We start from the raw sequence: 144,179 nt of genomic DNA, 5'->3' as shown, positions 1-144,179 counted from the left end.
TTACAAAGCTGCTTCTCAGGGAGGATGGATCATTTTTTACCTTGCTATCTTTCTTACTTTAGGCTTATTACTTATCTCATTTTTCTCATAATCTTCCTACCTTCAGCTTTTTCTTAGTCTTCCTGCTGCGTTGCCCTCATTTCTAATTAAACATTCAGTCACCAGTTTCTTGGTTCCAATATGTACATAGCATGAGGAAGCTAGTATCTTCCTTTGGCCTTCCTCATGCTATAGAATATAGAATATATATTATCTATTCAAATGATTTTTTATTTGTGTTTGTGTGCATGTGTGCATACGTGCATTGTGTGTGTGTGTGAATGTATGTCACATGTATGCAGGTGGCCAGAGAAGACACTGGATCCCTTGGAGCTGGAGTTGCAGGAAGTTGTGTATGTCCCAATGTGGGTGCTGGGAACCCAACTCATGTCCTCTGGGAGAGAAGGAAGCACTTTTAACTTCTGAGCCACCTCCTCATCCCTCCATTTGCTTCTGTTTACATTGTTTCCTTTTTATATTTTTGTTTGTGAGCCTTTAATGACTGAGCTGTCCCTCCAGCCCCATTGCTTCCTTTTTAAGAATTGTGCTTTGATTAAACTTCTTAAAAAAGAAAGTGGATCACCCTCACTATGCCATAACACCTACAACACAGATGCCACAAGCTTTTAGTTTTCTGTGTACTTCTTTGGTTGTATGTGTTTGTAAGTGTTGCTGTATGTACACACCTATGTGCAGGTACATGTCCACATGTGTAAGCATGTGTATGCCAAGGCTAGAGGTTGCTGTTGACTGCCTTTCTCCATTGATCTCCACCTTCTTTTTTGAGAAATGGTCTCTCCCTAGATCTGCAGCTCACTGATTCAACTAGAAAGTTTGGTCAGTGAACCCCAGGGGTCTCCTGACTCTCTTGTCCTGGCACTGCGGTTGTGTGAGTGTGCCAGTGTGTGAGTCTGCCAGTGTGTGAGTATGCGAATATGCCTGGTTTTCTTCTGAGGGTTCTGGGTGATCAGACTTGGATCTTCATGCTTCCACAGCAAGCATTTCCCCAGATCTTTTGTGCATATCTTAATAATTTTGCATAGATCTGAGAGTCTTATAAATGGACTAAGACAGTCAATTACTAATAAATTCACTATAGCATTATGACATCAGGAGTGACTTGGGCCAAACCTCAAAGAATACAGTACATGATAGCCCAGACATTTTTGTGGCCTTCCTGTGAGAAGGCCAGGAACTAAAAATACAATTCACAGCAGCAACTTTTCTTTGGTAATTGATAATAAAAGAGATGCATTCCTGGGTAAAATATGATAAAGTAGCTGGTTTCTATTTGTGTTCTTTACTTATGTCCAACTTGCTAATAAAAAAGCATATTAAGGCCAGGCAAGACAGCTCAGTGGGTAAAGGTAACTGTGACTAAGCCTGACTACCTGAGTCCAATCCTTGGGACCTACATGGTACAGAGAACTGACTCTGGCAGGTTGTCCTCTACCTTCCATTCTTGCCCACCACACACAAATAAATAAATAAATAAATACATAAATACATAAGTACATAAAAATGATAAGATTTTATGATAGACTTGATCAGAGTATCAGTGACAGCTAATGACACAAAAAAGATCAAATTAATCTTCTTAATAGAAAAACAACTATTTTAATTTTTAAAATTTAACTAAAAATCATACATCACATTCTTATCAAAGTCCCCTCCAGATACTCCTCCTAGCTCTTTTCATACTACCCAACCAACTTCATGTTCTTTCCCTCTCTAAAAACCAAAAGAACAAAAGTAACCACCACCATCACCAATAGCTCCAAAAAGCAAAAACTCCCAAACCAAGACAAGAAGTGCACAAATCCCATGGAGTATGTCTTGTGTGTCCAGTTTGTGTTGGCCAGCTACTCCAGCATGGGCAGCTACTCCAGCACCAGGTCTTCCCTGCAGTGTGGTTGATATGTCCAGTGTCACTCCACTGGGCATCTCCTAGCAGAGATCAAATGCAAATATTCTTATACACAAAATATCTTAAAAATAATTCCAATTGAAATTATAGATGCCAGAGAAACATATAACATACCAGTAGTCAAGGTAATAAGGGCTTGATTTACTTAAAATAAGAAAATACCATTGGGGGAAACTGGGAAACTTGTTAGGATTCAAAGAACTTCCTAGCTGTATGAACTGATGCAGCAGTGTGGCCTTATTACATCCCGGTGCAGAATAACCACAAAAGGGTGGGGGAGGTGGCTTAGTGGGAAAAGCTCTCACTACTCACAAGCCATCCTCAGTGCCAAAGAGACACTGTCTCAAACAAGGTGGAAAGGTGAGGAGTAACACTCAAAACAAGCATGTGTGTGTTCGTACATGCACAAGAACTAGTTATGAGATAATTGAAAATTTGTACACTAAGTATTTGTTGATCCTCACAAATTCTTGCCAACTGTTTTTGTTTTTGCTGTGATATTGTTGCAGTTGTGCTGAAATAGTCCATAATTTTTAGAAAAACATACTAAGATGTTGACAGATTAAAACATATGATGCTTGTGTTCTAAATTCGATTTTGTAGAAACAGGACTTGGACAGCATGAAGCTTTAGCTGCCTTCATGCTGATATGGGCTTAGAATTGATTCCCGTTCTGGAAAATAGTGCTGAGGGGCGTGGTAGGGGTGAGTGGCAAAACTCAGGAAGCAGAAGGGAATTACATACTGGGTGAGAGTGTCCTAGCTAAGATAAACTGAGTCTGTCTGCAGCTTTTTCCAGCTCAACTCCCCTGTGTAACTTGAATCCTTGTAGTGCTGCAACCCTACAAGGCTCACACTGTTGACCAAAGCCTTTCACCTGGTTGCCCAGGAGAAGCCTCAGGCCCTCGCCGGACCTCACCAGCTCAAATCCCACTCTCAGGTAGTACCACTGAGATGCACCATTGACTTTCCTGCCCCATCTGCCTGTATGATATTCCCTGAACAAAACTGCAGCTCTTGTTAAATCTACAGCCATGTGCAACATGAAAAAAGTCAATAGCCTTTCTGTATACTACTAGTGAACTGGCCTGCACAGAAGTCATTTAAACAATTTCCAATTTCATTAGCTTCAAAAATAACTAAACTCCCAAGGAGTAAGATTAACAAAAGAAGTAAGAGATCTCCACAATGGAAACACTAAAACACAGAAGAAATTAAAGAAGACACTACGAGGTAAAAAGACCTCCCATGCTCTTGGACTGGTGGAATAAATATTGTGATTGCAAAAGGATATCCACATGTTAAAGAATGAAACTTGATTTACATCTCTCATGATGCACAAAATCAATTCAAATAGATCAGAGACCTTAAAACAATACACGAAACCCTGAAACCTCTAGGGGAGACAAAAAAAAAAAAAAAAACAGATAAAAAACTTCAATATATAGGTACACGCAAAGTCTTTCCAAAACAGGTTTCAATACCACAGGAAAGAATCCCAAGAATTGATAAATAGGGTTACATAAACTTAAAATATTCTGTATAGCAAAGGGGAAAAAATCACTAAAGTGAAAAGCAGCCTACAAAAGGGGAAACTGTTGGAATAATCATTTTGTACACTATGAAAATGTGTCTGTTTCACCTCACCTGCATAAACTACCTTCTCATTGGTTTATAAAGAGCTGAATGACCAATAGCTATGCAGGAGAGGATAGGTGGGACTTCTGTGGAGACAGGAGCTCTGAGAAAGAATGTGAAGCATGAGAGATTAGCCAGCCAGATATGAAGGGAGATGGAGTACTGTACTGAGGAAAGGTAATGAGCCATGAGGCGAAATGCAGATTAATATAAACTGGTTAGTTTTAGTTCTAAGCACTGGATGGGGACAAGTCTAAGCTAAGGCCAAGCTTTTATACTTAATAAGAAGTCTCCATGTCATTTGAAACTAGCCATATATGAAAGACTCATTAAAGGAAACTGCAGAGTGTACATTAGATTAGGCTTCATACATAAAAGCATGCTTCCGGTGCCCTGCTTGGAGTACCCTGAGGCCTAGGGACTGCACATGGGGAAACCCATCCCTGAAGACCAGCCCATGCAGAGTCTGCCAGTGTCAGACTAGCCCTGCCTCCACCCATTGCAGGAGGAGAGCCCATTGGAGTACTGGACCTGCTTGCACCCACCGGAAAAGAACTGGTCCAGTACCCACCAGGTACAAACAAGAATTAACAATCAATGGTCATTAATATCCCTCAATATTAATGGTCTTAACTCGACTATAAAAAGACACAGGCTAACAGAATGAATATGAAGACAGAATCCATCCTCTGCTGCATACAAGAAAACACACCTCAACTTCAAAGACAAACGGGTACCGAGTTAAGGTTTGGGAAAAGATTTTCAACCAAATGGACCCAAGAAACAAGGTGGTGTAGCTATCCTAATATCTAACGAATTAGACTTTAAACTAATATCAATCAAAAGAGATGAAGGAGGTCATTTCATATTCATCAAAGGAGAAATTCATCAGGATGAAGTCTCAGTTCTGAACATCTATGCCCCAAACACAAAGTCATCCACAATCATAAAAGAAACATTACTAAGACTGAAATCACACATAAATCCTCACACACTTATAGTGGGAGACTTCAACACCCCACTCTCACCACTATACAGGACCACCAGACAGAAACTTAACAAAGGAACTAACAGAAGTTATGATCCAATTGGGTTTGATAGACATCTATAGAACATTACATCCAAACACAAAAGAATATACCTTCTTCTCAGTGCCACATGGAAACTTCTCTAAAATTGACCACATACTCGGCAATACAGCAAACCTCAATAGGTACAAAAAATTGGAATAACCCCCTGTAACTTATCAGACCACCATGGTTTAAAGTTAGAATACAATGACAACACAAATTGCAAAAATCTTGCAAACTCATGGAAATTGAACAATGCACAATTGCACCATTCCTAGGTCAAGGAAGAAATTTAAAAAAAAAAGAAATTAAAGACTTCCTAGAATTCAATGCACCCAAACCTATGGGACACTTTGAAAGCAGTGCTAAGAGAAAAGTTCATAGCACTAAATGCTCACATGAAGAAACTGAAGAATAGTCACACTAGATAATTAACAGCATAACTGAAAGTTCTAGAAAAAAAAGAAGCAAACTCACCCGGAGGAGTAGACAACAGGAAATAATCTAATTGAGGGCTGAAATCAATAAAGTAGAAACTAGGAAAACAATACAAAGAATCAATGTAATGAAGAGTTGGTTCTTCAAGATAATCAACAAGATAGACAAACCTTTATCCAAACAGAGAGCATGCAAAAAACAAAATCAGAAATGAAAAAGGGGGGCATAGCCACAGACATTGAAGAAATCCAGAGAATCATCAGGTCATACTATGAAAAGTTGTTCTTCACAAAATTTGAAAATCTGCAGGAAATGGACCTGGTCTCCATAGATATCACTTACCAAAATTAAATCAAGAACATATAAGCAATTTAAACAGGCCTATAACCCCTAATGAAACAGAAGCAGTCATCAAAAGTCCAAAACAAGCCCAGGGCCAGATGGCTTCAGTGAGGAATTCTACCAGAAATTCAAAGAAGAGCTAATACCAGTACTCCTCAAATTGTTTCACATGATAAAGCAGAAAGTTCATTGCCAAACTCTTTTTACGAGGCTACAATTACCTTGGTACCCAAAGCACAGAAAAACACAACTAGAAATAGAACTACAGGCCAATCTCAGTCATAAACATTGATGCAAAAATACTCAATAAAATACTGGCAAATCGAATCCAAGAACACATCAGAAAAATCATTCAACATGATCAAGTAGGCTTCATCCCAGGGATGCAGGGATGGTTCAACATACGAAAAATCCATGTAATCTGTCATGTAAACAAACTGAAAAAGAAAAATCACATGATCATCTCACTAGGTGCTGAAAAGCCTCTGACAAAATCCAACACCCCTTCATGATAAAGGTCCTAGAGAGATCGTGGATAGCAGGAACATACCTAAACATAATAAAGCAATATACAGCAAGCCAACAGCCAACATGAAGCTAAATGGAGAGAAACTCAATACAATTCCTCTAAAATCAGGAACAAGACAAGGTTGTCCACTCTATCCATATGTCTTCAATGTTGTACTTGAAATTCTAGCTAGAGCAATAAGATAACAAAAGGAGATCATGGGGACACAAGTTGGAAAGGAAGAAATCAAACTTTCACTATTTGCAGATGATATGATAGCATACACAAGTGACCAGAATAACTCTACCAGGGAACTTCTACAGCTGATTAACACCTTCGGCTAAGTGTCAGGATACAAGATTAACTCAGAAAATCAGTAGCCCTATTATATGCAGACAAAGAATGGGCTGAGAAAGAAATCAGAGAAACATCACCCTTTGCAATTGCCACAAACAGCATAAAATATCTTGGAGTAACTCTAACCAAACAAGTGAAAGACCTGTATAACAAGGACTTTGAGTCTTTAAAGAAAGAAATCACAGAAGATACCAGAAAATGGAAAGATCTCTCATGCTCTTGGATATATGGAATCAACATAGTAAAAATAGCAATCTTGTCAAAAGCTATCTACAGATTCAATGCAATCCCCACCAAAATACCAGCACAATTCTTCACAGACCTTGAAAGGACAATTCTCAACTTTATATGGAAAAACAAAAGACCCGGGATAGCCAAAACAACCCTGTACAATAAAGGAACTTCTGGAGGCATCACCATCCCTGACTTCAAGCTCTATTATAGAGCCATAGTCCTGAAAACAGTTTGGTATTGGCACAAAAATAGACAAGTAGACCAATGGAATTGAATTGAATTGAAAACCCACATATCTACAAACACCTGATTTTTGACAATAAGCTAAAATTATACAATGGAAAAAAGAGAACATTTTCAACAAATGGTGCTGGCACAACTGGATGCTGGCATGAAGAAGACTTACAATAGATCCATATCTATCACCATGCACAAAACTTAAGTCGAAATGGATCAAAGACCTCAATATAAATCCAGCCACACTGAACCTATTAGGAGAAAAAGTGGGAAATCCCCTTAAATAAATTGGTACAGGAGACCCTTCCTGAACTTAACACCAGTAGCACAGACACTGAGATCAACAATTAACAAATGGGACCTCCTGAAACTGAGAAGCTTCTGTAAGGCAAAGGACACAGTCAACAAGACAAAACGGCAGCCCACAGAATGGGAAAAGATCTTCACCAACCCCACATCTGACAGAGGGCTGATTTCCAAAATATACAAAGAACTCAAGAAGCTTGTCACCAAAACAATAAATAATCCAATGAAAAAGTGGGGTACAGAACTAAAAAATGAATTCACAATAGAGGTATCTAAAATGGTTGCAAGACAGGTAAAAAAGTGCTCAACACCCTTAGCCATCAGGGAAATGCAAATCAAAACAACTCTGTGATACCATCTTTTACCTGTCAGAATTGTTAAAAATCAAAAACTCCAATGACAGTTTATGTTGGAGAGGATGTGGAGAAAGGGGAACACTCCTCCACTGCTGGTGGGAGTGACAACTTGTACAGAGACTTTGGAAATCAGTATGGAAGTTCCTCATGAAAATGGGAATCGGTCTACCTCATGTTCCAGCAATTCCACTCTTAGGCATATACACAAAAGAAGCACATTCATACAACAAGGACATCTGGTCAACTATATTCATGCAGCCTTATTTGTAATATCTGGAACCTGGAAGCAACCTGGGTGCCCCTAAACTGAAGAATGGATAAAGAATATGTGGTACATTTACACAATGGAGTACTACTCAGTGGGAAAAAAAAATCAATGGAATCTTGAAATTTGAAGGCAAATGGATGGAACTAGAAGAAACCATCCTGAGTGAGGTAACCCAGTCACAAAAAGATAAACATACTATGTACTCACCCATATATGGATTTTTGGCATAGAGCAAAGGATTACCAACCTACAATTAACACCGCCAGAGAAGCTAGGAGGACCCTAAGAGAGACATACATGGTCCCCCAGAGAAGGGGAAAGGGACAAGATCTCCTGAGCAAATTGGGAGCATAAGGGGAAGGGAGAGGGAGTTAGGAGAAAGAGAAGGGGAGAAGAGGAAGGGAGAGGAGGACATGAGGGAGCAGGAATATTGAGTCAGGGGAAGAATAGAGGAGAGCAAGAAAAGAGATACCATAACAGAGGGAGCCATGATAGGTTTAAAGAGAAATCTGGCACTAGGGAAATGTTCAAAGATCTACAAGGTTGACTCCAACTAACAATCTAAACAATAGTCAAGAGGCTACCTTAAAAGCCCTTCTTCGATAATGAGATTGATTGATGACGACCTTATATGCCATCCTAGAGCCTTCATCCAGTAGCTGATGGAAGCAGAAGCAGACACCCACAGCTAAACACTGATCTGAACTCTGAAATCCAGTTGCAGAGAAGGAGGAGTGATGAGCAAAGGGGTCAAGACCAGGCTGGAAAAACCCACAGAAACAGCTGACTGAACAAGGGGGAGCTCATGGACCCCAGACTGATAACTTGGAAACCAGCTTAGTACTGATCTAGAGCCCCTGAACATGAATGTCAGTTTGGAGGCCTGGACAATCTACAGGGTCTCTGATCAGTTTTTATACCCCTAGTATACAAGTGGACTTTGGAAGCCCATTCCACATAGAATGATACTCTCTCAGCCTAGACACACTCAGGAGGGTCTAGGCCCTGAGCCAAATGATAATGACAGACTTTGAAGATGCCCATGGAAGGCCTCACCCTCCCCGGGGAGCAGAAAGGGGATGGGATTGGACGTTGGTGGGGGGCAGGGGAGGAAGGGAGGGAGAGGGAACTGGGATGACATGTAAAACAAGCTTGTTTCTAATTTAAATTTTTTAAAAATACATAAAACATAAATAACTACAAAAATTAAAAACCACTTCAAATCATCCAATCAATAAATGAGCAAATTAGCTGAGTCAAGAGTCCCTAAAAGAAGCCTCAAATAGGACCAGTAAATGTTTGGCAAAGTGTTCAGCATCCTCAGCCATCAGGGAAATGAAAACTAAAACTACGTTGAGATTATTGCTCATTGAGCCAGAATGACTCCCATGAAAAAAATGACAGCAAATGTTAGCAAGGATGTTGGGGGAAGAACCAGTATCCACTGCTGCCTGGAATGTGAACCAGCACAGCCCTTATAAAACTCAGGGTGGGAGGTCTTCAAAACCTAAAATACAATTAATACAGTCTAGTTATACTAACTAGAGCAAGTACAAGGATTAATTCATCCAAATAATTGTTCTAACTGTAGGTAGATCAGAATCTGTTTCATTCAAGATTCCCCCTCTCAAAAAGAAAAACAAGAACAAAATCAAAATCCTCTTCCTCAGTTTGGCGATCCCCGAGGGTCAGCTCAACTCCCATCTGTTGTTGGCGCCCCCTTGTGTTGAGACGGTTACCAAATTCTCACGTGTTTCTGCAGCTCCATCAGAGAAGGGGGCATGAGAAAACTTCTAGGAGGAAATAAGGACACTTCTTTCTTCAAAAGCTCCCTGCTAACCTGCCTTCCATAAGGCCTTTTCACTGTTAACACTCCCAGAAGCAGTCAGTGTGGGGATCCTTATATGGCTCATGTCTCCACTGATAAAGTCACAGCATTCTCGGCAGAATACAAAAGACCTCAGTGTCTACAGGAACAAAATAGCTTTATTTCCATACATACTAGAAAAACCCGCTAATTCAGTCTTGAAATTTGCACCACGTTTTTTGTTTTAGAAGAATTGTCTTGGATTAGTTTTAGTAGTTTTTAAGTATTTCTCTATTCTGACATATAACATGATACATTAAATATTTAATTGAAAATAAATGTATAACAAATGTAAAGTAAAAGAATGAGATGCTGAAGAAAAGATAGCATAAATAACTTATACTATAGTTGATAAAATTTTATCTAGACATAACACAAAACCACAAACTATCAAGGAAAGAACAACTATCTAGAAATTAAAATAGAGTACATGAAAATATATAGAAGATAGAAATAGCAACAATAAATGAGTACTTAATATACTTGTGATTGACACATTCTTTGTCACAATTATAAGAATTATTATAAGAATTACTTTGGAATTAAAAGGGGCAGATGTTATAAAGAGTAACTCATAGGCAATGTTCAAGTTGCGAAGAAACACATGGAAAGATGCTACAATTGGCTACCAATGAGGAAAGCGTGAGCTACTTTCCCTGGAAACAATTACAATAAGTGATGAGTGTGGTAAAAAAAAAAAAAAAAAAAAAAAAGATCATCTTAAGAGATGTCTATTAAGGTTGATAACACCTTATTGAAAACAATTTTGAAATATCTGTTTAAAATAATAACACATTCAAAACAAAGTACTGAAATACTTAAAGAGTCAGAAGTTTGCATTTGTAAGAACTTCCCTGAAGAAATTGTTGCAAATGGCAGAAAGAGATATAAAGAAGGACTTATTACAAGTTTGTTTTTCTAGTAAAACCAAACTCGGAAACGGCTTCATTGTCCATTGGCTGAGAGCTAGTGAACAGCATAGGGCTTTTATGTATGGAGAATATTACATGATTATTTAAGCAGTATCATACTTCTGTATATACTGGCCAGGAATGATTCCCACATAACAATGTATAAGAAACACCATGTGCTTCTGTGAAGTGTATTTTCTAAGGGGTTGGGTATGCACTAAAATCTCTAGGAGTGTGAATCAAACAAATGTCATCATCTCTTACAGGTGTGACTGTGAAAGAGGATTATAATTTTTTTTTTTTGCTTTCAACATTGTGTAACATTCAAATTTTGCAGAGCGTATGTAATATGTTCATTACCAGAAAATATATCACTTTGCATATTCACACACAGTTAACTAATGTGCATGGGTGATTCTTATCACTGTGCTTTTGTTGAGACTGACCCGGTTATACTAACTGCTAAAAGAGTAACCCCAAAGTGTTTAAAATTTCGCTTTGTGAAATTAGTAAGGAGGAGTGTTATCAATTCCTAAACAACTGGAGAAACATCTATTGAAGGGATAGGCAGTGAATGTAGCATTCTGAAGAATTGTCATTATTAGGTGTCATGGTTGGTTTTGCTGGTTGGTTTTGTTGTTGTTTTGCTTTGTTTTCTGTCAGCTTTACACAAACTAGAGTCATCTGAGAGGAGGGAACCTTGACTGAGAAAATGCTCTCATCAGATTGGCCCGTGGGCAAACCTTCGGGGCAATTTTCTTGATTAATGATTGATGTGGGAGGGTCCATCTCAGAGTGGGCGGTACCATCCCTGGGCAGGTGGCCCTGGGTCCTTTGAGAAAGATGGGTGAGCAAGCCTCGGGAAATAAGTCAGTAAACGGTAATCAAGAAAATCCCTCACAGCCATGCCTATTGCAAGTCAAAAGCAAAAATGCTTCACTAAAGTCCTATTTAGAACCTTAAAGCAGGTCGCTCCCCAACCCACACCCTCTCAGCCTCAGTCACCATGCACTGCGCTGTCTTCTGAATTCTCGTCTCTAATAGCTGGTCTTCCCATTGTGTCCCTGGAACTTCCATTTTCGTGTGAACACACACTTCATGTCAACAGCTCTGCTTGTGTTACAAAGCAATCCTTCTACCCAGTGCTGATCTTGACCACTTTGCTAATTCCTTTCATACGGTTTTGCAATTGAATGATTTTTATTCTTCAACCTGCCACCTGCCCTAGAACCTGCTGTTCATGTTTGCAGTGTTAGGAATTTTTCTTTCCATCATTGTAATTTTCCATCATTATATTTATTCTGTGAACTGTCTGATCTGTAAGCCATTTGCAGGTTGTAGCTATTAGCCATCTTAAGTGAGACTAAAATGAACTGATATATATATATATATATATATATATATATATATATATATATGTGTGTGTGTGTGTGTGTGTGTGTGTGTGTGTGTAAAGCATCTATATTTTGAACAATCATAAAGAAATGTAAAAGCAGCATTAATAATGTTATATAGATTTCATACTGAAATGATTATTTAGATATATGGATTTAAGATAACACTATAGTATTATAATTAATTTTGCATTCCTTTTAGTTTGAAAATTATAACTCTTAGGGTAATTTACATTGCACATATAGCTCATGTTATATTTGTACCCGAAAGAGAAAATAAGAAAAATGTTATTTGAGGGAGCTAGAGAGATGTCTCAAAGGTTAAAAGCATAGACTGCCCCTCCAGAAGACCCCTGTTTGATTCCCAGCACCTACATGGCAGCACCCAACCATCTGTAATTCCAGTTCCAGGGTATCTGATGCCCTCTCTGTCTTCCATGGGCGAATGGTGCACAGATATATAAGATATACACAGACAAACCATGTATATCCATAAAATAATAACAAAATACAAGATTAATAAAATCTTACATGATTAGATATTTCATGTACTCTGTCTGTGGTTACTGTACTCCAGGCATTAATCACGGGGCGGTAAGTGAAATTCTTATTGTGGACATCACATTGTAGTAAATTGAGACAATATATACACAAAATAATTATAAGTTGATATTGTCTGGTTGGAAGCTCTGCTCCAGCCTCACTCTCCCCCATTCCAAACACCACCCAGATGTTCTGGAAGGGCCCAACTCCTGCCATTTCAGACCCGCCCCTCAGAAAGCCCACCAAGGATCAGCTCCTCCCTGGGAGCAGCTAAAGACCAGACTACAGGGTATTTAAGACCCAATCACTAGACCTGCCAGGCGATCTCTCTCCTGCTTTCTTGACAGTCACCTGGGGAGTTGCTTCACTCTGCTTTGCACTGTTTATTCAACGTGGATTTATTCATTTGGCTGGATTCGGCTTATTGCATTGTTGGAGGAATCCCCAACCCGGGTATTTTAAAAATATTTATCGGATGTATTTTGTGTTGTGGGGGAAATTAAGTGGGGAACCTAGAGTAGAGAGAAAGGGTTCTAGGTGATAATTGAATAGAGCCTCCTGAACTGTAGACCAAGCCTTGGGGACAGCTGGGAAGAAGTATTTAGGTCTAAGGGGGTGCAAAGAACCGTGAAGGAGCTGGCCTTGGTAGCTGTAACCACAGTAGTGAGACAGACATCCCTGGAACAGAGCAACTGAGCCTGAGCCTGAATCGTGAGGACAGGATGATATAAGAAGTCTTGAGGCACGGGGTAGGGTATCATGTGGACCTTGGATTTGACTCCAAATTTCATGCAAAGCCCTTGGGGGACGGAGGAGAGGAGTGGCAGTACCAGGGAGGGTACAAAGTGCAAAGACGACTCCCAAGTAGTGGTCTGCTGGTTAGCAGGATGGAGTGGCCAGTGACTGAGAAAGTCCAGGTTGTGGGGACTGGAGGGATAGGTTTCCCCTCTCTAGAGGAAACGCAGTTCGAATGTTCAGAAATGGGGGTACTAAATTTGTCTTGGGATGCAGGAAAGCTTCCTTGGAGTAGATGGGGTTTTGGCCATGCCTTTAGGGGTGAGGTTTTCACTGCAGAGGAAGAAAGGATGGAGAGGTCTGAGACAGGAAGATACCTGGGACTCCTTTGCCGGCCAGCCTCACTAATCAGGAAGTTCCACAGTCTATAAGTCACTGTCTCAGAAAATAAGATGAAGAACAATCAAAGAGAACCTATGCTGACCTCTGGTCTTGATACCACACCCACACAGTACACTCACCATGCACACACATACACACACACACACACACACACACATACACACACACACAACACAAACACACTCATGCATGCACAAGCACACAGATGCCAACACACAGAGATACACACGTGTACACATACATGCATATATACAGACATGCACACATGAAAATCAAGAAGGTTGTAAGTCCTTTACCCTGGACATTTTTCAATAACTCCTACTCTCTCTCTCTCTCTCTCTCTCTCTCTCTCTCTCTCTCTCTCTCTCTCTCTCTCTCTCTCTCTCTCTCTTCTTTTACTATGCATGTCCGAGGAGGGTGTCTTTGTGTATCATGTAAACCAGTTTCCTCTCCTCTTCTATTTATAATCACATAAGAGGTATAGAAGGGGCGGCGAAAGCCAATAGGAAAGAGGCCAGGGTGGCTGCTGCTGAAAGCTGCTTTCTGTTAGGATGACCTCCTGGAAGTTCATGGCTCCTAAGAGAGTTTCAGGCAGCAAACGGGGCACTGTTGTCTTCCTTGAGTCTTGAGATGAAATAGCCAACTTGCTGAGGGTAAGTGGGTTCCTTCACTCTCTCATGTTTCTTTGCTGTAGCCTTGTGAAGAGTCTCTTTATTAAAGTTATGTCTGTGACCTTAAGACCGTTATTCATTTGCCCCTGGAACCATAATTGTGTGTACCATAAAGGAAAAAGTCTTCCCCCAGAGGGTTTTTGGTTGAATTGATTAGAACTGGCCTCCAAGGTAGCTACTGGCACGCCAGCCACTACTTTCCCTCTGAAGGCAGCAGGAAGGATAATCTCTGGAGGCACCTGTACTCATGTGTGCAAACACACACACACACACACACACACACACACACACACACACACACACACACAATTAAAACTAATAAAATAAGTTGGGCATGGTGGTGCATATCCATTATTCCAGCAACTTTAGAGGCAGAGGCAAGTGGATCTCTGAGTTCAAGGCCAACCTTTTCTACACAGGGAGTTCCAGGAAAACCAGGGAGACATAGATCAAACCTGTCTCACAAAACAAAAGCAATAACAACAACAACAACAACAACAACAACAACAATAATAATAATAATAAGAAGAAGAAGAAGAAGAATGCATAAAAGTCGAAACAATGGAAGCAGTAAGAAGACCCTGAGAGTGTGGGAGGAGGGAATGTAAGAGGCAATTAAAGCCGGGTCTGTCTGCCCAGTAGAGTAGGCCTCCTCAGCAACCCCTTTACGAAACTATCCATATTAAGTCTATTTGTACTTAGTGAAAAATTTGCTTATTTAAGTATAAAACTTAATCTTTAACAGTACTTGTTGAAGAACTCCAAAAAGATAAAATAAATAATCAGGGTAAAGAGAAATTCACTTAACTAAGGCAATAGAGAAAGGACCCACCACACAAACATATCAAAACCTGAAGTTCCAGCTACTTTGGGAATGTTGACTACCTCTGGAGCCATATAGAATGGCGAAACTGAGTTTTCTTATTGACCTGAACAAACACAAAAAAATCTGGCATGCTTAACTGTTGAATTGTGGTTGTCACACCCAAACCTGTCAGCAAAGTTTCCCAGCTCCCGATGAGGCAAAGTACAGCACTACAGATAAACATTAACAATGCCTTCCCATGTTCTAGATCTAAACTCAAAGTAAGCTTTCTTGGAGAATTTAACATTGGGAAAAAATTAAAACCTAGTAGCTGATGTTTTTGTGAATATACAACATTTATCAAGGTCTTACATTTTAATTGTCCAAAATGCAAAAATACTGTATTTCTTATGACAGATTTTATTTCTTGAGCCATAAAACTATCTCAGAAAACTAGATACTTTTCAAAGTCAAGAGTGAATGCTCCACTCTCATTACCATAGTGTAAGAAAAAAAAAAACTTCACCTTTAAATACACTTTAATTCATTGTTATTCCTAAAATTCTAAAATAAGAAACAAATTTACAACTGTGTGGGAAAATGTAGCCAGTTGGTGTTCTCTATGACAATGTATTTTAAAGCAGTCCTGGTGAGTGGTTTGGCTTTTTTTTTTCCAATTAGGAAAAATTCACATTCTATTTAGCTTATCAAGTGTTGGATTTGGTATCGGGAATCCTATGTCTAGTTTCTAGTAGAAAAAAATAACCATCTATAAATATTTTTAATAACTTATTTATTTTTATTTTAGGTGTATTGGTGTTTTGCCCGAATATATGTCAGTGTGTGGGTGTCAGATTCTGGAATTACAGAGAGTTGTGAGCTGCCATGTGGGTGCTGGGAATTGAACCTGGTCCTCTGGGAGAACAGGCAGTGCTCTTAACTACTGAGTCAATTCTCTAGACCCCCATTTCCAAATATTTTATTAGAGCTAACTTATTGCTGATCCTATATAACCTAGCCATTTTGTGCTTTAATTATGTATTTATCTATCATTTATAATAAACATTCTAACTTGTTTTCCCTTTACTAGCCATCATGCATCTGTTGCCATTCAAAATTATACTTTTGTAAATCATGTCATCTCTTGTATACCCAAACTTTGTCTTTCATTTCCCTTACCACAGCTGACCTTGCAATATCCGTTTGAGAATTGTTTATTCATTTCCTACTGCTCTATGCCAGAAGCTAGGTGTTCAGCTTTGAGCTGTACAGTGGGTTAGGTTTCTATGGTTGCAGTTTATACAATGCCTTTTAAAGTGTCTTTCTTTATATCTCTATAATTAAAACAATTAGAAGTTTCTGAGATTTATTTTACCTTATTACATTCATGTACTGAACTTCCTAAATTCATGCATTTACATCAGGAGGAAACTAAATATATTTTAAAAGATAAAAGCGTCCTTTCCGCCGCTGACTCATCACAGACCAGGTGAGTGACCCCTGCTTTTACCCAACTGTCCTAAGTGCCATTCACCCAGATCCCTCCAGGCTTGTCCCTGCTTGAAACAGACATGCCCAGGCAGGGAGGAGCTCCCTGAATCTGGGTACAGGCCACTCTTCCTTCCGTTTCCATGGACCGATCTGCCAGGAGAGTGAGGAGACTACGAGGAGAGGCAAGAACATCCAGAGCTTCGAACATTGAATTCCTGGCCCACACACACTACAGTGTAACAAGAGGAGATAGAGAGATCCTACCTGCACTCACTGGAAAAAGATATGGGAAGAAGACAGAATAAGAACTCGCTCAACAACAGAAAGACCAATATGACACCACCAGAATCTAGGGACTCCACTCCAGCAAGACCTGAAAAGCACAACATAGTGCATGAAGAAGAGATGGACCTCAAAAATTATCTCAGCAAGATGATAGAGGCCTTCAAAGAGGAAACAAGAAAATCCCTTAAAGAAATAGAAGAAAAAGCAAGCAAAAAATTACACGAAATGGAGGAAAAGACAAACCAAAAAATTCAAGAAATAAACAAATCTCTTAAAGAAGCTAAAGAAACCCAAAATAAAACAACCAAACAAGTGAAGGAAGCGCTTGAAACAGTTCAAAGCATGAAAGCTGAATTAGACACAATAAAGAAAACACAGAATGAGGCAATGCTGGAAATGGAAAGACTGGATAAATGATCAGGAACTAAAGACGTGGGTATAACTAATAGAATCCAAGAGACAGAAGAGAGAATCTCAGCTATTGAAGACTCACTAGAGGATATACATTCATCAACCAAAGAAAACCTCAAGTCCAACAAATGCCTAACACAAAATATCCAGGAAATATGGGACACCATGAAAAGACCAAACCTAAGAATAATAGGTATAGAAGAAGGTGAAGAAACACTGCTCAAAGGTACAGAAAACATATTCAACAAAATCATAGAAGAAAACTTCCCCAACCTACAGAAAGATATGCCTATGAAAGTACAAGAAGCTTATAGGACACCAAACAGACTGGACCACAAAAAGAAGTCCCCCGACACATAATAATCAAAACTCCAAATCTACAGAATAAAGAGAAAATATTAAGAGCTGCAAAGGAAAAAGGCCAAGTAACATATAAAGGCAAACCAATTAGAATCACACCCGACTTCTCAATGGAAACTCTGAAAGCCAGAAGGTCTTGGATAGATACCCTACAAGCACTAAGGGAGCATGGATGTCAACCCAGACTACTGTACCCAGCAAAACTTTCAATCATTATAGATGGAGAAAACAAGATATTCCATGACAAAAACAGATTTAAACAATACATATCCACAAATCCAGCACTACAGAAGGTTCTGGAAGGAAAACTCCAACCCAAGGAACATAACTACATGCACAAAAACACAGGCAATAGATAATCTAATTTTGCCAAATATAAAAAGAAGCAGGAGGGCAAAAACCACACACAATGATACCACCAACAATAAATCCAAAACAAACAAGAACCAACGAACAATGGACATTAATATCCCTAAATGTCAATGGTCTTAACTTACCCATAAAAAGATATAGGCTAACAGAATGGATATGAAGACAGAACCCATCCTTCTGCTGTTTACAAGAAACACACCTCAACTTCAAAGACAGGTGATACCTCAGAGTAAAAGGATGGGAAAAGATTTTCCAATCAAATGGCCTCAAGAAACAAGCCGGTGTAGCAATCCTAATATCTAACAAATTGGACTTTAAACTAAAATCAATCCAAAGAGATGAAGAAGGGCATTTCATACTCATCACAGGAAAAGTCCATCAAGATGAAATCTCAATCCTGAACATCTATGCTCCAAATACGAAGGCACCCACATTTGTGAAAGAAACATTACTAAAGCTCAAACCACACATAAAACCACACACACTTATAGTAGGAGACTTCAACACTCCCCTTACGCCACTAGACAGGACCACCAGACAGAAACTTAACAAAGAAACAAAGGACCTGAAAGAAGTTATGACCCAACTGGGGTTAATGGATATCTATAGAGCATTCCATCCAAACTCAAAAGAATATAACTTCTTCTCAGCACCACATGGCACCTTCTCTAAAATTGACCACATAGTAGGCAACAAAGCAAACCTCCATAGTTACAAAAGAATTGAAATAACCCCCTGTATCTTATCAGACCACCATGCATTAAAGCTAGAATTCAGCAACAATACAAATGGCAGAAAACCTGCAAACTCTTGGAAAATGAATAACACCCAATTGCACCATTCCTGGGTTGAGGAAGAAATAAAAAAACAAATTAAAGACTTCCTAGAATCTAATGAGAATGCAGACACAACATACCCAAACTTATGGGACACTCTGAAAGCAGTGCTAAGAGGGAAGTTCATAGCACTAAGTGCCCACATGAAGAAACTGGAGAAAAGTCACATTAGAGAATTGACAGAACAACTGAAAGCACTAGAGCAAAAAGAAGCAAACTCACCAAGGAGGAGTAGATGCCAGGAAATAATCAACCTGAGAGCTGAAATCAATAAAGTAGAAACTAGGAAAACATTACAAAGAATCAATGAAACAAAGAGTTGGTTCTTTGAGAAGATCAACAAGATAGACAAACCTCTAGCCAAACTAACCAAAAGGCAGAGAGAGAGCACGCTAATTAACAAAATCAGAAACGAAAAGGGGGATATAACAATGGACACTGTGGAAATCCAGAGAATCTTTAGGTCATACTTTGAAAATCTGTACTCCACAAAATTCGAAAATCTAATGGAAATGGACAGTTTCCTGGATAAATATCACTTACCAAAATTAAATCAAGATCAGATAAACAGTTTAAATCGACCCATAACCTCAAATGAAATAGAAACAGTCATCAAAAGCCTCCCAACCAAAAAAAGCCCAGGACCAGATGGCTTCACTGCAGAATTCTACCAGAAATTCAAACAAGAGCTGATACCAGTACTCCTCAAACTGTTCCGCACAATAGAAGCAGATGGGATATTGCCAAACTCTTTCTACGAGGCTACAATCACTTTGATACCCAAGCCACACAAAGATAAGACTAAGAAAGAGAACTACAGACCGATATCCCTCATGAACATCGATGCTAAAATACTCAATAAAATATTGGCTAATCGAATCCAAGAACATATCAGAAAAATCATCCACCACGATCAAGTAGGCTTCATCCCAGGGATGCAAGGATGGTTCAACATATGAAAAACCATCAATGTAATCCACCATATAAACAAACTGAAAAAGAAAAACCACATGATCATCTCACTAGATGCTGAAAAAGCCTTTGACAAAATCCAACATCCCTTCATGATAAAGATCTTGGAGAGAACAGGAATAACAGGAACATATCTAAACATGATAAACGTGATATACACCAAACCAATAGCCAACATCAAACTAAATGGAGAGAAACTCGAAGCGTTTCCTCTAAAATCAGGAACAAGACAAGGATGTCCACTCTCTCCATACCTCTTCAATATTGTACTTGAAGTTCTAGCTAGAGCAATAAGACAAGAACAGGGGATCAAAGGGATACAAATTGGAAAGGACGAAGTCAAACTTTCACTATTTGCAGATGACATGATAGTCTACATAAGTGACCCGAAAAACTCTACCAGGAAACTCCTACAGCTGATAAACACCTTCAGCAAGGTAGCAGGATACAAAATTAACTCAAAAAAATCTGTAGCCCTACTGTATACAGATGATAAACTCAATGAGAAAGAAATCATGGAAACATCACCTTTCACAATATCCACAAGCAACATAAAATACCTGGGGGTAACACTAACCAAAAAAGTGAAAGACCTATACAATAAGAACTTTGAGACTCTAAAGAAAGAAATTAAAGAAGATACCAGAAAGTGGAAAGATCTCCCATGCTCTTGGATAGGCAGAATTAATATAGTAAAAATGCCAATCCTACCAAAAGCAATCTACAGATTCAATGCAATCCCCATCAAAATCCCAACACAGTTTTTCACAGACATTGAAAGAACAATACTCAACTTTATATGGAAAAATAAAAAACCCAGGATAGCCAAAACAACTCTTTACAATAAAAGATCTTCTGGAGGCATCACCATCCCTGACTTCAAGCTCTACTATAGAGCCATAGTTCTGAAAACAGCTTGGTATTGGCACAAGAATAGACAGATAGACCAATGGAATCGAATTGAAGACCCAGATATTAACCCACGAACCTACGAACACCTTATTTTTGACAAAGGTGCTAAATCCATACAATGGAAAAAAGATAGCATCTTCAACAAATGGTGCTGGCACAATTGGATTCGAACATGCAGAAAATTGCAGATTGATCCATACCTGTCACCATGCACGAAACTTAAGTGCAAATGGATCAAAGATCTCTCCATAAACCCAGCCACACTGAATCTTCTAGAAGAGAAAGTGGGAATAACCCTTGAACAAATTGGCACAGGAGAACGATTCCTGAACATCACTCCAGAAGCACAGACACTGAGGTCTGCAATCAATAAATGGGACCTCCTGAAACTGAGAAGCTTCTGTAAGGCAAAGGACACAGTCAGTAAGACAAAACGACCACCCACAGAATGGGAAAAGATCTTCACCAGCCCCACATCTGACAGAGGACTGATTTCCAAAATATACAAGGAGCTCAAGAAGCTAGCCACCAAAACACCAAACAATGAAATTAAAAAGTGGGGTGCAGAACTAAACAGAGATTTTTCAACAGAGGAATCTGAAATGGCTGAAAGACACTTAAGAAAGTGCTCAAAATCCTTGGCCATCAGAGAAATGCAACTCAAAACAACTCTGAGATACCACCTCACACCTGTCAGAATGGCTAAAATCAAAAATACCAATGACAACCTATGCTGGAGAGGATGCAGAGAAGAAGGAACACTCCTCCATTGCTGGTGGGAGTGTGAACTTGTAAGACCACTTTGGAAAGCAGTATGGCGGTTGCTCAGAAAAATGGGAATCAACCTACCTCAAGATCCAGCCATTCCTCTCTTGGGTATATACCCAAATACTGCATGTCCATACAACAAGGACATATGTTCAACCATGTTCATAGCAGCATTGTTTGTAATAGCCAGAACCTGGAAGCAACCTAGATGCCCCTCAACTGAAGAATGGATAGAGAAAATGTGGTACATTTATACAATGGAGTACTACTCAGCAGGAAAAAAACAATAGAATCTTGAAATTTGCAGGCAAATGGATGGAATTAGAAGAAACCATCCTGAGTGAGGTAACCCAGTCACAAAAAGACAAACATGGTATATACTCACTCATATATGATTTTTAGACATAGAGCAAAGTATTACTAGCCTACAATCCTCTTCACCAGAGAAACTAGGAAACAAGAAAGACTCTAGGGGAAAAATGCATGGACCCCAGAGAATGGGAAGGGGCAGGAACTCCTGTGGTAATCAGGAGCATGAGGGTAGGGGAGAGGGAGCTGCCAGAATGAGAGGAGGAGAAGAGAAGGGGAGAACAGGAAATGGAGGAGCAGAAGTGTTGAGTTGGGGGAAGAATAGGTTCTACATTTTGATGTAAGTCTCTAATTTGGTTTTATTTTTCCTATGTGTGTATTGGGTCTGGATGCCGTTTAACAGAAAAAGGACTATACTTCCTTCCACTGGATCACTCTCTACCTTTGTTGAAAAGAAATTAGCCATGGACATGTCTCACATTGTTTTGGGGCCAGTTTTTCTGTTATAGTTTCACATTTTGAATAGACAAAAGTCTATATATTAATAGTGCATATTTATCTAAACTAATAAAATTTTAGCTCTTTATGGCCACAGTTTTATATAAATTTTCATGCATTTCAATTATTTTTTAACTTTTAATATATGTGTGGTAGTTTGAATGCAGTATTGTGGGTTCCTGAGGGATTTTCCTCCACTAAATGGAGACCTTAGAGACCTTATCTTGCTTTTCAAAAGCAAAACCAGCAAAACCAGCAACAAATACAGCACATGTTAATGCTCAGAGTCAGATGGCAAAATGTTCCTTTAACAGAGTCATTAGTACCAAATGTCTTGATAGACATCCAGTGTAGAAATAGAAACGTGACAGGAATCTTCTAGATTTGGACAAGCAATAGAAGTATATGGGAAGGAAATATTTATGTTTTTACAATGCACTCCTTTCCTCTTTTAATGGGCTGATTTAAGGAGCACCTAATTTAATTGATTCTTGACAGTAGGTTGGGGAGAATTCATGAGACTGTCTGAACACAAATTAGATTTTAAGCATTTCCATTGCTTGGGAACATTTTTCCATGTTACTCGATGTACTCCTTTAATAAAGCTCAGTACCTAAATCTGACAGAGTCAGAGACTTCTTGGACTTGTAAACTTTGCAGTAGTATTATGCACTTTCTTAGAAAAAGGTTCTGCAATTTTTATCAAATCTGAAGTGAGTCTGAAGCCCCCAAAGGACCACGCTGCCTATAATAATCTTGAAGCTACACTGTCTATGCTGGACTTATTTATAACATTAAAAATTATATCTCAAAAGATTTCCTGCATTTCTTGCTAAATTTTTTATCAAGGGTCTACTTTGTTACAGGTACAGCTTGAGGATTCAATGCATAAATGACTCTTTTTCTGGATGGAATTCTATATTGCCTCTCAAGAAAGTGGTGCTTCTGATGCGGGTGGAAGTTTCCTGTGAGCATTCTGATTGCCCGTAATTGGAAAAGAGGAGATGCCATACCAGCACACAGCACCCAGAGATTTCTGCAGTGAAACATGAGATAGTCCTTTATGGAGCAGACTGTTAGTCACTCCTGAGGACAGCATGCCAGAGACAGAATGAATAGGTCTGGTTTTCACATGCATTGGTACACTTAGCCCCTCCTACTTTCCAGTTCTGCAGAAGTCAGTGGGAGAGATGGCAGTCATGGCTTGCAGATTATAAGAACAAAATGAGTTGTGAAGGAGGCACCCATTGGTGTCTGCAATAGCAACGGACAGGAACACCATTCCATGTCCATCTTTTTTTCTCCTTCCTATAACAGACAAGTACAAACTTCCACACACAGAGTTGCTCTATCCTTGCTCAATTTGTCCCTGAAAAGACTTGGGCTCCAGAGAGAGTATCAATTATTCATTTTCTTCTCACTGGGACTTTTAACAGAAAAAATAATTAATTTATGTACATATATATATATGTATATATATATATATATATATATAAATTCGTGTGTGTGTGTGTGTGTGTGTGTGTGTGTGTGTGTGTGTGTGTGTGTATTTGTGTGTGTAGCACAAGTTCTAATAGGTCTTAATAATAAAAGCCTGGAGTCAGATAAAAGGGAAAACGTTGAAAGATCAGAGAGACATGCCACAGCCACACCTTCCCTCGATAACTTCCCAGCTGAAAAAAATGACTTGAGTTCCTGTCTCCTCCAGCCTTATCACTTCCTCTCTCCATCCAGCCATATCACTTCCTGTCTGTCTGTACAGACTTTCAGACCTCTATAGCTAACTAGTGGCTAGCTCTATCCTCTGATCTTCAGACAAGCTTTATTTGTTAGAGTATACACAAGATATCGCTACACTTATATATGTATGTGTGCGTGCATGCATGTATGGGTAGTGAGATATCAACCCCGCCCATACCTGTAGTAATGACCACTACATGTATGTATACTTTAGGTCTCTGGGGAGAAAGTGCTTAGCCAAAAATGGTTAAAGAGTAGAAGAGTTAGGACCATAATGAGAACTTCTCCACGAAGCGTAGGTCATCAAAGAAGAAGAGAGAGAAGGAAAGGAAATGAGGGATGAGTCCAGTGCTGATAGGGAAATAAATACATGACACTGACACCAAGTCCCAAAGCTCAGGAGTTCACTCTGGAATCAAGGGTGACTGTAGTCAGGTGACAAGGTTAGGATTCATTCTTGAGCAGTCGTGTGTGTGTGTGTGTGTGTGTGTGTGTGTGTGTGTGTCTGTGTGTGTGTCTGTGTGTGTGTCTGTGTGTGATTCCAGGTTCTCAGTGTGGCAGGTGACAAGAGCTGGAGCTGACTCTTCTGAACCTTCAGGGTGTTTTGAGTCAAAGAGAGTGGGGAGTGATTTGTTTGGGAAATGAGAAGTCACCATTGCAAGTGACAGGAGGACAGGTAAAGTTGAAGAGTAAAGTGTGTGTGTTGAGAGGATGAATAGAAATTCCAGAGCAAAGGCAAAATCTCCTGGCAGAAAGGTGAAGTTAGGGCTGATCCCAGAATTTTTTAAATTTAATTTAACTTTTATTTATTTGAGACAGGGTGTCCCTGAACTTGTAGAGGTTCTACCTGCCTGTGTCTCCCAAGCGCTGAGATGAAAGGTGTGCACCACCACATCTGACCCTGCTCCTAGGATTTTAATAACTGAAACCAAGGACTTGGATGCTTTTAAGACTTTCTCAGGTTTCTTCCTTCTGTGATGGGTGGAACATGGCTTCATGCAGTCCTGGACTCAAGTCTTTATTACTTCCATTACTGTTTTGAGATGACCAGGGAAGAAATGAGATTGGGCTCCTGTCTAGTCCTGTAGGGAGGGTATGACTTTAAATAGAGAAATTGATAGCACACAATCTTAACTACTTAAAACTTGCTAGAGGTTCTATAAACAAAGCAGCATCTATGGCAACTCTACATGCAGGAGAAAGCTCTACCCAACTCACAGTGTGAATTCCAGGGTGAGAAATTGGCTCTTGGGTCACCAGTGACCTGACCAGAGAATTAGCTTTTCTTTGCTCTCCTTGAAAGGGCAGCCAGAGTAACAAATGTTTTCCCAGGAGATGATGTGATGTAAAAGCTGTTTGTGCTTTGTAACACCCACTGCTGTCCTAAGAGATCAATGAGGCATGTATACAGTCTGGTAGCTTAAAGACTTTTTCATTACTCTCTACTTTGATGGTTGGGCATGTAGGAGTGTTGTTGGAGTTTCTTGTCCTGCCAGATCCTTCTGCCCTTTCAGCTCCAAATAAGCACACAGAGACATATATTAATTATAAACTGTTGGCCGCAGGGTGATGTGGTAGACTTTGGGGAGCCCATTTTGAGGGCCTTACCCTGCCTGGGGAGAGGAGTGGAGGTGGGAAGGCTAGGGGCAGGTGGGATGTTGGCGGGGAGGGGAGGGAGAGGGAGAAGGGATTGACATGTGAAGTAAGCTTGTTCCTAATTTGAACTAATAAAAGAATAAAAAAAATTGAGATGGGAAAGAAAAAAATAAAAATAAACTGTTGGCCAATGGCTTGGGCTTCTTATTGGCTAGCTCTGTCTTAATTATTAACCCATTTCTATTAATCTAAGATTTTCCATGTGGTCTTTCCATGTGGAGAAAGTCCAGACCTGTTTCTCCTTTGGCAGCTACATGGCGTCCCTCTGGGTCTTCCTCTACCTACCTTTCCCAGAATTCTCCTCCTCTCCTAGTCCTGCCTATCTTCCTGCCTCTATTGGCCAAACAGTGTTTTATTCATCAACCAACAAGAGAAACATATATACAGAAAGACATACCCCATCATAGGATCTTATAAATTAATTTTTTCTCTATATTTCTTGTGTACCACTCTTCATGAGAAGGTAAGAGAACAACTTGCCAGAGTTCATTCTTTCCTTCAGCCATATTGGTTTCAGAGACCAAACTCAGGGTATCACATTTGGCAGCAACTGATGTTACCCACTGAGCCATCTCACTGGCTACACCCCACAAAAAGGAACTTTTCCTTTCCATTTAAATAGTTATATATTTAAGATATATAATTTACCTTATGAGGTGGAGACATGGAGATGTTGGTGTTATTTAGTGTAACACTGCTGTTAATTTCACTCATTGCATGATAAAAGGGCTTAAGACTACAAAAGAGATTTTGATCAGGAGTTCTCAGAAAACCAGAAGTTCCAAGGTTTTACTGATTTGTCCAAAATATGTGTTGCCAAGAAATTCTGCTGGTGGGTTTCATAATACTTGGGTTCAAAGTGAGTGTCAGTAGATTATGCTATTAGACTGCTCTGCCATCCTGGGTTTATGAATTAGTCATATGGTTAAATGATGATTAGATAATGTGTTCCGTATCATTATAATAAATGCTATAGCACTTTGCACATTTACCACAAATTAGTTGCTGTGCTTTATAGCATGCACATATGCTGGCCATCTACTATGCACTACAACATTATGATTCCCTTTTGTGGTGTGGTACCCCTTTCCAGTAAGATCTACTGTGATACCACCACCACCACCACCAACAACAACAACAAAAACACCACCACCACCACCACCACCAACAACAACAACAACAACAACAACACCAACAGCAACACCACCACCACCACCACCACCACCACCAACAACAACAACAACAACAACAACACTACCACCACCACCACCACCAACAACAACAACAACAACAACACCATGTGCTGCTCCTTTTTCAGACCATTGGACGCGACTGGTTCAAGAGAAGTTGCTCAACACAAACAGATAATTCCAGTCCGTCACTGAAAACTGAGATTGTAGTTGGAAAGAATATGATGAAAGCAAGGACAAAATGTCAACATTGGGAGCCATGAGAAACTTAGGTTCTGCCTCACTGAGGAAGTTGCTGAAGAAGAATCACTGACACTTTAAGAGAAATCAGTTTATAAGACAGATCTGGAGAAAGGTTCAGAAATGGTTCAGCTGGTAAACTGCTGGCCACATGGCGTGGGGGCAAGTTCACATTCCCAGCACCATACAAAAGCCAGGTACTGTGGTGTTAACTTGTAAACTAGCTCTGGGAGTGGTGGCAGAGGTAGATGCAGCCCTGGAGCTCATTGACAACCTAGACTAGCTGAATCAATGAGCATCAGATTCAATGAGAGATGTGGTCTCAAAAATTAAAGTGAAGAGCTATCAAAGAAGACATTCAATATCAACCTCTGTCCTACACACACAGACACACACAGACACACAGACACACAGACACACAGACACACAGACACAGACACAGACACACACACACACACACACACACACACACACACACACACTCACTCATGCACACACACACACAGAGACACACACATGCATACACTCAGAGGCACACCTGCACATAAACACACACATATAAACAAGTACATACACAGGCAAACATGTGCACACACATATAAACAAATACATACACAGGCACACATGAACACACAGAGACATCTGCACACACATGCATATACACATACACATATGCACACATATAAACATACACACACACACACACACAAAAGAAGAAGAGGAAAAAAGACCTGGAGTTATTTAATGAGCTGAGTTTCAAATATTTTTACTAAGTGGCAGTGTCTTCATAGTTCACTTTTTAAATATTGTCCTCAGTTATATCAGATTGTGTTTTCAACTAATTTCTGGTTTTGCTTAGGTTAGTTTGCTTTGCATTTCTGTTGCTTGTAGCAAAAGCATTCTTACTAACTTTGTGGACTACCTTTGCTAATTTCTTCCAAGGCTTCCATGGTATTCCCTTTTTACAAGTAAAGACACTAAATGAATTTGAGTGAACACAAGGTAGGTGTTACACACCAGCTAAATCTAGTCACACTCTCCAAGGTACAAATTCACTGATGGATAAATTATGACTGTAAGAAGTCTGATCTTTCAAGGGATAAATGACAGTTTCCATGTACTAATACAGAGTATTCTTTGCTTATCTTTAGTAGACATATGTTTTCAATTTTTTATTTTTGCTATTTTAGTTTAAGAATATTTTGCCTGCACATCTGTCTGTGCCACATGTGTGTCTGGTGAATGCAGTGGATATATGTGTTTTTTTAAAAGATGTTTAGTGTGTTAGTTAATCATTACTGAAAACCAAATCACCCCCAAATCCAACCACAATAACAATATTATTTCATAAGCAAGTGCAGGTTAGCTGAGCATTTGCACTTCTAGGTGGGGTTTAGTTGGGGTAGACATGTATGTCACCCACTAATTCCTTGGATCAGTATTGAAAGCCCACTCTTCCCATGAAGATGAGAATGCTACAGAGCCCAACCCCAAGTGTGCCAGCTTACCTTACACTTCCCCTTGTGGTACCGTCTACTCATGTCCTTTTGTCTACGTCACATTGCTGAACTCATTGTTGAGTTACAGCCAAACATGCTGTCATTTCGAACCTCAAAGATACATGGGAGAGGTCAATGAGACTCGAGGAGTGAAAACCTTGTTGGTTGATGCAATCTTCAATACATTTATGGATTTTCTTCAACACAGTGTCCTGGTTAACTTGCTTTGGCATAGAATGTCAAAAGGCTGGCCTGCAGGATTCAAGCTCAAGATTTGCAGCTGTCGTTAGGTGGTGGCTGAAGTTGGCAGAGCAGAGCAGAAATCGGTAGGGACTTGCTACCTTGGCCTTACAGTGTGGTATTTCCATGTGGCTGAGCGTGGGCACCCTCAAAAAATGGAAGCCTTACAAGCCCAGAATATGCACTGCTTACATTAAGAGCAAGGTTTCACACAACTTGCCATATAAAAGTTCCAGGGCCAGGTTGGGATATTCTCTGAGTGGTTGGTCAGGGCTGTTCCAGGTACCCCCAAAACAAATACAGGCTATGGCCATTGTTCTTGGTTTCCCACAAGAACTTGATAGTAAGACTCCTATTGTTGGTTCGGTTAGTGGCACACCCTTTTCACCCCAGCACTCAGGAGGCAGAGGCAGGTGGATCTCTGAGAGTTCAAGGCCAGCTTGATCTTCATAGTTAGTCCTAGAAAAACCAGGGCTACCTGGAGTGACCCTATTGCTTGCTGAAGACACCACACACAATGGTGACAGGGCGTGGAGAAACGTCAAGCTGGAACTGACCAGGAAGCTTCCTCCCACTGCTGTTCTTATACTAGAAGGTGCTGTGCGTGATGCTGGAGGAGGTAGAAAATCACCATCAGCCCTCCTCAGCTATGAACCAACACGGTGAGATACGCCCATGGGTACAGTAGTAGCATAAATGCTTTGGGGGTAACTATCTTAGTTTGCTTTCTATTTCTGTGCTAAAACACCGTGAGCAAAAGCAAATTGGGAAGGAATGGGCTTATTTTTGCTTACTGCTCTCAGGTCATCACTGAGGGAAGTTGGAGCAGAAACTCGAGCCAGGAATTTGTAGGCAAGAACTGAAGCAGAAGCCATGGAGGAGTGCTTCCTAGTGGCTCACTCCATGGCTTGTTCAGGGTACTTTTAGGTCTACCTTCCCAGGGTTGGTACCACTCACAGTAGACTGAGTCCTCCTTCCTCAATAATTAATGAAGAAAAGGCACTACACACTTGCCTTCAGGCAACCTGATGAAGATGTTTTTTTTTTTTTTTTTTTCAGTTGAGGCTCCTCTTCCCAGATGACTCTAGCTTGTGCTCTGACCCCTAACTGAGGAATTAGGTGTGAAAAAAGTCAACCAGGACAGTAACCAGTCACTTTCTGATTGGATTTAAGGCCCTCTCCCTAGGAGGAAGCACTGCAAATCTGGCCAAGAACCCATGGTTGGAGAAGTCACACACCGCAGGGGTGAGAATCTATCTACACGTGAGTAGAATCTACTACTATTATTCTCATAAATAAACACACTATCAAACTGCCCTTTGAATTCATGTCTCTCTCCCCATAGACTATTGCAACTCTCGGACTCCATCAGAGAAGTCTCTTTGTGCAATCCATGGTAGTTAGTGGTGGTTAATGCAAAAGTTCACAGCTGGTCAAAGTGCAAATGCATGGCCATGGAGTGCTCAGCCACAAATAGGGCATCTGTATCACACACCCTCTCCAAGGCTCAGGGGACCATTGTGGAAGGAGTGGTGGAAAGACTAAGAGCCACAGGTTGGGGAGGAAGAAAGGAAAGACCGGACCAAAGCATGCATGAACTCATGGCTGTTGTGTTTGCCTGCATATGTCAAGGCAGCCAACCTTCCAACACAAGAGTAGGACGGAGTTCATGTGCCCCAACCCCTAACTGAGAAGCTATGAACAACTCATGGCTTTTGCGGGGAGGAGATAGGTCAGCTATGCTCCAGTGGATGACCCCATACCTAGGGGTTAACAGGTCTCACAAGATGGAGTTGATGAGTTATGTTTTTAAGGATACTAAAATGGGGAGGGGAGGTTATAGAGGCAGTGGTTGACCTGGGAGGAGTTAGGAAACATATTGGGATGAATATGATAAACATATATTGTATGTATAAGTTGGGCAGTGGTGGTGCACACCTTTAATTCCAGCACTCGGGAGGCAGAGGCAGGCAGATCTCTGTGAGTCTGAGGCCAGCCTGATCTCCAAGAGCAAGTTCCAGGACCATCTAGGGTTACACTCAGAGAAACCCTGTCTCAAAAAACTACATATATACATGTGTGTGTGTGTGTGTGTATTATAAAATACAAATAAAATCTGTGTGTATATTGTAATAAAGATAAAAACATATGTATATTTATGTAAAATTCTCAACACAAATAATATTAAAAGAAAAATCTTTAAAGTTTTAAGAGTGAGTGTTGTAGTTCACAAAGCACATCTCCTCTTAGCACTCCTACAACTTGACTTGTGCCACTGCAATCAAGTTCCAGGCTGTTCAAGGGGAGGAGAGTGACGTTTCCCTTCCTGATGCAGCACACCTAGCTCCTGAGACACATTGGATGAGAAATACTGGTGCCATTTCTGCATATGGGGATATATCGTCAGCTACAGGCAATATGAGGGAGCAGAAAATTAGGCCTGTTTCGTGATCAAGGTAACTTCTGACATAGTATCTGATCTGTCAATATTAGCTCCTAGTAAGCATCACATAAATGTATATTAAATGAACAATCAGTGACTTCAGGCTTCAGTTTCTTCCTTTGTAATAAACTAACAACACATGAAGAATAAATCAGTTGAGAAGCTTTAAATTTCTTTGAAAACTTGAAATTGCGAGCATCTATGCACTTTTTAAAAAAAAATATTTTTATTTTTCAGTGTGTGTGCCTATAAGTGAAGTGCCTATGGGAGCCAAGAGTGGTCCCTGGAGTCCCTGGAACTGGAGCTCCAGGCCGTTGTGTGCTGCCTGACATGGGTGCTGGGAACTGAAATCCATTCTCAGAAACTTTTGTTGTAACTGATAACCTAGCCTGGAAGACAATTCCAGGAAAAGACTATTACAGAGGGGAGACTTTTGGTCCCACTGGACCGGTTTCTCTCTGCCCCAGGGTCCCCGCAGCAATCAGTGTTACCCCTAATGCTCACTGACAGTCAATCAAAGCTGGTTTGGGATCTGTGTTGCTGTTAAACACCCCACCCCTGCCAAATCTGCATTCTTCATTCTTCTTTCCTCAGGTGTTGTTTACAAGCATGCTCCCTTGGAAGCAATCCTGTCTCAGCATCATCTTCTCCCTGGAAAATCCAAGCTGAGGCAATACATATTTATTGTCACAATTTTTTTCAGCAGGAACTACTTCTCAGATGAATATTTTGCTTTTGGACCTTTGTTTCTTCTCTCTCCCATGGCTGCCTTTCAATTGGCTGTCTCCTGGAGTGTCATGTCTCTACAAAAGCCTCCATTCTTAGTCCAAAGTGGGTCTCACAGCTATTCTGTCACAGCTCCTGTACTTTCCACAGTGACACTTATTTCAGTTTTATAGCTATAGGCTGAAGTGGTTATTTGTTTAATGCTGCAATCATCAGACTTTATCTGTGGGCAGTATTGCAGTATTTCTTCTTTTTCTGTATATGGACCTTTATGTTGGTTCAAAATCATGGCTATTATGAACCTTGCTAAAGTTGTAAACTTAGGAGCACAGGTGCCTCTTCAACAAACTGATTTCAGTTCCTTCAGATTCATGCCCAGAATTAGGCTGCTACTGCTTCTTCTTCTTCTTCTTCTTCTTCTTCTTCTTCTTCTTCTTCTTCTTCTTCTTCTTCTTCTTCTTCTTCTTCTTCTCCTCCTCCTCCTCCTCCTCCTCCTCCTCCAACTCCTCCTCCTTCCTCCTTCTTCTCCTTTTCCTTCTCCTCCTCTTCCTCCTCCTTCTCCTTCTTCTCCTCCCCCTCTTCCTCCTTCTTCTCCTTTTCCTCCTCGCTCTTCCTCCTTCTTCTCCTCCTTCTCCTCCTCTTCCTCCTCCTTCTCCTCCTCCTCCTCCTCCTCCTCCTCTCCTCCTCCTCCTCGCCCCTCCTCGCCCTCCTCCTCTCTCTCCTCCTCCTCCTCCTCCCCTCCTCGCCCTCCTCCTCCTCCTCCTCGCCCTCCTCCTCCTCCTCCTCGCCCTCCTCCTCCTCCCTCCTCCTCGCCCTCCTCCTCCTCCTCCTCTTCCTCCTCCTCCTCCTCCTCGCCTCCTCTCCTCCTCGCTCCTCCTCCCCTCCCTCTCCTCCTCCTCCTCCCCTCCTCTCCCTCGCTCCTCCTCCTCCCCCCTCCTCCTTCCTCCTCCTCCTCCTCCTCCTCTCCTCCTCCTCTCCTCCTCGCCCTCCTCCTCTCCTCCTCCTCCTCCCTCCGCTCCTCCTCCCTCCTCCTCCTCCCTCTCCTCCTCCTCCTTCTCGCCCTCCTCCTCCTCCTCCTCGCCCTCCTCCTCCTCCTCCTCTCCCTCCTCCTCCTCTCCTCCTCGCCCTCCTCCTCTTCTTCCTCTTACTTTTCCATTGTTTTAAATACCATTCCTGTCTTACTGCTGACCATTAGTATTTTTTTAAATAAATGTTAGTCAAATGAATGAAGGAGGCTTGAATAGAGGATAGGGAAAAGCAAATGAAAATTACCGGTTTTTTTTGTTTGTTTGTTTTTAATCAGCTATTTCATTTTCGCCTTCTCATCACAAAAGTCAACAATTGAAATTCTTAAGCCATACTAAACCATTTCAGGTATGGAGGGTGAGATTCTTTTGGAGGTTAGCATGAGGTTTGATATAAATCCACAATTTCTGATAATGGATTACATAAAATTTATTTGACAGAAGTGCCTTTAGAATCCAGAGTTATTTTAGAACCCAATCCAATTTGAAACCCAATCTTTCATGTACTTAGAATATGTATAAGAAAGGAAAAAATAGAAGTTCTATAGTTAAATCATTTAAAAAACTAAGTTAATTACCATTGCTCCAGGCCTAAGGGGAAAAATCTACAAAGTGGGCAGAAAAGATGGGCTGTCTTATTAGATTTTGTTCAGGACCTATTATTACCAATTACTGGCTCAACCCTTGAATTGGATTAGAGTATCACTATGGTTTCTATATTTATAATATTATAAGGAATTTATAATGTGACATTGGGGCTGAAATTTCTCATGCTTAGTTTAGCCTAAAAGCAGTCATAATACTTAATCAAGGAAAACTTTGTTTTCCTCATGCCACTTAACAATATGTACTTAGCTCGTATGTGACTCTTGTATGATGGATAAATGTTATTATGGCCAATTTAGTGAGGAGCCAGAAAGGCTGAGTGCCTAATACCAAGTCCCTTCTGCAAATCACTGGGATTTGCATAAAAGTAACTTGTAACTTGTCTGTCCTCTTCAGTTTTTAAGAGGTGAATGAGCCTCCAGACACAGGCTTGTTTTTACCTAGAAAAAATCACTCCAGCAAGAATTTCAAAGTGTTAACACCTGCTTTTCTTTCCCCAGACAGGGAGAATTAAACTAATCTCTCATCCTTCAACCTGTTCCCATTTGCTGGATCAGTCTGTTTCTTGGGCCAACTGTTGCAGGAAAGTTAGATCAAAATCTTTTTTTTGCATAAGGAAAAAATTTATAAAAGATAATCAAAGGACAAATCATTTGATCTTTCAGCATGACACTTTTTAGGAAACCAAAGCATTAATAGGGTTGCTTTTTATTTTGTATTCTTTTCATCTTTAATTATTCTCTACTGAGCTGTTGACCACTCTTATCAAAGTATTTTGGATGTATAGGAGGAGGAGTCTATGCCCCATTCCAGTTGTTGGTGTTTACAATTCTAAGGGGCTGGACAGTAAACTTAGATTTAAAAAATATTTCATATTTATTTTTATTCGCTTTTATAAAGAAGTAGCATTTACAAAAGGGACACAACAAAGTCTACTGTAGTATTTGTGAATCCTATGAGTTAGTCTAGGCTGCAATACTATCTACATCATCTATATCTATATCCGTATCTATATCCATATCTATATCTATATATAGAGAAGTAGACATATATAGATATAGATAGACTGGTAGTCAAGAAAGCCAATCTGAGTTGCAAACAAGTATGTCATAAGCAGGTTATCTGACAGTATAGTGACAGAAGCTATTAGTTAGGAGGCAAAAGAATGGTGTGTAGCAGGAATAATAAAAATCCAAAAGGAGATATTGGGGTCAAACTGAAGAGCAGAAAAGCAAAGCAGCAGTTCTCACATCTACCAATGCTCAGACCAAAGGGGTTGATCCTGTCCTCAGAGTGACTGCAGATTGCAATGCTCTCCACCAAACCTCAAACTCCCTGAGACTGCACTGATATTTTTCTCTAGTGCTGGGATTATAGGTGTGTTTTCCCAAGTGCTGGAATCAATGGCATGAGCTCTGTTTCTCTTTTAGACTGATTCAGTCTCATGTAGGTAGCCCAAGGTGGCCTTGAACTCACAGAAATCCATCTGTCTGTGTCTCCCCAGTGCTAAGATGAAAGGTTTGGCCACTACTGCCTACCCTCTATGGCTTAGTGTATGTGTGGCTAACTAGTGGCTTACCTCTGCATTCTGATCTTCAGGCAAGCTTTATTTGTTAGATTAGAAACCAAATACCACTACAATGGTAATTACTAAAGGATAATGCAAGACATAGCAACTAGCAATGGAAAAAGAATGAAACATTCTAAATTTAAATTACTATATTTGCCTATATTTGCTAGTGCTAATACCAGGAGTGGGGTGCTGAGGCCAGCCTACACTACATAGTGAGGACCTGTTTGAAGCAGCAGCAGAAAAAGGAAGATGAGAAAAGGTAGGAAGAGAAGAATAGAAAAATTATTCTACATTTTTGAGATATGTCTTTTACTATCATTGTTTAGTTGTGTGGCCTTCTTTAAAATAAGCCCTTAAGAGCAGTTTTATGTTCACAGAACAATTGAGATTTTGGTTGTATATAGATGTAGATGGATCTTTCTTTGGGTTTCCAGCTCACAAATAATGACGGGGAAACTTATTAAGAAAGCTTGGCCTTTGCTTAGGTTTGTTCCTAACTAGCTAAATTAACCCTTTTATATTAATCTACATTTTGCCTCAATGGCTTTTTTTCCCTCTCTTCCATCTTGTACCTCCTGTTTCCTCTCTGTGTCCTCGGGTGTCTCTCCTGCACCTAGATTCAGTCCCAATACCTTTCTCTCTGTCTGCAAGTCCCACCTAACCTCTTCCTGCCTAGCCACTGGCTATCCAGCTCTTTATTAAACCAATCAGAAGGTGCTCAGCTCTTTATTAAACCAATCAGAAGGTGCTCAGCTCTTTATTAAATCAATCAGAAGGTGCCTTGGCAAAGATACATCATCACAATGTACAAGAAGATTATTTCACAACAATTAGACACATTTCTTGGTCGTGTGGGGGAAAATATGTGACAAAAGCAACTTTAGGAGGGCAGGACTCTTGTTTTTTGTGTTTTGGCTCACTGGTTGAGGGTACAATCTGTCATGGTGAGCAAGACATGGCGTCAATAGTGGGAGGCATCTGGTCATCTTGTGTCTGGTGTCAGCAAGCAGAGGGAGAAGAATGCTAATGCTCAACTCACTTTCTTCTTTGTCTTTTTTATTCAGCTCAAGACTCCCGCCCATCCACATTCAGGTTAGGTTTTTCCCTCTCCAGTTAAACCTCTCTGCAAACAGCCTCACAGTCATGATTAGAGGTGAGTCTTTTAGGTGATCCAAAATCTAGTTAAGCTGACAGTGCAGACAGATAATCACAAATCCATTCTGTCAACATGTCAGCCAAACATAACTTTGAAATCATGATATGCCACCTTTATCCCAGAAAACTCTCATTTTCACTTTATAAGGGAAACACAACTTATCATATTTTGTATAGTACCCAAAGTTCCAGTAGTGTTCAAAGTCTAAGCACAAAATATCTGCTGGAGCTAGGTCAATCTCTTATGAGACCATGTGAAAAATTAGTTATGTAAGACCCTCGGAAAGCTGAGGCTTCCAGAATCTTAGCCCAGGACCTCGGCCACCCCAATCACAGAATGGAGGCGAAAGCTTGATGCAAATTGCATGAGGCTTTATTGTAGTTTAACGAGCTAACCCCATGTTAGCTCGGGTCTTTGACCCACCCACCATGGCGGATGGCTAGCAAAGACAGTTATGGCAAGCACGTGTTCGGCTGTTATGGCTGCCAAAAGGGGAGCTAGTCCCTTCAGTTACATACTTCTAATATACCGTAGTACAAAGTCTGATAGAGAGAAATGTGGGGGACCGAATATCTCTGTTATGGAATATTTTGGGTCCCAGGCTCTGGCTGCCATAAATAGTGGTGGCCACTCAGGTAGAAGAACCTCATGGACTAAGGCTGAGACATGCTGGGTCACGACAGAGAAATAAGTTCATAGCTAGGAATGATGGGACCACAACAAGACCTAAACCCAGTAAGGTAATCATTTGTGATTCTGCAGCTCCTGATCTGGCATCTGGAGCTCATGATAGCATCATCTGGGCCTTGTGTGGGGTGGTGGGTACCCTGCCAACTCAGCTCTACAGCCTAAAGCACAGATGGCCTCTTACTTGGACCACCTTCACTTCCTTTTAGTTGGAAAACCAATAGCATCTGCTTCACATATACTGTAGGAAATGAAAGCTACTTATCCGAAAATCTGAAAACCTTGAAAATTGACTTTGATGTTAACAGCCTGGTGATTTTGTTTATTCAAGTGTCTTATTCAGAGTCCTGCACTTTCCATGTTACAGTTGTCTCCTAATCTTGGCTATCTGCTGGACACATCTTGGAAGAGGTGAGACTGTCTCAAAAGACAAAAACCAACCATCCAAACCCTACTAGTTTTGTATTTTGTTTGTAAATTCTGGAAATGTGTTCAAGAGCTTTTGTACATTTGTCTTTGTCCTCCATCCTGTCAAATCCTAGAGTTCAGAATTAATATTCATACTTGCTACATGATAATCTCCAGGGAGGAGATTCAATGGTAGGCCCTAAATGTCTACATTTGAAATGGGCAAGTATTTTTTTTTATCTTTAGAGTTTTTCTTTTTCTTTTCTCCATTTTTTGAACTTAAATTAGAAACAAGCTTGTTTTACATGCCAATCCCAGTTCCCTCTCCCTCCTCTCCTCCCCTACCACGCACTAACACCCTACCTATTCCATACCAATTTTGCTCCCCAGGGACGGTGAGGTCTTGCATGGGGGGGTCTTCAGAGTGTCATATTCTTTGGGATAGGACCTAGGCCCACCCCTGTGAGTCTAGGCTGAGGGAGTATTCCTCTATGTGGAAGGGGCTCCCAAAGTCCATTCCTATGCTAGGGATAAGTACTGATTTACTACAAGAGGCCCCATAGATTTCCGAGGGAAACGGGCAAGTATTATAAGTAAACATCTTCAGAAATTTGTATTATAAAGTTATACAGTAAGCCAACCTTGTTTTCATACCATATATCATATATTTAATTTTGATACACAAGTATTTCAGTAAACTATAGAAAATAAAAGATCAAAATTTACGTGTTTCACAAACAAGCCAATGCTTTTAATGCCACAAAGAAATAAGTATGTCTCCAAATCACATTCTTGGGGAGGTTGATGTTAATTTCAAGAATGTAGACCATTAAACAGCACAAAGCCTTTTTTCAGTAGGATTTGTCTTGCTCAAATAGACAATCTTTGAGCTTTAACTGAAAATTTAGCTTTCTTTTTTATACACAAGCAACAAAATTATATAAATCAATGAGATACATGCACAAAGGAAATGCTTCCCTTCCTTTTTAGGGACAATTGTTTAGTGATAAAAGTTGTTTAGGACATTTCGGCTTAAATTGACACATTACAAAGCCACCAGTGTTGTAAAAACTATTTTAGGGTCTACAGGTTGAGCAGGGTCTAAGTGGCTGGTGATATCTCTAAGAAAGTTCTTTCTGGGACCTGAGTAAAACTTGTTTTAATTCTGTTGCAATTTAGTGGCAGAAAGAACCCTCGTGCCCAGTTGGTGAGGACAAGAACCCTGCTCACAGTTGAGTAGAAACTGGTAGGGTTCTTGTAGACCTTTGCAATGAGGGTCCTCCCCACCCCCCAAAAAATGGTTCACAGAGAAGGAAAATGACATTTGTGTCCCTGTCACTTGTTCCTTTTGCAGTACCATAGCTCCAGCTGTTAGCTGAATAAACAGGTGTGATGTTTGCAGTTGCTGTGAAGTTCGAAGTTACCTCTACTTGGGTTAAATATTAAAGGGCCTCGTGCAGGAGGTGGCTCTTGAGTGAGTTAAAGATTTTGGCTAAGTCTGTGTCAAAGGTCTTCAGAAGGAGGTTCAATCATGTGTTATAGTCTTGTGTGTGTGTGTGTGTGTGTGTGTGTGTGTGTGTGTGTGTGTGTGTGTGTGTGTGTCCTCTCGTGTCCTGGTTTGGACAGTCTTTGAGCAGTTTCTAGAGCCGTGCAGCCCATTCAACATCAAAGCAATGAAAGCTTGATCCTAGCTATCGACAGTGTGTGAGTGGCTGACGGGTGATGAATTCTTAGGGTGAGGCTCTCAGGGCGCACATGGACAATAGAGCGCGCCGGTTGGCAGGCTGGCAGTACCAGGGAGTCAGAAGAGGGTGGGACTGGACGTCAATCGGGAAGCAGTGCCGGCTCCCAGCGGCAGGGGGCGCCGTGGCGCGGCCGCGCCGGCCCCGGTTCCGACCCGGCGCCGATCGGTTCCGTCCGTCCGCCATGCGCGCGCTGTTGCCGTTGCTGAGCGTCGGCCGAGGGTGGCGCGTGGGGGCCGCCGCCCGCGCTCCGCGTCGCGTCATGTCCCTGTACCGCACGGAGGAGCGCGGCCGTCCCCACTCGGAGGACTACCGCCTGTTCTTCAGTAAGTGGCTCGCCGAGCTCCGTCCGGGCCGGCCCGAGGAGCAGCCGCGCCGTCGTGCCCTGCCCGGCAGGGTCCGCAGCCCGCGGGGACGGGGACGGGGACGGGGACAAGGACGGGGACGGGGACAAGGACGGGGACGGGGCTCGGCACGCAGCGGGGACACGCAGGGCGGCGCGGGGCCAACCGCCCTGCGCAGCGACCGCAGGCCGCCCGCAGCGCGCGCTCCACCCGTTGACCTCCCGCGCCGCGCTCCCGGGAGCGGCTGAGCCCATCCCCCTCTGCACGGTCGCAGAACTTTGGGGACCGGGGCTTCGCTCGTAAACCGACTTTGCACGCGAGCTGGCTGCGAGCGCGCGAGCGCAGGCGTATTTGGAGGGAGGAAGTGGGAGGGGACTGGGAGCCAGGCGCTGGGATAGGCTTGCGTACAAATGCCCTAATGAAACCTGTTACTTTGTAGCGTCACTTTGAAAAAACAACAACAATAAACCGAGTTTACAGCGAAAAGTTTGCACCCCGAGTGCCAGCCACAAGCAGGAGACTGGACTGGCGTTCTATCAAGATGGTGGCACCGCCTCTTGCAGTGCACTTTGAATTAGCCGAGAGGGAGGTGTCTGGGGCTACCCTGAGCTGACCACCAAAGTCAGAAGCTCCTGGCTACTCCCCTTTTCTTTTCGTTGTGTAGTGTTTTTCTTTTTTTAAGCACTAACATGAAATGGCCACGAAGGTAGAGTTGCTTTCATGCCCCGTTGACTTCAGAGCCCTGAGGAGAGCCTTAAGCCATGTAAAGTCTTGTGCACACCTGTTAGGAGGTTCTACCCTGAAGGGGTGGAGTTAGAATCTTGGGAATCCGTAGTTTTTTCTGTGAGACCCCATCCTGAGCTAATTTCTTAACTTGCTAAGCTATATATATATATATATATATATATATATATATATATATATATGTATTTTTTTTTTTTCACCTTGTAAGACAGGACTGTAGAAATTGCTATGTGTGTGCAAAGTAGTCACTGGGCTTACAGTGTAACTTGTAATCATTAATAACTGTGCTTTGTTTATAGTTACCTTCCTGGAGCTTGAGGTTGAGGACTGTTTTATGATAAAGGAGCAAAGCTAACTTAAACTCTTGTTATTTGTTTTCTTTTGATTTTTGAGTCAGCGCCTGCCTCTGCCTCCTGGATTTGTCAAATGAAGGGGCCTCTTCATTTGACAAACCCGCCTAGTTGTAATGCATCTGGTACTAAACAGTTTCTTCAAGATTAGTTTCTGTGCTACAGTTTTTCCGTCCTGTTTTGTTTAGGCAGGATTGATTAGATCTTTTTAAAAAGGGGGCTGTACACACAGTGGGAGCCTGGGTAAGACACCAGTCTCAAAAGCAGCAACAAGAGTAATAATAATAATTAAAAAAAAAAAAACCCAAGGAGGTAATGAAGTAGACTCATTTCTGAATGGATTGTGTCCCCAAAGTTACAATGTAACAGTTACTGGCAATGTTCTCTCTAGAGATACTGTTACCTAATGGCAGGTAAGCTTCCTAAGCAGAAAAACTTTTATGTATAATAGGTGAAAATGTTCTAGGTTTTCAGCAAGTACCGTCAGAAACACACACATTAGTCATTCTACAATGTCAGAGTTAATTTAATAACAGTAAATTTAGAAGCTACAAGTAATCTGTTTCCCTTGATTGCTGGCCCAGGCAGACACAGGTTCTCTGTGCACAGGTACATGCACACGAATGTGGAGACCCTCTGGTCTTAAAGTGTTCTCTGGGTGCTGTCTGCTGTAGATTTTGGGACAGTCTCCGTGGTCTGGAGGTAGGTAAGACTGGATGGCTGGTGAACCACAGAGACAGGTCTCTGCCTGCCCCCCCACCCCCCCAGCCCTGGGATAGTAAACATGCACTACCGAGCCTATTTTTTGTTTTTGTTTTTGTTTTTGTTTTTGTTTTTGTTTTATTTAACATGGGTTCTGGGGAGTGAACTCAGATCCTTCATGCTTGCACAGCCAAGTGCTTTGCCAACTTAGCTAGCTCCCCAGTTCAAACAGGCTCTTATACCAGTCTTAGTTACTCTTGACTCTGAGATGACACATTATATACCATTCGGTAAGTACATCTGTATGTATGGGTTACAGAATGACTGCTAAAGAGTTACGAGGTTGTAGCTCTTCGAGGAGTTCCAAATGCCTTACTGAAAGGCGAAAACAGGTGGCTACAGAAGCACAGAGCATCTCTGTAGTTGTTTGTTTCAGGTGCCGGGAAATCAGATAAGCCAGAGGTTTGAATCAGGTCAGAGTTGAGCTGAACTTCAACATAAAGTCGAGTTGGCCATGTGAAGTGTGGGGAGTGTGGAAGCTGAGGCGCAGAATCAGGTCAGTCAAAGGAGTAGGCCACAAGAATTCTGGAGCTCTGTCTCCTGGTCCATGGACCCAGGTGATGATTAGGTGACAGGTCAGTGGTAGTAATAACCCTTCAGTGTTAAGTGGCCTTGATGAGGAGATGGGATAGAGAAATAGGATAGGCAGTTTAGTGTAGAGGACTCTTAGCTAGAAGTGTAAATGCCCTTGGTTCAGATGCCAGGAGTGCCATATGGGAGCGCAGGGCCCTTGTCTCTTCTAACTTCTGCCCTGGGAGGAATGCATGAAGGTGTGATTGAAAGTCCAGTCTAGACAGTGAGCCCTTCTGGATCTCTTGATTTTCATGGTGAAAATGAGTTCTTTCTATTCTCTAGTCTCTACCCGTCTTCTAAATCACTTTAGAGTCTACTGGGGGCGGGAGATGTTAGAGCAGTGTTGGGAACCATTGAGGGTGGATGTAAAAGCTCTATTGAGGCTTAGTAAGGTAAAGCAATTTTGTCCTGGCCAAAAAAATGTACCTTTGGCCCTGGGTGGAGACAAGACATCCCCATGTGCTCACTGTCTCCTTCCTGAAGAGTTAATCCATCTGGACCTGTCAATCACCTTGCAAAGAGTGGCCCTGGGGGAAGCTGATAGACCTGTTGCTAAGGAGATGGGAGGAATAATTATCCCTTTCATATATAATAAGGAAAATGTAGTTATCCTTCCGGGAACCCCACCCTCAGCATAGATGCTTGCAGAGCTCCCTAGCATAGCGGAGCTTGCCCACTTTTCTGAGTTACTTAGTTACTTCTAAAGCTTAAACATGACTTTCCTGATTCTCCAGGCTTTCTCATTCTTTCCCGGAAGCAACCCATGCCCCTGTCACCATGTGGCTGCTTACAAATGTGGCTTTCTTTCTTTCTTCTTTACAGTCTTCTTCCAGGTAGCTCCCACGATTCACAGCCTGAGCCCTCTTGATTTCCAATAAAATTGCTATCACACTTCAAGTCTGTTTCTAAATTCTTTTTTTAGTAAGATTAGGAAACCCAAAGAGGAAATCCTCATTTGTGCAGTAATATATTGGGACTCCCCACAGTTTCTGGGAACATGCTTTTCTTTATGGCGTCCATTTATCTGTTTTGTTTGATAAATTCTTGGGCCTGGCTTTTCTGATAGTCTTTTGTTGCATTTATGAGAGAGAGAGAGAGAGAGAGAGAGAGAGAGAGAGAGAGAGAGAGAGAGAGAGAGAACACAAATGCACATGCCTGCTCCATGTGGGAGTTGGTTCTCTCCCTCTAACGTGTGGGTCTTGGAGATCAAATGCAGGTTGTTGAATTTGGCAGCAAGTATCTTTAGGCACTGAGCTATCTCACCAGAGCTTGATAAGATTTTAATGTGCCATGTGTGCTCATTTTGTCCCAATGTACTTGGATAATTTGATAGACTATCATTGTGTGGACTCCTAGGGGTAACATTTCTTTATCTATATCCTTTATTGATTGATTGATTGATTGATTTGTCTGTGCTGGTGGTGCTATCCAGGGGGTGTTATTTACATGTTTGCCAAGGTGCAGAGTCCTCCTGTCTCTGCATTTGTGCTCAAAATGGAGTAAATTCTGCTTGTAAAATGGGGTTTCTCAGGCGGAGGCATGGCCGCCTGAAAAACTACTGTATTAATGACGTATGGTGAGATCTACCCTGCACCAGGGCACACTCTAGTCTCAGCTACTGTTATAATGGGATATAGTGGGATCTGCCCTGGACCAGGGCACACTCTGGTCCCAGTGCAGTAGGAGACAACAAAACAGTGCTGAGTAGTGGAGAGGGCACGCATGGTACAGGATGTAGTCATGCACCCTGCCCTCAAAATAATGTAACTAACTGTGACGAATGGAAAAACAGAGAGAAGCTGTTCAAGAGTCTGGAGTCTGCAGCACAGCGGGCTGATGACCAGTTTGGGAATGGGAAGGCCTGGATCTTCATCTTGGTCCTCTTGGCATGTGCTGTGGGGCAGGCGATGGCAGTGTTTCTTCTGGGGAGGGCTCTGCCCTGGAAGGAGGCAGCTGACCCTGTGCTAGTCCTCGAGGTCCTTCATGCATTAGTATTCCTTCAGGAGTGCATTAACAATAGAAAGTCTCCTAATCCACGTTGTGAAAGGTCTGTGATGGCATATCTCCAAGGCTAGACGGTAACTTTTTTAAAGCGTCAAATGTACTTAAGATTATTCTGGAACTCTGATGCCATAAGTAAAACTGATTTTTATCCAGTTGAGTAAATAAAGCAGAACTGAAGAAGGAAAAGCAAACAAAAGAATCCTGGTAAAAGCAAGTGCTATCCGTGGCAGGTTCAAATGATGCTGCTCTTTGGAAAAGTTGAGTTAAACAGTTCCTGAACCTACCACCAGATGGCATCAGTGGCCCAGGGCTTGTTCTACTTGCTAAAAGGGGTGGATGAAATGATGGGACTCTACTTGAGGGTTTGAGGGTAGGTTGAGGAAGGGGACATGAAGAACATGCTGCTTTTTGCAGACAGTCACAATAACTGAAGGAGAGTTTGAAGGGATGGGTAACACAAGGCGGAAATGCTAACTTTTGGTTATATTTGATATTACAGTAATTCATTGTACTATCTAAACGGCATGGTCCCAACCTGGATTTATGCAGCATTAGGCGCATATGAGCAGTTCAGGCATGTTGTCTTTCAACAGAGGAGAGCTAGGAGTTAGGGGCTGAAAATCGTCCCTCAGCGTTATTACAGTGGGAACGCTGTATTTGAAACATAGCCCAAGTCCTCTGAGCACTGCTTTCAAAGTGTCCCGTAAGTTTGAGTATGTTGTGTCTTCATTTCCATTAATTTCTTTTTATTTCTTCTTTGACCCATGAATGGTGCAATTGCACATTTTCAATTTCCAGGATTTCGTAGGGTTTCTGCCATTTGTGTTATTGTTGAGTTCTAACTTTTAAACATGATAAACTGATAAGTTACAGGGGGTTATTCCATTTTTTTTTTTTTTTTTTTTTTTTGTATTTGGTGAGTTTTGTCTTGTTGCCAAGTATGTGGTCAATTTTAGGGAAGTTTCCATGTGGCGCTGAGAAGAAGGTATATTCTTTTGTGTTTGAATGTAATGTTCTACAAATGTCTGTCAAACCCAATTGGGTCATAACTTCTGTTAGTTCCTTTGTTTCTTTGTTAAGTTTCTGTCTTGTGGTCCTATCTAGTGGTGAGAGTGGGGTGTTGAAGTCTCCCAGTATAAGTGTGTGAGGATTTATGTGTGATTTGAGTCTTAGTAATGTTTCTTTTATGATTGTGGATGACTTTGTGTTTGGGGCATAGATGTTCAGAACTGAGACTTCATCCTGATGGATTTCTCCTGTGATGAATATGAAACGACCTCCTTCATCTCTTTTGATTGATTTTAGTTTAAAATCTAGTTTGTTAGATATTAGGATAGCTACACCACCTTGTTTCTTGGGTCCATTTGATTGAAAAATCTTTTCCCAACCCTTCACTCTGAGGTGCCGTCTGTCTTTGAATTTGAGGTGTGTTTTCCTGTATGCAGCAGAGGATGGATTCTGTCTTCTTATCCAGTCTATTAGCCAGTGTCTTTTTTATAGTCGAGTTAAGACCGTTAATATTGAGGGATATTAATGACCATTGATTGTTAATTCTTGTTTGTTTTGCGTTTGTTTATGGTGGTGGTATTGTGTGTGGATTTACCCCCCTTTTCCTTTTCCTTTTGGGTTTTGGTAAAGTAGGATTATCTATTGCCTATGTTTTTGTGAGTGTAGTTAACTTCCTTAGGTTGGAGTTTTCCTTCCAGTATTTTCTGTAGGTCTGGATTAGTGGACGTGTATTGTTTAAATCTGGTTTTGTCATGGAATATCTTGTTTTTTTCATCTATAGTGATTGAAAGCTTTGCTGGATATAGTAGTCTGGGCTGGCATCCATGGTCTCTCAGTGTTGTATGTAAATCAAAATATCCAGGACCTTCTGGCTTTCAGAGTTTCCATGGAGAAGTCAGGTGTAACTCTGATAGGTCTACTTCTATATGTTACTTGGCCTTTTTCCTTTGCTGCTCTTACTGTTTTTTCTTTATTCTGTATGTTTGGTGGCGAGGGAACCTTTTTTTTTTGTGGTCTACTCTATTTGGTGTTCTGTAAGCTTCTTGTACTTTCATTGGTATGTCTTGCTTTATGTTGGGAAAGTTTTCTTCTATGATTTTGTTGAATATGTTTTCTGCACCTTTGTGGTGCATTTCTTCACCTTCTTCTATACCTATTACTATTAGTTTTGGCCTTTTCATGATGTCCCATATTTCCTGGATATTTTGTATTAGGGATTTGTTGGACTTAATGTTTTCTTTGGTCAATAAATCCATTTCTCCTAGTGTATCTTCAATGCCTGAGATTCTCTCTTCCATCTCTTGTATTCTGTTGGTTATGCTTTCATCTGTTGTTCCTGATCATTTACCCCAGGTTTTCTAATTCCAGCATTCCCTCAGACTGTGTGTGTGTTCTCTTTATTTTAGCTTTCAAGCCTTGAAATGTTTGAATTGTTTCTTCATTTGTTTGGTTGTTTTTCTTGGCTTTCCTTCCTTTAAGAGATTTATTTGTTTATTTCTTGCAGTTTTTGGTTTGTGTTTTCCTCCATTTCTTGAATTTTTTGTTTGTTTTTTTTTCTTCCTTTTCTTTAAGGAATTTTCTCATTTCCTCTTTGAGGGTCTCTATCATTTTCATAAAGTTGTTTTTAAGGTCGTTCTCTTCTGCTTCATCTGTGTTAGGATGTTCAGGTCTTGCTGGTGTAGAGTCCCTAGACTCTGGTGGCATTACACTGGTTTTTCTGTTGTTGAATGTGTTCTTATATTGTCATCTTCTCATCCCTTCTTCCAGTGGGTCCAAGTAGGGTCTCTTCCTCTTTGGTGGGTACGGGTCCAAGGTTCTTTTCCGGTGGTTGCACGGAGGTTCAGTACTCGGATGGCTCTCATGCTGGGTGCAGACGGATCTGAGACACTCCCTGTCCTGGTAGTTGAAGGTGGGACTAGGGCCTCGATGTCAGCAGACTCTGGATGGGTTGATCCAGTGGGGGAAGTTGACCTATCTGAAGTCCCCAGGCTAGGAGATCCCAAAGAGGGCAAGTGGAATTCGGGGCTGTAAAATGGGCCCAAGTTCACCGTGCTTCAGTAAATCTTTTAACATGGCCTTAGAAATCTTACCATTTCATAAGCAGCAAGTTTCAGTTCAGAAGTTCAGTCCATTATAATCACAGTGGGGAGCATGGTGCCATGCAGGCAGATGTGGTACTGGAGAAGTAGCTGAGAATCCTACATCTTGCAGGCAACAGCTTAATTATAAATATTTAAGAACTAATAAATAATTTTGCAAAGTGGCTGGATGCAAAATTAACATAAAAAATAAGTAGCCTTCCTCTTTACCAGTAACAGACATCCGAACAATAAATTAGAGAAACAATTCTATTCACACACACACACACACACACACACACACACACACACACACACACACACACACACACCTGGAAACAAACCAAGGAAACAAAAGACCTTTGCCATGAAAATTTTAGGGCTTTGAAGAAAGAAGCTGAGCCACAAGAAGATGGAATGACATCCCATGCTCATGGATCAGCAGAAAAAAAAAAAAAAAAAAAGAAGAAGATCATGAAAATAACCACCTGCCAAAAGCAATCTACAGATTAATCCCAATCGATATTCCAGTGTTATTCTCCACCAGACATAGAAAAAAAATCCAAAAATTTATGGGAAAACACAAAGATCCCGAATTGAAGCAGTTGAAACAATACTGAATAAAAGCAATATTGTGAGTGGTTTCACTGTACCTGACTTCAAATTTTACTATAGAGCCATAGTATTAGGGACACATTCTTTCTGTTAAATTCCATGGAGGGTGACAGTAATGGAATGAGTATAAGATTGAATATTTGAAAATTTCAGTTCTCAGATTTCTAGTGGCTGTAGCCGTGTAGCCTTGCATTAGCTGTGAAATGATAAAGAACCAACTTTCTTACGTAGGATTTCAGGTGCAACACTGCCTGTCTGGTCCCTTTGATATTGCCGGTGGTTTTTGGTGGTGTTGGTAACTTGAAAGAGACTTATTTTAGATTTTAAATTTTTCTTAAAGGATAGGGGAAAACCCATACGTTCCATAATTTGTACTCTTGTTGGTGTGTGGTAGAAGGTGGATTCACTTTATGAAACAGTGTTGTATGTAAATCAAGTTATTTTTATTTGTTGTAGGACTGAGTCATACAGGTCTTCATTAATGTGATTTCCTTCTCTTTTTCTTTTCTTTGTAAATAGGGGCTGAAATTACCGTATGTTTGTACATTTTCTTAATTACATCATTTGAGTAGTGGGTGGTGACATGTTTGAACTTAGTAAAACTTCCTGCGAGTAAGTTCCTGTAAGCTTGAATCAATACATTTAAACATAATAGTTATTATGTTAATATTATTATTAAGTTAATATGTTAAAAGTTATATTTACTTGATGTTAGTCTTTAGAACCTTAAAACAGTTTAGTTTTCTGAATGAAGAGCTGTAAAATAGAAATCCTGTGATTTATATGAAGCAGAGGGCACATTTTCACTGAAGCTCATCTTTCAAAAAGTATTGCAAAGCTCATTTTCGTTTTATTTGTTATCAAACTTCCAGTGAGAATCACTGTAAATGGGTCAGTAATACTGTGTATGTTGGTGTTTGGTATAAATATAGCTATTTGGCATATAAATGTTATATTATAATGCTATGATATTTCATATATAATGGTTATATGTTACATATATAATATGTATTATATATTATGACATTACAATATATGGGTATATTGTATATTATATAATATGTAATATTATAACATATAATTATATAATATGATATAAGTATTAGGTAAGGGTTCCACAGTCTATTCTGTTTTCTCAGTTGGAAATACAGCTAATAAATTTTCAGCAGTATGAGACAATGAACCCTTAGAAAATTGCAGAGCAATCGAATGAAAAGTAGTCTAGACAGTGAAGGGGAAGGTGAGGCTGGAGTGCCTGCGGCACATTGATGAGCCTCCTGGAATTCATTCATTTTTGTCTAGGGCTGCAGACTGCCTTTATTCCAAGACAAAATATGGTGACGGTAGCCATTTATCTCATCAACTTTCTAGTAAATATCATATTAAAGTCAGAGTGAGAGTAAGAAAGAGCAGTCCATAGACAATGAAGGAGCCACCGGAGCTCAAGAGTGCATAGTATTTTATCATTTTTTTAAAGCAGTGTGGCTGTGATGAAGTAGCTAAGTGTGTGTGTCAAAGGGGGTGGAGATGGGAGGGAGCTGAGCTTTGGGCATTGTGGCGCATTGAGATGGGTAGGAGAGAAGTAGGTGTGATATGTGGCTCAAAATTGGTAACAGTTATTTTGATGACTTTCCCTTCATATCACCCTTTGTGTGACCCTTCTCTTATTTCTGACCTCTAAGCTGTGAAATGCCTCAGGATTTGGTTCTTAGCCCTCGTCTCTAGACCGTCTCTCTCCCCTGGAGTTGGCAGAGCTGTCTGAAAAGAACCAGATGGTAAATATTTTAGGCCATGGGAACTATCGCCCCCTGTCATAACTGCTCAGTGCTGCATTTTGGCACACTGCCGTCGGCGACCAGAGTCAGCTGACTATGGCTATGGCTCTGAGCGGACCTACTATGTGCCTTGTGTCGGGGGTTGTGTCCAAGACCTAGGCTTACACCATTAGTCTCAAGTCTTGAAGATGGGATTCACATGGCCAGCTTTGCACACTGTATTTCTCCCTTACCATAAAGCACATTACAGTTCCCACACATGAAACAAATCTTGATCCCCTATGTCTGCCCAACATGTTTATCTGTTTTGATCAAGTTAATGGAATTAGCATATTCATTGCCTCAAATATTTATTATCTGTGTACAGCAAGTACATTGGAGGCCTTGCATCTAGCCGTTGGAAAGTATGTGGTCTGTTTTATTATTTATTTATTAGCTGTGTCCCTTGCATTCTCTGGAGTCTGCTGGAACTCCCGTGATGTGCGTGATGTGCCTTCAGCTGACTCTCCACGCTCCTCTCCCACCCCCCTGTAAACCTACTTGTCCCTTCTCTTACCTTTGTCCCAAGTTGAGTCATTGGCATCATATCCTTTGGGGACATACCCAGCTCAGCTTCTGAAAGGCGCCCAGAATACATTTTTCTTTTCTGTCCATCCCCATCCTTGCCACATCACCCAAGTCACCATCATCTCCAGGTGACCAATTGCAGAAGCCTCCTGATTCTTTCCCTTTGGTCTACTTTACGTACTGAGGAAACATTCCTTTTACGGAGGAAAAAGCCCAGCGTTCTTGCTCAAAAGACATTTGAAAGCGGAGTTAGGATGCAAGGTTCTTTATGATCAGATGTGAGCCTTGCTCTTCATCCGCTGCCAGCCGTTCCTTTGCCTTTGATTGTTGCATTCCTGCCTAGCTGGCCCACTTGATGTTTCTCCTCATCTCGTCTTTGATGCTCTCCTCGGCACCCTCCTCCGTATATGCTGGACTCTCTTCCTCACTTCCTGCAGGCTGCTGCCACCATGCTGCCTGTGTGAGAGACACCTCCTGGCCGTCCAGAGTCACCAGCGTTCACTCTTTACTTGTCCGGAGGTGTTTTATCGCGAATACCATCCCTGCTGTAGGTTATACATATTCATCACCCTGTTTCCCACTGGAATATAATATGCACGCCAGCAGAAGTTAGAATATGTATTCCTGGCACATAGAATAGTGTTTGGAAAAGCACATGTGTTCTGTAAATAATTAACCAAATGAATGGGTGTAAGGAAATAGGAAAACCGGAAATCAGAAACATGAGAATTTGAGTATTTAAGCATTAACGGGGGTGGTGGAGAGATGGCTCTCTGGTTAAAAGCTCCTGTTACTCTTGCAGAGAACCCAGGTTAATTTCTCAGTTCCAGCGAATCTGATGCCCTCTACTGAGCGCCACAGGCACCAGGCATGCACATGGTATGCACATTACTGCAACACCCAGTGTCATAAAAGTAAAAATAACACATCCTAAACAAACACTGCCTTCCCATCATGCTCTTCTTCAGCTTTGCCCATGCCATGTCACATGTCCTGCAGGAGTTACCTTGTTGCCAGGGTAGGGAAAGGAGATTAATAGCCTGGAAAGGGAGAGAAATGGAATAGTAGTAAGTTGTTTATTTGGTAACTGCTGAATGCCAGCTAGGTGCTAGCTACCTTTTCCATGCAGGGAATTCAATAGAAATGTAACAAAACAGACAAAACCAAGAGCCAACAAGAACACTTTCCCTCAGAATTTAACACAGTGCTTCTTGCTCATGACCTGGGGGAGGGGAGAGGGAGTAAAAGTTTAATAAAATAGCATCATTGTTAAGTTGTCCACCTCTGCTTTTATTGAGCTGGACTTAGAACTTACTGTTTGTTGTTTAGCCAGCTATTTTATGATAATTTTATTCATTGTTTATTTTGGCCTTTTATCCCAACATCTTGCCAGCTCCAGGTGGACCTTTCTTCCTATGGGTTGTAGGTGGAAACTGTGAAATATACTGTTAGTTTTCTCCTAAGAAAATGGGTATCAGTTTAGTCTAATTCACTTAGTAATGAGAGTGTTAGTCTACCTTAGCTGGTTTATGCACTGGGTGTTTGAAGTCAAGCACAATATTGAATTACATGATTTCAGCAACCAAATATGGGAAGTTGGCATATATGTCTGTCTTCAGGCTGGACCAAGTTTTCAAAGTTGAATTAAAATGTTGAGGTGTAAAGTTAGCATTGCTAATAGCATGTACGTTCCGAAGTAGATCAGGACCTTATTGCTGTCAAGAGCTGCGTGTGCAAAGCTCTAATTCTGTTGCTTTTTCCTTTACAGAGAATGTAGATGGCCACTACATTTCCCCTTTCCATGATATTCCTCTGGAAGTGGATTCTAAAAAGGTATTGTTTTTACTTGTCTTCAGCTTGAAAAACTTCCTGTACATGATAGTATGAAAATGATACTTTACTACTGGCCTGAAAATTCTTGTATAGAAATGCCTTGAAAGTAAAGATGTGGTTGGTAAGCAGGAGAAGAAACCAAGGAGCTGGAACAGGGCTGTAAGCCTCGTTTGTGAATTAAAATTTGTGGGCAGCAAGGAAAAGGGGTATTTGTGGTCTATAAAGTTTAGGCTTTGGTGGGAACTAAAGATCCAAGGGCAGTAATGTGGGAAATTAATCTGCTTATTTTGAATCATAACATAGTTCACATTTGCGGGTGACTTCTGTGTGCTAGCCACCATATGAATGAGTTATTTTCTGTAACCCTTGCTAAGTTGCCATAAGCTGCCCAAGGGCCGTGAGGCAGCAGGCATTTTGTTGGTTCGCCTAGCAGCGCACAGCTGGCAAACGTCAGAGCCAAGTTTGGAGCTGGCCTTTCTGACCACAGAGCTCCTACCCGTTCCCACCCTATGAAGCAGAAACGTAAAGCTGGAAAAGCCTAGTGTTTCATTAGCTTTTCTCTTGAAAACCACTCAACAGTCGGAAGGATGCCGGTGAAGTAGGGTTGTCAGAACCACTGCCCTACACAGGGAGAGCTGAGGGGGCCTGAAGGCTGGTGCATGTCTGCAAATGCTCAGTGCTCGCCATGTGTTATTGTAATTCTGATGGCAGCTACTGCTTGATAAGGTTCCACATGTAGACTATTGTGAGAACGGCTTCCGTTTAGATGGAGTGCTTAGCCTGTTACTTCAGTGTTCTGACGTACAGGGTGTTGTGAACTATGAAATACCTCTCGTCTGCCCAACACCTTACTTTTGGCCAAAGGTGTGCATGCATTGGTTCATCCATTTGATAAATAATCGTTGCACACTTAGTGTCTGCCACATTTCTATTTGCGGCACTGAGTGTGCAGCGGTGAGCAAGTCAGATGTAGCTCGCATCAGTGGGAGGGCGCGGACAGCCATAGATGAGGTCAGTCAGACGGTGTTTAGTACTGTAAAGGAGAGTGGAGGAAGGAGAACGGGTGACTGACTGTGTCGGGCCCTATCTGGGGTTCACCACAGTGTACACTGCACGACAGCAACGATGTCAAAACTGCGGTTTTTTGTTTTTTGTTTGTTTGTTTGTTTTTTTAATGGGAAGCAGGTAGGGGTGGGTGTGGAACAAAGATAGACATGCATCTGTGACTGTAGCATTCTGCCCATGGAATTTGAGGATAAGGCAGGACAAATTATAAGACAGGCCAGTGAGTTCTAGAAGTGCAGGTGTGTGTGTGTGTGTGTGTGTGTGTGTGTGTGTGTGTATACTCGAGTGCGAGTGCGCGCACACCTGTTCATGAGTACAGAGGTGCACAGCATGTATATAAATGGGTTTGCCTCCAGTCACGATTGGAATTTTTGCACCTTGTGCCTTGGGATGTAAACTTTTCAGAACAAGAATAATGTTTTAGGACAATGTGACTTGGAATCATCATTTTTTGTTTATTTTGTTTCCTCGTAGTCGTTTTGGTGTGGAAGTGTTACATAAACCCAGTGAACATTTGTGAATGGCATAATCTTTCTTCCCACCCCACCGTGTAGTCTAGCTTAATTTAAAAATGTGTGGTGGAGGCAGAGTAATCGCACCTTGATAGGATTCACAGGCAGGAGGTATAGCCAAGCACTTTCACAGCTTGTTAGTCAAGCTCCCGGGAGTTTCATTTCAATAATGAAATGACTGTTTGAGACGCAGTCGCTGGAACCTGCTGGTCTCTCCCTGTACACTCAGCAGAGGCCCTGCTTGTGTCAGGCAGACTTGGGAAGTTAGTTATGTGAAAGAGCTTTGGACTTTCTGATACTTAGCTTTTAAAGCACTTTGATCCTCTGTTCATTTGAGACTGGGGATGCTGAGGGACAGCCATTACCGGCAGATTGTCTGCGGAGTCTGATGTCTAGGCAGCAGCTAGTAAAACGTGTGTGCAGTGGGCATTTTTTGTCGCTGTGCTGTGCATCCTGCATTCTTTTCTGAGATTCTTGTTCCAATCACAATTACCATCTTTGCTCTTACAGGACAATGGCATTCCCACTAAGAAAGCACGAAATGATGAATTTAAGGTATCTTCTGAAGTTTCCGTTGTTTGAATCCTTTAAAATTTTATGCCGAGTGTGTGTGTGTGTGTGTGTGTGTGTGTGTGTGTGTGTGTGTGTCTGTGTGTCTGTGTGTGTCTGTGTGTGCACATGCATGCAGGTAGTACTCGTGGAGGCCAGAAAAGGATGCCAGACCCTGTTCAGCTGGCATTACAGATGGTTGTGAGCCATCTGGCTTGGGTGCTAGGGTCTCCACTTGGGTCCTCTGGAAGAGCAGCAAGCTCTTTTAACCAAAGAACCATTTCTCCAGTCTCTTGAGTCACTTACACTGTCTGTTAATGACCTTGGTGATAGTTTGCGTTTTTAAACTGCTTCTGACTTTCCCCTGCAAGCTTTCATGTGGACTCTCGTGTTTGTCTCTTACCATCTGTTTAAGGCGTCTGGGGCATTATCATCATTTGACCTTTTTTATTGTGTTAGAATGTTCATAACATAACATACATGATTTTATCCTTTTCTAACATGTATATAAATGAGTGTGTTCTTTTCCAGAGAATATAGCTTTAGAGTCTGTTTTAGAATTAAGGCAAAGGAGTCCTTTGGAAGTAGAAAAACAAGTCACAGCAGTCGTATGTTACAGTAACTTAAGACCAAATATTTGATTGAATCTCTGCCCATCTCTTGCTTCAGGGGACAGTCTCCCTGCTACCCTTTGCCTCTGTAGTCTTATTCCAGTGGCTGAAACTATTGTCCCCAGACTTTGAGTGCACATTCACACATAGCTATGGAGGCTGTTAAATTCCTGTGCCATTTGCCTGCCCTCCATATTCTGTTCTCCTAAAGCAGTTGTCAGAGAGCCCCTGAGCCGCCTACACTGGAACCTCCCGCTGTGCTTGTTGGAAACTTAAGACTCTGGATCCTTTTGTGTCTCCACTGATCAGACCCCTTTGCTCAATGGGGTCTGGTTTGTCTGTGTTTTAGCAAGCGCAGTTCCAGTGCGATAAAGAACCACTGCTCTGCATGGGAGGTGGCATGCCAGCACGAAGGCACCTGAGGCTTTATAGTTCCCAGAGACCTGGCATTTTAATCTGAAGTAGTCTTTGTCTTTTCAGTGGGGAAAAATATATTCCACGTTCTGAGTGCCAGATTAAAATTCAACATGTCTTTAATCCCAGCACTCAAGAGGCAGAGGCAACTCGAATCTCTGTGAGTTCAAGGCCAGCCTGATCTACAGAGTGAGTGCCAGGACAGCCTCCGAAGCTACAAAGAAACCCTGTCTCAAAAAACAAAAACATACAAAAAACCTAATTGTTGTAACACAGATTATATGTTGGGCACTGATTTGTATTATCTATTACCTTATTTTTCCCCTAAGGGAAGTATTTTCCCTTAGGGGAAAAATAAAAAGAAAAGAACTAAAGGAGGGGTTAGGTTTCCCTGCCATATTTCTGATTTGAATATGTATCTTTGATTTTCTGATAAATGCTGGTAGGCAATTGTTGGCTTATTACTAACGCTAATCTTAGGAAAAGGAGAGTGATCCTGGCTTTGATAAATCACACTCAGACCACACTGCAGCTGGAGAGAAGAAGGCATGGTAGCACGAACCCCTGGCCATCAAGTGCAAATGGTGACTGAGAGTGTGGCTTGCAGGCTGAAGTTTCGAACCCGTTCCTTACCTGGTACTCTTTTGGCCTAGCAGATCTGTGCAAGTGGCTTTGGTGGGTGTCTTTGCACAGCCGTTAACTAGCACAGTCCCCTGTGTCATCACCTTGTATTCATCCATCTGCATTTGTCCTTTCATAGCCAGGCTTTCAAAGATGAATACATTGTGTAAATATCTGCCATACAATTAGGTTCCTGACGCTTTGCTGTGGGAGTGTCTTATAGTTGAACACACCTACAAAGCTACAATTTTCTAGTGTTAGATTCAGTAGATATACAAGTTACTGTCAGTTAACTACAAATGTTTCTAAATGATCAGCTAACCATTGCAGACTGGTCATGGGCCTGGGCTATGCTATTTTAAACTATTGCTTCCCCTTGACCATGATTTATTATTGACATAAGCATAATAGCTTCACTTAATTTTGCAAGCCACCTTTAAATGTTAAGACTTTCTCTCTGTGAGACAAGCTGTGGGCATTGCATTTACCCACACTGACCTAGTGTCTCCTTCAAGTTAAGCAGTTTACAAAGTATAGAATCGAGAAAAAGAAGCCATGGCCCTTTTGTAATCTTAAGGAATCTGACATCACTAGCCTTGTTTTAGAAAGGCATGTCTAACTCCTTGTAAACTTTCTAACTGCCTATAGTGATATCTTTGATTTTATATTATAGATACAAATGTTCTTTTAATCATTTTCAACATATTTTGACTGCCTAATTTTCTTTATGTGTTCCTTTAAATTGCATAGCGATATTTTAACCACATTGCCATGAGTAGAGCAGAAATGGTCTGTTGTACTATTTTAGCTGAAAAATCAGTATCAAAACTAATTTTCTGCCAGGTGTGGTGGTGCACGCCCTTAATCGTAGTACTCAGGTAGCAGAGGCAGGTAGATCTCTGTTTAAAGCTGGCCTGGATAGCAATTCCAGGCTAGCCAGAGCTACCTGGTAAGACTCTGCCTCAGAACAAATTAATGAAAGAGAACAAGTCTTGCTCCCAGCATTGTCACTGCTCTGGAAAGTGCTTCCAGATGTTCAGTGTCCTTTGATGCTATGCAGAAGTGGTCAGATGCCTGGTGCCTCTGAGTGTTAGGTGGCCTCTCTAACTGTAAGAAGGGGTTTGTACTATGGATGGATATAGAAGTTAGGCACTAAACATTTTGTGTGGGATGAAAACTTGTGCTATTCTTTTATTAGAGGCTGTACTGATTTTCATTTAGCATACAGTCCCTCAATACCAAGTGAAAAAAAATAAAATAAAAGGTGAATAAAAATGTTAATGTTCTATCTTTTTTTTTTTTTTAACTGCAGAATTTGTTTAATATGGTTGTGGAAATACCTCGGTGGACAAATGCCAAAATGGAGGTACAGATATTTTTCTATTAACATAAAATTGAAATGCTAACTTAATCGTATAAAAGCATCTTTTTTAGCTACTTGGCATATTTGGAGGAGGGATGCCAGACTTCTTTATGTAGGAGATAATTTAAAACACTCCTGTGAGCGTAGACCTTAATTTCACGAAGAAAATGGTTTGAACTGCATATTCACTTTAAAGAGTGTTTCCCCATTTTTTAGGCACGCATTTATGTAATTTTCTCTGCCCTTTCCTTGACATGATGGCAAGCACTTTCAAGTTTCATTCAGGCTCTGCTCTGTATTTAGTTCACAGACACAAGCAAAGCATTTTGTCTGGCGCCGATGGCAGCTTCAGTTTCTGGGGACTTAGTCCTTTAGAGTTTTACATTGCCTGGGAACGGCACTTTCTCTCGAGTCTGTGGATCTTATCTAAGAGCACCTACTTCAGCCCTTGTTAAATCTTTTTACAAACTTTTTGTTAATTCTTCCATGAAACACAAAGCTCCCTCTTCTGCTTGTCATTGTTTGCGTTCTTCCTTCCACCAGATGCGTCCTTTGCAGTTTGAAGTGAATTCTCAAGTGGGGTACTTTGTTTCTTTACTTCATTGTTTTGTTTATTTTATATCAGATTCTTTTGTTCTTTTTCAATACTAATATGAATATGTTTGATAGAAAAATAGCTATAAAATAAAGTCACTTGGCAAAGATCTGAGTTTGGTTTGAAAAATTACTGTAAATGAACAATATGTATTTGTACAATACAAATGTGATTTATGACTGACATACAAATTAGATCAAGTTGATCAACATGCAATCTGAAATATTTTTCTCTGGTGAGGTCACTTTAAAGTCTTTCTTAGCAATTTTGAAATGTGTGATATCCTGGTAACTGTGTTCACTGCCTTGTAAAACAGCACTCAAAACACAACAGAATATTCCTGTCTAAAGTTTTTATACTGCTTTTTAAAATGGAAATTTGTTATTTTAATTCTATTTATTAACTATAACATAGAAACATAAACATGATGTCATGTTACACTTGAATAGATACATAATGTTTGAATCCTGTTAAACTCACCTGTCTGTAAACATACCTGACTTCCACAGTGAGTACTTTCCGGGTCCCTGCTACCCTTGGAAGTACACCCCTTGTTTGCAGCTGTCCCCACACTGTGCAGACGCGCCAGCGCCTCTTGCTCCTCTGCTCTGATCAAGCTTCCCCATCCTGTCATGCCTCCTGCTCTTTCGAGCCTTTGGTAACCCCTCTTTGGCTCTCAAGCTCTCGGAGCTCAACCTTGGAGCCTGTTTTCTTTGTCCGCTCATCAGTTGGCGGGCCCTGTTTCCATCCATCCCTTGGCTGTTGTGAAAGTGAAATGCCATCAGATGCCAAGTTAGCATCCTGACATCCTCTCCTCTGGCTTTGTATTTGGAATCGAGTTGCTTGTTCTGTCAGTTCTGTTTTCCATTTTCCAGGTAACCTTTCTGCTGTTTTCCTTGATGGCTGTATGAATTTCTGTTCCTTCAACAATGCACGATGCTATCCTCCCTCAATAGTGTCCAAGGCTATCCTCCCTCAATAGTGTCCAAGGCTATCCTCCTCAGCAGTGTCCAGGCTATCCTCCTCAGCAATGTCCAAGGCTATTCTCCTCAGCAGTGTCCAAGGCTATCCTCCCTCAATAGTGTCCAAGGCTATCCTCCTCAGCAGTGTCCAAGGCTATTCTCCCTCAGCAGTGTCCAGGCTATTCTCCCTCAGCAGTGTCCAAGGCTATTCTCCCTCAGCAGTGTACAAGGCTATTCTCCTTCAGCAGTATCCAGGCTATTCTCCCTCAGCAATGTCCAAGGCTATTCTCCCTCAGCAGTGTCCAGGCTATTCTCCCTCAGCAGTGTCCAGGCTATCCTCCTCAGCAGTGTCCAGGCTATCCTCCTCAGCAATGTCCAAGGCTATTCTCCCTCAGCAGTGTCCAAGGCTATTCTCCCTCAGCAGTGTACAAGGCTATTCTCCTTCAGCAGTGTCCAAGGCTATCCTCCTCAGCAGTGTCCAGGCTATCCTCCTCAGCAGTGTCCAGGCTATCCTCCTCAGCAGTGTCCAGGCTATCCTCCTCAGCAGTGTCCAGGCTATCCTCCTCAGCAGTGTCCAAGGCTATCCTCCTCAGCAGTGTCCAGGCTATCCTCCTCAGCAGTGTCCAAGGCTATCCTCCTCAGCAGTGTAGGCTTTCCTTCCTGCATCTTTACTAGCACTTAGTATCTGTAGTCTTTTGATTATAGTCCTTTTGGTGAACCCTCATTGTGGTATTTTGCTGTTGTTATTAAACATTTGTGTGTGTGTGTGTGTGTGTGTGTGTGTGTGTGTGTGTGTGTAAATAGGTGGACAACCTTTGGGAATGGTTCTTTCCCTCCATCGTGTGATGGACCTGGTACTTAAACTCAGGCCTTGACATCAAATGCCTTTGCTGTTTGAACCATCTTGCTGGCCTCCTCATTATTGTTTTGACTGGAATAGTCCTGAAACCTATAGTGATGATTTTTTTCTTATTCTCATTGACCATTTGTGTATCTTCTTGAGAAATAAGTCTACTGCCCCATTTTTAAATTATACTTTTTGTTTGTTTGCTTGCCTTGTTTTTCTGATTAGCTATTTGGTTTCTTGTATATTTTGGCTTTTAAGCCCTTGTCAGATGTAGGATTTGAAATACATTTTCTTCCATGATGTATATTGTAGATTTTTTTTAACTCTTTGGCTCTTTTGGGGGGCTGCCACCCAGTTCCTAAATAATCCCCCAGAGACTTATTCTTTCTTATGACTGCCTGGCCTTAGCTTGGCTTATTTCTAGCCAGCTTTTCTAACTTAATTATCAGGTCAACCTTTTGCCTCTAGGCTCTGATATTTCTCTATTCTATATACCTTTCTTTCCTTCTTATTCCATTGCTTGCAGTGTAGCTGGCCCCTCCTTCTTTTCCCACTTCCCTCTCTTCTCTTTTTCTCCTCCTACTTATTTTCTCTGCCTGGCATCTCCACCTGTCCCCTCCTGCCTAGATATTGACTGTTCAGTCTTTATTAGACCAATCAGGAAAAGCATCACAGCTTCACAGAGTTAAACAAATGCAACACATCTTTGCATCATTAAACAAATATTCCACAGCTTAAACAAATGTAAGACATCTTAAATCTACAGTAGTATATTGTGTCTATATTCTGTTGGTTGTTTCCCTTGCTATGCAGAAGCTTTTAAATTTGATATAATTCCATTTGTCTATTTTTGCTTTTATTGCCTGTGGTTTTGTGGTCCAATCCCAAAAGTTGTTGTCTATACCAGTTTGTCCTTTCCTCCTGTTTTCTCTTTTTATAGTTTCTGCCTTATATTTCAGGAATCCATTTTCAGCTGCTTTTTACACACATGCTTATGCTATTTCCCAGTCCCGTCTCTTCAGGAGAGTGTTCTTTTCCTGTCGTGTGTCGCTGCTGGCACCTCTGCCGCAACCCACTCTCACCGGTCCGTTTCTGAACTTGACTTTGGCAAATTCCATCCAACTTTATTACTGTGGTTTTGTAGTGTGCTTGGGAATCGATAGTGATTTTTTTTTCTTTTTGCTCATAATTACTGTAGCTTTTTAGGATTTGTGTGTGTGTGTGTGTGTGTGTGTGTGTGTGTGTGTGTGTGTGTGTGTGTGTGTTTCCATGGACACTTCTCTTTCTATTTCTGTTCTTTTTAAATGACTTTGGAACTTCACTGTGGATTGCATTGACCCTGAATTATGCTCCTTCAATCCAACACAGAAATCTTCCCCTTCATTTGTGTCTCCTCTGATGTTTTTCATTATCAACTTATAGTTCTCAATAGGAACAAATCTTTCTTTTCCTCCATTAAATTTGTTCCCAAGTGCTTTGAGTTTTATTGTTGTTTTGCTATAAATAGGATAGTCTCTTGATTTCTGCTTTAAACAGAAATCCTGGGGGAGGGACATTGTGTGTTGATTTTACATCCTGCAAATTTATTACATTCATTTAGTAATCATTTAGTAATCTCTCTCTCCTTCCCTCCCTCTCTTCCCTTTTCCCCCTCTCTGTGTGTGTGTGCGTGTGCGTGTGCGTGTGCGTGTGTGTGTGCGTGTGCGTGTGTGTGTGTGTGTGTGTATGTGTGTGTGTGTGTGTGTGTGTGTGTAACCTTAAGTGATTTCTACATATATATTTGTGTTGTCAGTAAGCAGTGATGACTTTAGTCCTTTTCCTGTTTAGATGTCTTTTATTTCCCTTGTGTAACTACTCTGGCAAGGATTTCCAATGTTTTGCTGAATCAAAGTGGCAAGACCAAAATCGAAATCCTTTACTCATGTCAGGTGTATCCAAAAAACCTTTGTCTTGTTTGTGTTCGTGAGCCTGTGTGTGTGTGTGTGTGTGTGTGTGTGTGTGTGTGTGAGAGAGAGAAGAGAGAGAGAGAGAGAGAGAGAGAGAGAGAGAGAGAGAGAGAGAGAGAGAGTCCTCGAGTGTCTGTGTGCAGGAGCTACAGAGGCCAGAGTGTTGGGTGTGCTTTTCTATCATTCTCTACTTGTTCTGCCATGGCAGTGTCTTACTCAGAACCTAAAGCTTGTGTCTCCTCTACACTGGGAGTCAGCAAACCCCAGTGGTCCTCCTGTCTCCACCACACCCAGACCTGGCTTCTCAGTGTTTGCAGAGATACCTAGCTTGTTACATGGGTTGGTATCTGAACTGAACTCTGGTTCACATGATTGCAGAGCAAGCGCCCTTAACCTGGAGGCCATCTCTCTAGATGCTCACCATCTTGGTAAAACACCTTTGAGTTGACTATAGTATCGTAAGACTATTGGCAGTAAAAGCCCCAAGAGTAACAGCAACAACAATATTGATTTACTTTTACCCTGATGTTTTCCATTCATCTTACTGTTTCTGTTAGAAATAATGCAGTGTCCAAAAAGTTTGAGCATAAATATTTAATCGAGTGTCTTCTTTCCAGGTGGTTTTTCTTACACGGTCCTTGTTAACTGCTAATAAGAATTGATGTAATTCATGCTAAAGCACCTTTGATTATTAAGTTGGGATGGGAATATTTGGTGGTACTATGGTGGATTTAATATCTGTTCATTGTATACAGGGCTAATTGTTTCATTTCCTCTCCCTGCCTCCCCTTGTGATCTGCCTAGATTGCCACTGAGGAACCACTGAATCCCATTAAGCAAGACGCAAAGAATGGAAAGCTGCGCTATGTACCAAATGTCTTCCCTCACAAGGGCTATATATGGAATTACGGGGCCTTCCCTCAGGTAACATCCCTGTTCCAATGGGAAACTTTTATGTCTTCTAGTCCTGTGAGCTCCCTGAATTTAGATAAGTTCCTAGAACATACCAGTTTCAGAGATTTGTGACTTTAAAATTTTTAGCGTGGCGTTCAACTGTGCCTGTAAACTTTACTTCAAACCGATACAGTTATCACTCAGGTTCTTGGAGTCCGGCACTTAGAAGATTAACAGTTGACATTAAGCATGTCTCTCTCTCTCTCTCTCTTTTTTTTTTTTTTAATTTTATTATGTATACAGTCTTTACAGTCTTGTGCCTGCACGCCAGCAGAGGGCACCAGATCTCATTCAAGGTGGTTGTGAGCCACCATGTGGTTTCTGGGAATTGAACTCAGGACCTTTGGAAGAACAGTCAGTGCTCTTAACCGCTGAGCCATCTCTCCAGCCCTGCATGTCTCTTTTTTTGTGGGTTTAGCTATTGTCAATGAAAAATTCTGAGCAAATCTTTATCTAGCCATTCCTTTCATATGCTTTATGTACATTTCTGGATACATTTTATTTTTAATAACTCTAACAGGTGGACTGAGTTACATTACTTAGGGAACTCACTGTTTTAAGTCTGGAATTCAGACTGGAGAACACGGAGGTCAAGGCACGTGTGATGGCAAGTCCTCACTGCTGAAGCAGAACCACGTTGCCATTCTTGCCTCTTTTTACTTACCTCGCGGTTTTCTCACTCTCTGAAGTAGCAACTCTTCCTGATTATTTAGTGAGTAAAACTTGGTATGTCTGATCCAAGGTCTGGGTTTTGAAGACGTAGAGAAGTGGTCTTTTTTTTTTTTTTTTTTCCCCTTTATGATCATAAGCCCCATTCCATCATCAGCTGTGTGGAAATTTAATGTTTATAGTTTTAAGTATTAGTTTTTAATTACATGAAAATTTACATGGGGACTGTGTAGGAAAGGGACAGCTGAGAAAAACAGATGTCTGGTTAGATAACCACTCACATGAAAAGAAAGGAGAATTGTTCTTTGTAGAGCCGGTTTCCCTTTGATGTAGCTGGACCACCCACTTGGATGCACTCTTGGTTAAAACTGATGGCTAGAAATGAGAGTGCACGTTCAAGGCATGAAGGCAGTTGTCTTGGCTTCTTAGGTTTCTACGGAGATGATTCTGTTGACCCTAACAGGGAAAGGTTAAAAAAGGTCCATAGAGCTTAGAGGATTATGGGAGAGGAGGCTGTGTGGGTGGAAGGAGGGCCAGAGAAGCTACCTATTAGGGGCAAAAGCAGCAGAGACAGGCCAAGGCGAGCAGTTTGGGAATATAACTAATGTTCATTTCTTGAGCGACTTCTTAAGGGTGATGCTAGGAGGCAAGGATATGAAAAGATGGGAAGTAGGCATGAGGTCCGGCAGAGTGATGAATGCCTGAGAGCCTGGCTGTCACACCAGCACTGTGACCTTGAGACGGCCTGCCTGTCTCTCCATCTGTAAAGCAGAGAGCATGGACATGCACTGCACATGGCTGTGCCCAGGTGCTGCGCGCGACAGTTTCATCAGACTAGCGTGCGGTGGACGGCACCCTGTTAGCAGTAGCGGTTGTTTTATCTTGGTGATTAGTGCTTGCTATGAAGGTCATCAGCCTCCCTAATGCTGCGATCCTTTAATACAGTTCCTCGTGTTGTGGTGATACCCCGACCATAAAATTATTTTCATTGATACTTTGCTACTGTTATGAATCATAATATAACTATTTTTGGAGATAAGAGGTTTGTCAAGGAGGTACACAACCCACAGGTTGAGAACCACTGCATTAGAGCAATTGACTGGTTACAGTGTAGCACAATTGGCGCTGCTAACTTGTACTGATTCTATTTATTTTATTAAAATAATAATAAAGCATATCTGGGTTCAGCATTTCTGAGGCTGAAGCAAGAGGGTTAGTCCCAGTTTGAAGCCGGCCTAGGTTATATATAGCAAGGTCTGGTCTCAACCCTACACCCCACCCACCCCGATAAAATTAGCAAAGGAACCAAATGCAGCAAATCTACTAATGAGAAGGGTAGGGGGTGGGAGATCATGACTGAAACCGAGAGGACCTTCTGTGGTTTTCTATTTAAAGAACAGCTGTGTTTTCGTGCTGCTGTGGGTGTGTGTGAACTTTCAGGGTGTTCTTACCTGCCCGGGTCTAGTCTGTTATTCTTTCTTCCTTTCTTTTCTTCCTTCCTTCCTTTCTTCCTTCCTTCCTTTCTTTCCTTTTGTGGGGGGTGCTTTTGAGACAGGGTTTCTGTCCCGCGCGATCGTCTTGCCGGCAAGAACAACACAGGACATTCGGATCCTTCTACAGTAAAGCTTTAATGCCTCTTGAGAGGAACAGCATAAGCTTACAAAAGCGGAGACCCCGAGCCAAGAATCCTGTCCCCTAATAAAGGCTGGCAACCGCCGCCTGGGACGTGTCACCCTATGATTGGCTGCAGCTCATTGGACCATATGACGCCACGGAATAGGCAGAGATCAAGGAATGGAAAGTTACCCAGTGCCTGCGCGCATTAACTTGTTTACATTTGGTGCCTGCCGGATGCAGGCGCCATCTTGTAATGGAGAATGCAGGGACGGCTCCCTACAGGTTTCTCTCTGTAGTTCTGGCTATCCTGAAACTCACTTTGTAGACCAGGCTGGCCTGGAACTCAGAATTCTGGGATTAAAGTCGTGTCCTTTCTAAATTCAACTGAATTAAACTGGAGCCATCCCTTAATTTACTGTGTACTATGCATTCTCCATTACCTAATTTTCATACTTCAATCAACATCTAAAATGATGTTTTAGAAATAAAGATCTGGCCAGCAATTGGGAGGCAGAGGCAGAGGGATCTCTGTAAGTTTGAGACTAGCCTGATCTACAACAAAGAGTTGTAGGACAGCCATCTCAATGGCAACGAAGTCTGGTAATGTTTCCTCATACAGGAACCTTTGAGTGGTTTCATATTGGTAGTAGACTAAAGTCGGAAGCTCTTAGCCTGCCTCTTGCCCCATGTGACTCTAAGACTCACTGGAAGGCCCCCCTTCCCCACTTGTGTCCCTGTGGGTCGTCTGGTGCTCTGATCTCTGGCCTTCACCCCGCCTCTTCACTCATTGGTGCTTGCTACTTGCCAGGGACCGTTCTTGTTCTGAGTGCATGGATAAAAATGATAAAATTCCTCGAGAACTTTTATTCCAGACAGAAAGTAAGACAGTAAGCAAAACAATGAAATGTCAGACAGTTAGAAATATGGAAGAAGGGGCTGGAGAGATGACTCAGTGGTCAAGAGCACTGGCTGCTCTTCCAAAGGACTCAGGCTCAGTTCCTAGCATCCACTTGGTGGCTCACAACCATCAGTAACTCCAAGTCCCAGGGGATCGAGTGCCCTCTTTTGGCCTCCTGAGGCACCGGCCACGCACTTATGTACACATACATACACGTAGACAAGACAATACACATAAAATGAACACAATTGATTTTGAAAAAAAGGATGCAAGATGAAAGTGAGACAGGGAATTAGGCTATGGAGGGGAAAAGGAGTGTTTCCATTTAGACAGTCAGAAGAGCCCCATGCACTGCCATTGTCTGGATAAAGAGCTACAAGGAACAAGGAAGAAGTGGCGTGGGTATTCAGAGGCCTCGTGCAGCAGTGGGAAACTATGCCTGTTATGGGCTGAGTGTGTCCAGGTACCAAGCAGAGTTAGGTGGCTCAGGGGAGGCTGGGCATGAAGGAGAGAACAGACATCTGTCCTTCCTTCCATTTTCAACCAGAGAGACTTACTCTTTTAAAACCCAGAAGTGTGTGTGTGTGTGCGCGCGCGCGCGCGCATGCTCAAGAGCACTCGTGCTCCAGTGTGTTTCACTATGTACAGCTTCACTAAAGGTCGCATATTTTAGTTATTTCCCACATGAAAATAACTTAATGGGACTTTTTTTTAGCTGAGATTACAGAGACTGCTCATGGCAAGGGAGAGTCCTACATAATATCTTTTTTTTTTTTTTTTTTTTTTTTTTTTTTTTTTTTTTGCCTGACTATTGATCAGACAGCTTTTAGAGGGAAGACCAATTACTGGTCCCTTTGTGATGCTGTCTCCATCTTTCTTTCCTCCACGCCCTCCTTCCTTCTCCTCCCTCTTCTTCATTCCCAGCTCGCCCTCAGCCGACTTCCTCTCCAGCACGCACAACTGGAATGTTTGCTCTAGTCCAAGCCTTTGTGATGTCTCTCAAGCTGTAAATCATTCACCCTGCCTCATGAACTTTACTATTTTCACGCATCACTCCCTCTTTTTCTAAATACCCACAAATTATAACTGTCATTTATCCTGTTTACTGTCAGTTTCTTGAAGGTAGAATGCAGACTTCATTAGCTCAGGAATTCTATTTTATTGGTGGTTATATTTCAGTGGACCAGTTTGATTATTGATACACTGAATTGGTGATCAGTAATTTTGTGTTTGTTTCGTGAGGCTCACTGAAAACACCTTCCCCAGTCTTCCCAAGCCCTAGGATTATAGGAATGTAGCCCTGTGCGCAACAGTAAACATCTTGGGATGAATAAGTTAATGACTTCATTGAGGGGGTGTTTGCCTCACAGTGTTTCTACTGCTGCAACAAAATACCATGACCAAAAAGCAAGCTGGGGAGAGAAGGGTTTATTTGGTTTACACTTCTATATTACTGTTTGTTATTACAGGAAGTCAAGACAGGAACTCAAAATAGATCAGAAACCTGGAGGCAGGAGCTGAGGCAGAAGCCATGGAGGGGTGCTGCTTACTGGCTTGCTTCCCCTGGCTTGCTCAGCCTATTTCCTTTTAAAATATTTTTAATGATTCTGTGTATTTCTCAGTATTCATCCCAATCTCACTTGTCTCCCAGTCCCCTTGCATTCACCCTCTGCCCTTGCAACCTCCCTTCGAAAACAAAACAAATTCTCAGTGTGGAAGCTGCAGTGTGGTCCAGTGAGTCCCACAGTAAAGCCTTTACTTGTCAGTGTGCATTGCTATGAGTTTTGGTCCGGTTTGAGGCCTCTGGTTTCAGCTGTACTGGTGATGATGGTTCCTCTTTTAGTGGTTGTCCTGTGTCATGGGATCGCTGCAGATTTGGATCTTGCAGGTCCTTTCCTTCACATGCTCCTGAAGTTCATAGATCACGTGGATGTTGGGGTGGCCAACTCATAGCCCTGGGTTCTGGGTAACGGGGTAACTGCTTTGCCCTGGCCAGCTCACCCAGTGCAGCAGGCAGCAAAGAGTGGGGCCATTTCTCCTGCTCACTGGGTCCGTCTCCCACCACTGTTTTACTCTTTTGCCCAGATAAGGTGCAGGGCTCACTTTCCCAGTTGTTGTAGGGAGCATATGGGGGGCCGGGTGTCAGCTCTCCTGCCCTCATGCCCTCAGGGCTGGCTCAGCTGCAGCCCCACCAACAGGGAGAGCTCTACTTTGCTGCTTGGGTGAGGTGCAGGCCCTTATCTCTCGCGCATGCACGCGCGCGGGGGTGGGGGTGGGGAGTGGTGTTGAGGAAGGGGGCGGTCTTCCCTCCTTCACCCACATCTCCTAGATCCCCTGCATATCATCCCCTCCCTTCACCCCATCTATAGGGTCAGACCTACTGTGCTGCTCTGGCGAGATGCAGGGCCTGTTCTCCCAAGTGCTGTAGCCAGCAAGGGGCAGAGTCAGCTTTCCCAATTTTGTTTCCCTGGGACTAGCTTTGGCCACCTGCAGTAGGCTCACCCACACCCCTGCCAATGGGGGACAGTTCTGCTGTTTTGCCCAGGTGAGGTGCAGAGTCTGCTCTCCCTAGTGCTGCAGCCAGTGAGGGGCGGAGCCAACTGTGCAACTCCTTCCTCACCGTCTTAAGTGGGAACTGCAGTCACAGTCATCAACTCAGACTAGCTGCAGTCACAGACATCCACCCAGACTGCCGCTGCAGCAGGGACATGGACCTAGACATGGCCCTTGGCAGCAGCCCAAGCCTGGATGACACTACACCGTGGCCCTGGCTTCAGCCCGCTTTCTTATAGAACCCAGGACTCCTAGCCCACAGTGGGCTGGGCCCTTCCCCATTGATCACTAGTTGAGAAAATGCCTTACAGCTGCATCTCATGGAGCAATTTCCTCAACAGAACCTCCTTCCTCTGTGATGAGTCTAGCTTGTGTCAGATTGACACACAAAAACCAGCCATTCCAGCACGTGAATGAATGAATATTGTTTATTTGGTCACCTATGTTTTGTCTTGGTTGAGCAGGACATTTGTTGAGAACAGTTACCAAACCAACTGCTTAGAAGGACATTTAAGCAGAACGCTTAGTAGAGATCTTACCATCAATGAGCTTGTGACTCATGGCTATGACATCATCTTCTTAGACTGGCTGGCTGTGGTCTCCAGGCAGTGCTTGCCTCCGACTGAGACTGACTACATTTAGTTTACTCATGTCTAGCAGGGTCATTGCAGTAATCCCTTTCTGTGAGGGCATATTTAGAACATGGGTGTAGATAATGTGAAAAAAATTAGTCTCACTTTAAAATTCAGCTTTCAGTCTGAATGCAGTATTGACGTGTTTATTATTTTAAACTTCCTTATAAGTTTGAGTCATTGACCACAAACATTAGGTAGATGGTGTTGTTTGTTATATGTAGATCCTGAGGGAAGAGATCAAGTCTCTAAGGCCTGTATACTCATCTGGATGATCTTGATTCCTACCCAGAAAGGCTGTTGTAATGAAGGAGGTGGCCTAGGGTGAGCTCTGTAGTTGGTTCTCAGTGATGTTAGTTCAGTGGTGTGGCTGTTGCCACTCAAGTTAGCTGATGATGATAAAGGTGATAGACTGTCCATCCCGTTTGATCCAGTTTGATGCAGATTGGGATGAGTAGCTCTCTCTCGCTCTAATTTGGAGTTAAGAACGGTAGATGATCGACAAGAACTTGTCAACACCTGCATGTATGGACAGCTGTTTCTTTTCGTTTTCAATTATTTTCCAAGAGACCCAAGGGCCGTAGCATAGTGATTACAAGCATATTGGTTGATATAGATTGTAAGGTAATGATCTCCAATTCCTGTGCAAAGCCAGGATTTGTTTTAGGCCATGTCAATATGTATTCTGATTTCATATTTGTAGATTTATAATTACTTCTTAATAAGTTGTTTGTGGCTTTCTATTATTCTTTTCTTGATCCCATGCTAAGACTTTTTATTTTCAGATTATCTACTAGATCCATTGTTCTCACCTTATGGGTTTCAACTCCTTTTTTGGTCAAATAACCCTTTCCCAGGGGTCGCCTAAGACCATTGGGAAAACACAGATAAAGTTACATTATGATTAATAACAATAGCAAAATTATGTTATGGTTGAGGGTTACCACAACATGAGGAATTGCATTAAAGGGCCACAGCATTAGGAAGCTTGAGAACCACTATACTAGAGAGATGTTTATGAATCGAATTGTGAGTTATAAACCCAGTCTTCTTTATTAAGTATTCCCAGATTAGTCATATAAGAAGTTATAACAATGTACACTCTTTCCAGCATTATGTAGGGTTCCAGATGAGCAATAGTCTATCGGCTATTTGGGGTTGTCAAATCTCTAAATTTTTGAAATAGTGTTGAAATGTACTTTTAATTTGTAGTTCTCAGATCAACAATGTTTCTTAAGTGTATTAGTCATCCATATTTATTTTTTTCTCAAATCATCTATTTGTGTCTTTAGCCCATTTTGTCCTGTTTGTCTTTTTTCTTAGTTGAAGAGTGTGAAGGTTCCGCTCTGTCTGAACCTTTTCTTTTCTCCGTCTTGTTATGCACCTAAACTTCCACTAGAGGGCACTCTCAAAGTTTTACATTGTTCAGTTTCCTCACCTGTTTAAAGTCAAGTTAAAAGTGACATTACTTAGTGTAAAAACTTTGAAATACAACAAAACCCTGAAAACGTGCAACACTAAAGGAAAAAATGGGGAAGGAACCCCACCCTTTTTTTCTTTGCTGGTATGAAGGATTATGAAGAAATGTCCTTAAAATTAACAATATTGAATGACTTAAGAATATTTCATTATATTTTTAATTCCTCAACATTAGAAACTAAACTGATAGATTATATTGAAAGTGGAGTAGTGAGGGTGAATTAGGTGAGCCAATCAACCGACAGAAAACTTCACCAAGAGACTGGAGAGAGCCCAGTGATTAGGAACACCATGGCTCTTGCAGGTGGCCACGTTCACTTCCCAGCACCCACAGGATGGCCACAGTCATCTGTAACTCCAGCTCTAAGAGATCCAGTGCCCTGTTCTGGCCTCCACAGCCACTAGGCACAAGTGTGGTGCACATATACACACACATGCAAACATTCATCCACATAAAACAAATAAATCTAAAAAAGTAGGAAAAAGTTCTCCAAAGCCATATTGCGTACATGCTATGAGACGACACTCTTGCCTCAAAATAAGAAACGAAGGTTGTAGAGATGGCCCAGCTGTTATAGGCTCGGCTCACAGCCGAGATGACAATATAAGGAAAGAGTTTCTTAAAATTAGCGTTGCTCTCTGTAGGCTAGGTTATGGCAAGAATCTGTGAGCGTCCTATTCACTGGTGGTATGCATGGAGATTATGAATGAACACTAACAATCAGGACTAGGGATAGGATGTATCCAAAGGTTACCTCGCTTGTGTCATTCTTTATATTAGTTGAGGAAACTGAGGTCTGGATGTTTAGTCAAAGTTGTTGTGGTATGCAGCTGTCTTCTTTTGACCAGCGTGACTTCCGGCTCAACACCATGAAAAGGGAATCCACTGCCTTAGGAAAGGAAACTCATGGGTGTTTCTGACTTTATGGCCTAGATTGTTGGTTTCAGTTTGGTCCCATGTTGGTTCCTCTACACATCGACACACATGTTACACCATTTATTAACACAGCACTCTCTTGGTTACTGAGCCTTGTGATGATATTTTGTTGATGATCTAACAAATGAAGCTTGCCTGAAGATCAGAGTGCAGAGCTAGCCACACTAGTTAACCATAGAGGGCAGGCAGTGATGGCCCACACCTTTAATCCCAGCACTTGGGAGGCAGGGGCAGACAGATCTCTGTTAGCTCAAGGCCATCCTGGGCTACTCGAAATTGATCCAGTCTAAAAGAGAAACAGAGCCAGATAGTGGTGGCTCACACTTTCAATCCCAGTACTTGGGAGTCACATGCCTTTAATCCCAGCACTAAGGAGGTGGAGACAGGAAGGGATGTGGCTGGATGGAGAGAGGAGTATAAGACAGGGCAGTCAGACTGAGGAGGCGGATCATCCCTTTGGTCTGAGCTTTGGTAGAGGTTAAGAACTCTAGTGGCTGGTGGCTCAGCTTCTCTGATCCTTAGCTTTCACCCCCTGACAGCTGACTCTGAGTTTTTATTATTAAGATCAAAGAGAATTTGTGCAACAGAGCCTGCCTTATTCATGGCCACTCCTGGCCCCAAGTGGATCCTTAGTATCTAACCTTGTGAGTGGATGTGAGTGCCTGGTAATCAGCAATAGGAAAGAAGCCGCAGTGATGGGAGGACTAGAGAGAACGGAGCTGCTGCAGGAAGTGCAGACCTTCTCAGTGTCAGGGGAAACTGGGAGACAGAATTTGCTGTTCTTGCTGAAATGCAAGCATCCTAAGTTCTGATTCTCAATATGGATTCTAACCCTGTCTCTGTTTCTTAGAAACTCAGTGAGCTTTGACCACTTTAAACTGTTTCAGTTTATGTGTTCTATGGGATGGATAACAATGTATTCCTCACAAGGTAGGGGTGTGTGTGTGTGTGTGTGTGTGTGTGTGTGTGTGTGTGTGTGTTAGAAGGTATCTGTCACCTATGGCCAGTACATAAGATTAACAATTATATTGATTGTTATTCTTGTAGTGTTTTGTTTATTAGTAGTTTTAGCATTGGGGCATGCTTGCTATGCTAGATCTGATTATTTGTTGGTTTTTGGTTTTTTCCCAATGTAAAGATGGGGCAGTAGATGTATTATAATTAAGACTAGAAGGAAAATACTGGAGTTTTTCTGGGGGTTGCCTGTAAATAAGTGCAGTTTTAGTTACCTACATGAAATAGAGAAAGTAACCTTGGATAATATAAATGCGGGGATATCGGTGGCTGGGTCTTGAGATTGCAGTTTCTCATCCCTTCTAATATCAATTTAAGACAAATCATTTTAGTCAATTTCTGTAGTTTGATTCAAAGTCAAGCTTCTGGGAAGAGATGATGCCTGGGAGAGATCTTAAATTGATAGCAAATTCCCATTACATTATTCATCTCCAAAACTGTAGTGTATATTTTATAGCCAATGGGTTATTATCTTCCCAGTAGACCCAAGAATTGACTTATTTGCATGATTTTTGTCAGGATCCTGAAATTCAATGACAAAGGTAGAAAGTTTTTAAGGGAGGAAAGTGAGACAAAGATAGTTTTTCCCTCACTGGAGTAAATCATGCCTTGTCCTTTGATTCTGGAGGGAAAGCTGTTTCTAGCAGTAGAAGACCCTTATCTCATAGGAAGTTCATCTCAGATATGAAAATCTAGACGAGACTGCCACCGTGTCACATGGAGCTGTGAGTGACAGGCCACGGACGAGACTGTTGGTAGAAAGAGAGAAACAGTGAAACCCTGAGATTTGTGAATGTGAGTTTAGCCACTGACTAAGCTTGGAAAATGAATATTCTGGAACTACCACCCACTTTCAGATGTGATGACACAAATTAGAGACAGAGGGAGGAAGTGCCTTCGTAAATCTCTTCCTGTTTTATTCTGATGATTGTGGGTGTGCCTTGTACTGGTGCTAGCCAGAGCCTGCATAACTTTGCCTCATTTTCCCTTTGACTCATTGATAGCCATGAAACTTCATGATCGTTGGAAAGATTAGCATCTACTGCAGTGGGTATTAACCTGCATTTCTGCCTCATTTTTGATTGTTTCTGTTTGTTCTGTTTTTTAGACCTGGGAAGACCCTTTTCAGAAAGATAAGAACACAAGCTGCTGTGGAGACAATGACCCCATTGATGTTTGTGAAATAGGCTCAAAGGTTTGTCCTACAAACTGCCTTAGCCCTCCATGTGTTTGGTTTATTCATGCCATAAAACTTCATTTTGGCCTCCAGTTCTTCCACTTTTCAGAGTCTGGGTGTATTCATTCCTCTGATATGGAGGCTTTTCGTATATCCTCACTGCTTTTTCCTAAGTCCTGGCTTGGTGAACCACTCGAGGCAGGTGGAATCCCGCCGCCGCCTGGTTCTGATTCTGTACGTGACACAGCTGCCTTCCCGTGTGCCTTGTCTATTTCGGCTCTTATGTCACATCAGCAGAGCTGAGGGGGGCTTGTAACAGGGACTGGAAAGCCTAAAATATTGGCCATCTGACCCTTTATTGGAAGTTTGCTTAGCCCTGCCTTCAGATTCCGTGCCGTGGTCTAGACATTAAGTTCAGTACTGATGAGAACCTTGTGCCCAAGCTGGGGAAGTGGCTTCGGGGTTCAAATGCATGACTAGAGAGTGTGGTGATCTGAGTTCAGATCCCAGAACCCAGGGGGAGTCAAGCGCAGTGACACACACCTGTAATGCCAGTTCCGGGGAGGCAAAGACAGGCAGGTACGAACTGTCTAGACCTGTTTGCTGAAGTTCCAGGCAGTTGGCAGACCCTGTCTCAAATAAAAGGTAGCCTAAGGAATGACACTGGTGATTATCCTCTGGCCACACGCATGTATGCCTGCACTCACACATGTGTATACAGGTGTACACACACATGAAAAATAAACAAAACGAAAACCCTCCTCTGTGTTCTTTTCATATCTGCTTCCAAGCTGCCAAGTCCTGTGAAGCAAGAGTCCGCGGGCTGGTGCTGCTCGGTAGCTCTTCTGTCTGCTCAGTTCTTCTGTTTCTGCTGTGTTCACTACTAGTGCGTGTGGTCATTCCGTGTGGTTCCCAGCTGGTTTAGTTTCCCAGAAGAGCCTCGAGTCTTTGAGTCAAAGCTCTTGTAGACTCCAGCAGGGGTGAGCTCCCTCAGCATTCCCCTCAGAACTGTGTACAGTGGTCCATGCACCCCCATAACTGCTAGATTCATCACTTCCCACCTGTAAGTGGTATTTTCTTCTCCTTTCTCTTTAGTATCAGCAGCTCCTCTTTTGTCTCTGGCTTGTTACCACACGCACCCTCTCTGACCCTTTCCTCAGAGCTCTGGAAGAAGAGATTTCAGTACCCGTCTGCATCTCCTCCTTCTCTCATTGTCGTTGTCACTCCATTGTGAAGTGGTTCTCCTTCCTGTCCACCATCATTTCAATCAGACCGTCGTTGGGGTTCCCCATAGCTGCTGTAGGGGGGTATGGATTTCCTGTAGTGCCCTCTCCCTGCCGTTTCCTCTTCCTCCTTTGAGACAGTCAGTTGTTCCCTTGGCTTCTATTATATCACACTACTTGGCTTTCCCTGCAAGCATTCTGGCTCCCTCCCCATGGGTTCATTTGCAAGCACCCTTCCTCCTGCCTGTCCTTAGACCTGAGGAGTAGGAGGGTGAGCCCTTGTCAGTTCCTGTCCTCCTGTGCTCTTCCCCTCGGTGAGCCAAGGGTCCCTGGTTTTGTGCTTACAATCGACAACATTGCATTCAGCTACCCATATCTGTACTCAGATGTCTCTTGGGCCTCTCAAGTTTATGTCCCAAGCCATGCTCACTTTTTCCTTTTTCTGATTTACAGCTTTCATTATTTTCCGTTGGGTGTGGGGGAAAGGAAAGCAACAGAAAATATAGTAAATAAGCAGAGAATACTACTGAAGACAAGATGGCCCCCTTCCTGCACAGTTCCACACTCCTCCACCAGAGACAGCGGGGTCATCTTGACTGCTTGCCTCTCTTCACCCAGTTAATGACGCAATATTGATTTTGTGTCCAGAGAGCTTTCAAAACTAGTTTTTCCCTTCTTGCTGCCAGTAGCTTCATCTAGTTCACTGTTAATGTCTCACTTGTTGTATTCCTTCTACTAACCAGTTTGCTTGCTAAGTCTCTATCCCTGCACAGTCTGCTGCCATGCTCCCTTTGGTACCTGGCTCCTACCTCCTTTCCTGGGCAAGTTATATTCTTCTGATTTAGTTGGAATCAGTCGTTGGAAAGTTACGTCAGCATCTTCAGTGTTTAATGTTCTTCGTCGTTCTGATTTACCCTCTCCATCCCCTCTTAATATTTCTGATGGGGGATGTCCTGTATGCTGTGAATATGCTTCTCTTATTAGTTGATGAATAAATGCTGATTGGCCATTAGCCAGGCAGGAAGTATAGGCAGGGCTGCCAAACTAGGAGAATGCTGGGAAGAGGAAGGCAGAGAGGAGCCGCCAGAGAGACGCCATGTAGCTACCCAGAGGATAGGGTGCCGGGCTTTCTCCGGTAGGGTAAGGCCATGTAGACATATATAGATTAATAGTTATGGGTTAATAATTAAGAGAGAGCTAACCAATGAGAAGCCTAAGCCATCTGCCAAACAGTTTATAGTTAATATAAGCCTCTGTGTGTTTATTTGGGGCTAAACGGCTGTGGGACCAGGTAGGACAGAAACTCCATCTACAATATTTCCTACCATTTGTTGCTTTTCGCTTCCTGATTTTGTTTTACTTTCTGTCCGTTTTTTCTCTTCAGTATTCTCCTCACCCTCTCCCTTTTGTCATTTCTCCGCATCCTGTCCCTCTTGTCGCTTTCCTCAATCTTACTCCTTCTGTGAAGTGAGGGATCCTCATTCTACCTCGTAATTCTGATTTTATACCCAGATTTGTTAAAATTCATGTATGTGACTATTCTCTTGCCTGGCACATATCTTCAATAGAAATATAAACAAATTATAACTTTTTTTTTCAAATTTAAGCTATAGTTTTCTGAGTTTATTTATTTTTTTTTAGTATATTCTTCTAAGAGGTATGAATGATGTTTATAAAGTTAAATAGGCTACAAGAAAGAAAGGAATAAAATATCTTAATGAATACCTCCTATGCCTAGATCCCATGCTAGGCTCTTTTCTTTGGTTTCCAGCCCATATCTTATTTCATAACAAGTAAAGATGGTTAAGTTAAGTGACTTTTCATTGTTGGAAAGATTGTGTATTTCTGACATGTGAAAAAATTCTCTTATTCTTAGGATATAACTGTTAGGGTCAGGAATGTGCAACACAGCAGAGTCAGAACTTGATTGACCACAGATAGTTTATTAAGAAAGTACTCACGAGATGGAGCCAGTCCTGTTCAGCCAGGCGGGAGAGGGAAAAGGAATGCCGCATGCCTGCATCCCTGATATATAGAGCCTTGCTATGTCACCCTGACAACACCCAAATGGTGTCAGAATTTCCTCTACAATTCCCCTTTTAGTCTAAAGAGAATCAAAACAGTGTAAATTATCTATAATTAACAATCATAAAGGTGAATTACAAGAAGATATAATAATCTACTAAATCACATCTTAACTATGTCTGTTCCAACTAAACCTTAAAGTCATCTGAGAGAAATGTCCAAGCTTGGACATCTCTTTCCAAACCCAACCTTAAACAATAGGAAACTAGCCCTAACTAGGTGTCAACAGTAGGGAAAGGGGGCGTAGTATTCTCCAAGCTACTTCCTGCTGAACTGGGATGACCACAGCCTCGTGGGGTCCTGTGGGGAGAAAAATGTTAGTGTAGTGAAAGTCCTGAATGGGTTATATCCAGTCAGTGTCTGATGGAAGACGCTTGATTGAAGGTCCAGGTTGAAGTCCTTATCTTGATTGAAGTCCTATGTTGATTGAAGTCAGTACCCGAAGTTCTGGCCAGAGTATCAGTTGAAAGGAAGCAAGTTGGATCCAGTGTACTCGAGGAGGTATGGGCCATTTTCTTTCTGGAGCATCTAGGGATTGCTGTCAGGCAGTTCTTCAGTGGCTGTGTGGGACTCAAATATAAATGTTAGCAGAGAAAATCTTACTTGTATGTGTATGCATACCGGGAAAGGCAACAATGGGAAAATAACAGTTATGATGGAATATATACCTTGAGAGAAAGAAAGAGCCAAGAAAAGACAGTTTAAACCTGGTATGAGTAAGTGGCTTAAACAAAGGCATCCTATTTTGATCAATGTACTGTGTCATTGGCCACATAATTAGTGAGTTGTGACTGGAAGAAGTGTTAGCAACATTTGCTAATAAACTGACATACACAGTCACACTCATCTGTAAGCCAAGAGTAACTAAGAAACCTCGATGTGGGTTTAAAATAGAGGTTTCCTAGTTGTAGAATATGCAACATAAAGTTTGGGATTGTTAATGTGTGAGTTTGAATGTATAATTACTGAAGAGTGTATTAACTAATTATTGTTATATTTTGTTAGTCTATTCTAGAACTTACAATATTGTAGGCCTGACTACTATTTAAACCCTAGACAGAAAATCCACCCATGTCTGGTATGGGCTTTTCTTGGTCCATGAAAAGTTTAAGCCTTTAAGTTGCAATAACTTACTCTACAGCAATAGAAAACTGAGTTCACAAGTTAATATTGTGTTTAACTTTAAGCACTGTGTTTCCCATTATTTTCGGTTGTTAACTGCATGGTTGGCGTTTGCCTCCCTCAGAACTGAGTCAGCATGGAGCCTAGGTTTATAGTCCCCTCTTACATTTGCTTATTCCAGGCTCCTGAGAATTAGCACTTGGAAGGTATATTTTAATAAGTAGATCCCAGAGGGAAAAATATGCTCTAGAGAAGACTCCTTGGTCTTGAGTTCATATATCTACTTTTCCTTGACTCTTCAACACTGTGGGGAACTAATAAATCATCTTTACTGTGAAAAACTAAGACCTAAAACACTGTGTGAATTAACTCACCTAAAGTCATCTCTCAGGATTGTGGAGGACAAATTCAACCCAGCATTTATGACTGACGTTCCTGCCTTTTGAAATGTCCCCACAACAGCTAGAAAAGCTTCTGCCTGGATTTCCCTGAAACCCGGGGACAAACAAACGCCCTAGCTTCAGAACTGAATTGTGTTGCTCCCGTGGAAGCGGCCTTGTCCACTGCATTCAGTCATTTCCTTGGAAGGGCAGAGTGACAGTTCAGCTGGGAAAGCAGACGTCCTCTGACAGCTAAAGTAACTGATTCCTTTAGCCAGGATGAGCCGTGGCAGAGCTTTCTAAATGAGAAGTAAATACAGTCACCTTTGAACAAAGCCATGTCTGAGAAGTGACCCTAAGTCAGTTGTAAGAAAAATGGCAGTGGGAAGTCTGAACCCATGTAGCTAATGGGTGAAGGAAACAAACAGTGTCCTGTAGGTTGACACTAGACTGATGGCCACAGACATAGACATGTTGAACATTGTAAATTTCTTAAGCAACTATGTATTTATTTGTTTGGTTTTTATGAGAGGACTACACATACAGTCAGCATGAATTTGTTGAATTGATTTAAACTGGAGTATAGCGGCTTCATAAGAATTTTCCCATTTTTTCCTAAGCACCCTCTACAGTTTTGAGTTTGCAATTTCCTCTCTGTTTTGAAGGTGTTACAGCCAAGCTATGGTTTGTTTGAAATAAGGCTCCTTTTCTGTGTTCTTCTGAGATCAAAAGCTGTTTCATCTGATAAAACTTGACAGTCGGCTGAACTTGCTTCCTGCTAGACTCAAAGTCTACAAAATAAACTCACTGGTTGTTATATTGTTGGGAAATAAGTTTTCTGAGTAAGAAAACAAAATAATTGAGAGTGGAATTTCTCAAGAACTTCTCTGCTGCCCTCTTCTGTAGCACAGCTCATGTTTGAGATGGCTCAATCTTTCTTAGAGCAGTGTGTCCCTTGAACATCCCTGTCATCTTCTATGGAGATACTAGAATACCAAAAGTGTCTCCAGCCAGTATCTCCTAGAAGTTAAAACTGCCTTGGTTGAGAGTTACCCAACACAGCCAGCTTTTCATTGGTACGTGCACATAGCTTCAAACTCAAGGTGTTTTATGAAGACCTTACAGTTCCTTTGATTTTGTGTACCATGCCCTCCTGAAGCCTTGTGCTCAAGAGTTTATACTCTAGATGCTGTAATTCCTTCTCCTGACAGTGTCCTAGGTCCTTCTGCCTGTTTATATTCTCCAGGTTTTCTCTGTCCACATCCTCTTTAGAATGGAGAACCACCACCAGTGAACACTGTGACCCAGCCTGTGTTAGCCTTAGCCACCAGCTGCAGTCTCTCTGAAGTGCTTCAGGTTTGAGAGCAGGCACGCTCAGGGCTGCGAATATCACCACCTTCTTTCATAAGTATCTATCTATACAGCTTCCTTTTGGACTTGGGGATTAAGAAGCAACAGTCTAGACCTCAGAATAGGTACTTGAAATACTTGGTGATTTACAGCTAGGGAAAAAGCATGGTGGGTTGGTGCAGGAAGAAGCAGCATTTGATTGACACCCGAACTGTAAAAGGGGAAGGTTGCTCTTTATATTTCCTTCACAGACTGGGATTCTCTTAGCCCTGCAGACTTCCAAAAAGAGCAGCAGCGCTGATCAAACAGGGGCAGGGTCATATCATCGAGGCCCACAGTTAAGCCGCTGTGTCTCTTTGTCCATCCCTAGAGCCAAGAACCTCCTGGGCATCCCAAAGCTTTCCCTGGGCTTGGTTGGGAGTCCAATGTTGGAATGGAAGAAACTCAATTTTTGTGGCTGAAGATGGGCTTCTTATGAAAAAGGAGGCTAAATCTGAGATTTTGGTATTTCCTTAGTGATACCAAGAATGATAGATAGCTTTTTGCAGAATTGTAGAAAGTAACATCAAACAGCACTTAGATCCTTGTCTTTTGGGTGTTCTTAAGGGATGAGCTTTTTATTTGCTTTCTTACCAGTTTTTAGAATCCTCCCTAGCATTTTTATTTAGTGTGAAGGGGAAGGGGGAAATAAATCATGACTTTCTTTAGGAACCCAAACTTTCCGAAGCTACCCAGGGCTTCTCACGTTGTCTCACATGGTTGGAAATCATCAGAGTAGGATCCAATCCCAGATGTGTGATTCTGGAGGCTGTTTCTGGCTTCCACGGGGTCCCACCTCCAGGGCTAATGCTTGTGAAGACGGCTGCATGCCTGTATCCGTTCCATTGCTGCATGCATGTCCTGTAAAATTGCAGCTGTCTGTCAGTGGTTGAGATGTGTGAAGGAAGAGACTTTGTATTTGAGGTCTGCTGTTTTGTCTTGCTTTTCTGCCCGCACCTGCAGTATCTAAGTATCCCAGACAAAGTCGTAAATCTATGCAAACAGAGATTTGTAACTCGAATAATATAAGCCCATGATTGATACTGGGTTCAAGCTTCAAGCTGAAGATCAGAAAAGCAAAACAACTGGCCATGAGCTCTTACCTCTACCTCAGACTGAAAGGGCTGTCCTGTCCTCAGTGTGGCTGGAGACTAATTCTCATTCTCTCTCTCTCTCTCTCTCTCTCTCTCTCCCTGTCCAGCCCCCACCCACTTTCTTAACCTCTCAGCACCTAACACAGTACCAGGTGTTTAATAGATGGTAGACTAGACACAGGAGACCCTAATGTGATTGTGTGTCTTCTCTAAAGATTGAGGCTTCACTGTCATTCATACAGCCACACTAATCTACTGTGTGATAGTCACTTCATGGGCACTTAGATTAAGACTTGTCATTTTGCAAATATTTTAAATGAATTTACTTGATTTCCTGGTTTAACATCATTTTCTCTGAACCCTTTTGGGGTGCATAAATGACTTTGTCTTGCATACCTTATTTTGTAAAATGTAAAGCTGCATTTTGGACCATGAGGAAATTTGCTTTTGGAAACATGTTTAGAGTTTTAAGCTTCCAAGGGAATTTGATTGCCTACTGACCCTTTGAAAATAAAAGAATGTAGGAAGATTTGAGATGTTGGCAGCCAGAGGGCACTGAAATCACTTTCTCAAGCAGTGGAATATCAGAGTAAACATCTGATACCGTCTGTGTATGTAGCTGTGTGTCAACGTGTGTGTGTGTGTGTGTGTGTGTGTGTGTGTGTGTGTGTGTACATGGGAGAGGGCATGTACATATATGTTACATGATGTGGCTGCCAAAGGTCAGCCTCTGATATCGTTCCTCCATAGGTGCCATCTACTGTTTTTTTGAGACAGTTTCTCATGGACCTCAGGCTCTTGCTTTTTTGGCTTGGTGATCAGAGACTCAGGGTCCCCCTGTTTCTGATTCTCAGCACTGCGGTTACAAGCCCTACATCCAGCTTTTGACAAGAGTCCTGGGACTCAAACTCAGGTCCTCATGCTTACATAGCAAGTGCTGTGGGACTGAACTGTTGCCCTAGCCCAGCTTCATATTATTTAATTATCCTAAACTCACCTTTAAGCATCTCGAGAAACCTGTTTTGTCTCTTTCTCGAATTAACAATTATTTCATTGTCATTTGTTGTCTTCTTAAGACAATTATTATGATAGTTTTTAGGCATAGAAGTATGGGGCTGGTCTGAAGTGACCTTTTCTTGAGGACACTTACAGCCTCTTCTACACTGTGAGTATTTCTGGGGTAAAATCCTGACTGCAGTCTAGGACAAAGGGATTGTAGCTGCCTCATCCTTCCTGGTGGTAGTGGTTGTTTATTTTTAAGCTGTATTTTATTTATTTTTTTGGTGTGTGTGTGTGTGTGTGTGTGTGTGTGTGTGTGTGTGTGCGCGCGCGTGTGCCGCATGGCACGTAAGTATGTGCTCATGCATATGTGCTCGTACCATGGAACAGATATTCAGGTCCGGGGCCACCTTCTGTCTCCCCGTTCTGTGGCCTGTGGCCCACAGTTGCATTGGGCAGAAAGCCCAGGCAATTTGCAGGACCCTCCTCTTTGAGTAATTTCCCTTAGAGTCTTGGTCCTACAACTGTCTGTTTTAATGTCTGGTTTTCTGGAAGGATATAAGGCTTTGTTTGTTTTGGCTATTCAACCAGTAGTCCTTTCATGGGTGGAAGTAGAAGTTTTAAGCTACTTATTCCTGGGAAAGAGACTGCAAGGCAGGCTTTCTGACCATTTCCACACAGTTTATAGTTACTAGAATTGTTGCATTTCTGTTGTGTGAGTGTGGTTTTATGGTTAAACCCTCCCAAGCCTTGCAAATGACAGCATCTTTTCTCTGTGAAGGTTTGTTCCCGTGGAGATGTGATCCATGTGAAGGTCCTTGGGATTCTGGCACTTATTGATGAGGGTGCCACAGATTGGAAAGTAATTGCTATCAATGTCAATGATCCTGAGGCTGAAAAATTTCATGGTAAGTCTGGATCTTTCCAGAAAACAGAAGTTAAATCAGTGAATCATTGGAATTCCTAGAACTGAAAAGGGAAACAACGCAAAACACACTTTGTGCATGTAGGTGTTGAGCAGCATTTTAAAACTCTTTTACTATAGACCACAGAGGTTAATCTGAAATGTTTTTGTATAAGCTATGTCATATTGCTAGGAGGAGAAAGGAAAAAGAAAAAAAATGAGACAGACAAATGATATTTTGTATGGGATACAAATAAATTTGTTGTATCCATTTCTGCTTACTGCTCCCCCCCCCCCGACTTCCTTTCCTTCCATCTTGTCCCCCATTTCCTCCTGCTAGGTTCTTTTTATCCATGTGTTCTTAGTTCTTTGAGTAGCTGCTTTTGTTCTGTAAGCAATGTGTTTATATGGCTAGTTCTTAATTTGTGTACTTTCTTTATTGACCTGACCTGGCACTTAAAAAGACAGGGACTTAAAAATTTCCTGATTCTACTCTGTTTCTTTTTTTAATATTTTATGTTTCTTCCTCAATTATCTTATCACGTCTCAAGCTGTGTTTATGTTGGAGGAACTCTTTCCCTGGCAGATGTGAACAGGCATCTGCTCCCTTCTTCCAGGGCAACAACAAACCCTAGTCCTTTCCGCCAAAGTCCACCTGGGGGAGCCAGTGAGTTTATCAGGCATCTGCTCCCTTCTTCCAGGGTAACAACAAACCCGAGTCCTTTCCACCAAAGTCCACCTGGGGGAGCCAGTGAGTTTATGGAGCTTCATTCAGAGCATGGGTAAGGGTTGTTTACAGGCGCATAGGTGACATCAAAGCAGCAGGAAGCCATCCCTGGGTGGATGATGACTTCCATATAGATGGAATGCCCTTCAGGTAACCTTCCACAGTCTGTATGCTCTAGTCCCTCCTGAGACCACAAGGGTAACAAGGGTGTGTGCGGTTAAGGCAGAATTTTATACACAGAAGCTGGGAGTGTCAGGGGAGGGTGACAGATCTGTTGATGGTCTGATTACCGTCTCTGCTGTCTTCCTTCAATGAGAGAGCATCACCAGGTCCTGGTGCTGAGGATCCCCCCACAAGCACTCACAACTGCTCTGATGAAGGTGGCCGTTGTTATGCTTAGATGCCAGCACTATATAAGATTTGTCACTTCACTGACTTCAAGCAATGACTCCAGACTGCCCCGCGTAGAATTTAGGGGTTTGAACTTTATCTTTCTCATCCATCCCCTACATCCTAGTTCCTCACAGCCTTACTATTGGTCTGTAGATGTATAGTGTGTGCCTGGCTTGTTTCTGGAAGCTTTGTGATAGCAGAAAAAAAAAAATGCAGTCTTTGTATTCTTCAGATGTTACTTGTTCATGTTTGTCTCTTGGTTAAATCTTAAAATTTAAAATTAAGTGGAATTCATAATGTCACTGTGTAACATTAAGTGATCAGCTCATTGATTAGATCTATTAAGTGATCAATTCTGCTTGAGCCTACTGCACGGCCACCATAGGCATCTAGTGTCCTCCTAGGCTATGTCTTAGGCTGTAGTCTTCAAATTTATTTTTTATTTTCATTGTTAGCTATCATGTATTTTCCAAGGTATTCTACAGGAACTTGTGTATGACATTGCTTCTCCCGTGTCTGAAATGCTTTTCTTTTTAACGTGTCTTTAAAACATGTAGTGCAGTGACTTGAAATATAAATTACCACATAGAGTTGAAATTTCTATCACAAAGAAGGAAGTGGTTTTCGTGGCAATTTAAATATTGTCATCGGTATTTTTGGCATTTTGCTTTTCTTTGTCCTTTTTATTCTTAGAGAATGTCTTTCATGTGTACGGGATCAGATCCCCTCTCTACCTCTTACTCCCCCTCCAGCCCTCACTAGATTTCCTTTAACATGTCCCCCTCCCAAATTCATGTCCTCTTACTGTTTTTTTCTTCTTTTTTTTATAAATAATAGCTTCTGGGGTCTAATTAGTCCTCACATGTGTGGGTAGGTACAGGGCCGTCAACGGGAGCATGGGCAGTGACTCCCTCAAGGAAGAGGGAATGATTCTCCTTCCCCTGGCAGCCCATCACTGCCAGGAGCTCCTCGGCGAGAGGTGGAGCCTCAGGCGCTCCTTCCCGTGTTTGGCTGGCTTAACCCTGCGGGTCATGTGTGTCGTGCTCAGAAGAGAGAACTGTACCGCACTCCTCACTCCTTCAGCTGTTCTTCTCTCTACTGCCACTTCCTAGATGCTTCCTGAGACCTGATGCAGGGTGGAGGAGGGTGGTCACTGATAAAGATGTTCCTTTTAGGACTGGGACACGCCCAGTCACTAATTCTCAGCACCCAGACCAATTATGAGCCTCCGAATCGACTGCTGCCTCATGTAGAATGATGCTTTTCTGACCGAGGTTGAGAGCAGCCCATGTCTTTGTATAAGGACACAAATATTTAGAAGGCGGTTTGACAGCATGACCATTTAGCTAAAGAACAACAGCAGGTTCCTCTGCGCCTGTCACCTGTCAAGCCACAGGCTTCTGACCAGGTTTACATGTACCAGGCATGAAATGTCTTCCTGTGGCACAGGTTTCAAATCTAATGAGAAAGCAGCTGGCTATCACGTAGCAGTCATGCCATGGTACAATGTTGCAATGGTGGTCACATCTTGCCTAGCATGTTAGTATTGAGTGTGCAGGGTCTGGGGCAATATAAGATCATTGACGCTTTTTCTCCCCCAGCAGCCTGCACAGCACATTCTGACACTGTGAAAGCCAGCCAGCAGGGAGAGAGTTTCCCTGTTGCTTTGATATTTGTTGTTGTCCTATAGCCAAAGTTTGTGGTATCTTCAGCAATAGGGTCTTACCGTATAGTTATGGTGGGTAACCAAGGGCCCTGGCAGTAACCTGTATTGTTTTGAAGAACTCATGGGGGGTGGTAATGACTTGCACTGAGATTTTCATTTGATAACCCACGTCTTCTGGAATGGCATTGTTCACCCATTCAGGACACCACATTCAAACTTCATTTCAAATTAGATTTTAAAATGAGCTTACTAACCAGCGGGTTTCCCTAAGGCTTTTTCATAGATCCTTAGTTTTAGTTAGCACACTTATTACTCCCTTCCTCCCCCTCACACTGCCTCCATCCCCACTTGATCCTTTAACTCCTAGTGTGCCCCTTCTTCTTTCCTACCCCATGTGTTCCACCCTCCCTCCAGCTACAGTTTTTGAGTGGAGAGATGGTGGTTTCCACGCTTCTTTAAGCTAATCCTTCCCCCATTTTTCCTGTTCTAGTCCTTCCCTTCTTAAGTCTCTCTGCTCTCAGTGTGCTACATTCATTGTGTATATGTACCACATTTTCCTTACCCATTCATCTAATGATGGGCATCTAGGTTAATTCTGCTCCCTAGAAGTTGTACATTGTGCAGATGCTATGCAGTAGGATATAGAGTCCATTGGGTATATACCCAAGAGCATTACAGCTGGGTCATACTACAGTTCTGTTGCTGGTTTTGGTTTTTTGTTTGTTTTTTTGTTTTTTGTTTTATTTTGTTGTTGTTGTTTTTTGAGAAACCTCTAGACTGATTTCCACAATGGTGCATTAGTTTATACTCTCACCAGCAGCCTACAGGAGCTGCCCCTTTGCTGGGTCCATACCAGCATCTGTTTACCATTTGAGTTCCTGATGCTGTTTGACTGGGTTGAGATCAACTTTTGAAGTATTTTTAATTTCCATGTCTGTGCTGGCTAAGGATGTTGAACACATTTTAAAAAGTGTTTCCTAGGCATGTGTATTTCTTTTGAGAATTTTCTGTTCATATAAACAGCCCCCTTTTAATTGGATAGTTGGATTCTTTTAGTTATTTGCATATTCTAGACACTAATCTTGTGTCCAGTGTATACCTGTCAAAGATTTTCTCCCCTCCGGTGGGATGCTTCTCCTCTCCACTGATGGTTCCCTTTGCTGTAGAGAAGCTTTTCTGTTTCATGAGCTCTCACTTGTTGGTGGGCAGTATTATCTCCTGTGCTAATAGAGTTCTCACCTGTGCCCCGAAGTTAATGTATATTTTCCTCACATGGTTTCAGAGTCTCATATCTTACTGCACTAGTTTCTTTTGTTTTGCTAAAACACCACACAGGGAAGGAACTTCCAGAATGGTTTGTTTTGGGCCTAAGGTCCCTAAGGTTCCAGGTTGACGAGAGCCCATCATGATGAGGAGATGGAGAGGCCTGGCAGCCAGCAGCCAGCATGGTGGCAGGAGGAGGAAGCTGAGAGCTTAGCTTCCTCTTCAGATGCAAGCATGAAAGAGAGAACTGGAAATAGCAAGGGGCTTTTCATCTCAAAGCCCACCCCATGACACACTTGCTCCAGCAAGGCTACGCCTCCTAAACCTCCCCAAACAGTGCCACCAACTGGGGACCAAGTGTTCACATGCCTGAGATTATGGAGCCATTTTTCATTCAAGTCACTACACTTGCCTTTGATCCATTTGTAGCTGAGCGAGAGATAAGGATCTGGTTTCATCTTTCATCGTGTTGAAATTCCATTTTCCCAGCACCATTTGTTAAGATATTGTCTTTTCTCTCATGTATATTTTTGACATCTAATTGGGGACATAGTCTGGGTTCTCAGTAAATCTGTGTATCTGTTTTTGTTCCATTACCATGCTGTTTTTTTACTACTGTAGCTCTGAGCTATAGCTTGAAATCAGGTTTGGTGAGACCTTCTGTAGAATCATTTGTGTTCAGAGTTGCTTGACTATCCTTGTTTTTTTTTTTTTGTGACTTCTGGGAATTTTCATAGACAAAAATAAGAGGAAAGATCTTTTAAAAATTTGGGAAGGGCACTCATCTGGAAGCTTTTAAAGTATCCTTCCATCTTCTCTACCTATCAAGGCAGAGAGCTGATGTAGATGCAGTCACTGCTGCTGTTCGGGTGAGATGTAACTTAAAGGAACACAATCACAGAACTGGCTATGAGGCTGTGGTCAGCTACAGTTTCAGTGGGATACCCCAAACTTGGAATCCTTGGCCCATCCTGTGCTATGCTCACCCGTTTGTCTAATGATAGGTCAGTGGTAGTTGTCATGTATCTTTTGTTGAGGGGCTCTGTTTGATAAGTCTATGAGCCTAATTTCTCTATATGGTTTTTTGGAGAGGGGAAGTATATCTTGGTGATTTGATAGTTACTTCTATTTGTATAGTTTTTTGAGGGAATTCTATTATAATTTACACAGTGGCTGAACTCACTGACACTCCCATCAGCTAACCAATAAGTGGCAGTTTTTATTGGTGTAAGTTGATGACCATTCTGTGCCTTGTGCTGGCCAGACACTGGTGGATTCCCTGCAGGAGAATGACGAAGAGTCATTTGCCTTAGCCCTGGCTGTCACAGCTGAGCCAAGTGCTGCATCGTAAATTGGGTTCACTTAGTCCAAGAAACAGCCTGTAAACTATTGTTCCATACAACACAGAGTAATTTAAAGCAGATTGCAACCTAACCACATGTATCTATCTATATATCTCTTACTACATTCATAAAGACATGCTTGTGGGTTTTCCAAGGAAATTTTGGAGTTCTTTTGTTTATAATGAAATTGCTTCTTTTATCTTATCCAGTGGAAAACATTCGAAGACTTCGGTAGGCAGTAGTGTGCCACTTTGTGTTTATAGTTGTTAGCTCGGACATGACTGGACTGAAAGGAGCCATTGCATGAGAGAACTTTTTCACTTAGCAGAATCTGTTTCCCCTGGCTGGATTAATGCAGTCTTAATATTAATAGCCCGGCATAGCAGCTTACGACTATAAATGCCAAAATAGGAGAGGTTGAAACAAGAGGGTCGCCATGAATTTCAGGTCAACATGGACTATATAGTGAGAGCCTGGCTCAGAATATTGAAGAAATTAACGTTACTATCAAGTTTCATATTCTGTAGATGTATTGGACACTGTGGAATTTTTCAAAGGCTAAATAAAGTTTGAAATGATACTCCCTGAGAAAAAAATTGGTCTTTCTTTCTTCTCTCTCTCTCTCTCTCTCTCTCTCTCTCTCTCTCTCTCTCTCTCTGGCTCATTAACACTTGAGGAGTCCTGAGACTATTTAATCAACTGTAATTAGTTTCTAGTCCTTAATGTTTCATAATGGTACCCTAATGGCCTGAAAGAGTTAATAAGACTCCCTGGGCACTTAATTGTACTGGAGATGACTGGGCCATTAGAGATAATAGTGCTGGGTTAAGAAATAACCAAGTTCAGGGCTTTTTAAGAAGACTGAAGTGTGGGGGCCTCTGTCATTCTCCTCTTGGTTGGATTAACTGCCTGAGGACTTTAGTAGGATGGTAACAGAGGTTCCTGTGCTTGGCAGCCTGCACATTTCTTCTTGTTTTGTCTTTAACTAAATGAAAACTGTTGTCTTTTGGCCTGCACAAACTTTTGTCTGTGAGGTGATATTATACTTTTGAAAAATGAAAGCTTAAAAACCAAAACTTAAAATCAGTGCAATTCTCTTGATTTTAGTACATTCTGAATGAGTAATTTACATGAGCTGAGCAATGCAGAACTTATTTTACAGGAGGAAGCTGGAACATTTTCAAAGGCCAGCATCAAAACTGTCCTGAAGTTAGCAGAGTTTTTAAGTGTCTCAAGTATGTAGAATTTGAACATACATTTAGGGAAATTTAAATATCAAAAAACCTCATAGGTCCTTTTATTGTCTTTCAGGACAGGAATGAACATATGGAAAGTGCATCCGTGTGGCTATAATTTAACTTTCTCTGTAAACATGTCTAGTGCTGTTACCATTTAAAAAATAATCAAGTTAATTTGTATTTCATTTTCTTTTTTCTAGAGCATAATTTGTTTTTTCTTTTTTAAATTTAAATTAGAAACAAGTTTCTTTTACATGTCAATCTCAGTTACCTCTCCCTCCCCTCCTCCCCTGTGCCCCACCGACCCCCCATCCCAAACCCTTTCTGTTCCCAAGGGAGGTTGAGGCCTTCCATGGGGGATCTTAAAAGTCTGTCATAACATTTGGAGAAGGGCCTAGACCCTCTCCCAGGGTGTCTAGGCTGAGAGAGTATCCCTCTATGTGGAGAGGGCTCCCAAAGTTCATTTGTGTACTAGGGGTAAATACTGACCCACTACCAGTGGCCCCGTAGATTGTCCAGACCTCCAAACTAACATCCACATTCAAGGGGTCTGGAACAGTCCTATGCTGCTTTCCCAGCTATTAGACTGGGGTCCATGAGCTCCCCCTTGTACAGGTCAGCTGTTTCTGTGGGTCTCTCCAGCCTGGTCTTAACCCCTTTGCTCATCACTGCTCCCTCTCTGCAACTGGATTCCAGAATTCAGCTCAGTGTTTAGCTGTGAGTATCTGCTTCTGCTTCCATCAGCTACTGGATGAAGGCTCTAGGATGGCATATGAGGTAGTCATCAACTCATTATCGGAGAAGGGCTTTTAGTAGCCTCTCGACTGTTGCTTAGATTGTTATTTGGGGTCAACCTTGTAGATCTCTGAACATTTCCCTTGTGCCAGAATTCTCTAGAGCATAATTTAATATTGTTTTTAGAAGACAAAGTGGGGGGGGGCTGGTTAGTGTAGCAGTCCTGAGGCAGAATGTCTCTGCCAGCTGTTGTAACCAGAGGCTGAGTGTTGTGTCTCCCTCCCTCACTGTTGGGAGACAGTGGAGCGCACTCTTGGCCTCCAGAAAGGACACGGTATCACGGTTGTATTCCCAGAGCCCTCGTGAGTGCCAAGCTGAATCACCATGTGTCTAGTGACAATGCCCCGTGCTTCTTTTGGAGTTGTATGTTTATTCACCACACAGCTTCAGTCAAGGGTGCTTCCCCACCCCTTTTCTTTAAATGACTAACCTGAGACTCTAGGGGAGGGGAGAATTAGTAACTTAAACAAAATAAAACTCAGCCATTCAAATCCATTCTAGTCCAGACCCCAGGAACTTCACTACTGTCTCCTTGCCCTTCCAAAGAGGCAGTCAAGTGGTGTATTTGTAACTTTGGGGGAGTGGTGACCATTTTCCCTGAGGTAGTAATGAAATGGTGATAATTAGAAGTCTGCTAGAGAGGTAGCTCTTTTGATGTCTGTCCTTTTGATTTCGGTAATGGTGTAGAGGATTGGGTGTGGGGGCGAGAGGGTGTGGTGCATATCGTTAGGAACTAATTACTGGGAATCTGTTGCTTCTTTTTTGAACTTTGACCCCTGTTGCTTTTAGGACGTTAGTCATATTCCTATGATGCAATATCACGGGGGATGTCTAAGTTCTAAAATGTTCCCATTTGTTTGGAAAAATCATGTGTGTCCTGCCGTGTCACCCCTCACCTCCCGCCTCTGCCCCAAAGCCCTAGTGATTCCATTCTACAGTCATGGGTTGTCCTCCTACCCATTTCCCATTGCTGAGTTCCTTTCCAGCAATACATTTCACCTGCCTTCCTCTGAAGCAAACAGCTAAAAGGAAGTTTGTTGTAATTATTAGCAATTATCAATTGCCTGCATGACTGTTGCTTGCTGTGGGGTTTTCATACCTGTATACATTGCAGAATTGTAACTTCAACTATGGGGTCATGAGAGAGTTCTTGGGAACACAGCACACTTCTTAATCTGTTTTAGGGAGGCTCTTACATGTTAGAACTGGAGGTTCAGGGACAGTCTTGGCTTGTCTATCCTTGTAGCCACTTTGCAATATGCTTCAAATAAAATTACCTTAGAAAAGCATTTAAATTTCTTTGCACAAGGTCCTGGTATGGTTTTCATTTGTGGGGGTCATGCAAAGTTTCTTATTAGCTAGTAATGAATATTTATGTTTTGGGGATTAAAAACATCTATTAACTCCTTTTGAGATTGTTTTCTAATGTATTTAGATTTCTAGAGAGACTTAGAATAGTATTAATTTCCATTGCCATGCGGTAAGTGTATTTTTTAGTATAGGTTTTGACTTGGTGAGAGTTGGATTTGTGGGGCAGGGAGGAGAGTGGGGAATGAGAGGAGAGCACAGGACGCATTGCGCCGTAGCCCGTGTGCATTAGATGTAAGTGTGTGGGAAGGCCTGGCAACAGGAAAGCCTTTGGGGGCCCTGGATAAGCACGAACAGTGGAGGGGTCATTCTCTGAGTAGGAGCCTCCACTTGTGGTACAGAAGATGTGCAGTGTTAGGCATTGACTGGTGTTCCTTGTCAATATTTGTGAGCAGCATTTAAAGCACATGGTTTTGCCTCCCGTGGATTCTGCATAGAGGGGCTGATTGTACACATGCCTAGCTCAATTTCTTGATGTCTTTTCTCTTATGTAATAGAAGCAAAGAGGTGGCATTACACTTATATTGCTGCGTTTTGTCTAAATATGAAAATTCCTCAGCGGGGGATGTAGGCCTTCGTCTCCTTGTGTTAAAGTTTAGTGAGAATAATTTAGATAAAAGCTGTATGGTTTTCCCTTCTAATCTCTAAGTACAGGTGGTTCTCTGTTAGCCAGGATGGACAGTAAGATTAAGCCTAACATTCTGTTGAGCCTCTGTGTACTGTCCGGTATAGGATAAGTACTAAATTTCTCAATTTTTGAGTTGATAAATAAAGGGGATGTATATGTATTAAGAAGCAAAAATGAACATTTTGAGTGAAATCTATAAAGATCTTCACAATAGGTGGATTTTCATTGATTTCAGCAGGAGAAAAACATTCATTTTATACTTGGATTTTTGACATTATAGCTGATTATAGTTCTTTCTTTAGTGTCATCTGTGACATTTGTAAACTTTTGTTGTCTACATGTCATTGCTAAGTCACCAACATAGAATCTACTACTGATTTTCTCATTTTGACCTCAGAAGTATCTGGAATCTATTCTTGCCTTTGCATTGCCTTGAACGGCCCTATCTTGCTTTTCTGTTGAAGCACTGTTAACACTTCTCTTGTCTCAGCATCCTGAAAGTAAAATTTATCTTCTGCATTGTTTATCAAACTGATTTTAGAAAAACCTTTCACTCTCTCTTTACAGAGGTCCGAAATCTCTACCTTTGAAAAGCCATTTGCTGCTTTGTACTGTTGCCCCACCTTTACTCTGTGAACTCCCCCCAGCACCTGGCATCTCCCACCTGCTGCCCATGCCAGGCTCTTTTCTAGCCGGTGACGTTGCAGGTGCATCCCCATCACTGAAATGTTCTTTGTCTACCTGGAAACACCTTATCTTTCAAGAGCCAGGCTAAAGGTCACCTCTCCTCCATAGGACTTTGATTCTGTAAGGCAAACATAATCTTTCCCCCACAGACACCAGTGTGTTCAGTTCAGTTAGGCGGTTGATTTCAGATGTTTATAATTTGGTTCTGTGTCTTCCAGCCTCTCTAAATTGTGACTAACTCTTTAGAAGAGTAGGACTGTCACTTGCTTTGTTTAGTAGGGCAAGGAGACAGGGTCTCATGTATCCCCAGCTGGCCTCAAACTTGCTATGTAGCTGAGGATGACCTTGAACTTCTGATCCTCTAGCTTCTGCCTCCCAAATGCTGCGTTTATAGGTGTGTATACTACCACACCCAGTTTATGAAACTCAAGCTGGCTGTGCACAGTAGGTAAATAGGTGAATGCTACTAACTGAGCTACGTCCCCAGCACTACATATATTTATGTATAGTCATAGCACTTGAAATAGAGAGTTTATAGGGTTCAGACAGCTATATATGTTGGTCCTAATACCAAGTGTTTCTGTTACCCTCAAATTCCCCTAACCTGTGTATAGCCAGTGAGGCCCGCCTGCCTATCATAAGCCCATCGTGAACACCACTCTTCCTTCTGTCCCAATAGTCTTCTCTGGAGCTTGCATTGGTGTAGTCCAGTGTCAGAGATCCATCAGGCGTCCTTTACAATAGGACTTGTTGCTCTTATACATGTTCTGGAGAGTCATACACTGGCAGAGTAGTGTGTTCCCTTGCATCACTGGATGGAACTCTGCGGTATCAATACACAGTGGTGTCCTGGTGAGTGGACATTTGGATTCCAATTTGGGGCTGATACAGACATTGAAGTCTTGATGGGAAATCCGTTTTCATTTCCTATGAGGAAAATAGGATTGTTGGGTCAGATGTAATTATAAGATAAGTATTATAAGCTGCGGTTGAGCTGTCTGTCCAGCTGTACCGATCCTGTTCCACCAGTGTATGGAAGAGCAAGTGTACTTTTGTTACACAGTTTTAAAAAATAATAAAATACCTTTTAAAAATTAGGAGAACTAGCCAGGCGTTGGTGGCACATACCTTTAATCCCAGTGCTTGGGAGGCAGAGACAGGCAGATCTCTGTGAGTTCGAGGGCCAGCCTGGTCTACAGAGTGAGTTCCAAGACAGGCTCCAAAGCAATACAGAGAAACCCTGTCTTGGAAGATAGATAGATAGATAGATAGATAGATAGATAGATAGATAGATAGATAGATAGATAGATAGATAGATAGAATTAGGAGAACTGCCAGGTGGTGGTGGCACACACCTTTAATCCCAACACTCAGGAGGCAGAGTCAGGCGGATCTGTGAGTTTGAGGCCAGCCTGATCTACAGAAAGAGTTCAGGAAAGCCAGAGCTACACAGAGAAACCCTCTCTCAAAAAAAAAGAAAAAGAAAAAGAAAAGAAGGAAAGGAAGAAAGAAAGAACAAAAGAAAGGAAGGAAGGAAGGAAGGAAGGAAGGAAGGAAGGAAGGAAGGAAGGAAGGAGAAATGCGCACACATGTAAGGGTTATTTGGTACTCACATAGTCTCCATTGGCATACCCACTTACTCCCTTCTGGAAGGTCCCCAGGTCCTGGTCCCCATCTGATCTCATTTCCCTTCAGTTTCTTGTAGCCCAATGCTGCTACTGGTAGACTTTTTTCATCTTAATTTGTCTAAATTTGCATTTTCTTTTATTTTGTGAATATAGTTTCACTGGATATAGTATTTTGAGTTAAAGGCTTTTATTTCTTAAGTTCCATAAACATGTGCCTTCCTTGTCCCTCCCCCATCTTTCTGTCTCTTTTCTCTGGTATCTCTAACACGTTCAATAGCATTTGCGTTATGAAAGTATTGCTTTTCTTAGACTGATGTAAAGCCAGCCTTTCTTCTTGAGTTTGGAGAACAGCATGTTTTTTTCTGTTCTCTGCTACAGTGTCCCTTTGTCCATACTTGCCTTGCTTAGGCTGTACTGAGCTTGCTGGATCCTGTTGGATTTGAGAAATGTATTCTGCTAGTTTTTATACTTTTTTTTTTCTCACTCATTCTTTTACCTTTCCTCTGAGCCTGGGAAGCCTGAACTTTACATCACGTGTTACCATATCCCAGATGACTAAAGCCATTTTCCTTACATAAACTTTTGTCTCTGCTATTTCTCAGGCCAGGTCATTGCCATTGCTGAGTCCTGTGGGGCCCTGACAGTTTTTATCTCACCACATCTAAGTTTGTCTGTTAAGAGCTGAGTTTTCATTTGAGATACTCTCTCACCTGGCTCTTCTTTATTTTTATTGTTTTATGTTCCCTTTCCTCAGCTAAGATTTCTTTGCCTTCGAGAGTATCATATTTCCAGAAAGTCCTTGAATATATTCGTAATAACTACCTCATTTTTAGTAACACTGTGTATCTAAAGCATACGTGATGGGTGGGGTTCTGAGGACCAAAGGTTCCCCTGTGAGTGGATTTACTTTGGTGACTGGTTATGTGGGTCATTTTAGGCTTAATTTCTGTCAGCTGCTTTTTATGTGATGCAGACCTCAGAAATATAACACTATGCTTAGTAGAACCCCAAGTCTATTTGCAACCACAGAGTCAGACCCACACGCCCATTGTTTTGTTTCTGTCAGACTGAGTTTTGGAGAGCACTATGTCGTTGTCACTGTTTGCTTGTTGGTTTGGTCGTGTCATTTTGCTTTCTCTCCTCACACGTTATTTGTTTTGCTATGAGTTCACCGTGGCAGTGTGCTAAGTGCTGTAGAATATTATTTTTAGATGAGTTACATTTCTTTATGCCGTGGAACAGTTGTTTAATGATGCAAAAATGTGTTGCATTCTTTTATGTGAAGCTGTGTTCCTTTGGCTGTCTAAAGCACCTGATTGGTCTAATAAAGAACTGAACAGCCAATAGCAAGGTAGAAGAAAGGATAGGAGGGGCTGCCAGGCAGAGAGAATAAATAGGAGAAAAAGAGAGAAAAGAGATCAAGGAATGAGAAAAAGAGGAGAAGGGGACTCCAGGGGCCAGCCACCCAGCCACAGCCAGCCACGAAAGAAAGAAGGAAAGAAAAGATATACAGAAATAGAGAAAGGTAAAAGCCAAGAAGCAAACGGTAGATGGGATAATTGGAAGTTAATAAAAGCTGGCAAGAAACAAGCCAAGCTAAGACTGGGCATTTATAAGAATGAATAAGCCTGTGTGTGTGATTTATTTGGGAGCTGGGTGGCAGGGCCCCCAAGAGAGCAAAGAGTAAAAACAACCAACTACAGCTAAGACATGGTTTCAGAAGCAATCTCTAGTTTCTCTCAAAGTAAAATCGTCAGGTGAGGAGTGTTCATAATTGCTGGCTGTTTGGTTCAAGTACTGGAACTGAGTGAAAGTCTCATCTGCTTTACTTATATAAAAAGATATATCCTTTGTTCTAAATGTGTTTTTTAAATGACTGTTTAATTCAGACTCATGCAAAGAAAAACTTAGAAGAACTAAATTGGAGCCTTTGAGATGGCATGGAGAAAAGGAGCTTCTCCAACATGAGTGATGACCTGAATTCAGTCCTTGTGGCCCACATGGAAAGATAACAATGACTCATTAGTTGTCCTCTACCTCCCATACATGTGCCACAGTTGATCGTGAAGTAAGAAATTAATTTGTAATTAGGTTAGGGTCTACCATGGTGGTAGAGTATCTGTCTAGCATGTGTACAGGAGGTCCTGGATTCAGTCTCCAGCACTATCTTTTTAGTTTAAAAATCCATTTTGTGTCTACTCTGCAGTGTCAATAAGTAAAAAGCATGTTTATAAAAATATTTTGAATAATTATATGCATACATATGTATGTTATGTGTGGCCACATCCCTTTTGTATGTGTTATTTTTAGCATGTTTAGACCAGTACCTAGCTACATTGACTTCTCAGTAGCATTGTAGACTGGATGAAGTAACTGTTAATATTAGTTTAAATGTTTATAATATCTTTCTAAGTCATTAACTCATGTTCTTATTTCAGAAGATAACAGAGTAGAAGGTTTTCCTCTGAGTAGAAGCATGACTGCAGTCATAAGTAAATGTTAGGATATTGAAGACATGATAATTCATATTTGGCAACTGATACAATTTTTTGTCTCAAAAAAAGTTAAATAAGTACAGACACTAATAAATAACAACCCTCCCCAAGTGGAAAGCTAGTTTCAGGTTCTCCATTGTCTGCAAAGATAGGATGGTAGATTTTAATTAAGTATTTTAGATTTATTTCTTTGTTTTTGTAGGAACATAAATCAAATTAAGAAAAATAAAATGAAGAACTTGGATTTAGAAGGAATAAGCCTTGGATCTGTCTGTTATTACAGTTTGTTATTGTCTCTTCTGCTTTTTTTTTTTTTTTTTTTTTTTTTTTTTTTTGGTTTTTCGAGACGGGGTTTTCTCTGTGGCTTTGGAGGCTGTCCTGGAACTAGCTCTTGTAGACCAGGCTGAACTCACAGAGATCCGCCTGCCTCTGCCTCCCTAGTGCTGGGATTGAAGGCGTGTGCCACCAATGCCCGGCTTCTCTTCTGCTTTTTTAGCCAGCATCTCATAAAAAATTCTAGTTTTCATGACTTTATGTAGATGGCATGATACTTTGTAAAGTATTGTGTTATAGTTTTAATATAAAAATTCTAGTAATTAAGGCTTTAAGGTTGGACACATTTCTGTTATAAAGTCATCATAGTTTTAGAGTATTGAAAGTTATGATACCCTATGAAAGCTGAATTTAAAAACCTGGGGTGAGCCAGGCATGCTGGCACAGGAGGCAGAGGCAGTCAGTCTTTGTGAGTTGAAGCCAGCCTGATCCACATAGTGAGTTTCAGAGTAGCTGGGTCTACATAGAAAAATCCTGCCTCAAAAAACCAAAACAAACAAACAAACAAACAAACCAACCCTTGGAAACTGTTTTTGCTTTTCTGTGTTTTAGATTATTACATAATTTATATTATGGAGTTTCTGTTATTTTGACTCTTATTCTATTCCCCCTCCTAGGAAGATCCTTCCCTCTCACCTACTTGCCTTCTCTCTTAATTAACCTCGGTAATTCTATGGATTGTAACTTGCTTAATGAGGACCTAACAGCTAACATCCACATATAAATGAATATATATCATACTTGAGGTCTAGGTTACCTCATCCAGGATGCTTTTTTTTTTTCTTTTCTAGTTCCGTCCTTTTATGGATGGAATTTCATGATTTTTTTATCAGCTGAGTAATATTCCACTGTGTAAATATACTACATTTTCTTTATCCATTCATACATCCATTGACAGATATATATAGTCTGGTTCCAGTTTCTGACTTTTATGAATAGAGCAGCAATGAAGATGGTTGAGCAAATGTCTCTGTAGTAGGATGTAAGGTCCTTTCGGTATTTGCGTAAGAGTGGTTGGTATAGCTGGATCTTGAAGTACATGAATTCCTAACTTCCTGAGGAACCATCACACTGATTTCCATAGTGGATGTACAAATTTGCAGTGGATGACTGGTTTCCTTACTCCAGATCCTTGCCAGCATGAACTGACATTTATTTTATTGGTCTTGGCCATTCCAACTGGTGTAATTTTGATTTCCATTTCGCTGATGACCAAGGTTGTTGAACATTGCATTAAGTATTTCTCAGCCTTTGATTTTTCATCTTTTGAGAATTTTCTTTAGGTCTGTACCCTGTTTTTTAGTTGGGTTATTTGTTTTTTGATATCTGGTTTGTTTTTCTGAGTTATTTTTATATTGTAGATATTAGTGTGTAGTTGGTAAAGATCTTTTCCCATTCTTTAGGCTACTTCTTTATCCAATTAAAGTGTCCTTTGCCGTAGTGAAGCTCTTAAGATTTCATGAAGTCAGATTTGTTATTTGCTGATCTCAGTGCTTGTGCTAATGGCACTCTCTTCAGAAAGTCTTCTCCTGTGCCAATTTGTTCAAGTATATTCCTCACGTTCTCTTCTGTCAGGTTCAGTGTGTCTGGTTTTATGTTAAGGTCATTGATCCACTTGGACTTGAGTTGTGTACCGGGTGATAAATAAGGATCTATTGCAGACATCCAGTTTGACCAGCACCAGTTGTTGAAGATACTATCTTCTGTATTTCTGGATTCTTTATCAAAAATCAGCTATCTATAGGAATGTGTATTTGTCTGGGTCTTCATTTCAATTCCATTGATCAACCTGTCTGTTATTAATGCCAGTACCATGTTCTATTACTATAGCTCTGTAGTAAAATCTTAGATCAGGGATGGTTATACTTCCAGGGTTTTGTTTGTTGTTTGTTTTGTGTTTTAGCTATCCTAGGGGTTTTTTTTTTTTTTCATATGAAACTGAAAATTGTCCTTTCAAGTCCTGTGTGTTGGAATTTTGATATTGTATTGAATCTGTAGATTGCTTTTGGTAGGATAGCCATTTTGACTATTTTAACAGCTAACATCCACATATAAGTGAATACATATCACAGTTGTCTTTTGGGGTCTGGGTTACCTCACTCAGGATGCTTTTTTTTTTTTTATTTCTAGTCCCATCCATTTATCTACAAATTTCATGATTTTTTTAACGCCTGAGGAATATTCCATTGTGTAAATGTACTACATTTTCTTTATCCATCCATGAACATGAGAGATCTTTTCATCTTCTGATATCTGCTTCAATTTCTTTCTTCAATGGTTATAAACATTCTTATGTTTCTCTCTCTCCTTCTCCTTTCTTCCCACCTCTTTTTGTTTGCTCCTTCCTTCCTTCCTTCCTTCCTTCCTTCCTTCCTTCCTTCCTTCCTTCCTTCCTCCCTCCCTCCCTCCCTCCCTCCCTCCCTCTCTCCCTTCTTCCCTTCCTTCCTTCCTTCCTTCCTTTCTTTTGAAGATTCTTTATATAGCACTAGCTGTCCAGGAACTCATTGTGTTGACCAGGCTAGGCTCCAACTCACAGAGATCCACCTGCCTCTGCCTCACAAGTGCTGGGATTAAACATGTGCACCACCATGCCCCACCTTTTCAGTTTCTTACCTGGCCTGTTGCTTCATTTTCTCCTCTGTACAGGGTAATTGTTTCTCCACAGGACAGATGGAGAGATGTCCCTTCAACACGTATGCCCTGCCCTGAGCCATTTCAACATAAAAGCCAAAGTCCTCAGTGTGACCCGAGAGTTGTATGTGACAAGTATGTGGTTGGCCCTCCCTTGTCACAAGCTCCATTGTTCACTGAGTTCTTGACAGGGGGCTTTGTTTTTTCCATCCTCAAATATCAAAGCACACTTAGGCCTCAAGATATTTTTCCTTTCTGTCTTCCCCCTGAAAAATACTAATGGCAGAAGTCTGGATAGTTGTTCTACAGTTCATACGAGACTCCTCTGAGAGGGCTAGAGAGGTGACTCAGTGGTAAGAGCACTGGATGCTCTTCAAGGGGACCACGGTTCAATTCCCAGCACCCACGTGGCAGCTCACAACTCTCTGTAACCCCAGTTCCAAGGGATCCAAAATGACCTTTTCTTCCCTCCACAGGCACTAGACATGCACATGGTGCAAATGTAGGTAAACGCTCATACACCTAAAAGTAAAAATGAAAATTAAAAATCTTTTAAAAAAGAGTTCATTGCAGTGCACTTTATATGAGCTTGACTTTTGTTATGTAAGATGCTTTCCCACTCCACTGGCTCAGCAATCTGCATTCGTTGGAAATGTTTAGTTTTTCCTCTAACTCAGCTGTTTTATTACCCAGCCCTAAATTGATGACAGATGTTTTTTAGTAACCAGTTTTATTGGATTCTTTCAGAACATTCAAAATTAATTTCATGGAAGCCAACACTTTTGTATTAATAAATTCACCTGCTTACATGATATTTAGTTAAATCTCTAGCTGTAACCACTGATACCATTGCAGAATGCCTTGGGAATGGAGACACCTGACACTTGGCAAAGATAAAACCCAACCAATGATGGGAAATGTGTGCTTCCTTCCAGAGGGTTCCACCAGACTCAGCACTCACTACAGAATAGTTTATACAGTGCAGAATCCTCATTAATTAGTTCAGTAAAGTGATAAGTTGAAGCTCAATTAAAAGGGCTTAATTGGTCTAGAAGAGAAACAGATATATTTAGCTTGATTTTATAAATCAGTACTTCCAGGTTCTCCTTTGTTATTGATGGAGTCGTCCATCTTTTCATTAAATGCCATAATTGTCTACATCATAAAGTTTCACATAAAATCCTAAGAGTGAGAATAAATGGGCACTAGAAAATTGCTCCTTTTCTTAAAAATGGCATAAATTATAAAAATGCATCTGATAGAGAAGTCCTACAGATGGACAATGGTGTCAATTAGACGTTATGGATGAACAAAATGTAACTGAGTATCCCTAAAATGACTTCAGGGAACAGCATTATGATGTGCAGATTTTCCTAAAATGGAAGAAAATGTATAAATGCATCTGCATTTATTTTTAACACCTTTGGCTGGACAATGCAACAAGAAGAAAAGCAGGTTAAGAATTAAACATCTCATGGTTTTTATGGTGCAGCTTCTGATGTACATTTTAGTAAACATGTTAAGTTCTCTTTGCTATAGTTTCCTTATGTTTAACGCACATGTATTTCGTGGGTCCACTTATCAATTGTAGGTGCAGTGTTTTGTGCTTTGATTAAAGTAATTCATTGAGTTGGATTTCTGGTTGGACATTTACTATTGAGGTTTTAAAAATGTTAAAATTTGCATGCTTCCAATTTTGTCTGTGTGTTTTGTTGTTTATGAAATTGCAGCTGTTTTCTCCTGGGATGTAATTAATTGGGAATTGGTGAGTTTAGCTTCTACTGGAGTTTATACTTCTTTCTGGTACTGTTAAATGTTTGACATTTTTAATCACTGGTATCTTAAAGGTCCCCTCCATGAGTTCTGAGCAAAGAGCTTCCTAGGATGAAAAGGGTATTTTATAATTAGCTTCTTTGGTGAGTTAAATAAAGATAATCAAACAAATGTTTTGCACAGTGGGACAAAGACCAGTGGATTGGGTGAGGTACAAGGATGGGTCATCAATCAGATTGATGTATAAGAGACTATTTTGGAAATTAAAGTACATTCCTACTTATTCAGGTTTTGTATACTGAACTATTTTCCCAAGCGAATAAGAGAGTTTTAAGTTGGAACAACCTGAAATTTACAAGGATGCTTTGTAAGAATAGGAAGAGGATATAAGAAGATGACCAGTGTAAAATCCACCTTAGAAATAACCTCTTAGGTAAGCAGAAAAAAATGTGAAGATAAATAGAATCTGAGGAGGAGACAGCTCTACGCTGTATTAGGTGAAGAGTGTCTTCGATTGTGGGTCTGGGCCATGACAAAGGACTCTAACCCAGGGTGCAGTATGCATTCCCTAAAGGGCACACTTCTGTAAAATTCTCTGTCTTAAGCACCTGCCAGCAATTACAATTGCTTACAAAGAATATGTTGATACTTGATAATAAAGCAGCTGTAACCTGCATTCCCTTTCAAGCAAGTCTCTTTCTTTTTTTTAAATTTTTTTTTCCTTTGATTAATTGTAACGCTGGTGTTTTTGTTTCAAAATATTTTGGATAGATGTGTGGCCTTTGGTATCATTTCACACTTTAAATCAGAAGACTATTTGCCAGCAAACTGAACTTCCCCCTTACCCTGGGCTCTACTCCACACATTCCTTTCGGATATAGTAAGGCCCCCCCCCAGCCCTGGAGGTGTTGAACCCCTGTATACCAGGCAAAGAGCAAGTAGGAAAAAGCAAGGCAATAATGCTTGTCTATATGATCAGTGCCTACTGGCTTTCCCTGTCAAGTGAGAGGAGGGAGGATTCAGCAAGATGTGGAACCAAGTAGTTTCTGGGTTATCCCTCTGTGTATGTCCTCTCCTGGCTTTAGTTATAGCTTCCTAATTTTTCAAGTTTGACCGAGTCTGTGTGATCTTTGTTGTGATATGTTGTACATCACAGGCTGATTCTAAACTTCTCCATTAGTTAAAGTATTTTGGCAAGGTATTAAACTGTATATTAGAAGGGCTGCTTCCCTGGGGACTTCACTGAACAAGGAGTTTATCTGTCTCAATACAGTAACTTTATTTCCAAGTGTATTCCAGCCAGTGTTATCAAAGGTAAATCTTGAAAACCATGGTTGAATTAGGACAATTTGTGTGTGTGTGTGTGTGTGTGTGTGTGTGTGTGTGTGTGTGTGTGTGCGCGCGCGCGCGCGCGATGTTTGGGTCCTACCCTGTTTAAATTCCCGGAATCATCTTTGTCTTCCTTATTTGGCTTCATTTTTCTTTATGGGACTTTTGCCACTGTACACGATTGTTTCTCTGCTGTCTGCTTCTCCCTGCAGTGTCAGGCATGTGTTTTCATCTACTCTTTTCAGTTATCTCACCGTTTTGAACAGGGTGTGACACAAAGAAGGAACCTACTAAGTACTGGATAAAAAAGAATCACACAGCCTCTCTTAGCCAGAGTCAGTGCACTGTTTTCTGGATACTGCTCTCATTCGTGTTTAGACTTTTTAGAGCAGTACTTCTAAAAAAAAAATATGAATCCTGCTACTGTGATTTTACTAGTTTAAACCCCTCCTTTGTCTGTCAGAAGACAGCAATCCCTGTCATGGTATGTGCTGCTCAGTGACCCTTCCTTCTTAGAGGTGTCTCCTCCCTGTCTACTCCCTCTTGATGCACAGGTCCTAGCCTGTGTTTTATTACCTGTAGCACACTCCCTGGCTTCCGTTGTGCTGTCTCTCTACCTCCCCCCCTCCTGGGCGCCCTCCTCTATGGTGCTTTCTTTCACTCCCTTATCTGATAGCACCATCCTGTTCTGTCTCTTGACATGACATGACCTCATTGCACTTCCTTTATCACCATTTCTGTCTCTTTCCTGTCCTATGTAACCCTGTGAACTTGCAGACGGAAAGAAACCTGGGTCCTGAAGGGACTCGGTAAATGTCTGTGGAATGAAGGACCAGTGATTCCCATAGGGAAGTAGAAGTCTGTGGGTGTTATGAGACTTTTCAAGCATCCCCAGCACAAAGGGTTATTTATGATGGAAGCTGGAGTCGGCCCGAATTTCATGGCTTCCTCGAGACCAGGCCTGACTATATTCCTGAGTGTAAATGATTTCTAACCAAATGCTTTCGTTTCTTCCTTCACAGATATTGATGATGTTAAGAAGCTCAAACCAGGTTACCTGGAAGCCACTGTTAGTTGGTTGAGACTTTATAAGGTACCAGACGGAAAACCAGAAAACAAGTTTGCTTTTAATGGAGAATTCAAAGACAAGGTAAAGATGAGAATTTGTTTGAAGTGCTCCTCTCACTGTCTGATAGCATATTTCACATAGACAATCTGATAGGAATATTCACATATAGCAGGAAGACACTTTACTGATTTCCGTATTGAAGGGCATTAGTGTTAATGTTTTTTTTTTCCAGATATTTAAGTGAATCAACAGGATCAATCTACTCATCCCAGAAAGTAAGGGAATTCTGCATTTAGTCTAAACTGTGTATATTGTGTATGAAGAAAATTGCCCCATTTCCTGGTGTGAGGAGGCTCCTTTCCCTTCATGTAAATCCATCCAGGATTCCCTCCTGACTAAATTTTAGGGTGACTGAATGAAGTTTTTAACAGTTAAGCGAGCACCTGAATTATCTTACTGGTAGAGGACTTTCCGTTAGAATGCCACAAAGCTTCCATAAGATGTCTCTAATCTAATATGACTCAGATGAAGGAAATCAGCCAAGGAACTGAAGTCTAAAATAGGGAATATTTCAAAGCTCTTACCACTAAATAAATGCACGCTCTTAAGCAACTTCTAAGCCGGCACAGAAAGCATATTCTATGGCTAAAATAAGGCACAAAACTGACCCCAAGTATCTCTCTTTAGGGATTGATTGCTGTTATGTAGTGTTTGTTGTAATTTAAGAAAAGCAGTGTGCAAGGGAAAGACACCATGTGACAGGGTTCAAGCAGAGGGGTTTTTTTTATTAGGAAAAGGGATCATTAAAGGGGGAAAGGGGAGCCGGGAGATCAGCCTCCAGGAACAGGAGCAGCAGGAGAGGGGAGACAGGAAAGAGGGGTAGAGAGGGGGGGCAGATAGAGGGAGAGAAAGAGAAGGGTGGGAGGTGGGCAGGGCCTTTTAAAAGGGAACATAGTGAATGTGCACAGATGCTGCTCTTAGTGGCTGCAGCTGAGGGGTGTCCTGTCAGAACCCCAAGGACAGGCCAGTACAGATGCCTGAATACTAACAGTGTTATTAGATGTATACCTAGCCAAATGTTTATTACTGATTATGCAATTTTAGGTATTTTTATGAATTGGTACCAAGAAAAAGTTGTGGCAGTTCTGAGATGTATTGCTTTCAGACAGTGAGTTGTCCAAAATTACAGTTACACTTTGTGCACTCGTGGCAATGATGACGTAAGTGTGTGCTTGCCTGCTTCCTCACCAGTTGTGGACTAGGCTGAGCTCTTCACTCGCATTGTTTTATTTATTCATTCATTAGCTCTGTAGTTAAGATCTAAGGTGGGCGAACTGTGTCTAGGTCAGACAGTAAATATTTAAGGCTTTACAACATAACAGATGGCTTCTGAATATCTTCCCAACACTACCATTCCACCAAGGCATCCAGGAGCCAAAGACACATGGCAGCCCAGGGTTGACCCACAGACTTTCATTGGCCTGCCCCTTATATAGACTGTCCCCCACCCCCACCTCATTATAAGCTATTCCTTGGAGAAGGAAGTGGAGGCTTGGTGCAGCCTAGCACCTGCATCCCAGCTGGTAACTAGACAAGTTTTCTACTCAAGTTTGCCTGATTCCAGAGCTCCGGCTCTTAACATGTTGTCACTGGTTCTGTGTGGGTGTAACACTGATTTGGGTGGGAACTAGGTTGCAACTACCTCTGTCTGTTTTTGATTGCAACTAGGCTTTCGCTCTTGAAGTTGTTAACCACACACATGAATGTTGGAAAACAATGATCATGAAGAAATGTGACCACGGAGCTATCAATTGGTAAGAAAATAGCTCTTCTGCAGATATAATGTTAATTCATTGTCAGGTTCTGCTCAGCAGCCATGTGATATTGCTCAGATCCCAGACTTTCAAAGCATGTCTCTCTCTTTTTTTTTTGTTTTGTTTTGGTTTTTTATTTTGTTTTTCAAGATAGGGTTCCCTGGAACTCGCTCTGTAGACCAGGCTGGCCTGGAACTCACAGAGATCCACCTGCCTCTGCCTTCTGAGTGCTAGGATCAAATGCATGTGTCACCACCGCACAGTTTATGGAGCATGTCTTTAACAGTCATTGCTGAGTGCTGGCTGTCACCATGCAGCTAGGAATCCTACATGACTCATTTTTTCCAAATGATTTTTATTTCAATAAGTTATACTGACAAGTAAACAAATACTTAATGCAGTCTACTGTGATAGAACGAGAACAGCAGTTTCCAATGTGTAAAAATATGGTTACTCTGTTTACATAAAAGCTACCCCATCATCCAATGCAATCCCCATCAAAATCCCAGCACAATTTTTCATGGACCTTGAAAGAATATTTCTCAACTTTATATGAAAAAAAAGACCCAGGATAGCCCAAACAACCCTGTATAATAAAGGAACTTCCCGGAGGCATCACTATCCCTGACTTCAAGCTCTATTGTAGGGCCATAGTCCTGAAAACAGTTTAGTATTGGCACAAAAATAGACAGGTAGAGCAATGGAATCAAATTGAAGACCCTGATATTAACCCACACCTACGAACACCTGATTTTTGACAAAGAAGCTAAAATTATACAATGGACAAAAGAAAGCATTTTCAACAAATGGTGCTGGCATAACTGGATACTGGCATGTAGAACACTGCAGTAGATCCATTTCTATCACCATGCACAAAACTTAAGTCCAAATGGATCAAAGAATTCAACATAAATCCAGGCACACTGAACCTCTTAGAAGAGAAGTTAGGTGGTACCCTTGAACGAATTGGTACAGGAGACCGCTTCCTGAACATAACACCAGTATCACAGACACTGAGATCTACAATTAATAAATGGGACCTCTTGAAACTGAGAAGCTTCTTTCTGTAAGGCAATGGACACAGTTAACAAGACAAAATGACAGCCCACAGAATGGGAAAAGATCTTCACCAACCCCACATCTGGCAGAGGGCTGATTTCCAAAATATACAAAAAAAAATCAAAAACAAAACAAAAAAAAAAAACTCAAGAGGCTAGTCACCAAAACACCAGCTAATCCAGTTAAAAAGTGGGGTACAGAACTAAATAGAGAATTCTCAATAGAGGAATCTAAAATGGCTGAAAGACACATAAGAAAGTGCTCAACATCCTTAGCCATCAGGGAAATGCAAATCAAAACAACTCTGAGATACCATCTTATTCTTGTCAGAATGGCTAAAATCAAAAACACCAATGACAGTTTATGCTGGAGAGGATGTGGAGAAAGGGGAACACTCCTCCACTGCTGGTGGGAGTGCAAACTCATACAGCCACTTTGGAAATCAGTAATGTAGGTTCCTCAGGAAAATGGGAATCAGTCTGCCACAAGATCCAGCAATTCCTCTCTTAGGCATATACCCAAAAGAAGCACATTCATACAACAAGGACATCTGTTCAACCGTGTTCCAGAACCTGGAAGCAACCTAGATGCCCCTCAGCTGAAGAATGGATAGAGAAAATGTGGTGCATTTACACAATGGAGTATTACTCAGTGGAAAAAAAAAATGGAATCTTGGAATTCACAGACGAATGGATGGAACTCGAAGAAACCATCCTGAGTGAGGCAACCCAGTCACAAAAAGACAAAAATGGTATGCACTCACTCATATATGGATTTTAGACCTAGGGCAAAGGCGTAGCAGTCTACAATCCACACCGCCAGAGAAGCTAGGAAACAAGGAGGACCCTAAGAGAGACACACATGGCCCCGTGGAGAAGGGGAAAGGGACAAGATCTCCTGAGCTAATTGGGAGCATGGTGGGAGGGAGAGGGAGTTAGAAGAAAGAGAAGGGGAGAAGAGGAGGGGAGAGGAGGACATGAGGGAGCAGTCAGGAGAGGGATGGAGGAGAGCAAGATAAGAGATACCATAACAGAGGGAGCCATTATAGGTTTAAAGAGAAATCTGGCACTAGGGAAATGTCCAGAGATCTACAAGGTTGACCCCAGCTAACAATCTAAGCAATAGTCGAAAGGCTACCTTAAAAGCCCTTCTTCAATAATGAGATTGATGACTACCTTGTGTGCCATCCAGAACCTCCATCCAGTAGCTGATGGAAGCAGAAGCAGAAGCAGAAACCCACAGCTAAACACTGAGCTGAACTGGAATCCAGTTGCAGAGAGGGAGGAGTGATAAGCAAAGTGATCAAGACCAGGCTGGAGAGACCCACAGAAACAGCTGACCTGTACAAGGGGGAGCTCATGGACCCCCATGTTGCTGATAGCTGAGAAACCAGCATAGGACTGTTCCAAACCCCCTGAATGTGGTGTCAGTTTGGAGGTCTGGGCAATCTATGGGGCCACTGGAAATGGATCAGTATTTACTAGTACACAAATGGACTTTGGGAACCCACTCCACATAAAGGGATAATTTCTCAGCCTAGACACACTGGAGAGGGCCTAGGCCGTGATCCAAATGATATGACAAACTTTGAAGATCTCCCATGGAAGGCCTCAGCCTCTCTGGGGAGCAGAAAGGGGTTGGGGAGGCAGACGAGGGAGAGGGAACTGGGATTGACATGTAAAAGAAGCTTGTTTCCAATTTAAATTAAAAACGGAAAAAAAAATTACCCCATCACTTCTTATAAACAGTAAAAGCTGTGGTTTTCCTTTTTAGCTATATTTTTCCATGTGCATCTGTCTGTGTGCATGCATGGCACACATGTGACGGTCAGAGGACAACTTGCAAGAGTCACTTCCCTCTTCCCACCTGTAGATTCAGGACATGACACTCAGGTAGTCGTCTTGTCCAACATGACCTGGACCATTAAATGATTAAGAGGAATCAAACAGTAGTAACGTGCATACATTTCACTTTAATTTGAAACATCTGAATATATACCTATTTACCAAGCATTACTAATAAGGTTAAGAGCTTTTCTACATAAATTCCACTTGTGGATTTTCCCCTACATCTACTAGTATTGTGTGAAATAGAAAAGAAAGATTCTGAAATCTGAATCCTCCCGCCTTGACTTCTTGAGTGCTAAGCAGATGTACCTTTCAAAGAGCCTGAATGTGGCTTTGTCATCTAGATGCTTAAGAATGCCTTCTGGTGGGTCTCTTCAGTTGTGGAGCTTAATTCTCTAGCCTCTTGACCTGTTCCCCCTGCCAGCTGTCATTCTATGGTAAATGTGGTCCTCTGGGCACTTGCCCACTGCCGTGCTTTCCCTAGTGGAAGCTTGAGTGTTAGCTGCTGTGCTGTGTGCTGTGTGCTGAATCTGAGCTTTAGCACCTAATCTCAGGGCGTGGTGCAGAAGGTAGTTTTGACCAAGGAAATATATTTTCAACTATCCCAGAATATTTATGTCTTGAAGTTGTTTTCCTGAAGGAAGGTACATTTCCTTCACTGAAATTTGTTTTGTAGCACCAGTAAGGTGGCTTGGCAGACAACAGTACTTCCTTTGGGAGCCTACTGACCTGATTTCAATCACTGGCACCACATGAAAGTAGAGGGAGAAAACCGACTGCACTGAGTTGCCCCCAGCCTCCACACATGGACTGTGGCATACACGCACCGATCCACCTTCCGTCCATGCACAGGATAAGGGCACACATGGCTGTGTGCATGCTTGTACACACACACACAGGTATATTTTTAATTTTTTTTTAATTCCAATCAATAGTACTAGTTCTATTTAGTTCTATGTACATTTGCCCTAATGCCATTTTGTTCTACAAATTCTAGGGGTCATGATGCATTGTCATCGGCAGCTCACACTTTTGTATGATGTCCTTTTTTTCTTGGTTGTGTGGCTTTAAAGTGAAAGGCCCTGACAATGTGTACCCTGGACATGGTCTTTGATCGTGACCTTGAGCATTTGTCAGACATGAAAATAATTTTCTATGTATTAAAATTCCATTTTTTTTTTTTTTTTTTTTTTGGTTTATCTGTAGCTTTGGAGCCTATCCTGGCACTCGCTCTGGAGACCAGGCTGGCCTCGAACTCACAGAGATCCACCTACCTACCTCTGCCTCCCAAGTGCTGGGATTAAAAGCGTGTACCACCAATGCCTGGCAAAATTCCATATTCTTAACTATAAATTTTCTTTTGTATCTATTATTTTCAGGCGATCATTTCTTTTTTATTTAATCAGTTATTTTGTACTGGTAATCTATTTTTAATATGCCTTTAATTTCTAAGTATAATTTTTGTTTGTTGTGTCCAGCATTTTTGATGTTGGTGATTTTTAACTCCAATGTCATGTCTTCTTGGCTTGGGCAATGAGAAATATTTATAAATTGTCTCTTTTTTTAGTTTTGCAGTGCTAGGACATTTATAAATTTAGAACAAAATATTTAGTGCCTCAAAGTTAAAAAGGAAAGGAAGCACATTCTTTTATGCTATTCTTAATCACATTTTTTGCAGTAGGTACCCACACCCTAGTCAGCCGTTAAGTGATTATCAGCTTCTCCACAGTTTATCAGCTATTTGTCAACTTCTCCACAGGCTACCGTCAGTTTAAGAGCTGAAAGACAGAGATTTTCAGTTATGTGAGGACTTACTGGCTTAGTGTTTTATTCCCAACATCTAGAAAAACCCTAGATACACTGTATAATTTTTTAAACTTGCAAATGGATATAAATAAATGCTGTGTAAACTTGTCCTTTCTTTTCTTATTGCTCACATTGTCCTGGGGCTTCTCTGCTCTGGGCAGGCCTTCCTCAGCTTCCCCAGTAGAGGGGATTACAGGCCCACACCACCAAGCCCTGCTGAACAAAGCATGGAACAAGGATTCACAGATTACTGCATAAAATCCTGGTAGAGGAAAAAATGTTCATACACATATATGTGCATACATGTTCTTATACTCTAGACCAGTGCTTCTTAACCTGTGGGTTGTGACCCCTTGGGGGGAGTCAGTGACCCTTTCACAGGGGTTGCCTAAGACTGTTGGAAAACACAGGCATTTGCATTACAGTTCATAACAGTAGCAAAATGACAGTAGCAATAAAAATTTGACAGATTGGGGGTCACCACAACACGAGGAACTGTATTAAAGGGTTGCAGCATTAGGATGGTTGAAAACCACTAAGCCAGATGATATACTTTATTGACTAAAATACATAATGACTTTTTAACTAATATTCCAAAGTCAGAAAGCAGGAGAGTCAGTTGGCTTCTACCAGCTATTTGTCAAAATATTTAATTGGAAATTAAAAAAAAATATTCATTGTTTTAAAATGTTCAGATGCTGGCTTTAATATTGTTCTTTTCAAATGATCCTGTTCATGTCTTCATTCTCTTGAAGGAATGGAGGGTCACTTTACAAATGGGAGTATCCGATTCAACAGATTAAAAGGGCATGCCGTTCATTTTGAATTTTAGAACTGGTTTTTAAAATTATGTGTGTTCATTTTTAATTTTTGAAAATAAAATTAAAAAAGTCCATGTGAAGTTCAAATATGGTTGTATATTCTGCACTTTATCTGGCAGTCCAACTTCCGGAAGCCCCATCTGCCTGCCCTCACTTCCGTTTGTCCATCAGTTACAGGAAGGCGTTTGGCTTCATCAATGTAAAAACCTTAGTAGAGTAGACTTATACCACACCATGCTTTCTTTGGGGGATTAGCACTCAGGACCTTGCAGGATCTAATTGTTTTTGTCTGCTGCCTTTTATTTTAATCTTTATTTACTTTTCTTACGTGTTGGGTGTTTTGACTGCATTTTTATCTCTGCACCATATGACTGCATTGCTCACAGAGGCATTAAGAGGGTGTCGGAAGCTCTGGTTGTGAGCCTCACTGTAGTAGGTACTGTGAATCAAATCCCAGTCCTCTGGAAGAGTAGCCCAGGCTTCTAGCTGCTGAACCATCTCTTCAGCCCTCTTATTATTTTTACTCTCATTAGAGAAACAGCTGACTTCAGACTTGACTTGTTTCCATTTCCAAGCCACCCAAACATGAGTTATAGAGAAGAAAATGTGAAGAAGTTATAATTTAAAATCCAGCTGCCACCTATCACCCAGTCTTTTCACACAGAACTAGGTGTGATATGCACACCTGTAACCCTGGAGCAGCAGAGGCTGAGGATGGGGGATTGCAGGTTGTGTCCCGACATGGGGCACATAGCAAGAGACGACTTCAGAAAACAAAAGTAAACAAATAAAAACCAGATCTGGACCAGCCTGATGACCTGAGTTCAATCCCTAGGACTCACATGGTAGAAAGGGAGAAGGAACTCCAGGAATTTGTCCTCTGATATTTTTACGCACATGCTGTGACACGTGTGGGTGGGCGCGCATGCGTGTGTGTGTGTGCACACACACACATACACACACACACACACACACACACACACACACACACACACACACACACACACGAACAAATAGACAAATAAATGCCCAAATAAATAATGTCATTCAAAACCCTATAGACGTTTTTAAAAATTAAATGTTGTTTGTAGCAAAAAAGAAAAGTCCCACACCAAGTTTTGATGGTAACCAGAATGAAAACCTACTGTAATCAGTGTTGTTAGATGGGTCTTCTTGTGACAACTGCCCAACATATTTCACAAAGCAATTGTGAAGATAAATTTGATAATGTGTATCTGCTAGGCTGTTTGAGAGAAAGTAAGTGCATTAGGAGACAATCATTGCTAGTCACTTTTCCCTTTGACTGAAAAGAGTAACTTGGTCTGAACTCCCTTCTTTTCTAGTGCTTTCTACATCCATTTCAACCTGCCAGCTTTTCTGTGGAATTTTTAGAAATTGGCCTTACTTCCATGTAAGAGGGATGGTGGCCTCTACTGTCATCTGAGGGCCAGGCTTGTGTGGTGGTGGCGGCATGCTTTGGGGTCTATCAAACCAAGAAGGGCGTGAGTTTCCAAGCCCTCACTGATTGGAGAACAAGCCTTTCTGGGCTGTCCAACTTACAAGAAAAAAAGTTACCATGTTTTCATTTCTTCTTCTCCTTAATCTTCTGTTTCTCTCTGAGAAAGGTAGTCTTCTTTCCGATTCCAGTGCCTACTCCACAGAGGATAGACAATGCCTTTACATAGTCTCTTTCTGTATGTTGAATTAGACTCTTAATCAAGCTTAAGTGTAGTTGTGATGTTTGTGTATACAACAGGAAGTGGTTTTGGTAGTATATCATTTTAACTTGTTTTAATTGTGGAGAGTGCAGTGTTGTGTGTACAGTGCATATCTGTGTGTACAGTAGCTTTACTTCTGATTAGTTCTTGGTTCATTGGCTAACATCATACAGCCAGTGTGGACAGTTTGTGGTTGGTTTTCTTCTGGCAATTTCTCATTTTTTGGCTGTGTTAACTAACGTTCTCTTTTCTTCTGCAGCACAAATGTACAAATGTGTGATAGCCCTTTCCACTGTACTCCAGAGGAAGCAAGATCACTAGTTGAATCGGTAAGGAGCCAGGCAACTGTATTTAATAGCATGTTAATTCTTACTTAGAGACCACTAAATAAGAAAATTAATATTTGGATAATTAGGTATATAAAGTGTGTTTAACAGAGATCTCAAGCTTTAAAATCTCCCTTATAAATTAGGGGCTTTTAACTAATTATGAGCTAGAAACTAGTAAATTTAGGTCCTTAGGAACAACTGAAATTATGGCTGCTTTTCATTTGTTGGGTTTTCCCACCATTAATTCATCAGTTATTCAGTTATAACCTGCTCTGCAATGATTTATCAGTGCATGAGTGCATACTAAAAAAGACACAAAAACGTGTCCTATTGAAAGTTACATTTTAGTTGGGAGGATAAATAATAAATATAGAAGTGAAGGCGACTTTGAATAGATAATAAATACTGATGAAAAATGAATTGCAGGAAGACGGGAATTATAGTCATTAGGCAGTGGTCTAGGAAAGGGGCGTGCCAGTGGCTGTGGAAGGTGAAGGGGTGAGCTGCTGAAGTGGGAGCCTTCCAGGCTCAAGGCAGAAGGATGCCTGTGTCCTAGCCAGGGACACTGAGGATTGCTGGGAATTTGGGACTAACTCAGGCCACATACCGAGTTCCAAGGCAGCCTCAGCTAGGGAGTGAGACCGCATCTGACAAAACCAATAAATAACAAGATACAATGCTGTTTCATAGTTATCAGCTTGCCAATGGTTTAAAAAGTCTGATAATACTTGATGTTTTCAAACCTCACACTCGATTATTAGTTTGGCAATATAAATTGTTATGATTCCTACGGACACTGAAGATGCTAACTCACTTGGCAGAACAGTGCCAATCTCATAGAGATATTGGTGTGTATGCTTATAAAACCAGACAGGGGAAATCTGAAACTGGGGATCAGTTGATAAAATTAGGGAATAAACTGTGCGTATGCACTATTGTCCTTGTCTTCTTTATAAATCAGGGCAGAAAGAAGGTGTGGCATTGGGTGGGTGAGGGGGATATCAGGAAATCATTGCCAATAGTGAAGAGTTGGTACGTACCTGCTACTTTTCGTAAGACCATTGCATTACTTTCCAATTTAAATATCATTTTCTTCACTAATGTGAAAAAGACATTTCTTGCCCATGACAAAACGGAGTGCCATTATCTGACTTCCCATAATGGAGGTTCTCTTAAATAGATAGGGCTTTATGTGTTCTGAATATATTCAACCAGTCAAGGAACCTGTCCTAACAATGAAAAAAATAACATTCTTGAGATAATGTTTAAAAGTAATGTCCTATTACATGTTTTAAGAGAACTTGCTTGCTTCTCTTTTGCAGTGGTTTTCAGGCTAACAAATTGCTCAACTGTTTTATGTTTTGTGCACCATTCATTTTCCCTCTCTGAAATGTTTGGCAGTACCATTTAGAAACAGATGTTAATTTTAGACAGGAAATTTAGCCAGTGAATTTTTCAAAGAATTTTGTAAAATGTTTTGTACAACTTCAAGAGAGAGAAGCATGTGAGAATATGAGAAGGTTCTGATCTGTGCAGATAGATACTGCCATCACATGCCCAGTGCTTCAGCTGAGTGGGAGGTTTGTGCCTGCTGCACTTACTCTTAGGCCGGGCACGCTCCAAAGCAGCCCAGTTAGGCATGTTTCATGGGCCAGAGGATGCTGTGTTAAATGTAATAATAATCCTCAGCCTGCTCCTCCTCCTCCATATACTTGAAGGAAAATTCAGCACACCATTTATCATCTGGGGAATGGATTAGGGACCTTCCTCGGAATAGAACCAGTGGGAGGCACGCATATTCATATGTTCATGCCCGGTTCGTCTATCGCAGACCATGGACATGACCATGGTTTCATAATTGTATCTTAGAGCTCAAAAATGCTGAGTGATGTTGGCTTAACCAAAAACGATTGCTCTACAAGCCATTTAAAAGTATTGCACATACAGTTATATACATTGCATTTGATAGTGACAATAAATAGTTATGTCATTACTGCTTCATATAATGCTACATCATATATGTGTATATATATATATATGTATATATATATATATAATGTAGGATTATATGTAGAATATACTCTTATTTTTTCAGAGTTTACTGTGAACACTGGCAGCAGCCTCACGCATCTTAATTGTTACTCTTTTATTTATATGATTTCTCTTGGGCTTTGTTTTCCTCTCTTGTTTTTTTGTGGCCCTTAATGAGATCAAATCTACTGCTACTATTGCTACTATTGCCACTGAGAAGTCCTATCAAATGATTGATCTGGAAGGAGAGTAAAAGGTGGCTGAGGGTTATTTACCGGCCAGGTGTGTCCATTCCCCTGTGTCTAGTCTTGAAGGACAGGGACAAAGTGACTTGGAACTCTTTCCTAACCAGCACTTATCGTACCCTAAACATCCTGGGCCTGGCATTGACTTGCTTCCTATGCACCACAGCCCTCCCAGGCATCTGGTTCAAGAATAGAGGATTTTATCCATATTAAAGATTTTCTATGGCAAGTGGTTTTCCTCAACTTACCCGCTGTTTCCACAAATTCTCCCCTGCCCTCACATCAGTATGCACAGGCCTACCCACCACTTCCACATGTAAAGAACAGCTCTCAAACTGTTTAAACCCCCAGGCCTGACAACTACTAATGTTGTCATCAATGTCCAGCCCCTTCCCCCAGTGTCACACACTTGGGCTTTGCCTGTGGTTTTTGCAATGCATACAGAGATATACTTCTATGCCTGGTCTTCGCACGCCAAACTCCTTTCATTTTCAGTACAGGCCATTCTCAAAGTCTCAGTATCTTATTGCTACCAACAAAACAAAATAGTCACAAGCTGGAACCTTTGTGAGCTGCAGAGTGAGTGCGATCCCATGAGTGGCCACATACTGCAGCATACTTAGCCCCAGTGAAGAGGCCTGGGCAAACTAGGTGTGTGTTTGTGGGGGGCTACATCCCCTCCCAGAATGCCCCTACACAGCTGTGTGCTGAAGAGGAGCAGGGCTCTTGAGGTGATGGCACAGTTGCCGTGATTGTGCTTATTGTAGGTGACCCTGCATTTCTTAGTGATACTCGTCCCAACATCAAAGTGCTCTTTCTGCCTTCAGACGCCACCCACCAGACAGGCCACAGAATTCTTTTAAGGCTTGCTACCTGACGCAGACCTTTAGTCTGCTCCCTGCTTGGTCATAAAACACTGATGGAATTCAAGAAGGGTTCCATCTATGACTGATCCAGGACCTTGCCCGGGGAATGCCACCACAGAGATGGCAAGTGTGTTGAGTGTGGGGGAGGGTGACAGTCCAGGCTGCTTAGAGGCGGTTCCTGTGTGCTGTTGTCTGAGTGTGAATGTCTTCACACACTCAGCTGCAGGGTGCTCAGGGGGCCACTTGAGCAACTGATAGGAAATACTCCTGAGCATGTCTTCTTTTATGTGAGTCTACCCCTGGGGCTTGTTCCTTAGAAAGAATGAGCAGCCCAGTCAAGCTCTTCGAAACTTTTTTGAAATTAGAGTACAGATATGTCAGTTGTAGTCTATAATCTCATGAAAAATATTTCTGTGCTCACTTTCCATGTATAAATATTAAACATATTAAATTAATTCTTTGCTGTTCTTATCTTTCAGGTCCCAACATCTTCAGTGATTAAAGAAAGCAATATAGAAGGTATGTCTCTTTTAAAAGTTATTTGTCGTTTTAAGAGAGCGAGTGACAGCATATACTTTTAGAAGTCTGTTTTGTCCTTCCTTCATAGACACTGGGGGTAGAATGCAGGTCATCAGGCTTGGCAGCAGGTACTCTCACCCTGAACTATCTCACTGCCCTGGTTCCAGTTCTTGAGAGCAAAATGTCCAAATCTGTTTATAGTAGTAGACACCAATAAATAAATAAATAGTTATGTAAATTAAGTCAGTAGAGTTCAGATGGTCATTAAATTGCCCTGATAAAATATATGCCCTAACTTCAGGAAATGAGGATCACATTTGTAATTTTGAGAGCATTAGCTTACGTAGTGATTATGCAACCTCCATGTGGCTTGCTTAGGCCTCCTCGTTGCTGCTTTAGTATGCTGCAGTATGGCTTACACAGCTCTCAGTGTGTGGATGAAGTAATGAGAAAGTCCAGCCAGCTCTGATAAACTCAGGGCGACTCTAGAAACTTGTGTCTAAGAGATCTACTTTTATTATCTCTAGGAATTTTATAAGTCATTTATTTTAACTGAAAGCTTTCAAACCAAAATATATCATAGGGTTGAAACTAAGTTCCATGTCCTTGGTTATCATTGTTTGGAGCCATTTTTGAGAAGCAAGTAAAAGTATTCTTCAGTAACAATTTCAGAATGTAAGCATATACACATACCATGTGTCATTAAAAATATGACAAGGCTGCTGGCTGGATGGCAGTGGCACACACCTTTAATCCCAGCACTCGAGAGGCAGAGGCAGGCAGATCTCTATGAGTTCAAGGCCAGCCTGGTCTACAGAGCTAGTTCCAGGACAGCCAGTGCTGTTATACAGAGAAACCCTGTCTCCAAAAAACCACCATCCCCCAAATATGAAAAGGTTTTTGACTTTTAAATATAAAAAATATTAGGATATTCAACTTAATGAATTTGGAGGGAAAATGAGAACAATTTACTGCATCCAGCTGTGAGATGTTTAAGACAAAGAGTGTCCCTAGAATCAGCTCTGTGGGAAAGCAGGTGTAGTTTTTTTCTGCCTGCTGGTCAGGCTTTCTTTACAGTAGATCTCCTTTTGGGTATTTGATGAACAACCAAATTTTACAGCAAAGAAGTTTTTCTAAACCTTCCCTATTGTTGCTAGAGTGCTAACTTCTGCACTGTTCATTAGACTCTAAAATGCTCCCAAAGAGGGGGAGGGGGGACAGAAAAATACCATGAGCAGGCTCTAGAATTTTTAATGTAGTTTATATGAGGCTTGAGTCAACTGAGAACATCAGGGAGCAGGATGCAGTAGCTAACCTTTAGTGGAGAGATGACATGCTAAGATTATAGACTTCAAAAATTGTAATACTGATGTCTAAATGCATCCTACAGATGTAAACTAAACATGTCTTATTCCTCCTCCTCCCCCTCTTCATTCCTTCCACCTCCACCTCCCCACACCTTAAACAGAAGAAAGGTGGCACTTCCTCAACTGACGGGGACACTGGAGGTTCTCCATCAAGACTGCAACCTCTGAGGACCCCTAAGGTTCCTTTTCCCTTAGTGCTCTTGAGAAGCAAGCTGATGCCCATTTGATGACTTCCTGTCAAAACATCATTGTTCCTAAACTTTTTAAATAAACTTTTAAATAAATACTGACATTTTGAACTTCTCATTCTTTTAGATATTTATTGGTACAGAAAAAAAAAAGATTTCACCTAATTCCATAGCAGATCTAAAGGCATTGTTTGACTAATGATTTCATTGATTTTTTGTGTCTAATTGGTTAAGTGTGAAAATCAAAAATTTAACAATAAAATTTTTTATCAGTACTATTACTATTATTTTCATATCTTCTTGTCTCTTTTCAAGTCCATCATTGATAAATGCTTTTTTGGTCAAGCCATCCTCTCTTAGCATTGTCTGCTTAAATGTGCTTTATACACTAAAGCTCTTTCCTCTGATTGGTTGTTTCAGAGGCCCTTACCCCTTCCATCTTTTCACTCTATCCCTTTGATTTTAGTTCTCATCTCCATGGAGATTTAAGATCCACAGAAGAAGGACTGTGCTTAAACATTTCTTTATGTGCCCTGGACCCCTCTTATCCAAACTGCTGGATTAAGTCCCCCCCTTGAAGTCATACTGAGCCCAACTTTATTCATGAATGTCCCCTCTACTCCTTCACACCCATTCACTGCCCTCATTCATGGGGCATCCCCACCCCACCCCAATCTCTTCAATGGGCCTCTGTCTTGTCCACATTGCTCTAGCTCAGCTTCATGCTCAAGCCTCCTCACCAAGTGATTATTCTCTCTGGCTTTGCTCCAATCTCATCTTCCGTATTTCCAACAGTTATTGTCTTAGTTTTTCTCAAAATATGTTCAGAAGCTCTTGTATTCCTGAGAGTAAAAATTAAATCCTCATTTACTCCAGAAATTCATCTTTTCCCATGCCTTGCTACTCATACTCTGTAGACATGCATCTTCACACCCCCACAACCATGTTAACCTGTTGGCTGTGCTGGCCATAGCTTTTTCTCCTCTTCCTTTCTATTGGTCTCATGATCGCCAAGTTCACTAATACGTTTTGTGGTTGTGCATTACAAAACTGTCTTCCACTTACCGAGCACCTGTGGTGTATGGGGATGTGTGTTAGAAAGCCACATGCTGTATGCATGCTATAAAGTGATTTTGCTTGCTTCCTATCAGATGCCCTGAGATCTTCTTTAACTTGCCCAACATCACATAGCTAATAAATTTCAGAGCCAGGATTAGAACAATTAACTCTCAAGCTCTACCTTCCATGGGTTTTCCAGCCTGTTAGGTGTAATGCATCTCGCTTATAATGAAGGCAAAATAGCATCCTTCTCATACAGATGAAGATGAGACAGAGTTTAATGGTTAGACCATGAGTAAGTATTTTCTGTGCATCTGTGTGGAGCACATGAGGAGGTCAGAGGACAACCTCAGGTATCATTACTCCGAAGGCATCGTTCACCATTTTCTTGGAGACCGGATCTGTTACTGGGTCCTAGGACTCAATGAGCCAAAGAACCCCAGGGAGCTTCCTGTCTCTGCCTCCCCAGCTCTGGGATTGCAATCACATGCCACCATGCTGGGCTTTTTACCTGGGTGATGGGAATGGAACTTAGGTCCTCATGCTGACACACAGCAAACACCTTACTGATGGAATTGTCTTCCCAGCACCAGCAATGGTTTCTTCAAGTCTTTGGGAATACGTGAACTTTGTTGAGGGACAACAAAGAGCATAAGGGAAGAACATATTTTTAATACTGTACTGACTGTCCTGGTTTGTGGATTTTGTGAGGTGTTTTTGTTGTTTTGTTTTGTTTTTGTCAGGCTGACACAAGGTAGAATTATGTGGGAAAAGGTCAGATTGTGTGAGGCCCGGGGGTGACAGCCTACTGGTGCAGTGCTACCTCTGGAAGGTGATCCTCGGTAGGAAAAGAAAGCAGGCTGAACAGACTGTGAGAATGAGCCAGTAAGTGGTGTCCCTGTGTCTCTCCATGGCCTGTGCTTCAGCTCCCTGTCTTGAGCTCCTTTCTGATAGAGACTTGTAAACTAAAATAACCCTCCATGAGTTGCTTTTCGGTAGTGGTATTTGAGTACAGTGATAGAAAGCCTAACAAGGCCCTGACTTAAATAGCAAAAATTAAACTTATAAAAAGAGAATAAAGAACACTTAGCCTTGCAATTTACAAAAGTAAGCTAAATTTCACAGAGGGTCTAGATTGATAAATTTGTGAGAGTGGATTTTCTTCTGCCTATTGAAAAAAGCTTTTCTAAGTGAGCCAGCTTCCCTTCCCCTGGCAGGCAGTACCCAGAGGCCTATTTATCAAGCCTTTTCCACAAGGTGGCACATCACTGATCTAAATTTGTTCACACTGTGATTTTTTTTTTCGTAAATTATACATAAACTTTATGCTGGCAGGGTGGTGCATTCCTTTAATCCCAGCACTGGGAAGGCAGAGGCAGGTGGATCTCTGGGAGTTTGAGGCCAGCCCAGTCTACAGAGTGAGTGCCCGGACAGGCTCCAAAGCTACATAGAGAAGCCCTGTCTAAAAGGGGGGAAAAAGTGAATAAAATAAATGGGACCACTATTGAAAGAAGTCACCAAAGAATGTTATGTAGTCTTAATTGGCTAAAGCCTTAAACACAGGGTGGCAGATATGCAGTTGTGGCCCTGTACTTACCAGGATCACCTTCCTGTAGCAGGGGTTCACAGCTGGAGAGTAGAGCTTGGCAGCTGGGAGTTGGGACCCAACCCCATGTGTCATCACCTGTCTGTCTTCAAGCAGACAAAACCAACCAGGTTCACCAGGGAGCCAGCAAGTCAGCTGAGTGAGCTGCCCCTTCCTGTCAGATCCACTCTGGTCTGCACAATGCAGAAGCTGCTCCCTGCCTGTTCAGTGTAAGAGGCTCCCTGGTGACGGCATGACACTGAGACCACCCAATGCGCTTTAGTGCCATCTCCATGTTGCTGTGTGAGCTACTTCTGATTCTTAAACTCAAATGTGACCTCTTCTGAGACCTTCCCCCAGCCCTGCCAGGGGAGAGCAGTTCTTGTGTGCTCTGTAACTGATGAATCCTGCTGGCTTGTTTGAGAACTGTTCATTCCATCTCTCCTACTGTGTTATGAAACACTGAGACTGATGATGACGGTTTTGAAAGTGTTTGTTTTATGCATTAGCAATTCATGTTTGTTGGATTACATTGTCTCGGTGCCCTGTGAGAAAGATGGCTCCTTTTCCTGTTTGACTTATCATATTAAGTTTATAAAGGGTAAGTGGAGTGCTGGAAATCACAGGCCCTTGGCACCTGGTGTGTCCTCTGATGCTGCTGTTCAAAGTATTTGGGAGGAGTTTCTCTCTCTCATCCAAAGCCCATGTTGGAACTCTGAAACAGAAGGGTCCATTCATGCTAAGGGCACCCTCCCCCCAAGATGGAAGTTTAAATCTCTAAGTATCAGGGTTTTAAACAGCATTTATTTAGTGTGTGTGTGTGTGTGTGTGTGTGCGCGCGCGCGCGCGCGCGCGCGCGTGCAGCTTGAAGGCAAGCATCTTTATACGCTGAGCCATCTTGCCAACCCTGTACCAGTTGCCTGAATTCAGCTTATTTTAATGTGCATGGATTCCATCCCTAGAGTCAGGAAGTTCCCTCACTGTAAGATACAGTGTTAAATATTACTATTCTCCCCGACCTCCAAGTTGCCTTATTCTCAGCTAAAATCCTACTCACATTTCGAGCTGGTTTAAAACCCTTTGGAAATGCCCCCCCCTTTGCTGTGGAGCCCAAGTGGATGTAATAAATGGCTGCCCAGTCTGCCTAGTGTCAAGACAAACACAGCAACACTCCCCTCTCACTCAGTTCCTTACATATCCCTTGGACCTTCTTAATGCAACCTAGAATATATGCTGTCTGCACCGTGGTTAGTTCATGCTATGCTACCCATTGGGCATTTTCTCTGGAGTAATTTGTCTAGCAGCCATAGTCAAGGCATTTTGAGTGTTCTCACAGAAGATCCCTGTCATGCCCCTGGGAACAAAGCTAGCCTGATCATCGCATGTTTGCTGTTGCCTTTTGTACAATATAGACAAAAATAAACACACAATACTTGACAATAAAAATAGACTCAGGCTCAAAGGCCAACATTCTTCTTCCAGAAGGCTTTCTTCATAAGTTTGGGTATAGTTACCAATAATGACTTCCATGTTTAAAATGTGACCTCCTGACCTGGAAGGAGATTTTTCAGATCAGAAATAGCACGAACAGCACACTAAAAGGAGGCCATGAGTAACCTAAAGAGAGTGACGGGCACAGCACTAAGAATAATACTCAGTTAAAAATGAAAGGAACATAATAACCCATGTGGATGGAAGAGAAACCGCTCCATTGGTAGATTCTCATAAAAAGTTTTAAAGGGCTTCGGCTGCACTTAGAGCTACTTATTCCGAGCTACTTTTACTTCACAAATGTTTTCTCACAGGAAAGTCACTTTTCCACTCCTTTCTCACAATATCAAATGTCATTCCTGTGATATCTTTCTTCCCTTACAGAAATACTTAAAAATTCTACTCAGGAATATGTCAGAGCCCTTGGCTTCAAATGACAGTTTCAATTTTCAATCCTTACACCCTCCGCCTTTCAAAACAGTGTCCTATCCATGAGCGTTATAATAATCTCAGGATTGTCTCTAGAATGTGTTTTAACATTAAGCTTATGATAGTAGAAACACTCCATAGTGTCGCCAGAATCACACTTATGCATGAACAAGTTCACACATGTGCTCATACACATACATGCAAAAGTCCAGGAGCTGCCAGCTGTAAGTTGCCTTTTCTCTTTTGTTTTTGAAGACAGGGTATCATGTCGTCCAGGCTGGTTTTGAATTCACTAAGTGGCTGAGTGTGACCTTGAATTTTTGATCCTCCTGCCTCCACTTAAATGCTGCTATTACAGGCATGTGCCATTAGGCCCGCCTCTTGTAGCTGCCTTTCTAAATCTGAAAGAGGATTTGGGATACAGAACTTTTTTAAGCAGGTAGGAACTTTGCTTGTATGGAGGGGAATGTAAAATGCACAATCGTTGGTTGCCTGGAGCCACACAGCCAGTGACAGAACTGGCTTGAAGCACGGTGTTCTGAACCCAATCTTGGCTGGTCCCATTATCCTTCCCTCCTTACTTTGCCGCCTTTGTGCTGTATGTGTGAGCAGCATTGTGTAGCGAGCAGATGCAATGTTATGTGCCTATAGTTCCTATCCAGACACTGTTCAGAAGGCTGAGGCAGGAGGATACCTTGATAGCTAGCCTGTGAAACACATTGAGACTTAATTTAAAAAAAAAAAAAATACTGACTGTGGCGGTGCGTTCCGCACTCCAGTGGCAGAGATGAGGGAGTCACCATACGTTTGTATGCACAGCAAGTTCCAGACCAGCCAAGACTCCATAGCTGTTTAGCCAGGCATGGTAGTACTGGTCTATAATCACAGCTACTCCAGAGGCTAAGGCAGGAAGAGGATGAGCTTAAGGCCTGCTTGGACTAAGAGAAGTTCAAGACCCACATCCTTTAACACTTTCCAGTCCTTGTTATTCAGTTCTGCCCTAGTGAAGTCTATTGAAAACACTGATAGTTTTAGGATCAGATGCCAGTCATCATTTGGAGACTCCTTTCTGTGATGAGCATTTCTTGGTAGGTTCTTATGCAAAATTTAACTTTTACTATGGACCAATTTGGTAACATTTCCTGTAATTGCGAATATGAGTTTAAAGATTGAATGTCATGTGTGACTTAACATCTTCAAAGGGAAGATACTGATTGTGAATGGCTAGCAACTTGTGGGGAGGGGACTACATTAGTTTTGTTGTTGTTTGTTTTTGTTTTGTTTTGTTTTATTGATTTAGTCTGGTAGTCCCTTTGGTCATCTGAGAACTGCTTGCCATGGCCCCGGGGTCCTGTGCTGGAAAGGGGGATTGATATATGCATGCAAACCCATGTCTCTCTTTCCTCTAATTGGACAATGAAAGTGGGTGTGGATCCCAGGTTGCAGTTTTAAAAGTGTGTTGGTACTTGAAGCAAATGGAGGACCATTACACTGAAAAGAAGTCAGTATTTCAGTAACATCTGTTTGTATGGATACTTCCCCATGTCATACAACCAGAAGAGCAACAGGTTAGCTTGCCGCTCCTTAGTACTTTCTTCCTAGAGCACACTGGAAGAAATAGTTCAGAAGACAGAGATCCAGAGAAAGCAGGGATGAGGGATCTGGGACTGGCATTAGCCAAATCCTCTGTGGTGGATTCATTCACTCTGACCACTTGTCCATTCCATGAACGCTTTTGCAATTTATTGCTAAGAGCATATCGGGTGTTTGGAGCTGCTGCTCGTCAGTGGAATAACTGAGGGGAACATGATAAAGAATTTACTGATACTTATAAGCAGACAAAGTATCTGACTTTAAAAATGCATTTTCACATTAGATGACTGTTTCTTGGAGAAAGGAGATAATTTGTATGTGCAGATGGCCTTTGCCTCTCATCTAACTCATTATCACACCTAATGGCTTACACCTGTGAATGCATAAATGGATGGCTGAAGCTTTCTGGGGATAGGAATGTAAAAGCCACAGTATAGGGAGGAATGCTGTAAAGGCCCGTCTGCTGGGCATGACATGGCTGTCACACACACAAGCTCACAGCAGCTGTGGTTACTGGCACAAGACCTATACAAGATCAAACTAGTTAAAAATGCCAGCATTGAGGTGCAAGGGACTCCTGATGCCATAGCTGAGGTGCCAATGACAATTGCTGATTGCTGAGAAGGCAGGGAGTCACTCTTCTTTGGGGAGGATAGCCACTGGTAGGTTGTCATGCCCAGTGGATAACCTTGTAAACCTGCATATATGGACGACACTAGCTAAACTCAGTGAGTAATTAACAACAAACACAGGGCACGGAGTTGATGGGGAGAGAGGTGATATGTTGGGGAAGCATAACCAGAAGAAGGCAATAGGGAGTGGATATGACCAAGATACACTATATAAGTGAAGAAAGTTTTAAAATATAAAAACACTAATTTTAAGAATTAAAGATAGGTGGAGAGATGGCTCATTGGTTAAGAGTGCTTACTGTTCTTAAAAAGAATGAGGGGTTGATTCAAAGCCCTCTTTTGGCCTCTGTGGGCACGAGGTACATGTTTAGTATTCAGGCATCTGTACTGGCCTGTCCTTGGGGTTCTGACAGGATATGCCCCAGCTGCAGCCACTAAGAGCACCACCTGTACACATTTACTGTGTTCCCTTTTAAAAGGGCTCTTGAAGATGGAGTTTCTGTTCTGCCTGGCTCCATAGCCATTTAGTCCCAAATAAACACATGGAGGCTTATATTAATTATAATCTGTTTGGCCAATGGCTCAGGCTTCTTTTGGCTAGCTCTCTCTTAATTATTAACTCATTTCTATTAAACTATGTATTGCCACGAGCTGTGGCTTACCTGTAATGCTTTGGCATGATAATCCTCGACTGCTACATGGCATCTCCCTGGCAACTCCTTCTCTGCCTTCCCTCTTCCCGGAATTCTCAGTCTGGTAGCCCTGCCTATACTTCCTGCCTGGCTATTGGCTAATCAGCATTTATTCATAAACCAATAAGAGAAACCTATATCACAGCATACAGAAGGACATCCCCCATCAGGCCCTGCCCAACTCCCCTCTCTCTCTTTCTCTCCCCCTCTTTTCTTTCTCCTCTCTCCTGCTGCTCCTGTTCCCAGAGACTGGTCTCTCCCCTTCCCTTTCCCTTCGTATGATCCCTTTTCCTAATTAAATGAAACCAAAATAAAACCTAATGCTGTCTTACAGTGTCTTTCTCTTGAGTATTGCTTTTCTTAGGTTACAACATTACACACACGGTCCAAAGATATCCATGCAGGAAAAACACTCATACACATTATTTAAAAAGTTTTAAAAAATAAGTCACTTGCTTACATTGGTCTATTTGCCCTTACTAGCATGGGACACAAGGAGTTTGCAACTTGGATTGCTTCTAAGATTAACACAAATAGCCTGAATCACATAAAAAGATAAAATAGTTTCCTGACAAAAATTGCATCAGTTTTACCTTTAAAATTTTGTCACTTTATCATGTACTGATGACAAAATGTGATGACTCTAAACAATGCTCCTTTCAAATCTAGGCTGAGCTTAATTGAGTCCCATATTTTAGGTTATACCAAGGCTTGACTGGAAAAGACTTTAGCTCCCAGGCATAAATGGTAGTGATTAAGAAAATTTCTGTTTGTTGCTCTTCCCTTGTCACACTGTCCTCTCCACCGTGGAGTCATTAAATGTAGAAACCAAGAAAGTTAAAGAGCCACCCAGCATGACAGCAACTGCAGCCCGTGAGCCCTAATTGTGGACATGATTTCATATCAGCTTTGCTGTAGTCTGTTGTTTAAAAGCAAGATACTATATTCAGCCTACAGTCTAGGGAAGAAATTATACAAGGGTGGAAACCAAGAGGGGAGGGACTCTGGGCACCATTGTTAGGTTCCTGTTCCAATGGGAATTCGGGTGGGTCTGCAGAAGATTGTGTTTGGAGGGAGATCAGTTACCATGCTTTGAGAAAAATTCATGGAACTCACCAGTCAAAACCAAGATACATTATAGGGAATGGTTTTCTCTGAATATTCTTGAAGTAAAGACTGTCTGGTCAAGGGAAAATGTGCCACATCCCAAGCACAGGGTAATGATGAATAGTTAAGCCATGTGGTAAGGAGTTATGTCATCTAAATTATGAATTTTTGTAGATCTCTTTTGAGTTATGGAATATGTGTAATATGGAATATGTATGAGGAATGAGAGATTTCAAATTGCACAGGAAAATACAGTTACCTACTTTTTTAGGAGAAAGTCGGAACACAGTAGAATGTGGTGGCAAATGGATATAATTGCAGCACTCTGAAGAACTGATGTATTCAAGACCAGAGTGTTAACTGAGGTGGTCACTGTTTCAGTTAATAATCTAGAACTCAGATCTTGGAGTGTCTCAATGCCATGCATGGCCAAAGCCCAGTCTTTGACCCCTCACAGTACCAAGAAAACCAAAGAGAGAGAGAGACTCAAGAAGGCCAATTCAACGGAAAATGAAAAGCACGGAAAAAAAGTTTAAAAATTCCCAATGTTTTGCGTCTGTCTTAGATGTATTTGAAGCTCAGGTTCATCCTTGCCTTGTATCTTTAAATGTCCCTGGAGAAGTCATTCTACGTCAGGTTAATTTTTCATTACTTGGACATCCCAAGAAATACCAAGAAGTCATATATAGAGAACTGTAAGTGCTTGGTATATAGCAAAAGGTCTGAGCCCACATTCAGGTTTGAAAGCCTATCAAAACCCACCAATCCTGGAGGTCGAAATTCCACCAATCCCCACTGTGGAAATCCCCACCCACAGAAAACTCCTCCCCCAAGAAGCCCTATATAACCCTGTCTTCCGCTCCGTTGTTGCTTCTCGACTGAGCAAAGGCAGCCACCTTCTTGTATCTTTCCCAGTAAAGGGCTTGTGTGAGGTCTGTTGCGCAGTGTGAGTTTGTGGGATCCTTTGGCTCCTGACTGCCAGAATACCTTTCCCTTGAGAGCTGTAACACTTGCCTTGGGGAAACCTCTCCCCTCAGAGCTGTAATACTTACACCTGGCTGTTGTGAATGCCCCGTGGAAGCAGGAAGAAGTGGCAACTGTGAAGAGAACAGGCTGCCACTATGAGAGGAATGAAAATTATGGGTGTCAGTAAATCTATGGCAGGAGTGTGGGAGGGGCAAAGAGAGCTGCCTAGACTGAGATCAGGTGACTTTAGTTATTGGAAGGGGGACTTTAAGGCTGTGTTCCATTCTCAGTAGACTAATTACACTGCAACCTGAGATGCTTCACTGGAGCTTGGCACTTTTACATTCCTAGTAAATGTTTGCCGGCACATGTGTTGTCTGTGCCTATACTCAGTTTGTACCTCCTGGGTAAAGGTGCTGACTGCATTAAATCTATGGTAGTTATGGTTCAAAATAGTCTAATCTCTTAATGGCAAGGTGACTAACTCTGAATCATCCACTTAGTCTCGAGCATAGGAAATGGCCCAGAAACAGTTGAGCCTCACATCACTGTGACCATTAGGCACTGGCTCTCAAGCAAACACCTGAGCAGCAATTCATTGTGGTCATAATAAATAGCAAGAAGGTCCTCGTGCTCTTAGTGTGTTCTAAGAATAAGTAGTAGGTTTTCAGTTGCCCAGAATTGCATCTCTCTGGGCTTAAATTGCTATCAAGAGACCCCTGGGTCCAGAAGTACCAAGGACGATCAGAGAGAACTTCATGATGTCTGGGACCAGAAGGACCTGAAGTACTCCTGTGTCTCAGCTGATGTCAAATAACTGAAAATAGCACCTAGCAGATCCTCTGGAAGATGTCTGGGACATTCATCTTTGAGCAGCCAGAGACAACGCTAACTTCAACTTGTGCTGCATGCCCCTTTATGGCCTGAATTGTTCCCTGTATGGAAAGTCACATCAGTGATTCCCAGCTGAGTGTGCTGTTGCTTTTGGATGCCTTTCATGAAGAAAGCTCCCCTTATCTTCTGTCTGAGTTTCTGTCAAGGAAGACAGATACATGTGGAATCCCTATCAGGTAAAAGAGTAGCTGGCTATATATTGGGAACTAGTTTGTTTTTGTTGTTGTTGTTTTATAAATTATTGTTGATAATATATTATTATGAATATATAACAAATTTATTAAAATTGATGTGGTTCATGTAAAGAGTGGTAGTTCTCTGCTTATATTACAGTGAATGCATTTTACCTAAGCTGTGTACTTAATCATTGAGTCAGAGTGGCCCAAACCCAGATTCATGTGAGGCAAGTAGTTATATAGTGGGAGATTATATATATACATATATAATATATATGTGTGTGTGTGTGTGTGTGTGTGTGTGTGTGTGTGTGTGTGTGTGTGGTCTCATATCCTAAGACAAAAGCCAGAGGAGCTTACACATGGTAAGTGGAATCACTTCATGGAGCTTGCTTCCTTCATAAAGGAAGGCTGAACATTCAACATGAACAGCTAGGGAGTTCTGTGTGTTGTTACTCTGGGCTTGTGCCTAGTTAGGAAGAGAAAAGCACAGGTCAGTTTCTTCTGGGAAAAAGTCCATGAAGATAAACAATAGAGATGGCCTAGTGATGATCAATTCTGCATGGAAAATTGACCAGAGAACCCCAAATCAGTCCTTGGGAAGAGATGAGTCCAACTAGCTAGAAATGAATAAGATCAGCAGAAGTCGTTAGATTAGTGTTTTTGAAAGAATGAGAACTCAGTTGGAGAGCAGGAAGCTTCATGTCTCAGACTAAAAATACAGATGCTTGATGTTTGTTGCCTGTGAGCAATTGTTCTGGATCTTCATTCTAACTAATAAGACAACAATGACTTCTGAAAATCACAAAGTTTGCAGCACGCTGGACTGAGATGACTGTATCAGACAACATGTGTTGCAAAGTTTGAATCTGTATCATTCTGGTAGTTGAAAAGCACAAACTATCAGTCATAGAGACGTAAGTTTTAATTGGCCTCACACTGCTTGTATAGAGTATTTCCTTGTCAATAGAATGAGGATAAGAACATTTTCCAGGAGACCATAGTGTTGCATTGAATATATTAAGTAGTTACCTTTAGGCTGTTCTAGGTAATGTAAGAAGAAAGGAAAACTCACTGTAAGGACACAGAATGCCTTAGAAACATGTGGCGCATGCCTTTAATCCCAGCACTCGGGAGGCAGAGGCAGGTGGATCTATGTGAGTTCGAGACCAGCCTGGTCTACAAGAGCTAGTTTCAGGACGGCCTCTAAAACCACAGAGAAACCCTGTCTTGAAAAACCAAAAAAAAAGAAAAAAAAAGGAAGGAAGGAAAGAAGGAAGGAAGAAAGGAAGGAAGGAAGCAAGGAAGAAAGGTGCATAGAAAGAAACTGTGGTGGTCTGGCCTGAGAACTGAGAAGCAAGTTCGTGCATGAACGGAAAGGGAATGGCAATTCTGAGTCAGCCTGCAGCACAGCCAAGTTAGCTTTGGACTTCGAATAACTTCATACTCTGCAGAAGCTTGCAAATGGATCCCACATGGTTCCTCCCTTAGGGTATTTGGTGGTTTTAATATTTTATCTACAACTAAGTGTGAATCCCAACAAATTTAAATGGTATTGGCATAGCTTCCCTGACATCAGCTGTCCATCTCTGATCTACTTAACTGTGATTTGGTGGACCAGGCTTTGATCATGTGATACTCTACTCCTTACTGGGGTGATGGTAAAGATGCAAATAGGATAAAGTAAAGGTGATAGGAGTCCCTATAACTGAACTCACCCAAGATGAGGGTCAATGAAATGCTGTACAGAAAATATCTTGGGTAACACCTGCCTGATACATGCAAACCGTCCAGAATGCTGTCTGTATCACTCACAGCTGAAAGCCATGGCATGGCATAGCTGATGGGCAGAGGCCATATGTCCTCATCCACTTCATCTTTGAAACCAGTATTTTTCTTCATCTGTCAGAGTAGGACAGTCACAGAACTAGCAATCTTGTGACATTTATGAAAAATCTCTTCCAGACCATAATGACCACAAGGTGAAGGAGGTGTTCCAGCAGCTGGTGTTTCTGTGACCCCATCCTTTCCAGCCGGATCTGGTCTCCTTGTCTCATTTGTGCTTACCACACACCCTAACTGACAATGAGGAAATAACCAAATGGAATTTGAAGAACAACCTAGCACAATGACTACACAAACCACATTTTGAGTCATTTGTCATTTCCACGAGTTTATGTGAAAGACACATGGCTACTGGCCAATTTCTTAAACTAAAAATATTCCCCTCTCTTATTAATTTTGATGAGATCATTGATATCAGGGCTTAGGAAGTATGAGTGGAAGATCTGTGTTTTAGAGATGAAGTCATATTTTCTCTCAGCACCTCTTGCCTGCCCAGGAAAAAGTGCTCCACAAGCAGAGAGAAGGAGTAAGGTTTCCATATAGCCAAACTTGGGTAAAACCCAAGCTACTACCAAAAAATGTTATTTCCTTCCTGCTTAAATTGGGCTATATGTAGAATTTAAATATTCCCATTTAATTAGAAGAAGAAGATGAAATGGTCACGAGGGAAGCTTTGATTTGGTGCTGCAGCAGTTGCAGTGTATATCTAGAGGTGAGAATGTCTGCAAAAGAAAGAATTGTCCCAATAAGCCTCACTTATAAAGTTGTTATCAAATACCAAGTGACTTGGAATTTTTTTAAATGCCATATAGTTTATTTTTTGATATTTCAAGTTTTAAAATATAAAGCTTTTAAAATTTCTCCACTTGCTAGGAGATTTCAAAACCAAAAATTATAAAGTAAACTTCTCTCTGAAAGATTTTTTTGAATGATTTCACACAGGTAGGAGACATTACCTAACATATGCCTCTCTTTTCTGTCTTGAAGCTTTTTAAACTTTACCCTTTGCGGCCAACTTCCCCTTTAGTCTCAGAACACTATTTGCTTTAGCAGGAAGTGCACTAGTGCTGCTGCTGGACAGTGTCTCATGGAAACCCCTGCTTTGGATGTTACGAGAAGAAAGGCGTGTTCTTGCATCTTGGTGAGTTGACCGAGAACCTGTACTGTAGGCTTGGAAACTGGGGGTGGGGAATTCTAGTCTTCAGCCTCACTTAGCACAGCCTCAGGATCTGTATTCATCCCTCCTGGATCCCATTAACTCTACTACTGACTTCAAGAAATTGCCCAAATTGGGCTTGATGAGACAAAATCCTCTTTATTCCTGCTGTGAAGTCACTGGGACCTGCCAGTCTGTCAGTTGAGTGGACATGGAGCATCTGGGTGCAGTTCCCTCATGGCAAGAGCTCAGTAGAAATTGCACGACAGTAGCAGCCTTACTGCAGATACTGGAGGAGGCTGCTTCGGGCCTTGCATAATTTTTAGTTCATTATCCATTCCATCATCTTCTTAGTTCAAACTTCTCTCCTCAGCTCAACCCTTGCATTCAGCTATCTTTCAGACCTCTAACCTGTACACTCCATGGGAACCAGCATCTGCAACTATGAAACTCATGGCTTTTCCTTCCCAAACTGTGTCTTCCATCCGTGCATGGGCTCCAGCTGTATTCTCCTGCCTCAGCCAGAAATCTCCTAGTTTAGTAATTCCTGTTCTGTTTGCCTCTATGACCAGTTCCATCAGACCGTGTCCATTGTGCCTGTCCCCAAATCTTTGTCCTTGTGGTTTGTGCTATTCTGTGACACCTAGAAAGGCCTTTGCTCTTTCTCAGTATTTTCCTCTCTCAATCCAAGCAATGGTTAGTGTACTAGTTTCCTTACTGTTGCGTGATGAACTATCATGAGAAAAGCAAATCAAAGAAGAAAGTGTTTATTTTGGCTTATAGTCCTAGAATGATGGCGTACATCATGATGCCAGGAAACTAGCTGATCACATCTCATCTGGACTCGGGAAACAGAGAGCAAACAGGAAGTGGAGCCTAGCTATAAAACCTAAAAGCCCACCCCCCAGTAATGTACTTCCTCCAGCAAGGTTCAACTTTCTAGAGATTCCATCTTTCCCTAACAAGAACACCATGGGGGTTAAATGGTCAAACGCATGAGCCTAAAGGGAACATTTCATAATCAAAACACAGCAGTTAGTCCCCTCCAATTGTTAAAAATATATGCAAACAAATGAATTTTCTTTAAGAAAAATAGCAATGTTAGAACATTTAAAAGGCTATTCATATGTAGAGTATGTCTAGCATATGAAAAGCCATGGGCTTAATTTCCAGCAGTCCATAAAACTGGCCATGGTGGCATATCTGTAATCCTAACATTTGGGAGAAGGAAACAGGAAAATCAGAAATTCAACGTCATCTATTTATGGAGTTCAAGGTCAGCCTTGACAATGAGACCCTATCATAATGAGAAAAAAAGTATATATATTCAAATTGCTAAGTTAATGGCCACTTAGTAGTCATGAAAGTAGTAAACGAAAGCTTATACAGATATGCCAAAGATTTAAGTGTAATTAGACTCAAACTTCAATGTGCTTAGAAGTCCCCATGTAATCTGTTAGAATGCAGGTTCAAACTCACTTGGCCCTTCATGGAGCCTAGAGTTCTGTGTTTCTAACAAGCTCTGCAGATGCTAATGTTGCTGGTCTCAATACCATGTTTTCAGGAGAAGACTAGAGTTTAAGAGCTCCCACTATGTTAATCTACATCTCAAACATCCCTGGCCCTAAAACTTTTAAAAATCATGCCCTTTAAATACAATTGTTCACAACATTGTGATGATGAAGGCTGTGAAGCAACCTTTTGGAGAGGTGAACTACCCTTGTTTATTCACTGTAGGTGATAACCTTTATTTTTATACCAGAGGCAAAAACTTCAATTTAAAAGAATCTCCGTGACATTAAATGACCTTTGATAGACATGGAAACTTTTGAAAGGTTAGATGAAGAGAAGGAAGAGGAGGAGACAAACTAACCCTGGAAATCCACATATGCAGGATAGGAACCTAAAAACATGTTCACAACATTTGAAAAATCACGTTGCTTCATGCTTAGCCACCCATAGCATGTGAGCTTTTACTTCCAGCAAAGGAAAATGAAACGGTCAGGTAATATTAACCACATTATCCTGCATTTGTTTTTCTAAAATAATTGAGCTTCTTTTCATCACTTAATTTTTAAAATAAAGAGAAATATTCTATGAGCTGTAGAATTTGTTGTTTTCCTTATACAAAATTACTCATAAACTTCTTTATGTGAAAAAGATGCTATGTATGTGTGACTTGACCTTTTTCTTTTTACTTTCCACTAGTTTTGAGGTTCTTCATAGTCTACATGTATATATTGTTTCATTAATGTGAAAATGAAGGTAAATCATTTGATACCTCCGTGGCTTTAAGTTATTCTGTATGACTAATAGTTCTTGAATGTTGTCTTTAGACTATTGCAAACTCCTTTATAAACCTTATTTCATTATACCCTGGGACACAATTTAATATAGTGGCATGATGCTTTAATCATGAAAAGTTCCTTCCACAACCTCTTGAATTGAATGCTTGCTTGGTTCTCAGCTTATGGTGATATTTTAGAAAATGCTGGAAACCTTAGGAGGTTGGCCTTTGCTAGAGGAAGTGGGCTGCTGGGGCTGGAATCATAGAGGTCTGTTCTCTCCAGCCTTTTCCTGCCCCTCTGTCTGCTTCCTGTCCACCATAAGGGCAGTAGCTTCTGCCACATGATTCCACCACTGTGATGTTACTGGTATAGACTCAAGCAGCTGCCCATGACAGGTTGAGCTTCCTGAAACCACAAATCAGAATAAACCATTCCTCTCTTTAGGTTGTTGTTTCAGGTAATTTGGTCACAGTGTCACTCATCCTGCCCCCACTCTAGTGCTTATGGTGGCTTACATGCATTAGTCCTTACAATGACAAGAAAAAACAAACCTTTATTTCTTACTGAATGTGATTTTTTAAAAGAATTTGCTACATGGTACCCGATGTTAATTACAGAAGAATAAATAGCTGTGCACAACTTTTTGACATTGCAATTTGATGCCCTCACCTGCAAACTTCAAGCTCAAGAATGGTACAATCAAGTTACTGGAAACATGCACAACAATTTCACAGTGTTTTAAGTAAGTTGGCCATTTTGCACAGGGTACCGGGATGTGAGGGTCACAGGCTGCAGGTTGGACATGCCTGCAAGAGCATCATCACCTAGGTACAGAGAAGAGTGGACTGTGAGATTTGACAGTGGCTCAGGAAAGCCTGTCACCAACTTCAGCATGGTGACGGAATGCTAAAAATGTTCACGTGAAAAGGAAAATCTTAACTGATGGCTTCAGACAGACATAGGAAGAACTTTCGAAATGGAAATGGAAAGGTTTTTGTTTGGGAGAAGGGAAGGCACTTCCGAAAACCCAGCCATATTCTTTAGCTTGAGGATTTGCAAGGGCAAGTCCACTGTGATGGTCAAAGATCTGCTATATCAGACTTTCCAATGGCTTCTCTTCCATCTGTCACCTCTGTCAATCACCTCCTTTTCTGTGTCTCTTCTGGAACTTCTGTGACAGACTCGCACTGGGTCTTGTTGCCCCTGTGTCATTGCTCACCTCTGTCCAGGCCCAGCTAATTCACTGTTCACCCAAGTAACAAAATCCCCATTTAAAATGCAGATCCCACCTGGTGTACTGACGTTTGCTGCTATGAGAAAACAATTTTAGGAAGGAAGGACTTAGCTTAGCTCATAGCTCAAGAGTATAATTCCTTATGGTGACAGGAGCATGAAGCAGCTAGTCACATCAGATCCACATTCGTGGAGCAAAACAGATATTCAGTCTACTTTCTCCTTTTCTTCAGCCCAGGTCCCCACCCACAACAAGGTGGGCATTCTTTCTTCAAATTCTTCCTTCTGTCAGCATTGCCATAGACACACAGAGGCACAGATACACAGAGGCATGTTTCCATGGTGACTCTAAATTCTGTTGACCATTAGATTATCAATCACCCTGCATCATTACATTACATATCATCTCCTATGACTATGCCATGTTCAAAGGCTGGACCCTGTTTGCAGGCTTTTCTGTGTATGGCAAACAAGTCCCCCCACAGCCTATCTATCCCCTCTTTTCATCTTACTTCTGTTCTAACGCTTGGCTCTATGCTCCAGAGATGCTGTAGTATACTCAGGTCCTCTGGATGCTAACCATCCGCACCCATTTCTGTCAGTGCAGGGGCTGTTATCCTCCACTCAAGTTTCTAGACCACTGTGGACATCATGAGTGCAGCATGATCTGTCTTGCTTTACCTCCCCTTCTCCTCCTTTACCCCTCCCTTTTCCTCCTCCTCTCTGAACCTAGCACAGCCCTTAGAAGTTGCTATGCAATTTGCATTGAATAAATAAATGCCCCTTCCTTCTACCACCTCCTGTGGCTCTCTTAAGGTGTTTACTTTATTATATTGTGATTATTTAGGTCTCTAGCTTTCCTCACTAGATAGTGGAGGCATTGAAATTTGTAAGTCAAACTACATTATTTTTTCATATCTGTAAGATGAATATTAAGTAAAGCGCTGAAATATTGCTCAACAATTTTAATTTATGATGATGATGATGATGATGATGATGACGATAGTGATTGTGTGTGTGTGCCTGTCCATGTGAGTTTATGTGCACCACATATATGCAAAAGCTTGCAGAGGCCAGACTAAGGCATTGGATGCCTGGAACTTGACCTACATTCAGTTGTGAGCCACTATGTGGATGCTGAGAACCAAACCAAGTCTTCTCTAAGAACAGTAAACGCTCTTGACCACTGAGCCAACCTCTCCAGCCCTTCAAGTTCTTACAGAAATGCAATCTATGACTTCCTTCACATTGTTAAGAAATTCAGTCTATGACTTCCTTCAGGTTCTTACAGAAATTCGGTCTATAACTTCCTCTTCTGTTTACTTATTACTGGTCAAATTCCACCAGACGGGAATCCCTCAGTCAAAATGTACGAACATACTTTGAGTTCATGACACACACTCTGGCTTGCTCCCGGGGCTTCAAGCCTTTGCTGTGATGTTGCAGAGTTGCAGTAGTGTGTGAATGTATTTGCCTTTACTCCGTCCCTCACAGTGCTTACATCGTTTTGGCATTCATTATTTCGAAGTAATCTAGCAGGATTTTGTATATGCCAAATGTTGGGGCAGGTTGCTTTAAGACATATTTTCTCACCTTTTCTAAACTGCTACTTCCAAAGGAGGAAGGAGGAATCCGGGTGTAGAGGAAGGATGTTCCGGGCCTTCTGGGATGGGTCGCCAGCTCTACGGTGCCAGAATCTCTTTAACCAGTCAATCCGTTGGTCCCTGGATATATATATGAAAAGAATCAAGTCACTAAAGAAACTAAAGGTTTCTCACAGAGAAGTTCAATCCAGGAAACAGCTTATCCTTCCATGGACATATAACCAAGGTGGAAACTTCTAGACTATCCTTGAGCTTATCAAGCAGCTTTGCAGTTTGCTCGTCACTGACTTCTGACTTAGAGCAGTTGCTATGCCTCCTGGGCACTGTCTCAGCCAGTTAAGTCCTCTATATCTCTTCCCTGTCATCTGTTCTGTCAGTCATTTGAAGCCTGCGACACAGGTGCGGAAACATTGTTAAGTAAAAGAATGAGCTGGAGCAGCCTACAGGGGTTGCCTCACAAGTCCTCTCTGAAGGGAGCCTGGGCTGTAACGTGATGGGACATTTGGGGCCTGAGCTACCCAGGCAAGAGGAAAAAGAAGTGCCGACGTCTGGTATTTTAGGTCTCATCATACTTTCTGTTTGGATAACACATCAAGTTTGACTTAGCCAGCGAAGCAAAATCCTATATTTAATGAGTCAATAAAATGCCTGGAGCATCAGAGGCTGAGACTAAGGGTAGGGACTTGATTTTCCACTGAGCTAAAAAGCGGATAGTCGTGCCAGCATGCCCCGATGAGACCTGGAGATTTCTGCTCAAAGAGTCCTGGCTTTAAACATGTTTTCCTCTTCCTCCTCTCACATACGGCAGCTTCGGAAGGAGATGGGAGACTTGTCTAGAGAGTTAACCGCTGTCACCTAAATTGTTTTGATAACCCACATCTCTGAGATTCACAGCTTAGTGACACCCACCTTGGCACTGATCCTTTGGGGTAGATGATGGGAAGGGGGATAACACAGGTTCAAGGCTGGGGTCCTGAGGCCGAGTCTACTCTGATGTGTTCACTGGCTTGAATAGAAACAAACCTTTTAGCTTCAGAACCATGCAGGGAGAGAAAAGGGTTAGCAAAGACCATTTTGTAATATTCAAACTAATCTCAAGTAAGAGCTTTAAAGGCCGGATTGCTTCAGCAGGGGTGTAGTTAAAACTTACTGGAGTGACATCCTCTCTGCTGTCAGACTCGGGTCCTCATGCACAACTTACACTTTATCAGTTAAACATCCTAAACACCTGAGCCCTGTTCATGCATTCTGAGCATGCATTTTGTTTTTTGAGAGGGCCATGAATAAGAAGTCCTTAGACTCCCTTTCCAGAAGGCACATATAATTATTTTTGCTTTAAGAAACAAAACTGAGGTCTGGAGAGATGGCTTAGCAGTTAAATGCACTGGCTGCTCTTCCAGAAGACTTAGGTTTGATTCCCAGGACCCATATGGCAGCTCACAACTGTCTACAACTCCAGTTCTAGATGATCTGGTAGCTTCCTCTGGTCTGTATATGAACAGTAGGTATACACGTGGTACAGAGACACACATGAAAGCTAAAAATCCACACATAAATTAAAAATAAATTTAAAAAACCAAAACTTTCTCATTAGAGTCAATTACAAATCCAACTGAGTCTCATCGCTGCTAACACTATAATTAGTAATAATTGACAGGGAATGTCTAAAGTTCCCATATGTAATAGGCAGAACTTTATAGATATCCTATCAAGAATACATACAATTAAACACCAATTAAGGTACTGTTATGAAGGGATTTTGCAGGTGGCATTAAGGCATTTATCAGCTGGCTGTAAAATCAAGAGATCACCCTGACTGCGCAGGTGGGCCCAATGAAACCACTATGCCTTTACAAACAGGAGAGGTAGGCTGGAAAGAAAATGAGGAAGGGGCCAAGGAGATGTGGCTGAGGAGGAGGGGGTCACTTTGCTCTCGCTGGCTTTGAAGATGGAGGAGAAGATGACAAGCCAAGAAGGACAGTCAACCCTTAGATGCAGAGTGACTCCCTTAGGACTCAAGGATACAGGGACCTTGGTCCTAAGAGCAACGGAGCTCTGATGACCTCACTGAGTTTGGATGTGGTTTCATCTACGGAGTATCTGAAAAAGAGCATTGCACTTCAGACCAGTGAAGCTAAGCAGAGACCCATGCGACTTCTGGAAGCTAGGAAGTAATCCTTTTGTGCTGTTGAAGTTATTGTGCTAGTAGTGATATGGTAAGGCAGGAACACTAGATGCGCACACCTGGGAATACTCATGTGCTTGGCATACAGTTTGAAAATCATTGCCTGATGGAGACTTTCACAAGTCCTCTGTTATTACCCATTTACACACTTCTGGAAAAGTTGAATTGTTTTCTTGGTTTTGATTTTCAGAAGTAGAGAAAAAAGGTAAATGCTGTTATTGTTTAAAATATATAAGAAATACTTGGGATGGTATAAACTCTTACCAGCTGTTCAGTGAATAGCCGACTTCTTGGATTTTATTAATACCTGTCATTTACTAAAATGCTGTATGACAGGTGTTGTGTTAATTATCTACTAATTGTCCCCATCAGTGTTCATAGCAACCTTGTAAGGTAGGCACAATTATTTTTTTTTTTTGAGACTCGGCAGAAATATCTAGAAGCAGAAAGTCATTAAAAAAGAATAGAAGCTAGATGTGAACCTAAATGGTATCTTTCTACTGCTGATGTCTTGAGACAGGTTTAAGTGCATTATTCAGGCTGGTCTTGAACTTGTGGACTGAAGTGATCCTGCTGATGGTAGAGCTGGGTGTAGATCCCTGCTAGACTTCCTGCTTTACCTTGTGAGTCAATGGGTACAGGTCTTGGCCTTTGGGTTGGGCTCTCCCTGGTCACATGGGCAAATTTACAGTCTGCTGCCTTTCAGTACTTTCCTGCTTCAGAGGCCTCAATGAGAATGTGTTGGGCCATTCAAATGTTTTCTTTAAGATAGGGTCTTGCTCTGCTGCCCCCCTTGCTTGATTGTTATATGTGATATGTAGACCAGACTGGCCTTGACTGTCAGGTCTCCTGAGTTCTGGGATTACAGGTAGAGCTACTCTTACCTGGCCCAAATGTTTCCTTTATCACTTGAGATCATCCCAAAGCTCAGGAGGAAGTCACCTTGTTTTGTAGGGGAACCTGTAGCCACGCCTGCTTAGGGGCTGGCTACAGGTCTGCCTGACCACGCCTAGGGAAGTAGTCAGGGTGCCATAGTGTAAGAGTTTGAGTTGTCTGAGTTTCGCTTTCAGTTTTGAGCCCCCCTTTCAGCTTGCGTACAGACTGATGCCACACCGGCTGGCTAGGTCTCTCTGTAAGTAAGGCTTTTCCCTATTAAATACCCTTATATTTCTACTTGGCTCCGTATTGGTAATTTCCCACTATATTGTTTAGTGTTTGTGATAGTGGAGATTTATATTGTTTGTTTCCTTGATGTATGATCTCAGGTTTACAAAGATGGGTTGTAAAAGTTGCTTTGGGGCCTTTTTACCCCCCAAGACAGGGTTTCTCTGTGTAACAGCCCGTGCTATCCTGGAACTTGCTCCGTAGACCAGACTGGCCTCTAACTCACAGAGATCCATCTGCCTCTGCCTCTGAGTGCTGGGATTAAAATCATGCTCCACTGCCTTTTAAGAGAGTAGTTAGAAGGAAGCTGATACAAAGCCCCTTCGTATCGTCAACTCTGTACTGAGAAGTTGCTTGTGTATTACAAGTACCACACTTATAGCCATGCTCACAGATGAGGAGGGAAGCTGCACCTCGAGAGTAGGAAACTTTTATAGCAATTGAGGTTCAGAGTCCGTATGTCTACCGACAAAGTCTTCCTACACATATAGTTGCTTATATGAGGGGAAGAGTAGTGATAGGAGAGAGTACTTTTGCAGTTAATGATAGCGGCCTAGAGATGGGTCAGGGGGTGTAAGTGTTTTACCATGAAGTTCTGAGGTTCTGAGTTCAAATCCTTAGAAGTCATGTAACAGGAAGTGGAAGAGCCTGCAGTAGCAGCATCCTGTATACAGGGGCATGGGCAGGAGAGACCAAGGAATCTTCAGACATAGGCCAACTGGTGTGCACAGGGGGAAAACAATGGAGTCCAAAGTAAAGACTGACACCTACGGTCTTTCTCTGGCCTCCACATGTGTTGTAGCATGTACATGCCCACTTGAACTCACACGCCAATGCGCACACATACACACGTTGTACACAGAAGAAAGACAGTGATAGAATTGCATTTAGGTATCCTGAGTTTGGTATGTAAATCAGAGGCAGTATGAAATCAAATTCAACATCTCCTTCACCAGAACAATAGGATTTTACAGCTATAGGCATGAATTATGTTTTGAAAGAACACTAGCCCACTTGAGTATGTGACTCTGGAAGGCCTTGCCCTTCTCCCCAATTCCCTTTACCTTGATAAAAACCATGAGATTATATTCCAAAAGTTGGCCACCAAGGTCTATTCTTTTATTTGGTCACTTCTTCCTCCTGAGGCTGACTACCAAGGTCTGGCTATCAAAGTATTAAATAAAGTTCAGCAATCAAAAGCCCCTTTTGGCTCACCCAATTAGCATGCCCAATTAAAATACATCACACATTGTAACAGAGAAAAGGAAATTGTAAGGCCCATGTCTGTGTCCATGGTCTTACCACAGCTGGTGTCTGTGTTGATGTGTGTGGCCCGTGTTACCACCAAAGGCCACATGCATGCCTGGCGTCTAGGCCGCAATGTGTGGCCATGTGGGTGCCCAAGGGCCATGCCAATGTGAGTTGCTTGTGCTGTCACCTGAGGCCACGGTGTCATCAGGGCCAGGGCTGCTGCTGAGGGCTGTGTCTGGGTTTGTTTCCCTATTACAGGACATGTGTTGATGTCCATGGCTCCTGGTACCATCAAAGGCCATGCTGAGGCCTAGTGTCTGAGGGCCAAGCTGCCTGGGGAAGGGGGTGGAGGGAGCATGCTGATCTGAGTGGCTGCCACCTGGGGCCATGGTGACATCCCGGTCCCAGCTGCTGCCTAGGGTCATATTTGGGTTTGTGGGCCTGTAGCCACCAGGTTCTGAGTTGATGCCCATGGCTCCTGTTACCACTGAGGGCTGTGCAGATGCCTGGGGTCTGATCAACATTCAGCATATCCAAAGGCCTTGCTGCCACTGAAGCCGTACTTATCTGGATAGCCTGTACTACCACTGGGACCAGGGTGCCTAGGGCCATGTCTGTGTTGGTGTCTGTGTTGATGTCCATGGCCCACGTTACCATAAGGGGTCATAGCAGCTATTCATGTTAAAATCCAAGGGCTGTGCTGAGCTGGCATTGCCCTTCACTGGCCCTGAGATAACTGGCCTTGCTTCTCGCTGGACATTGTAGCAGGATTGCTGGCCTTGATGGTGTGGGCCTAGGAGAGCTTGCTCCACCACTCATCTGAGTGGGGAAGTCCCAGTGGCCACAGCAACTAGCTCAGCTACCACCCAGACCCACATCCTGGGCTTTGGGTTGGCCCACCCTCACATCTACCTCATCTGTAGCCTGCTGGAGTACAGGAAGGGACTGGTTCTGTGGACTAGTCCCAGGACCTCCATGACATGTGGCAACACCAGGATACTGAAGAGGGGTTTTGGTGAGGGTCCAGTGATGATGCCGTACCAGAGGCCTTAAACTGGACCAGTGACTCAGTGCAAAGAACATTTTGGTGGTGGTGCTGATTGAACAAAAGGGTATGCTGTGTGACACACCTCAGCTCCCAATGCTACTAGAATGAATGAAGAGCTGTTGGAAAGATGGAGGAGCAAAGTGGGTTTTTTGTTTGCCTTATTTTGTTTTTGATTAATTTGGGGAGGTTCTCTTGTGAGGATGCTACAGGGGTGAGGGGCAGATATGAAGGGACTGGGAGTGGGGTGTGTGATGTGAAATTCCCAAAGAATCAATAAAGAATCATGTTATTAAAATTTTTCAATTAAAAAAGTGCTTTATAAATAGCATGAATGTAAGGGATAAATAGTTGCTTTAGATGTGCAATATTGCTGATCATATATAATGTTAAATAGGAACCCGAATCTGAATGAATTAGCTTTTCAAAAAGCAGGGAAAAATATCTAGAGCTCTATGGGTTTTACAGCTATTGACTGAAGCTCATTATGAAATACAATGAACCAGATAACAATTAAATATAAAGATGAAACTTGCTCAGAAATGCATGTTGTAGTAAGGGGAAAACCCATGAGGTGTGGGAGGGTTCTTGAAACCATGTATAGATACATTGGAAGTTCAGATTTCAGTGTGTCTGTTCCGGGGTTGAATGCTAGCAGAGGCACATAGGTCCAGGGGATTAAACTCAGTTGTCAGGCTTGGCAGCCCATTGAGCCAATTCCCTGCCTCTTTGTTCATTTCTTATTGCTGGAGTTGCATATTGCTGGAACTGTGTATTTGTTTCTCCTTGCTCAATCACTAAAGTGGATGATGGTAGAGCATGTAAGCTTCATTTACTGGAACCCCCTCTGCTCAGCCTCCTAGAGGGCAGTGGCTTTCTGCATTTCTTTTTGTTGCTTATGGTTGGGTTTCCCTTGGCAACTGAATATGAAGTTGCTGTGGTGGGTACCAACCTGGAGGTGGCTGCTGACCTTGGGTCCTATCTTGACTCTCCTTGTCCTTTCATTGTAATCCTCTCTGGGACTTTTTGGTGAGGAGGGTTTGTAGCATCATGATCTGTGGCCCCACAAATTCATCCTCACTTTAGCTACCTCATTCTGTGTGCTCATTGACAGTTTGTGCTGTTACTTCTTCCTGCACAGGCAGGCTTGAAAACCCTGAGATGCAACCAGAGGGTTCCCATGTATAGCCAGGTGTGAACCTTCACCAGCGACAGGGCTGGCTTTGTTGTACCTTGCTTCAAGGAACCTCTCCAATACCCTCTCCTTCCCTTCACTATTTTGGTTATCTCCTGGCAAGTGCTTAAAAAGCATCCTCAGTGGTTAAAGTTGGCTGCATAGTTATTGTTATGAA

General features: G+C 41.8%; 1 protein-coding gene and 2 long non-coding RNA genes across 7 annotated transcripts; 2 read left to right on the top strand and 1 right to left on the bottom strand.

Annotated features, from left to right (window-relative positions):
• Nucleotides 1-22,704: 22,704 nt before the first annotated feature.
• On the top strand, nucleotides 22,705-32,009 carry LOC113833498. The gene is made up of 4 exons (XR_004771736.1): nucleotides 22,705-23,228; nucleotides 29,886-30,089; nucleotides 31,077-31,282; nucleotides 31,864-32,009. It is a non-coding gene; the product is annotated as an uncharacterized LOC113833498 (long non-coding RNA).
• Nucleotides 32,010-36,327: 4,318 nt separating this feature from the next.
• LOC100756805 (inorganic pyrophosphatase 2, mitochondrial) lies at nucleotides 36,328-118,536 on the top strand. Of its 4 annotated transcripts, XM_027395743.2 has the most exons (12): nucleotides 39,329-39,518; nucleotides 51,781-51,845; nucleotides 53,933-53,977; nucleotides 56,930-56,983; nucleotides 62,135-62,254; nucleotides 73,192-73,278; nucleotides 82,334-82,460; nucleotides 103,776-103,903; nucleotides 105,551-105,636; nucleotides 113,147-113,216; nucleotides 116,838-116,877; nucleotides 118,346-118,536. In XM_027395743.2, exons 1-12 carry the CDS (start codon nucleotides 39,377-39,379, stop codon nucleotides 118,369-118,371), a joined length of 990 nt encoding a protein of 329 aa, XP_027251544.1. In that variant the 5' UTR covers nucleotides 39,329-39,376; the 3' UTR covers nucleotides 118,372-118,536. The 4 variants fall into 4 exon arrangements, with proteins under 4 accessions (XP_027251546.1, XP_027251544.1, XP_035306796.1 ...); XM_027395745.1 differs by lacking the exons at nucleotides 39,329-39,518; nucleotides 53,933-53,977 and adding an exon at nucleotides 36,328-36,352; XM_027395744.2 differs by lacking the exon at nucleotides 53,933-53,977 and having other exon boundaries at nucleotides 39,331-39,518.
• LOC107977418 lies at nucleotides 90,953-138,477 on the bottom strand. Of its 2 annotated transcripts, none has more exons than XR_004771738.1 (3): nucleotides 138,092-138,477; nucleotides 137,172-137,302; nucleotides 90,953-93,491 (listed from the first exon to the last, which is right to left on the bottom strand). It is a non-coding gene; the product is annotated as an uncharacterized LOC107977418 (long non-coding RNA). The 2 variants fall into 2 exon arrangements; XR_004771737.1 differs by lacking the exon at nucleotides 90,953-93,491 and adding an exon at nucleotides 134,879-135,169 and having other exon boundaries at nucleotides 138,092-138,475.
• Between the last annotated feature and the right edge of the window lie 5,702 nt (nucleotides 138,478-144,179).

This window comes from Cricetulus griseus (assembly GCF_003668045.3).
Source record: "Cricetulus griseus strain 17A/GY chromosome 1 unlocalized genomic scaffold, alternate assembly CriGri-PICRH-1.0 chr1_0, whole genome shotgun sequence".
In the NCBI taxonomy this organism is placed as follows: Eukaryota; Metazoa; Chordata; class Mammalia; order Rodentia; family Cricetidae; genus Cricetulus; species Cricetulus griseus.
Note: the sequence above shows the minus strand (reverse complement) of the source record. Positions and strands in the feature narration are given on the sequence as shown.

What these genes read in the sequence shown, in the direction of transcription:
- LOC100756805 (XM_027395743.2), top strand. Translation starts at nt 39,377, where the DNA reads ATGCGCGCGCTGTTGCCGTTGCTGAGCGTCGGCCGAGGGTGGCGCGTG. An exon ending in ATGGAGAATTCAAAGACAAG is followed by an intron (nt 103,904 to 105,550) that starts GTAAAGATGAGA and finishes GATTGCAACTAG; the next exon opens with GCTTTCGCTCTTGAAGTTGT. An exon ending in CAAGATCACTAGTTGAATCG is followed by an intron (nt 113,217 to 116,837) that starts GTAAGGAGCCAG and finishes CTTATCTTTCAG; the next exon opens with GTCCCAACATCTTCAGTGAT.